The sequence below is a fragment of the Cololabis saira genome, chromosome 21 (assembly GCF_033807715.1).
Source record: "Cololabis saira isolate AMF1-May2022 chromosome 21, fColSai1.1, whole genome shotgun sequence".
Lineage (NCBI taxonomy): Eukaryota > Metazoa > Chordata > Actinopteri > Beloniformes > Belonidae > Cololabis > Cololabis saira.
The window spans coordinates 19,445,741-19,589,919 of NC_084607.1; the positions used below are offsets into that span (position 1 = coordinate 19,445,741).

The 144,179-nt window shown below is 41.1% G+C and overlaps 3 protein-coding genes across 6 annotated transcripts; 2 read left to right on the forward strand and 1 right to left on the reverse strand.

Moving 5' to 3' along the window:
• Nucleotides 1–230: 230 nt before the first annotated feature.
• On the reverse strand, nucleotides 231–29,725 carry LOC133421803 (dynein axonemal assembly factor 5-like). Its single transcript, XM_061711572.1, has 13 exons — nucleotides 29,183–29,725; nucleotides 28,049–28,233; nucleotides 27,704–27,828; nucleotides 27,404–27,522; nucleotides 23,858–24,090; nucleotides 23,235–23,459; nucleotides 18,745–18,888; nucleotides 17,235–17,403; nucleotides 12,957–13,104; nucleotides 9,477–9,627; nucleotides 7,948–8,104; nucleotides 7,491–7,682; nucleotides 231–651 (listed from the first exon to the last, which is right to left on the reverse strand). Exons 1-13 carry the CDS (start codon nucleotides 29,718–29,720, stop codon nucleotides 512–514), a joined length of 2,526 nt encoding a protein of 841 aa, XP_061567556.1. The 5' UTR covers nucleotides 29,721–29,725; the 3' UTR covers nucleotides 231–511.
• A 2,978-nt stretch (nucleotides 29,726–32,703) lies between these two features.
• Nucleotides 32,704–92,769, forward strand: prkar1b (protein kinase, cAMP-dependent, regulatory, type I, beta). 3 transcript variants are annotated; one of them, XM_061711941.1, is made up of 11 exons: nucleotides 32,704–32,834; nucleotides 34,462–34,649; nucleotides 47,208–47,378; nucleotides 49,925–50,016; nucleotides 67,494–67,555; nucleotides 70,245–70,291; nucleotides 74,065–74,223; nucleotides 78,923–78,983; nucleotides 81,660–81,781; nucleotides 90,377–90,458; nucleotides 90,688–92,769. In XM_061711941.1, the coding sequence occupies exons 2-11, from the start codon at nucleotides 34,476–34,478 to the stop codon at nucleotides 90,858–90,860; spliced, it is 1,143 nt and encodes a 380-aa protein (XP_061567925.1). In that variant the 5' UTR covers nucleotides 32,704–32,834; nucleotides 34,462–34,475; the 3' UTR covers nucleotides 90,861–92,769. The 3 variants fall into 3 exon arrangements, with proteins under 3 accessions (XP_061567925.1, XP_061567926.1, XP_061567927.1); XM_061711942.1 differs by lacking the exons at nucleotides 32,704–32,834; nucleotides 34,462–34,649 and adding an exon at nucleotides 41,906–42,011; XM_061711943.1 differs by lacking the exons at nucleotides 32,704–32,834; nucleotides 34,462–34,649 and adding an exon at nucleotides 43,594–43,741.
• A 14,593-nt stretch (nucleotides 92,770–107,362) lies between these two features.
• pdgfab (platelet-derived growth factor alpha polypeptide b) lies at nucleotides 107,363–124,064 on the forward strand. 2 transcript variants are annotated; one of them, XR_009770689.1, is made up of 7 exons: nucleotides 107,363–108,000; nucleotides 109,174–109,273; nucleotides 112,904–113,038; nucleotides 114,162–114,352; nucleotides 121,629–121,755; nucleotides 122,325–122,449; nucleotides 123,032–124,064. XR_009770689.1 is itself a non-coding variant. In XM_061711291.1 (6 exons), the coding sequence occupies exons 1-6, from the start codon at nucleotides 107,941–107,943 to the stop codon at nucleotides 123,043–123,045; spliced, it is 627 nt and encodes a 208-aa protein (XP_061567275.1). In that variant the 5' UTR covers nucleotides 107,363–107,940; the 3' UTR covers nucleotides 123,046–124,064. The 2 variants fall into 2 exon arrangements, 1 of the variants encoding a protein (XP_061567275.1); XM_061711291.1 differs by lacking the exon at nucleotides 122,325–122,449.
• Nucleotides 124,065–144,179: the final 20,115 nt, after the last annotated feature.

Consider the following 144,179-nt stretch of genomic DNA (forward strand, 5'->3'; position numbering starts at 1 on the left):
TATATATATATAACATCTAACATCCATTCAGAATATTTGGAATAGACGCGGTAAATCATTTCACTTCGTATTGTAGCAGTGAAGTGACGTGATTTATAATTTTTTTTTGTCTCACATCACATTTAAAATATTTCAATTCATTTATTGGCTTTTGTTAATTGCATTAAAAAAAAAAATCACCCAATAAAAGCATTTTTATAATGAATTTATTAAGAATGAAAACAGTGAACTGAAGGCACAACAGAAATATGAAAGTAGAACAACAGTCCCATCAGTAAAAGTACAAAAATATTTCACTACAACTAAACATCGGAACAGCAGGAATTAAATAACAGCAGTGAATGCAAAAAACTGGTCTTGAAAACTGTTCATTAAAGGACAACTTTAAAAGTTTAGGCAGAAACTTCAATTTTCTCATATAATTCACATGTATTTACTAATGAAAAAAATATCTTTGATGGATAAAGAATCAATATCCCTTCACTAAAGGCACAAATGGTTTGAGTGAGTTTTAAGTTTGTTTTAACTCCAGGGAGCTGATGTGCTGGAGCAGCCGATCGCAGTAATCAGGACGCCGATGTTGGTCTTTGACCGCCTCAGTCTCCGTCTTGAGAAGTGCTGGATGGACAGAGCTGGCTTTCTTCAGGATTTCTGGAAACACAAATAGTCACAAAAACATGGTTGTGTGTTAAAGAGATATATTTTCTATTAACACAGTTAAAGCAAGAGGAATATGTGATGATACAAATGATTGAATCCCCCTCCTCAGGATGTAAGCAACATGTACAAATATTGTATGCATTAATAGTAAAAGAAAATCCTCACTCTCTTATCTCGCTGTTTTAATTTACCGTAATCCAATCGTTCCTCTGTCATGTGCTGCTGCACAACCCAAAAGCAGAATACAATCCCATATAAAAAAAATGTATCTTCAAATATAAAAAGTTCAACTTAAACCTTGTCAGCAGCACTTGTTCCTTTGCAGACTTTTGAAGATGACTTGTCATTTAATTGCAAAAAATGATTCTCTTTCATAAAAGGTAATGCTTCAACTCTCCATAAAATGTCCTAAAATTAACCCCTTAATGCCTGGCATATAAAATAACTCAATTATTTTTTTTAATTTGAAGTGTTAATTATATATTGAAATCAAAAACACTTCCAGTTTTGTATTTAATAATTCCTAAATAATAATTTTCTTATCACTATTAGGCTAGTTAATGTATTTGTTATTTATTTTATTCATTTCTTTGAAGTAATTTTTTGTATGTATAAAACCTCTCTTTTTTTTTTGATCATGGGGTGGTACACATCTCTCAGAAATTCATGCATCAAAAATGATACACATTACAGGGTCATGCTTGTTAATAACCAAGTTACAAACAGCAAACACAATGACAATAGACAATGAACGCATAAAGAAACATTTTATGCGCCTCATTAAACTAAATCATTCAAAACTACAAATGTGTGCATATTAAGGAGTGTGGTCTTTTGATTAACATTAAGTCTGTGATGTCATATGGCTATTTATTTTTTTAACTGCTCAGCACTTTCGATGAACTTGACTTCTTAGCTGTGCATAAAGACCTAACAAAGCTTAATCAGTCTTATTCTAAATAAAATATGGCTTGATGTGTTGTTGACTCCTGCAAGAGAGCACTTTGACCTTTTTTAGGTTGGCCTGGAAGGGTTTTGGAGCGAGGCTTAGCAGCTATCTGCAGCCCTGGTTAGAACCTGCTCATCAGAGCTAACCAGAGGATGCCGGCTGTGCTGCCTCTTGCTCATCAGCTTCCACCCCTCGCGGCATCTATGTCTACTGGTTTAAACACATTACTCTTCAGGACCTTTCCAAATTGACTAACTGGACAACTAACCAACAAATAGCCGAGCATGGTAGAACCTGCAACCGTCATTGGCTTGCGATGGACAGTGGGTCCCAGGAGTCCTCGTTTCAGCTCTGGCAGCGCTCGTTTGGATGTTGTTTCAGTAGTGACATTTGAAATGGGGATGTTTGGGCCGGTTTGATCAGAAAACAAATGTAAAGTAGCATTAGTTAGCATCAGTGGATATCCTTAGCTAAGCCAGACATGCTAAAACAGCCAACATGAGGTAACTGAGCCAAGGCGGGTTTGTTCAAGCCGGCTTCCTGGCCAACTCATTATACCCATTTGCCCATTTTCAGCTTAACTGGGATGGCAGAGTCACAGGGGACTTGTCCAGTTCTTCTTATAGAGTATATACTATAGCCAGTTGAAATACCAGTCAAAGTATAACTATCGTCGACCTACTACTCCCATATCATTAACTCTACTGACAGCAACACCCGGACTTTATTCTCAACTGTCAACAAACTCTTGAAACCAGCTGAAACTCCCTCTCATCTCATCTCCACCTCACAGTGTCAAGAGTTTCTGGACTTTTTCGATTAAAAAATTGTCAACATCCACCAGCAACTGACTCTTCCTGCACCAACGCAACCCACCTACTCCCAGTGGAACACCCTGGATCCTCCACCCTCCAACACTCTGTCCACATTTCAACTCCCATCTGTTGAAAGTATTAATAGATTAATCAAAGCATCCAAGAACTCTACCTGCCCTCTTGATCCTCGCCCCACTGCCTTAATTAAAGCCTGTCTGCCAACAGTCTCACCCATTATAACGGCCATAGTTCACTCCTCCCTTTCCATTGCTACTGTTCCACCATCATTGAAGACTGTTCCATCACTCCCATTCTCAAAAAACCTGGTTTAGATCCAATCGACCACAATAACTATTGGCCCATTTCCAACCTCCCATTCATCTCTAAGATTCTGGAGAAGACAGTAGCAACCCACCTCCAGAACCACCTGCACAATAATAGCCTCTTTGAACCATTCCAGTCTGGTTTCCGGCCAAAACACAGTACAGAAACTGCCTTAATCAAGAACACCAATGAACTCCTCCTGGCAGCAGATTCTGGCCTTCTCACCATCTTCATCTTCCTCGACCTCAGTGTCGCCTTTGACACCATCTCCCACTCCATACTCCTGGAACGCCTGGCTAGCACTGGGGTCTCTGGTACTGCAATAAAATGGTTCACCTCATATCTCTCTTTGCCAGTTTGTTCAAGGGAAAAATGTACACTTACAATCATCACTCATCACACATGGTGTTCCACAGGGATCAGTGCTCGGACTTCGCTTCTCTTCATCATATACCTCCTCCCCCTTGGTAACATCCTCCGCCACTTTGGAATCCAGTTTCACTGTTATGCTGATGACACACAACTCTACATCTTCAGTAAACCAAGCCCCCCCCCCCCCCCCCCCAAAGCAAAGTTCTTCTCGTCGGCACAAGGTCCACACTCTCCAAAACCCACCCCTTCAATATCTCCATTGATGGTCACCCGGTCCACATCTCCTCCCAAGTCAAAAGCCTCGGCGTCATACTGGACAGTGTTCTCTCTTTTACCCCCCACATCAGTAACATTACCCGTACTGCCTTCATGCACCTACGCAACATCGCCAGAATCCGCCCATCTCTCACCCAGCACAACACCCAGGTCTTGGTCCACGCACTTGTCACCTCACGCATTGATTACTGCAACTCCATCCTCACTGGTCTCCCCAACAAACTTCTCCACCGTCTCCAAATCATCCAGAACTCTGCTGCCAGAATCACCACCCGTACAAAATGCACTGACCACATCATCCCCATCCTCATGCAGCTCCACTGGCTACCTGTCCACCACCGCATCCAATATAAAGTTCTTCTCCTCACATTTAAAGCTCTCCATAACCTGGTCCCTCAATATCTGTCAGACCTTCTCCTCTCGAACACCCCCACCCGTGCTCTAAGCTCCTCCTCAGCTGCTCTCCTGTCTGTACCCAAATTCAAACTGGCCACTATGGGTGGCAGAGCCTTCAGCTGCTCTGCACCCAGACTCTGGAACTCTCTTCCCCCCTGCATCTGTCAGATTGACTCCATTGGACAATTTAAGTCACATATTTAAACCCTTCTTTTCAGACTTGCCTATCCAGTCTAATTTTCTGTATTTTATTTTATTCATATTTTCAATGTTTATTACTGTAAGGTGTCCTTGGGTGCTCAGAAAGGCGCCAACAAATAAAATCTATTATTATTATTATTATTATTATTATTATTATTATTATTATCGATGAGACTCGGGCACGTCTGAAAGGTGATAATATCACAATTTACGGTCACATCTTTCAGGTAACTGAATGCAACGCTGGACTTTGTGGAGAAACTTTGGTGTCATGTTATTTATGCATGTTAATCAAGTTATGTACTTATTTAAATAGAGAATTGTAAAATGACTGCTAAAAGTTTGCATGTTAATACCAGCTGTAAATAAACTCACATAACTAACTCCTTTTCTCTTCTAATCTGAGTGAAGTAAGAATCAGTCTGCTCACCAGCAGATGGCGGTGATACACTCTAGTATGATCGCTGTTACCCGGGTTCCCTGTGCTTCCACTGGGAGGTGATCATTCACTGTTCAAATCTGTTTCTCCTTTTGTTCCTTCAGCATTTGCTGAACTGAATTCCTTACAGTGTTGTTTCAGTGTCGACATGCCAATGCTCTGGATGAGTTGGCCAAGGTAAACTCATTATATGATATTTGCCTTTGTTCTTTGGGGAGATTGAGGGGATTTTTAGAGTTTGTGTAAACTCCACTTTGCTGGGATGGATGTGGGGGGTGAGGCTTTGAATCAAAAGAGAACAATGAAAGCCGGTGGTTTACACTCGCGCTGACAATGAGACAAGGAGGGAGAAGAGAGGGAGGGGACGGCAATGTTGTCCATCATTCTGTCAGAACATGCTGTAGACATCAGGGTATTTCACAGCTATGCGTTTGAAATACAAGAAGCGTAAGAATGGGATCAACTATTAAAAGAAACAAGACGGGAGACACAAAGAGGAAGAAAGAGAAAGGAGAGCTTCAAAGACAGCAGTAAATGGGAGGGAGGAATGCTTCCACTTTTGAGTCGTCTGAATCTCTACAGTGATAGGGATCCACACATTTCTGTAAGTGGATGAGGGCAACATGCCGACACACTACAGGTGCTCTACTTTCTTTGATTTAACACTCCTTTATTTTAACGCAAAAAACGTACAAACAAAGGAAACGTTTTTAAATTTATAGTATGTCAGCCTAAAATATTACTCGCTGCAAACTTGCAAGCAACTTAGGTCTTTCAACATCTGTGGTGCATCATATTTTATGAACTGATGCGTTTGTTCCGGTATGGTGTGTTTGATATTTATCATACATGGCTGTAGCATGAAATCCTGAGTCCTTTTACAGGAGACGACTGCCATGATAAGTGATTTAACAGTTTTTCAAGAGAAAATAATACTATTGGAAGAGTCCACCGGCTGACAATCATGACTTTTGTTTCTTTTGGGTCCAGGATGCTACTGTAAAACAGATGGAGAAAACTAATTAATGATCTACTCCAGCTGTGTTAAAATTTGTCTTTCCTGCAACTGTTCTCTGAACTGATGTCCGACATCTCTTCCACAGCTGAACAGAAATGATAGATCATTCATTTTTGAAATGATGGATCATCAGATTTAGGGGTTAGAGTTAGGAAAGTAATGTCTTTTGTCATTTTTTTAAACAATGCCACAGTACAACATTTGATTTTCACCTGAATTTGTATTTCTGTGATAAGGACCAGAATATATGTTTTTAACTATGCTGTGTTACATAAAAGCTTAGAAGGAAAGAGGTTTTTTCTTCATGGTTCATATTTTAAATGAAGGCATGGACTTGGTTGAGTGGCTTGAAATGTTGTTCTCTCTTCCAAACAGCTTTGCTGGAGCGTGTTTTTAGCCGTGGAGAGATTTTGGTCCCTTTATTTGAGGTGTGTGAAACACACGACTTCACAAAGTCCAGACTCACAAAAAGACTGAATACCTAGGACCCCCCCTCACTGGTTAATGAGAACTGACAAGGACTTTCCAGGAGGAGAACAAACATCTTCAAGAGATTTTGTCTTGTCCACTTTGTTTTACCACTTTGATGTTTTGAAATTATATATATATATGACAGATCTTTCTGATTTTTATTTTAAATAAATTCTTCAAAGAGAACACACAAAATTACTCAACTAAAGAAAAATATAAAATATGCCAGTTTACTAAGATGAATTTGCATTCAGAAATCAAGATATTAGACAGTTTTAAACCAACTTCATCGGTAAGAACTTTTATTGCTTCTGTAAGTTGTTAAAATACTAATATTGGGCTAAAAACCACGGTGTGGAAGCTACTGTTGCCTCCGATGAGCAGGAGAATGCATTCCTCTCTCTCCTTCCCTCTCCCTTTCCATTTCCTTTTTTACTCTTTCTATGGTCTGGGGATGAGAGATCCTATAGCATGGTTTCTCATCTTTGTTTTAGCTATCATCACTCACCTGCGTCCTGTCAGAATCGATGATAGCTAACATCCATGAGTGGGAGAGAGTGAAGTCCAGAGGAGCTGCGCCTCAGTTACACACTTCAGGAAAAAGCCACTCAGACTTTCCACTGATACGGCAATAAAACACAGCCATGAAGCTGCAGGCCGATGCAGAAAACAGGAGGAAGACTCTCGGATAAAAGATGGAGGGATTAAGTGGGATGAGCCAGAGGATAGATGCAGAAATGTAGTTATGGGGAGTGAGGGGTTCTCATGTCATTTTCACGATGTGGGACAGTTGCAGATGTTGAACCTGAACGGAGAGGCAGGGACTGGCCGCACAGCTCAATCCATCTACACCAACTGTTTGTACGCAAAGCAAGGATTTAGTCATGCACATTTCTGGGATCGCATATGAGCCTTTGAAATGAGTCTATCAGGTGGGCGCCTATCCATTTCAGGATTTTGTTCTCCACTCCAGAAACCCACCACGAGCCCCAGCCCTCGACGGACTTAAAGTATTTGGGCAAGTGAAATTGTTCACAGTGCTGTTGGTGATAAATTGAGTGGAAAAGCAGGATCAGGGAGAGCTTTTGAAATAAGAGAGTAGAGGTTTTGATGGCAGCATGCCAGCGGAATAATCTGATATTTGATAGTGGACACCCCAAGTTCCCCGAAGTGAGTATTGGATACAGAGGATTGCAGATGTTTTACACCGAAACCCAGCTTTCCTCACAGTTCACATTCATCATGATATTTAAAAACGAATTATGGTTTTCAAAAAATCCTGATCCAAACCTCAACCTAACATAAGAATTTGAAATGATACGTATTTTGCAAGTTTTTTGCATCAGTCTGAAGGACTAACCAAATAAGAGCTATCAAAAAAGTTTAAGGAGAAAAAATACAATAAAAAATAATAAAAAGCAATACGAAAAGTAAGAGCTGCATACAATTCAATTGCATGCATTTTGTCTCATCTTTGATCAAAAATGTAAATGTATCTTCAACAAAGCTAAATGAAGACGTGTGTCCGTCCTCGTCCAGCCAACACTACACTTGGAGGTGCAGTCTTACCGAGCACTAGGCCCTGCACCGAGCTGTCAGGGTCGTCCAGGTGCAGGAGGAGCTGCTGGAAGAGGAGCTGCAGATGAGCAGAGCAAAGCTCAGGGTTGTAGTCTTTGGTCAGGCTGGAGAACCAGAGGCCCAGGGCTTGCAGCGCAACACCACGCACCTCCGTGCTGCTGTCATCCAGACGCTTCAGCAGCTCTGTGGAGAAAACAAAGGCTGATGATAGAATCTAAGTGCGTTTCTGTATATGGGATGTAAAGTTTATGTCATTTAAGAACTGCAGGTTCAGTATCTTGTCTTTATTTCCTACCAGAGCAGATGATAATTTAAGAATTTTTCTACTTAGAAACCATTTTTGCAAGGTACATTAGGAGGGAAAGATGACCACCCCTCCTTGGAAAGAGACAACTTATCCTACACAGCATCATGCAAACTTGAATTGAGATTCACCTTCGTAACTTACCAGGGTAAATCTTGTTGAGAGCCTCGTGGTGCAAACTGGCTCCTATGAGCTTGAGAATGGCAGAAATAGAGCGACAAGCCATCAGCCTACTCATCCGAGAGTCTTCCTCGAGTGCAGACAACACCTGGGCACTCAGCTTTTCCTCCAGACACAGCAGCTGCATCAAGAATAAGCAGAGTCAAGATATATGAGGAGTAATTTAAGATCACCAAGGAAGAAATTTTCAGTGTTTAGAAAAGTTTATCATGTTTCATGGTAAGGATATGAACATGCGACTTCAGGGAGTGACTGTTTCACAGTTAGTCAGCGTCCCTTCATCCCAGTGTTAAAGTTTTATCTGCTTCTTCGGGGAAAGTGAAATACCATGTTTATTAGGCTTGGATCTATCTTACACAAGCATAAACATGGAGTTCAAATTCAGAACTACAGCGTGGACAGATGTTTTAGTCACATCATGGATAAGAAACAGACGTAATGGACAAACAAGGTGAGGCTGAGTCCAGTGAGGGGATATCTTAAACCTCTGTCACCCTGTCTGGTTGCTGAAATGATAAAAAACAGAGCGAGAGGAAAAGGGAGGGAAGGAGACAAAAAGAGGAGGAAAACCTGGCAGACGAGTGATCCATCATTACATCAGTGACAATCTGAGGCTGCCAAGTGTAAGTGAAGCTGCAAATTGTTTTCACAGGGAGATGAGAGGAAACAATGTCCCTCTCAATGAAAGGCTGTTTGATTTGCCAGTGCATAAAAACACACACAACTATGGTGGTAACATCTATGAGGACATGTTGTTCATCTCATCTTAAGTATAAACCAATTCCAAAACCAATTATTAGAGCAAAATATCCTTTTTTGTCACCTCCACTTGCGCACGATTAGATAACAGGGGTTTGATCACGCGCACCTACACCCACGCTCACATTCTCCCCAGATGTTTGCACTGTTTTAAAGATGTGTGATGAGAAGAGACGTGTGCACTACTTTCAGCTGGTCAGCGTGCGCACAAAAAGCCGTAGAGGTCAGGCGAGCACGTGGTTGTCTGAGTGCACATGCAGTAACTCGGCACATGCTCTGACAGGCAGGCGTGAGGCCATGTTCTGCTGACAGTTCCTACGTTTAACAAGAGCCCAGAACAGTGGCGGCATTGTTCCTTTGGGAGAAAAGGCATGTGAACCCGATTCCCCCCCAGTACACCTGCTACCTGCCGTGGCCAACTCTTTCAGCCAAGACAGAAATGATGGTGGAAAATATATTTTCCTAAATGGTCAAGCGGGACCGTCTATGTTGATAAGAAATGGACAAAACAGAGAACTTGGAGTAAACTTAAACCCCTGATGGATTACATGAATGCACCACCACGTTTTCCTTTACAGCTCAATAAAAAAGTGTTTATGTAGACTGAAGATCAAAGGGACATTCTACTTGACGAGGCTCATACTGCTCTTCTATGAGCTGTTTGCTTGTACGGGAGCTTAACACAGATGGGAGAGGAAAACAGACTCAATCTCTGCTCCTGTGTGTGTGTGTACCTGTCCAGGTGCAATGGCCCCCCCGTGCAGCAGAGCTAACAGACAGCTGAGGGCGGCGGTGCGGACGGCGGCAGCTGTGCGGCCTGCGTGCCACACCAGGTTAGGAAGCAGGATGTTGCATAGAAACTTCTCAGACTCGTCTTGGAAATGCCTGGAATGATGTATAAGGGACAAATGAGAGACAAAATAAATCACTCAATTGTGTTGCGTTAAGAGTTATAATTAGATTTACATTTACAGTGACCAGCAAGCACCTATACTGCTTTTAAAATGAATACTGTTGTAAAATCGCTGCTGCAACACAACTGTTACCATACGGTCACTTTCCCACACTCTTTGTAAGACAAACGGGTGGGGGAAGTGAAGAAAAGCAGGAGGCAAAGACATCTGGGTACCGTCCTCCTTTCCTTCTTTATCCCTTTTCCATGCTGGCTTAGGTCCTCTGACATCTAACCACTGGTTTCTGGACCGGCCTTTTCTCCTGATCAGCAACTCAGTGCCTCTTGGCTTTAGTTGCTCAGCTGGACTGACAATAAAACTGTCATGTTTTGTCTTTGATATAGTGTTTCGTGACGTTTCTGTGCCAGTAGGGGGCGACAGTGTGCCACCAATGAAGCCACAACTTTAAAACAGTGTCAGTTCAGTTTCTTCAGTCGAAAAAGTTGTAAGGATTGATGCTGAAAGATGGAAAGACATGTTTCATATTTTAAGGATGTTCGATAATCAGGATACTAAAAATTATGTTCTGCCTCGTTAGGACCAGGCTTTCGTCCCTTCATGGATGTGGTTACAACAATATCAGTAATTTCAAGTAAAAGTAAAAAAAGTAAAAAAAACACATACATGCACTCAAACAAAAAAAAAACAGTTGCATCTCATGAGGAAATTGAATAATATTGCCCTATAAATGCCCAGTGAATCCGTATTTGGTTACCCTTTAATAACTGCATTATGAAAGATTAAAAACCAAATGTTTGGATTCATTATCTTTAAAGTCCAGTACCCACAGTCAGGCCTTAAATCAATCAGTCAGTAGATTTAAAGTTGTTTTTTCCCCCAGTACTTTTTATGTCAACCTCTCTTTGTACAGGGAACACCAGTGTTACATAAATTCAGGGCGAGAGGTTCTAGTTTTCAGATACTTTGTTCAGCTGTTCTGTCTTGTGGAGCTTGTGCAGCTCTACTGCCCACAGGAAAATACTCCAAAGTTGTTCTACTTCATTTAAATCATGCAAACACTTGTCCAAGTCATTTTTTCTTCTTCAGTTTTCCTTCTTTGGAAACTCTTGTGTGAATTTGGCACTGTGCGATGAAATTATTGGAATAATCCACTTCAGCCAGGCTTCTGGATGCTGGAAGTCCTCCTGTCAGACACTATTTTGATATATTCACAAGTAATCATGTCACAAGTAAAGGTCATCTCCTCAACACCTTCTGCACTCCCTAGGATCAAGAGTTCATTGTGGTCGTCCAGGCTTGTTTCTCTCCAGACGCTCTACCCCCTCCCCCTTCTTCTCCCCATTTGAGTTTAGCAAACTTGGTCTTACCTGAGCCAAAACTGTAGTTTCAACTTTTTCATATAATGCTCTCTTGCAAAGTTTGGCTTTATATGTCGTGTGATCCAGCAAGGAAGGAAGCTATTTATCCATAAAAAGGTTCACATTATCTTTTGTCATTCACACTTTAATAGCTGTGACACAAACTCAGAAACCTATTATTAGAGTCTTCACCAAATCTAAACCACTTTGTCGTCATATTGTTTCATACTATGATGAATGTGAATAGTTTCCAATATTTGGTCACTCCATTCTTCTTTTAAAGCTGATTAAAGAAAACTGCAAACAAACTGGGGTTTCAAGAAATGTTCTAAAATATGTTACAGATTAGGGGGTTATTATGGATAAATGCACAGTTGCATCTACTTCATTTAGTCTTGTTTCATGTTTCAGAATTGCACATTTTAAAATAAGAGTTCTTGCAGCGGCATTGCTTTCTTGTGGAAAATCTTAAAACATACATGTTTGAAAGGCACAGTGGCACATAATTTTGGTCTGTGACATCTAAAGAAAAAAGGTATAAACTTTCATTTCTTCTACTTAGATTTCATACCTTGCTTTCTAATCACTGCACAATAAATCCACATGAAGTAAAAGAGGTGGATGTGTGCGCATGAAAGTACCTTACACGTACCTTTCCCTTTCAGCGTGTTCTATAGCGGAGGTGTCATTATATCATTTTGGACGCACAACAAAGAAAAGAAGCTCTCTCTTTGATTATCATTGTCCTCTCGGTGACATATGATGCATGTGTGGCCTGCAATCTGCTGAACAAAGATCAAGCCATAAATCATGAATGGAGGTTTGAGTATGGGTGGAAATGTTACGGCAGACCACACAGCTCCACATAGTGTAAGTTAAGTCATTTCTTGAAATCTTTTGAAGGTGTAACATGGCTTCTGTCTCCTCGCGGTTTTGTGATTACCAGAGATATATCTCAGGAATGAGAGAGGCATTTAGCGGCGCAGGTGGCCACGTTGGAAGCCACCGAGAGACAGAGGTTTCTTTTGTGTAATATGAACATTTACGAAAGGAAAAAAAAAAATCTGATGAAAGCTGATTTCCAGCTTCCATATTTTTGGCAAAGGGTTGCAGAATATTCTGGCTTCAGACCTCTTCCTGTGTTCTTTATGCGATTTTATTGACTGGGATAGTATATCGTCTCATCTTCTTTATACTATTGCCAAGTAAACCCATAGATGTGTTCACTGAGATCTCACGCAAAGATTACTGTATTGTTCCTCAAATAATTGAACAGTGGAAACACCTTCAAACCCAAATAGGCCTTATTGGCAGCAGCTTTAGGGTTAGTTACAACACTGTATAGTTGTCTCCATGGTAACCCCACAGATGGAACTTATTTTAGTGATCGACAGGAGCAGCTGCTGTGATCGCAGGGACCTCAGGTTTAAAGCATTCTTTTCGGCTGGAGCTCAGAGCCCGAGCCAACGGCTGCACAGCTGACGGCTTGGGGGTGGTGGTGGTGTGAGGAGGGGTGTTGGTTTGTGGGGCTCCTTTCTGGGTGTCAGACATTCTTGCAACCCCAGCTCCTTAATCAGTCAATAACCATTCAACTTTCTGTCGAGAAGGCTGTCATCCTCTAAACGCACGCTAGGAAGTGATTAATCAGCATTAGTCGACCTGATACTCCCTAAGAGATCAGTTTAACTCAAACAGGGCCGTGTTCATCAACAGTAGCTAACTCCGCCTAAATCAAGATCCCAGAAGATAACTAACAAGATATGACAGAATGATTTGAAAAAAAAACAAAAAAAAAACGTGCATTTCCAAAACAAACTCGCACTACTGAGTTGAAGCTGAATTCATTGTGACATCATACGATGAAAGACGGGTGGAAAATGTTTCACCTCATTATCATCACCTCCACATTTTATAGCTGGCGTGTGTAATGTGTCTCTCTCACCCCTGGGAGTCCAGCGTGCTCTTTGAATCCAGAAGCAACTTGGCCAGCATTGTGAAAATGCTCATCCTCATTTCTGTGTCCCGGTCTGGCTGGAGGCAAGTATGAAGAAGAGGCATCAGCTTGTTTAAAAATTCCCCGATAACTGGACCTGCAGAACAAACATGGAAACAGATATTGCAATTTTTTTGTTTCTTTTTAGCATTTTGCATCTTTTTTTGTCTTTCGCAAGTGCAAAACAAAGTGTCTCCAGTAACAATTTCAAGCTTGCTTTAAACAAGTGCAGCAGCATGAAAAAGGGCCAGTTGAAGTTGAGTTAGTGCATGTGGTGGCTAATAAATCAACTCTTAGCCAGTAACATGAGATCATGTCTCCTGTCTCTGAAACAGCTGTGATCAAGGCGACAACTCAAAAAAATGGAGGGATGCCATTAAATGATATTGTGAGAGGTGCCAAGAAACATTATCCGAATACATATGTGAGGTTTACTATTTGTTCTATAGGCAATAAAACATTAATAAAGTTTAAAGCGGAGCAGCCCATCTATCGATCACAGTTATTAAGTTAGAAAATACTTAACTAGTCTTGAAAACTTTAAGATGTAACAGCAAAAATGTTTTTGTAGTTAATATTTTTTTGTTTACCAGGTTTGATTGTCATTTTCTAACCGATCAAAGGACTTTCAAGACATTATTACAGGAACCTCAGGGGAAAGGTAAGATGGTGACACAGAGTGCAGGGGAAATAAGACATAGTGTGACTGAGCCTTTCTACACAAATACCTTTTCCAGGAAAGTGAGAAACGTCAAGTGAAACTATTCCTTGTTCCATTCTTGCCCACACATTTATCCGACACCCGTCTGCCTGCATGTTTACACAGCTATATATAGAGACCTGCGTGTGTATAATCAGTGATAAGTGTCCATTGCCCTCTTTGGACTGAATTGTGACCAACATGAAAGGAGACAGAGGAAATCCTGAGGATGTGAGCCAGCATCATAAAATGATATGGGAGGAAAAGAGACAGAATATGGGACTTTTGTCATGCACAGGAATGAGTGAATCAAACGCTGCGTCATTCAATGAGGCATTTGAGGAGTCATTTGTAGGAGTAACTGGCCATAAAGGAGGGTGGGAAAATAAGACCTTAACGAATAATCAACAAAACCCTTCTCATTACGGCTTCTTGGAACAGACTGATGAGTCTGTCAGCTTATATTTTGACCAAGCACCTATTGTGGGTCCAGAGCGACGGGGTAATCGTGCCAGGCTACATCCTAGCAGACATTCTGCAATCGGCTGAAGAACAAAATACTTTGAGGAAGACGTGAGGGAACAATAATTCTTCCTGTGTCAAACAAAAAGCTGATGAGCAAGTAAAATAAACTTTTCTCAGCTGTCTCATTAACTACCGTCAATTGTTCTGATGAGGGCTGATTTCCCTGAGTCATCTGCAAACAGACTGTTTTTCTGCTCGTAGAAAAGCCCCCTGGCATTTGTTAAGAGACTAAAGATCACATGCGCAAGTATGAAACCTAAAAGGAGGATTAGAAAGACATTTAATATATGTAAATAAACCACACACACACACACACACACACACACACACACACACACACACACACACACACACACACACACACACACACACACACACACACACACACACACACACACACACACACACACACACACACACACACACACACACACACACACACACACACACACACACACACACACACACACACACACACACACACACACGCTGTTTGATGTTGTGACCTGTATGTGGATCACTGACCGGCCTTATAATGGACTGATGCACTGGTCAGTTAGTTGTGGGGGAGTGTGTGTGTGGATTAGAGAAGTCTCGTCAATTAGAGAGAGAGGAAAAGGAAGAAAGAAAAAATAGAGAGAGAAAGAGCGAGAGAGATGAAAAGAATGCAAAGAAATGTAAATGATGTAAAGAAACAAAATCTGAAACTGCCATCTTCACATGTCAGTATCAGTGACAGACATGGCAGATGTGCTAGAGAGCACTTGTTTCAGTCACTACAAACTCAAAAACTATGGAGGGAAAAACTCCCAAAAACAAATCTTTAACACTTTTGACACCACCTAGGTTTGAAAATATCTAATTTGGTTAAATGTTCAGATTTTGAGGAAAACCAACCCAACCCGTTCAGTGTAAAATAATTTAGCCTCTCCATCTATATCTCTACCTAACTGCAAATCATGCAGCACTCCCTCCTATTAGAAGGGGGAAGTTGAAACTATTGAAATTATCCCAATTAACTGAAGAAATAAATTAGTTATCACTGATCTACCAATACTTCTGATGTTTGGAAAAAAAAACAACAGCATTCAAATCATTTCTACTTTGAAATAATGGTGAAAAACAGCCCAAGGAATTAAAAGGTATAAATGTTAGACCCTAGTAACTTAAATTACTGAGGAATGAGGCAACAACGAACGACAGCTGTACAAATAATATTGTAATTCCTCCATTGGTTATTGGTTATATTATAACCAATAACCAATGGAGGAATTACAGTGTTATTTGTACAGCTGGCTGACTGTCACCAATCTGTGCTGTTGTATTTTAACAACTTAGGCCAAATCAATAGATGACTTATTATTAACTTTATGTGGCTGACCTGCAGAGGAGGGAAGTGTTGAGTATTTGGGAATAAAATAAGCAGGCAAGTAAGTCAGTATGGTGTGTGTTTCTGTGTTCCTCAAAAACTCCATATCTTCTCATAGAGTGATAATATACTTATTGAGTTTCAAAAAAGATGTACTGGGAAGATCATCATTAAAAATGGAGCTGGATTGTCTCTCTGTGGTATAAAATGTTCAAGCAGAATGAATAATACAGATTTTTTAGCAATATATTATACCATCCAAAAAACAACTTTTTAAACCTAATGTCTTGCTTATTTCAGTAAGAGAATAATAATAATATTTAAAGCTGCAAGCAGTGATGAACGGGCACTCGCGCGTGCAATTTTCACCAATAAAAGTCAACGACTCAAAACTAAGTCCGATGACACCACCCATGACTCTATGTTATGTCAAACCATTCAAAAGTTATGGCAGAAAGTAGGATCTATCAAATATCGACTAATCAGAAGAAGGGGCGAGGCTAATTTCCACAAATTATGTTCAGGTACTCAAAACCGAGTCCGATGACACCACCCACTACTCTCTATGTCAAACCATTCAAAAGTTATGGCAGAAAGTAGGAACTATCAAATATGGACCAATCAGATGAAGGGGGGGCGGGCTTTTTGGCGTCTAGCGTCGCCACGGTAACGCTTTTGACTGAGAAAAGTAATGCGCGTTGTCGCAGGATGGAGACGCACATTTTGATGTATAACTCACCTGGGTGCATGTTACAGTTCGGGCCGCATTAACGGCCAAAGAAATGGCATAAATTGTGCCAAAATTACACGATTAATTCAAAATGGCCGACTCCCTGTTCGGTTTCGGCCATTGCGCCAAGAGACTTTTCTTTAAGTTGCGACATGATACAGGTGTGTACCGATTTTTGTGCATGTACGTCAAACCGTATTGTGGGGCTGGAGGCACAAAGTTTTCTAGGGGGCGCTGTTGAGCCATTAGACCACGCCCATTAATGCAAACCATTAAATATCAAATTTTTCGCCAGGCCTGGCTTGCATGCAAAATTTGGTGACTTTTGGGGCACGTTTAGGGAGGCAAAAAGGCCCTCATTTCATCGAAAGAAAAACGAGAAAAATAAAAAACGAGAACTCCTATAGATACAATAGGGCCTTCACACTGTAAGTGCTCGGACCCTAATAATACTGTTTTCATTTCAACATAACAATTTGTTTGAATTACCATTTTACAAAGTCTTTAAGCTATTTTGGAAAATGGAAGTGCTTTGCTGCTTTTCAGTAAGTAAAAGTAGTAAAATAAAATTATTCTCCCAAACTCATGCAAGACAACTTTAGCAAACTACGAACACCACTAAATGATCTTCGCCAGCGATCTGAAAGCTCCTGATTTTGATGCATTGCCTTTGTGATGAACCACTTGTGACAAGATAATTAACTTGATGAAAAAAGTTTTAAGCAACATGTTGTGCTCAAACAAGCTACAGAAAGAGCAGTTTAATGAAGCGCTACATCTTCTTTACTACATACTCGATCAGTCAATAAGGATTTTTAGATAACTGAGAAATGTGGTGCCTGATCATGAACTGTATTTTTTTTTTTTCAATAGTGTGCACATTTCAGTGGGTGTAAGTCTCACCTGATTGCGTAGCTATAATATGGAGTTGCAGTCTCTGTGGGGAGTAACTAGACCAGGAGTTAACAGAGGCGGACAGCCAGTCCAGCAGCTGTCTCATATGTTGTCTGTAGAGCGCCATCACCGAATCCAAGCCCTGTACCTTAGTCAAAAAGTGTACACTCTCCAAAGCCTGAAGATCAGAGGGACAGGCGGAACAAAATCATGTCAAAATATCTAAAATATGGAAGGTTTTACTGAAACAATTAAGTAGAAACACAAGATGTAAAATGTGATTTTCTGCCACAGTTTTTGTTATATTCTGATTTAAAGATTCTGCCGTTAATTCTTACATGTGAAGCACAAAACATATGAAACCGTGGAAAATACAACACTGCAAGCATGACAAAGTTTCTCATGTAGAATCTACACAGGAAGTCGCAAAGACACAGGAACTGTCAGAATCACATACAGAAACAAAAAGGCAGACAAACACATCAATAAAGCTGAGCAAAGAGGGAAAGGTCACAGATGAGAGACAGAATAGTAAATAATTAGTTGGCTTTTGAGGGCAGGGAAACAGAGCTTTAGGGTAAATCATAGTTCCCTTCAGAGTCCCTTAGGGATGGACAGGGATGGAGACGCTTTCTGAATCACAGCGTGGCCCTCTCTGAAGAAAGCCCGACATCATTGGGCTGTCCACTGATGGGAAAGACAGGCCCCTTTTCTGGGAAAACAAGTTCTACTTTTCCTCTGGGTCCAGCGATGCCCAAGGCTGTTCTCACCCTCCCGCTCTTTCTTAATCCATTCCTTCCCATTTCCCCCCTCGTATTGCTCCCTGTGTGAACATACACACTGATGCAGACAGACATAAACACGCTGTCACGCTGGTGGCCGGTGTGGTTTCTGCGCAGCCTATGTGCCAGTTCCTTCCCGCTCCTCTCCCTGTCATTAACCTACAACGGCGACAAGAGGTTAGATGACATGGCGACCATAGATGCCAGTGGCTTCGCTCGTCTCTGTGCCTGTTTGCTCCTTGGATTTGGAGGCTGACCACATAACAAAAAGGTCATTATGTGGGTGTGATTAGGTAACGTAACCTGAGGAGGCTTTATGAAAGCAGATTGAGATTTACTGGGGACAAAAACCTGGATAGTGAGACCATGCAACCTTCCTCATCTGTTTTTGTCTATTTCTATCTTACTTCTTTCTCCATCTTTCACCCGCCTACTTTCACCAAAGTTACACTCCGAAGGTGCAATTTTAGCTCCTGTGGCTAAGTGAGTAATTATATGCCCACTTTGAAGCAGTACACATTTTTACATTCCTCGCATAGCTCTTTCTTCATAAAACCCACTTACCTTTCTAGTAAAAAAAACAAAAGTGGAAAAAAAAAGTAAGAAGGAAGGAGTGGAATCGATGCATAAAACAGGTAAAGTAACTTGTGGGTTTTGTCTATCTGGACTAATGTGACGGCAGAGCTGCAGAAAGGATGAATCTGTAATTTTATCTTTCCACCCTTGAATTTTCTCACCTTTGCGCTGAGCTCGGGCTCAGCGGAGAGGCTCTGGATGGTGACCAGCACCTGCAGCAGCTGCAGACTGATTGCACCACAGTCTGACTCACACTGATGCAGCAGGACATCCACGCACGCCAACAACTGCTCCAAGTACAAAACCTGACAAAGAGGATGGGAGGAAATTATAAAAAAAAAAAAAAAACGAATGTTTGACCATACAGATGCAAGTAAGAGCGATCATACATGCAAGTTGCATAGTTTTGTTGGAACTTTAGCTCTGAAATACCACTCCCTAATCACTGAAACAACAATGAGGCCACTTGTGTCTATATTCATAGACTTTAGAAGTGATCAGCAAGATACAGTAACTGTGACCAAGAACTTTCTTTCCATCTCCAAGCTTCAGAGTGTCTGATTGCTGTCTCTTGTCAGCCAGTGTTGTGATGAGGTCATGTTTAGACAAAGGCTTGCAGCTCAGGCTAATTTCCATGCCATCATGGGTATCAAGACCTCTTTTCCTGTTTTCATGCGGCCTGTCATTAGGCGTTCATAGGAGGAGGGGGTTGAGAAGAGAGTTGAAGAGGCAAAGTGTGCAACTGTGTTTAAGAAAGAGAGAGAGTGTGTGCATTTCTGTGCAACGGGCTGAGAGGTAGAGTGCCCTCCAGGTGTTATCTTTGGTCTGATAGAGTATTTGGGCCATGAGGGCTATGCAAGTCACATATCCATAAATCATTACATCCTCATTCCAAACTTGTGGCTTCTCACTTAGCAGGGCTGTCACATAAGTATGGCTGTAGGGGGGGTGACCTCTTCCCAAATGTTGAGTTCCTTTTGTAATGCACACTTTGGTTATAAAATAGAAGAAAAAATAGGTATTGAGATTTTTAGAGTATTCAAAAAAATCAAAGTTGGCTTATAAAATGTGTTTAATCAATGCATGCTGGGACTACAATGACAAATGAAGATGTCATAAGCATTCCCAATCTGCCTGTGACTGAGATGTTCACTTAAACAATTGCACATAAAAGTAAAGGTTTAAATAAAATCGCAATGTCAGACACACACACAAAAAAGTACATTACATATGAACAGAGAAATACCTTTAGAACTAGACTACAGTAAGGAGGGGGGGAAAGCGGTGCGGTTTAATGACTAGGTGGACACCTGGAGCCAGGCGAGATACACCTGGTTTTATTGGAACAGGCACGCTCTAGGGGCCTCATTACACACTGTGCACGTGCATCTGTCCACCACTGGATACATGAATTACACCCACCCAACTCCTCTTTAAAGAGCCTTACCAGGCGATGGATTCCAAACCAGTGGGGAGCTCACCTCATATAGCCACTGAGGTTGCTATGGTAACCAGAAAACAAACACTGGGATATCTCGTGCACGCACATGTGTGTGTGTGTGTGTGTGACATCGAGGCCTTTGCAGTCAGGTAGAGTTTGCGCGTCTTGCCTTCTGTCATTCATTAGGTCTGATGTGTGCCCCCGGGCTACTGAGGCCATTTTTACTCCCAACAGAGCAAATTCACCGTTAGCAGACCTGCTTTTGAACGCACTTATTAATTCACAATCTTTTCTAAATTTACTCCAGTTTCAGTTTTCATGATCTCTCCATCACCATGTCAACCTTCAACACAGAATGGACAGCCTGTAATGATGGTTACTTGTTAATCCCCTGTGGATTACCCTGTCGAAAAGAAACCTTGTGTGATTCCTGAGAAAACACCCAACATAAATTACTCACGAGACACCTTTAAACCACTAGCTCCTTTTTTCCCCCTGAGGAGGATCTTGACCTCATCTATAATTTACTACCAATATTTTTAATTCTTGCTGAGCATCAGTCATTTATTTTTGCAAGCTGTCCTTTTCCTTTAAATGAAATACAGGAAAGAAAACAGGGTTGAAAGATTTTGATGGGTTACATCATGGAGAAACATCATATATCATCTAGTATTTCATCAGCTTCCCACTGTGCCTCGCAGGATCCCCCTGCCCCTGTTCACTTTAAAGATTATTTATATTTCATTTCTTTGCAGTGCATTCATTTAGTCCAAGCCAAATATCACCTCTTCTTTCTCTTTACCTTTGTGTTTGAAGTTTGATTTGAACAGAATCCTATCCAGTTAGATCAAAACATTTCTTTTCTAATTATATTTGAAAAATGTCAAAGCGAAGTTGGGCAGGAAGTGGAGTGCTCAAGAAGACATGGATGGCTGAGCCCCGGCTTAGGCACAGGGCTGTAGTTGCAGCCAATGTAAAGGTGGGATTAGGATCCATTGCACAACCCTGCAATGACAAGGTCTACAGGAGTGCACCAGTTTGCACTGGAAGAAGTGGAGACAAGTGTTGAAGATGGAAGTTACAGCAGGATGGTAGGTATACAGCAGCAGGGAGCATGGACAGGGTGGGAGGATTTAACAGACAGGACGATCTCTTGGACCGAGATCTGGCAAGCAGAACTGCAAAGAATCCAGGTGCTGAAACCGTCTCCATGGCTATGGCTAACAACAAGCCTGTCTGCCGTCAGAGGACCATCACTTTTATCAGGGCGGGGTTGCAGTCTCCAGCCAAATAACCCACAGCTGGGCTGTTTATCTTGGCGTCAGACTGGAAGCCTCAAGTCGATCTGGGGAGACGGCTCAAGTTCCTAAATCATGTTACAATAACTACCTTGAGGCCAGACGTAGTGGTGGAATCAGTCGCTGCAAAGCAGATGCTGCTGATAGAGCTCACATTTACCTGGGAGGACTGCATCAAAGAGGTGAGAGAACAGAAGCAGGTTTGAGGAATGGTCACTATGTGGGATCTACAAGCTAAATGAAAGGTTCTCCAGGTGGCTGTGGCTGCAGAGGATTGAACCGTCACCCAGTACTGTAGGGACAAAAGCCCTTGAGCCTGGTCTGGTCAGCCTGTATGATGCTGAGAGACCTGAAACAACTGATGGACTCAGGACTGAAGCTGTCCCAGCACTTCCAAGGAGGTATATTTGACAGTCATAAGTTTAATACAACAAAACAAAGATACTCAGTCTTCTGCAACTGTGTTATCATTGTCTTACAAGAAAACAAATATACATAAAACAACTACAAATTACTATTTGAAATGTGACTAATCTGGGTCAAACATTTTGCCAAATGGCATCGCACGGGTCTCCTGTGCTATTATTTATAGACTGATGATGATAGTGTCCTACTCCCTGTTATGAACTAAGTCTGTTGTTAAAGAATGTTGCAGGTGTTTTGTCTGAGTGAGCGCCTCGTGACAATGCTCTGTACTTCACCCTCGAAAACAGCGAAGCAGGAATGGCAGAGGAAAACAGATGAAGAAACAGACGAAGAGGAAACAGAGGTCTGCCTGCATCTGCGTGACAGCATTTGTCTGTGCCGTCCTGTTAATTGTCCGTCTGTTTGACCCTACCGGCCAACGACGAGGGAGGACAGAAGAAGGTCAGTTTCCCCTTCTCAATTATCACCGGCCTTGACCAGGCTGGCTTTGAATTTTGTGGATTTGTTTAATGGCATGACTCATAGTCTGGTGCTAAGAACCTACACACGGGTGTGAAAAATGAAAAAAACAAAACAAAGCTCAAATGTTGCCTGGTCTATTCTGCAGGGGGTCAGAGCAGCCATGCAGAGGTCACCTGAAATCAGTGGATTTTTGTTATTATTATCTCAGGGAGGAAATTCTTGCCAGCTACTCTGACAGTGGGTGGGATGGGGTCATGTGTATAGGTGAGTCAGTGTTTCGAATCGTTCAGAAAATAGCTCTCTGACAGACAACAACACGGGAAACAGGTTTGGTGCAGCAGTGAGGGTAATGCAAGGAAGAGTCTGCTCTGGACCTGGTGGGATTTTTCCACTGGCTGACTTATTTACAGAGAAACTGTAAAAGGTATTTTAATAATTCTGTCTGCTATATTAAAAAAAAGAAAAGAAAAAAAGGGGTGGGTTGGGGGTTGGGGGTTGGGGGTTGGGGGGTTGGTGCAAGGGCATAGGAGCACATTTTGAAGTTGTGTACAAGCAAAAATGGTTTGACCAAAGGCTTGAAATATTAGATTAGAAAAACACCATGTGGACTGCCATTTAAGCAGAGTTGGCATTTTGGAGAATTACTCAACTGTGAACCCACTGAACTCCCCATGTACAGTGGTACTATTGAAGAGGCTTCAGCTAAAGCCCTTTTAAGATATGAGGCGTCTCACCATGAAACATATATTTCTATAAAGGAAAAATTAGGGAAGACAATTTACTGGATGACTGCTGTGTTATTAATGCCATCCAAGATGCACAGAGAGTATAAATGACTTTCTATGTTTGTGACACAGCCAAGATCACCTTAAAACACTTAAAGTGAAACCGTTGTCAGCAGTAGGAGGATGTGTTTGTCATCGGTGTGAATGAGTTGAATAAACTTACTGGAAGAACAGTATTTCTCAGGAACACAGTTTCAAAACAAGCCAATCATATACAAAACCAAGCTTTTTCTGCTAACCTGCTGATATTCCTGGAAGACACTTGGCTGGACGAGAGTATTGGCAATTTGCCAAAGATGTGGTTTTAGTAGCGGTTTGGAGCAGCCTCCCAGCGCCGCGGCCAGAACCATTAAGGGCACCCAGGGCTGAGAGGAAGAGTACGGACTCGACACATGTTCCAGCTGGAGCTTGAGGAAGACAGGTGGTGGTACAAACGTCCCTATCAGTTTAGCAGCTGCCAGACACTGTGGTGGGTGCAGACAGGAAGAAAGAGAGAAAAAAAAAGTAACATGGATGAGTGTAAAGGAAAATGAGGACAGGAAACCTTCTATAAATTTGCCACACATCACAGATCAATCCTCCTCTGTAAACAGGTGTATCCCATGTCCTTGAGCCAGGATGGTCCAGACTAAATTGAGGACAGATGATAGACTTATGCTGACGTGAAAAAAAAAAAAATGGACAAAACAGATGTGTCCTGAAATCCCTCAATCTAACTTCAATCTCACATAACAGATTTATTCTATGGTGCCTGAGTAGAAGTGCAGAAAAGCTTAAGTGGCATATAGGATTCATAAAAATAAAACTATGCAGTGAAGAACATCTGGCTCACATGACAGACGGTTTTATGGGAGGGACTTACATTATTGACTACGTCCTTCTCTGTGTCGGTACAGCCCCGGTAGAGGGTGGCGAGCAGAGGCTGCAGGTGCTGCGTGCTGTGGTCTTCGGCATGTAGCAGCAGTACAGGGAGAAGCTGGGAGGTCCTGACCCGCGTCTGCACCAGCCAGTCCGTTACATCGTGGGTGATAGCTGGTATCAGCCTCCCCAGGTTTCTCTCTACTAACTCTCTGCAGCCCAGCCCTGGACGCTCAACTGGAGCACAAACACATATTTTTTTAAGTCATGGCAGCTCAAACTGCAAAATCTGTGCAGATTATATACTGACACTAGGGATGGGCGGTATGGACTAAAAAATGTATCACGATAATTTCTGGCATTTATCCCAATAACGATAAAAAAAATACCAATACAAAAACGTCATCAATGGGAATTTATCCTTCTTTCTTTCTTTCTTTTAGGCTCCTTTCTTTCTTTTGGGCTCCTTTCTTTCTTTCTTTCTTTCTTTCTTTCTTTCTTTCTTTTAGGCCCCTTTCTCTCTTTCTTTCTTTCTTTTAGGCTCCTTTCTTTCTTTCTCTCTTTCTCTTAGGCTCCTTTCTTTCTTTCTCTCTTTCTTTCTTTCTCTCTTTCTTTTAGGCTCCTTTCTTTCTTTCTCTCTTTCTTTTAGGCTCCTTTCTTTCTTTCTCTCTTTCTTTTAGGCTCCTTCCTTCCTTCCTTCCTTCCTTCCTTCCTTCCTTCCTTCCTTCCTTCCTTCCTTCCTTCCTTCCTTCCTTCCTTCCTTCCTTCCTTCCTTCCTTCCTTCCTTCCTTCCTTCCTTCCTTCCTTCCTTCCTTCCTTCCTTCCTTCCTTCCTTCCTTCCTTCCTTCCTTCCTTCCTTCCTTCCTTCCTTCCTTCCTTCCTTCCTTCCTTCCTTCCTTCCTTCCTTCCTTCCTTCCTTCCTTCCTTCCTTCCTTCCTTCCTTCCTTCCTTCCTTCCTTCCTTCCTTCCTTCCTTCCTTCCTTCCTTCCTTCCTTCCTTCCTTCCTTCCTTCCTTCCTTCCTTCCTTCCTTCCTTCCTTCCTTCCTTCCTTCCTTCCTTCCTTCCTTCCGCGTGGATTTAACGCAGAACCATTAATCAGTTTTACACAAAAACGTCATCCACGGGAATTTATTGTTTTTACCGCGAGATGATACATTCTTATCGTGGGGAATTTTTTTGACGGTATATCGTGAACGGTAAAATATCACCCATTCCTGACTGACACGAACCTTTATTGTAATAAAGTTCCTGAAAGCTTGAAAGAGAAAATTACTAGAACAATAAATACCTCTACAACTCACATAATCTAATGCCAACTGCATGGGCTCCAGTTTATCACATTTTCTGCACATAACCTTTTATGATTGACTTTAAGCAGCAAGGGACTTGTAAGATCTACTAAAACTAAATAGCTTAAATACTACATTTGAATTTTTCATCAATCTTTCTGTCAATCATCCTTTCTCTGTCTCTGCTACCAGTGTATTCTGCTTCTCCTAGAAACACAATGATGAGGAAGGGAACAAGGACAGAAGGGATAAATCAACAAGCAAACCACGACAGGCCCAAACAAGACAATCTCTGGTCGACTTTCACTGTCTTGTAGTGACCTCCTCACACTGGGAGGACTGGTAGATTTATGATGCCGCAAGCGAGAGAGAGAAAGAGAGACAAAAAGAGACCCTTTCCTTCTCTTCCCTTTCCACTTCTCTCCCGTCTGCAGACAGACCCTGTTTTTGTCCATGAGGTGACATGCATAGCCGTGGAACTTTTAAAAGGAGTTTTAATCAGAAGCAGAGCCATCAGGAACCAAACTCCACTCAACCTGGCCCTTAAATTGTGGTGTTCATATTTATAATCGTTCCTACCCTTTAGACAGAGGCTTATCTTTTCAAATTAATATCTGTACGGACAATGAAGCTGTCATGGAGATCAATAATCTATAGTGTATTATAGCCAGTGACAAGTGTAATAAAAAGATAATATTTTATGTAAAATGTGATTATTTGGGCTTGATTCTGACAGCCAGATAAGCTTTGTGAATGCCAATGTCGTACATCAATCTGGTACTTTAAAAGTACTCATTTAGAAACTAGATTTTTTTTATAGTGCAGAAAAAAGCAACCCAAATAAATAATTAGCATTTCATTATTTTCCCAAACATAGTATGCAGTTTTAATTTTATTTTTTTAGAAATGAACGTATACCCTTGTTCTATTCTAATATCAGAGCTTAATAAGAAACAAAATCCTCTGGTCTTTACCGGGTCTTAAAATCTGTTAAATACAAAAACAACAACGAATAAAATGTTACAGTGGTATCATTTAGCTAATGAAAACTAAACCAAATGTTTTCTCATCATGATCTGATCTTGAGCAGGGTGAACTTGCTGAGATGTTCATTCCAGATCATATTGGCAGCTGTCTTAAATGTTTTCTGCTCGGGAATAGTCTTTCTTACTAAATAATTATGTTTTTCAAATTATGGATGTGACCTTAAAACCCTTGCAGGCTGATGCACTGCAAATGTCTTTCCTCCTGGACATTGGGTAAACACACCTGAACGCTCCAGAACAAAAAGGTTACTTCTGGTTGGTTGTAGTTTCATGGATATCACCGTCAGGATTAAGGATTGGGGCATGTTTGGACTGGGACATCACATTCTCACTGTGCAGTACGTTTGTAGTTTTAGTCGATAAAATGGATTTAAGTGCCTCTACTACTGCATAATGCTCAGGTAGAAAATGGTTGTAAACAAATGAAGAAAGCATTTTGCTAAGCATTATTCTTGGAGTGAGAAAGAGCATCAGTTGCAGAAGAGCTGAATTAAGAGAAGCGTTTCCATTATAACACCAGAACAGTAGATTTGAGACATACAACATTATTTTTGGACACAATCCTTGGCTGGGCTGCTGTGGCTCAGAAGGTGGGGCTAATCTGCTAATTAGAGGGTGGATGGTTCAAACCCTGGCCTCTACATTTTGAAAAGTCCTATAGCACTACATTACACAACATAGCTGTGTGGCTGGTACATACCTTTAGGTATGATTGAAAAAACTAAAGTGAATGAATGGGTGAATGGGTAGCATATTCTAAGAGGCTTTGAAGCCTGGAAAGGGCTAAACAGTGCGAGAAAAATGCTGAAAAAAAAGGTGCTGTATACATGTCTCGATAAATGGGAGGCATTTACTTATAGTGTAAAAGTGGTCAACAAGATAAAAAAAACTAACAAAAGAAAACCACTGAATAAATGCAGCCATTCCCTTATTGTCAGCTGTTGCCTCGCGGATCTCAGCTTATATATATTGTAGCTTAGAATTGCCCGTTACAAACACACACTGAAGCATTTCTAATCACATGATGGATACTTTTATTACTTATCTGAAGGAGCTCGCATATATAGTGTAGATGCATCTTTCAGCTCATACTGCAAAATATGCACCAATACTCTAGACTAATAAGAACTTAAATTTGTGTATTTTTGTTGTGTTTCTGTAACTTTTAGTGAAAACATAAAAAAGTGGGAGGAAACATCTTTTGCAGTGACTGACCTCCTGGAGGGTAGTGCTGAGGTGGGGTGAGAAGAAAGTCCATCTTGTCCTTGATGTCATCTTCATTCTCCATCTCCCACTGCTTTCCTACCTGCTTCCATAAATCAGTTGCTAGAAGTCTGTCGGGGAGCAAAACATATATTATGAATACACTGTATCCCAAATATAGATCAAAGAGATTTATGTTGTTTCATTTTAACATTAAACTCCACTATGACATAAATATTATTTAAATAATCTTTTTTATGGAACAATAGCTGTCATAGAGTAAAAGGTTATTAAGAAATTGTCCATATTAACCTTATTTCTGGGATCTCATCAGTGACGTTACTCAGCAGGAGTGGAATAAGTTTGTGGAAATATGAGTATCGGTCTCTCATGTGCAACAGCCAGTCACCAACAACTGTAGTTATGGCTTTTCTCACCTATCCCAAACAGGTAAATGATAAAAAATTAATTAATAAAACAATTTGATCATTTGTAATAAAGTCCAGAGCTAAAATATTAATGTGACAGAAATAAAGCGCTGGGTTTTTTTTTTTTGTTTTTTTTTTTACAAGAAGCAAAGATCTCTATAAAATAAGAAATAAAGAACATAAAAAAACACAAGAAACTCCAGAACAATATTAATTATGCAAACTAAACCTGTGGCGAGTCATCAAAAAGTCTTTGTGCCAGGTGTGAGAGTACATCATCCACATTTTTTCCACTGCCATGCTGAATGACTGCTCCGGTGGCTTCGATGACCGACACTCGCACCCTGGAGTGCTGATGAGCTATTGTCAGCATCAGAGGTTTGACAAGGCTCTCGGCTTGCATGTGAAAGTGTTCTGAGACAGAAATAAAAATACATTTTAATCAAAATTGGGAGCTTTTACTTTAAATTCCAGTTTATGTGGTTTTAATTAATGTACCTCTTTTGAATGCAAATAACCAATCATTTTATGGTTAAGCATTTCTATTAGTTATAACATAGTTGTAATACACTGATACAAATATTGTGCTTGATCTACTTAAAAAAAATAAGTAAACTTTTTGCATGAGATTATTATGTAGATCAAGAAAGACTAGTCTTTGTATAAACTACTTAATGTTTTGTATGTAAATGTAATGTAATGTAATAATACAAGTACAGTCAACTTAATTGTGTTAAGTTTACTTTATTTATCAAAATTACGTTGACTTTATTTACCAAAATTTAAGTTGACTTTACTTGCAAATTAATTTTGTACATACTAAAAATTAAGTAGTTTATACAAAGACTTTCTTGATCTACATAAAAATCTCATGTGAAAAGTAGATGTAGATCAAGCAAGATATTTTTTACTGTGGTGTTCCACTAAACAAATAAAGCATGTTTCATCTAAATGTTGGTCAATCTGCCCAATATATTAAAATAGTTAAAGGAAAGGTAACAACAAGATCATTGCTTGTTGTTTGTGTGTAAATGAAAAGATTGTCTGGGGTTACATAAATACTGCTCGTTAAGGAAAAAATGCACAATGTCTTGTTTTTTGAACAAATGCAATGTTCAAAACTAGATGTATTCATGTAAAGCAACACACTTATTTTTTAATTGTTAATATCACAGATTTAAATATGTTATATTTACATGCGCTTAGATTTATTTTTTTCAGTGTACTATGTGTTTGTTTATTTCAATAATAATTTTTCGGTGCAAGATGAGTTTGGGGTCATTAGCCTTTTGCACTCTTACACAAGGTTTTAAATGAAGAGACCTGTTGGCATGGCAACTGGTGCTCAGGAAAGTCTACCGACCTGGCACGGACTTCGCAAAGTTCACGGTGCATTTGCAACTTTCTCTTTTAACATCCGGAAAAGGGTCGACGATAGTTCTCTGTAGTATGTTGACCATCTCGTTGAGATAGGGAGCTAAACGCTTCCCGCACAGCTCCACTGTCAGAGTCAGCATCTCTACGGCCGACAGCCGAAGTTCCTCCGCTGACTCCAGGATCTCTTTCTCCCCAAAACGCTGAGCTAGACACGGCATTAGATAAGGCAGCGACTCCTCCGGCGTGGGGACACATCGAATAAACTCTGTTATAATCGCAATCGTGGTCTCTCTGCATCTTTCCATTCGATCTGACAGGCATTTGAGGAGAGGCTTGAGAAGGGCAGAAAATACTTCCTGTAAGACGCTGCTGGAAAGTTCTTTATCGACCGTTTCTTTCTTTATCATCTCAAGTGCCCTCTTCCTCGTCGCCTTGTTGTCCTCGTTTAGACAATTTAAATGTCTGGCGAGTCCTCTCAAAACCTCAGAAGCAGCGTGCTCATCCGCAGTTGCGTTCGCTGCCATCTTGACCGTCGTTATGGTAACCGGCAGCTGAACGACAAAACAAAAGACTGCTTTACGATAGCGTGGATTCAAAATATCAAAACTTTATTCACATTGACAAGCTCAAACCAGACTTTGTAATCATGCAGTCTGAGTTGGTTAATATAATACATCCATGGTTGTTATGTATGGAGGATTTTTTTGTGCCAAAATTAAATAAATAAATACATCATTAATTAATTAAATTGTGAATGAAATATATCATTAATTAATTAAATGTGTCATTAATTAATTAAAATTAGAATGAAATATGTCATTAATTAATTAAAATACAATTCATTTTAAGTAAAAATATATATTTATTGTTTCAGCATTTAATTAATTAATGACACATTTGATTAATGATTTTGTGTTGCGTGAGAATCATGAAATGTAAAACTGCATTTATTAATTAATGACACATTTAATTAATTAATGATATATTTCATTCCCATTTTAATTAATTAATTATGTATTTATTTATTTAATTTTGGCACAAAAAATCCTCCATAGGTTGTACCCTGACTTCAGAGATATATATTTCAGCTATGCAGTTGGCTCTTTTTTGTTTGCACCGATAACAGAAGAAAAAAAGAAACCAAGGTACCCGTTATTCAAAATCACATAAAATTTTGACTTAGTAACTCAAACATTTGTTTTAGAAAAGAAGACTGAAAAAATTCTCAAAAAAAGTTATTGCTCAATTATCATTATTATACATAAATGCACGGTATATTACATAAATGCATGCTGACATTAAGGTACTGCCTTATTTCTTTTATAAAACTTTTCTGCAATATTTTAGAGGTAATATTTACAATAATGTGTATAATTATTCAGTGTTGTTTATGCTTATAATCTAATTTTAGATATTGTGAGCTCCATTATTAGCTGAATTCTTACCTTTTCTAATGAAATTACCTCAATTGCATCATGCCGTCTGCCAGGAATAATTTATGACCCACACATGTTGGGTACATTTTAAAGCGGCTATTTCGAAGGTGGCTCGTCAAATATTATTACATTTTATATTATGCAATTCTCAATAAACAAATCATCGACGGTTTTAATGCACGTATTTAAGGTTAATTGAGACGGACTAGCCAAAACGGTTTGTCAAGTTATAGTCCATGGGCCAGACCAGATATCAGTACCACTCAAGGTGACAAAACTTGCTTATAATTTTGAAAATATCCATGTCTGTAGAAAATATTTTGGTATGATAACCCTTCCTGAGTGGCAGCTGTATCATAGTTATCAGCTCATCACCCCCTTGAGAAAATTACATTTTAGATGCTGGTGCATATCCTGGTTTAGACTCATGTACAGGATATCTGTCAATGTTTCACAATATTGTCTTGGTATCATTTTAAAGGGGACCTTTTAAGCATTCATTCAAGCTAAGATGTGAATCTTTCTGACCAACATAGAGGTCACTGCAGCTCTTTAAACTACAAACAACACACATTTTTACACAATGTTCGCCTAAATGATATATGTGGCAGGGTGGAGGTGCAGCCACTCAGGTTGATTAGGGCACAGGTGTTCCCAATCAACCTCTCCACCCTGCCTGCCTTCATAAGGCGTGGCTGCACAGCAGCAAGAGGTCTCCCTGTGAGTCGTCTGTGAAGGTGTTGGTGCATGTGTGAGAGCTTCTGGTGAATAAAGTTTGTGCACTAAAACCCCGTTTCCTCTGTCCTGTCGGTCGGGCCCCCGTAGCACTCGCCCTTCTATAATATACTATCTTTTAGCCCTGTGCATATCCTGTACATGAGTCTAAACCAGGATATGCACCAGCATCTAAAGTGTAATTTTCTGACGGGGGTGGGTAACTTCATGAGCTGATAACTATGATACAGCTGCCACTCAGGAAGGGTTATCATGCCAAAATATCATCTATAGACATGGATCTTTTCAAAAAGTAACTTTTGTCACCTTGATTTGTATTACTGACAAGTGAAATTTGGGGTTCTGGCCCATGGACTATTAGGCTGAATGAGATCAAGTTAATAAGTGTCAGTTACAACAGTGGTCCTCAACCTTTTTTCAGTGATGTACCCCCTGTGAAATATTTTTTCCGCCAAGTACCCCCTTACCAGCGCAAAGCACTTTTGGTTGTAAAAAAAAAGACCTAAAACAGAGCACTGTGCCATCAGTAACTGATTTATTAAACATAAAAATATTGCTGCTATGCTTCAACCACGACTCCATCGTTGGTCCAAGTGATTGACAGGTGAAGCCGGGTGGCATTTGACAGCTTAGGTGGAACCATCCTGATGTGGGGGATACTGTGCGGTTTTAGGATAATAAGTTGAATAGCCTACTCCTGAAGATAAAATTCATTTTATGAATTTAGACTTATATTTTCCTCAATTATTTATGAAATATTTATTTTTAAAGGATTTTTGCATGGATGCTACTTTTTAAATATATGTATATTTTAAAATCTCACGTACCCCCAGGGGTACGCGTACCCCCATTTGAGAACCACTGGGTTATCATGCCAAAATATCATCTATAGACATGGATCTTTTCAAAAAGTACGTTTTGCCACCTTGAGTGGTACTGACAAGTGAAATTTTGGGCTCTGGCCCATGGACTATTAGGCTGAATGAGATCAAGTTAATAAGTGTCAGTTACAAGATGTCATTTCACGACATAATCGATTCTCAGTTCCTTTTAAATTTTATTTTATTCTCATTGGATGCAAACTTAAAAAAAATGAATGAATGTTACCTTTAAGAATTTTTTTTTTCATTTCCATTTTTTTTTTAAACTTGCAAATAGGTTGCCGCTGGCCTCGAGAGAGCGGCGCTGCGGAGGAGAGACTGAAGCCTGATTTATGGTTCCGCGTTAAATCGACGCAGTACGGTGCGCGTCGGCGCGTACCCTACGGCGTAGGCTCTGCGTTGGTGTAACGCGGAACCATAAATCAGTACTGACAGGTTGACGTCATCGTGTCTGACGCAGAGAGAGGCAGAGCAGCAGCAGCAGCAGCAGCAGCAGCATCCAGCTAACCAGCACAAACTCATCATTCTCCCTCTTCTCCCTCCACCAGCGAGGTGTTTTCTCTCTGAGCATCCTCCGCAATTAACGGTAGGGACCCCAGCGAGAGCAACCACTAAAACCGTGCTTTACAAAATAGCCGTGTAGTCAGGCTCCTGGTGGCGTTTATGATTGTGACAGTCGCAGTAATTACCCATTCGTTGTGGTTTGGTTGTCATTGTAAGGTTAGCAACAGCTAGCTACGTTAGCGTCCTTTTGAATGCAGATGAACAGGTGTTCAGTTTTATTACAGGCACCTGCTTTTCTTTTAACCAAAATGGTCCTGTGTGGAAACTGCTGCAGTATGGTTGTGAAAAGATTACCATGGGTACACTTTATTCCCAAAGTCATAGTTGGCTTTGATTTATAATGCAGTATTAACCATGTTGGAAATGTGATTTTCTCTTTAAGGAAGTGAATCAAGGTTGTCAACTCTGCTGCTTCCTGGCTTGCACAGAAATATACTGCTACAACATGTTATTTACACACACTGGTATATCTACTGGTGTATCTATCTGCTAAATAATTTGTTTATCAAATACAAGTGCCATCTGTAAGTATGATTGTTTAGTTATCTAAAGGAATAGGAAAATCAAACAAGCAACAAAACAAACAGTGCTCGGAGCACATATGTTGTTAGTCTCAAGTTGTATGTTAATACATTATTTAAAGGAGCTGTATGTAAGAGCAATAATAAAACGAATCATAAAATGACCCCGATATGTCAACAGACATTTAAAAATCATGTTCATTTCAAATACTTATGTCACTGACAACAGCACTCAAGCCAGGATATTCCAGTTTAAAAAGAGTTGCAGCCCTCAACTGATGTTTATGTTGTCATTTTTTGTTTTGGCCTGAAGCTCCACCTATCTCCCAATCACCAAGTCAGTATTGTTTCTGAAGCTCCACCCTCCACCTATCTCCCAATCACCAAGTCAGTATTGTTTCGGCATCCGGGTTGCCAGCTCGGCTCTTATTATCGCAGCCATGGCAGCCTACGTTCCTGCTGCATTCTGCAGCCTACCTGGCAACCTCTGGTCGGGGGGAGGAGGGGGAGGGTACACGCCGCTCAACAATATTTTGAAAGTGACTGCAGTACCAGTCACGGCCATTTCTTACAGACGGCTCCTTTAACATTAAGACATGTACTCTTTTTTTTCATATAATTGTTTATATGTACCTAAAAGCAAAGTTTATGTTAAGATTTCAGTGCACGATTTTATGTGTGAACATAAATTTCACCAGTCATTAGAGATGCATTAAAATCTTACATTTTACAAATCCACTTTGTGTCCCAGGTTTTGTTGTAATTTTGCTTAACACAACTTGAGTAGTAACGGCTACTAGTTGTCAGACACACATCTGCAACAGTTTCTAAAGTCATAAGGGATTATTAAGGGGATATTGCCAACGGACAGCAGCTCACCTAAACAGGTTTCAGAACAAACAGCTTTTGAAATACTATTACCTCTTTCTCATTCCCATCCATCCCTCCTTTTTTCTACCATATCTTAATTTGTATCATGCTTTATGAGCTTACCATTTTGCTCCTCCCATCACTGATTCTGTTCTCCTCGACAGTCCGTTCCTTGACTACTCCGTTTTTACTCCCATTTCTGTTTTGCTTTCCCTCCCCTCCACTCATGGTCCTGCCTCTTTTCTCTCATTGCCACAGAGATAAAAGATAAGATGGCCACCTCCTCCTCCACTTTGGAAGAAGATGAGAGTTTAAAGAGCTGCGAAATTTTTGTGCAGAAGCACAACATTCAGCAGATCCTCAAAGAGTGCATTGTGAACCTCTGCATCGCTAAGCCTGAGCGTCCTATGAAGTTCCTGCGGGAGCATTTTGAAAAGCTGGAGAAGGTTGGTGGTAATAAAGTTCACTTTGAGCGTCTGTTTGCAATGTGGGGCTCTCTGTAGATTTAGTTTATATATTGTGAGTGTAAGTTGTTAATTACCATGTGTTTTTTTTTAACCTGAACAGGATTTGTGATGTTCATTTTTCTTGCAGTGTTTGCCAGCATTAAGTAGTGCTTCTACTGTATAAATCATAGTTTTCAAATGAAAAGAATTAACTGTTTATCAAAGTAATAGTTACTTTTTTGCATTTTGATACTCATCTGACTTTAGAGAAACTATATTGCATGGAAAGCAACATTATTTCATTATTTACATTGCTCCATTTCGACTGAAGTTTGCTTTACTGTATTAGAAACAAAGAACACCCCAGCCAACCACTGTATGAGGAAAAACAGTCTAACCCTATTATAAGAGAACTTTCATTTTGCATCGTACAATAGGAAAAGTCCATTAGGGAATTTGAGAAGAACACCAATAAAAGGCCAGTGTCCTGCTTGCTGACTCAAGAGAGGAGCCTTTTTGTATCTGCTCTTCTGTCCGTCGCTCTGGTAGAGAGTCGAAGACAAGGACACAGTCATAAAAAATAACAACTATATGTGAAAGATGGCCTTTTAGAACACAAAGAACAGAAAAAAACAAACTAACAAGTGGAAAATAAAGAATGGTAACCCAGGCAAGGTTCAGTGTGCTCAGTGTTCAAGTTTCTGTTTACATGGTTCTTTCAGTTGGTATGCTTGTTCATATTGGTGGCACAAAAATAACGGGATGGTTATTATCAAAAAGTTGATACTTTAATTCTTCCTGTCTCTGTAGAGAGTCTATTAATTTATATATACGCTGGTTGATATATATGGGGACAATATACTAATTTAAGTTGAACATTTAGAGCAGTTGTCAGTAGCAAGCACTCATAAAGTATTGGAGGACATACAAATATGTATTACCCAAAAATGTGGTCTGAAGGTCTTCCAGTGGATGATTTTATGAAAACACTTTGGCTTTGATCAAGCAGAGACCCAGTTGGCGAGGCGGTTAATGAGGGGATCATGAGATTTGTTTCTGTAAACAATGGGCTCTACTTTTCACCACTGGTAAAAATAGGTCATCAAGGTGTATGAGTTGACACTGCGGGATGTCGACGGTGCCTCGGAGCAGAGTTTAGGATAGGAAAGAAATCACCAACAAAAGAAGTTATTGTGAAGAGCGATCAGATGTAGAAGAGTGGAAATTCACTATTAATGTCTGGAGGGGTTTGGAGGGGCAGTGTGTGTACTGTCATGGGAAAGTCATCTGATTTGAGCCGTTCTTAAAATATTTGTATTTATTTTTTCCTCGAAAAATAAAATACTTAGTCAAATAAATGATATATATGTATTATTATGCTTAACTAAGTTTAAGCCTAAGATTAAGGACTGAGTGTACAGAGGAGGCATGGCCAAGCTTTTTATTGTATGTGTTTGCATGTCCTGCAGAATAGTCTGTGAGATTCATTGTCAAAATAAGCAGCCAGTACATACAAATGCGTTAAAGCCCAACTTAAGCCAGACTTTTGAACTATATCAGCATGTTTTTATGACTGAAAATAAATATATATTATAAATTATATTGTAAATTCACAGGACCGAATTGGTCCTGTGAATTTACAGTCAATCAGACCAAAACTGAGTTAGGCCTACTGTGTCCTATGTTTTTGACCTAGAAGTAACAAAGGAGGTTGCCACACAGAAGAAAAAAATCCCATTTCTAAATAGTGAAGCATAAAGCATACAAAATGTAGCAAACTGTAAAGTTCTGCAGTTTCCTGCTCAGTTTGTCACCAATTTGCCGCAAGTTAAATTGTTTGCCTGTCGTGGTGTTTGACATTGAGAGGTCATCCTGAAAAAAGCCCAATACTGACGAGCTGAAAGGGAACATATGGCCATGTGGAGTGAAATCAGACGTACTTTAGTCAATAAACTGATTTCCCCCCTCATGTTTGTGTACTGGGACCAGGATAGGGATAGTCAAGCTAGAACCGTAGCGCTTCTTTACTGTTTATGAATATTTAGCGATTAAAAGTAAGGCTACTGCTCCTGTTATTGTGGACTGAAATTCTGCATTGTTAAAGATGCAGCATAAATACTAAAACTCAGCAGAAAAAGGAATCAAGTGTTTCACACCACAAGATGATGTGCTGCAAGACAACCATCTCAATAAAACATGAGGCTAAAATATTTTTTAGTTTTGATCAAAATACGGTACTTAACCTTCAGTGTCGACAGCTTGGATCGACGCCAGCCCGCTGGGACCCTGCTGGATGGATGGATAGATATTCTTCCCTCTGTCCTACATATTCATCAAAGCCATAGCAATAAATTCATATATTTAGACTATTACACTCAGCTTAGTCCTTCAAATGCAGGACCTGCATTTTTCATGCCCATATCTATACAGTATAAGTTGTCAAGACTGCTGGTAACACAAACCAATAAATCTCCTCCCTGTAAGATGTAATTATTGGCTTTTTCAAGGAGGCTGTCTCCTCTGTGTAGGCGAACTGCTGCAACTACCTTAAGACATTGTCATTAAAGAGACTCTAAAGTAAGACTACTTACATTATTGAAAGAAAAAAAAGCATCATATTCCTTGTTACAAGACTTGAACGGGCAAGGAGTTTTCCTCCATGAAAAAGAGCACAACTTATGAAAACAAACCACCATTCTGCCCTTTGTTTATTATTGCTGTATGGCATGAACTTTGAATCTTGAAGCATACCAACAGTTTCTTACCCTCCCTTCAGCATCTTTAGTGGAAGTTAACATAAAATGTGTAGTTTAAGAAGCAGGACTAGCATTGTCATGTTATTAAAAAGTGGTCAGTGACATTACTTAGTGTGGACAAGTTGTTGGTGTAAGGACTTCCAGCCGTCTGTTGTCAACAGGAGCCCGGCACTATTCTGCTCAACCAGTCCAAATCTGTGATTATAATGTTAGGTCAGTCATTCGTGGAGCTGAAACAGGCCATGCATGCTTTTGTGGTGTCCCAGTTATTTAAGAGGCTTACTGTGTTCCTCTCCGCCCGCACAGGGTAACTTTGAGGGTGAATTTTCAGCAAACTATCCATGTCCATTTAATCTGTATCTTGCTCTAAAGGATCATTTTAATGGTCCATTTTTAACATCTATTACAACTGACATTTTTCAAAACAAACATCCCTCCTGAGATTTGATTATATTTTGTAATCTTCTTCTATTTTCAGTATTTATCTAATTCTGATGAATTGACTAAATTCAGCAGTATTTCAGATCCGGTAGCTAATGCTGTCAACTTCAAGAAATAATATGGTTTTCATGATATCATTTTTCCTTATACAGTATTTTACCCTCCATGTTTTTTTTTTTCATCTATTATGGTTATCCTCTCGTCAGCACTCGTCGCCCAGGACAGTTTATTCCCTCTGTACTCTCATCCTTTCAGGCTTTTCCATGTGATTAGTAGGCATGGAGGGAAATTTTCTTTTCTACTTTTGACAGACCTACTCTCATTTCATATCTGGACCATAAACTGTAAAAATGACTGGCCTTACCTCCTGTGCCATCACTCACAGGTTTTCTGAAAAGTGTTTTTGAAGCCTCTTTTTTCTTGTTTTCGTACTGTGGGCTGCCATGTTGCAATTAAGCACCTTACGTCAGTCACAGTTAGCTATTTTAGCTTGGCTGACTTAGGTAATGCTAACCTATAATGGTAAATTATATTACTTTTCATTCAGTCATTCTTATCAAATTTGCCCAAATATCTTCATTTCAAGTGTCATTACCAAAATTACATCTGAAACGCATGCTGCCAGAGCTGAAATGAGGACTAACAGAGCTCCTCTGTTTTCATGTTTTGATTGAACATACCTTCAGCCTAAAATTGCAAAAGTGAAAATCTTGCATCCTTTCATCATACTCATTTATGCATGGTAATGAAGCCGCTTTGATCTGCACAATAGTTGCTTGGTCGCTTGACTGAACTAAACCCGGTGTTCGGCAAGCTTTATGGTATAGTGACTGCGGGGGACCTGCATATTTGAGCTGGGAGGATCCTGAAGTGACCAACCTGGCTCCTTCACCTGATCCACTGTGGAGCAGCTGCAGAGCTGCTGGCAAACATTTGCAATAGGACCTCCTGTTTCAGTGGTGACATTAAAATTAAAATTCAATTCAATTCAATTCAAAATTCTGAATATCCCTGAAGGGAAATTAAATGATGACTGTGTTTTGCCAGTGCTTGATTAGCACAAGCTATCCAGGCCTGATTTTGGCTCATTTTAATCCTCGATAATCTAGCTATAGAGGCCAAAACTGTTTTTTAAATGAAGGCTGTATATATTTTTATTTCTGCATCATAGTAAGACATTTAAACATAGGAGTCAGTGAACGTTGACCTGTTTTGAAGCCAGTCCCCAGTGGTCAGTCGAGTAACTGCAACTTTTCCTACTACCGTGTTGGCCTCAACCTTGAAATTGAACTGTTGGCCCTTGATATGGATTCATACAACCTTAAGTTTTATTGTCAATTTTTTTTTTCATCTTTGTTTCCCTTTTTACATTCTTGCAGTCTTGTCATTGTCATGTTTTTCTTGTCACGCTTTCACTTGTCCTTCCTCCACATAAGTGATCAGTTTAAAAAGCTTGTTTTTAACTTCTGTTTTGATTGAACATACCTTCAGCCTAAAATTGCAAAAGTGAAAATAACAGTCATCTTGCATCCTTTCATCATGCTCATTTATGCATGGTAATGATGCCTTTGATCTGCACAATAGTAGCTTTGAATGAGTTTTTTCATTCCGGTCTCTGTCAGCTCAGTGTTTAATTTCAGAGACTGATCCTTAATTTTTGACTCAATAGTTTAGAGTAAAAACAAAAACTAACATTTTCACATAGCTGTGGCTGAATTTATAAGTTATACCATTCGTTACTGTGCTTTGTCTTTAGGTAACAAAGGAACACTGGTTTTGAGGCATTAACTTTGTATTGTGTTTATTTTTTTTAAATAAAAGAATCTTTTGTGAAAATAGTCTTTAACATTAACGGTATTCTCAAACAGTGATTAAAGATGAGTAACAGTGAGTCATAATCCTTTTTGAAATCTATTTTGAAACACCATGATTATATACATATAAGTGATTACTTGTTACGTTTATTTTAGATTCTGATATGAGCTCTGCACAAGCGAAGAGCAACATTCTAGTGCCAACGCTCTGCATCAGCTAAGAATGGAGAGACTGACTGTTTATTGATGAGCCATGTATGTATGTAACATGATCAGTTTGCACCTTTGATATCATCAGATCTTCATCAGAGTTCTTTTGTAACTTGCAAGTTATGTACATTGCTTACCACAAAGACGTACTGTATCAGAATCCTTTTCTGCTCATTATGCTATCTCTTTGCTGTTGGGCTCTGAACCTTGCGTAAGATGCCACCATGATAGGAGAGTAGTGCTGATATGATTGGGGAAAGGGTAAAGTATAAAAAACTGTACAACTCAAAGACAGGGTATGATCACCCTTATATATCCCCCCTTATTAGGAAACACAGGGGATTCTAGTTATCGTAACAACTTAAGATAGACACACCTTCAGCCAACAACACAGCCAAAAACAGGAACTTCTATATTGCTTCTTGAATTTACGTTATGGTTGGGGCAAAGAAATGCTATGGTTTTATCTCAGTGGGTGCGTACAGTTCTGTGAAGGCACAAACTGTAATGATTTTTCAATTATGTATCGCTAAACAGCATCATAAAGCATGTCGAGTAAAACAAATGTAAATCCTGCTGCATCAGCTCAGCTTGTGATAGCCTGTCATGTTGCATTGTGGCGGACTTCATCACTTTTTTCTGTCACAGTGTCAGTCATTTAGTTCTCGTCTCCCCCTGCCCTGTAAAATGAGAAGGCTTTCTGAGGCTACCAGTCCTTTGGCTGTCACAAGGCCTATCATCATTACAAATCTACCATTCCCTTCAAGGGCCTTTGATTTGCAATTTGTTTAAAAGTTTGTTGAGTCTGCTGAGAGTTTTTAGGGGTAACTTATACTTTAGATTATCCACCTCTGTCTTTTGCTCTCTTTTTTTCAGCTTCTTTTCTTTCTTCTTTTTCTTTTCTTCTTCTGTGCTTGTCTTCCCTTTTTGTGGCTTAAAATGAGTCTTTCTGTCAGTGAATGCATACTGTACATCAATTTAGCTAGTCTGGCAGGCCATACTCATTCCCTTCACAACATGTTTGCCTTGTGAAATAGCTCTGGTACCCCGTTTCCACGACTACAGAACATACCCACATGAGGACTCTTACAGAAGTGTCCAAGAGCTGCTATTCCAAACAACCGTGATGGCTGCAGAATTACCAATAGTACCTTGGATCTAAAACTTTTTACTAAAAAAATGACAACAATCGTTCACTGCCTTTCCTATTCCAGAGGCAGTTCCTTTCCTTTGATTGTGGAGTTTGGAAATCAAAGAGGAACCAGATTTATTCTTTGCATCAAAGAGGAGAATAATTAGGAGGGCTGACTAGACCACATTTTACCGCCAAAGGACAAGAAATATCAGTTCAGGTCATGATGGCAAGCAATATTTCCCATGCACAAAGCTCCAAGCAAAATTAGTGTCTTTATCCCCTGCACTCACTAGTCACCACCATGCTGGGAGCGGTGCAATTTATCAAATTACCCTGGGTTACGCGCAGTGACCCAGACCTAAATGTCCTCCTCTCTTGCTCAACACGGGTTTCTGCAGGTAAATCAGACCCCCGGCCTCTGTCTTCATGGTGGTCCCTTTTTGTCCTCTCTCAACTGGCTGTTGCAGCTCTGCACTTTCCTCTATCCATCTTAGATTGGCGTGAGAAACCAGATACAACAGCAGAACATGCTTATAGGTGGAGCAGACGAATTCTTTGTCAGTCACTGTTATCCCAGAAACAGTAGAATCAGTCACTTGAGTTTACAGGGAGCACACAATACTGGTCCCCAGCAAATTTTAGTCTCTCTGAAGATAAAGATTGGAGAGTAAATATACCCAACGGAGGGACTCCTTTTGCAGAGGAAGACAAGCTTGTATGCGTTTTGTAGCAGTAACTAGAATGAACATCATCAGCGTTGTCAGAACTAATACAGCAGTGAATGTTCTGTCCATTGTGGTGCTGTAATGGTGTGGAACAGAGTGATGAGTAGACTGTTAGCTCCACTGGTGGATTAGCTCTGCATGCTTCATTACCTGTGTGCGATTTGGTGTGTGTGTGTGTGTGTGTGTGTTTTGTACCTTGTTGTTTTTGTTTCGTTCGCATGCTTTATGCCACAGTAGTGGGCAGGGACGCTGTCAATGTCACTGGACAAGGGCTGGATAAGGTAACCTCTTTTGGATGTATGCTTTTCTCTCACAAATAAATAGATACTTTCATGTATTGTTGCTGACAATCAGCGATGGCGTTTAATGCTTTAGTGCTTCTGAGCCTGATACGTGTTCGTGCTGGGTGATATTTGTTGGTCACAGCCAAGTTGGATGAGTTAATAACTTTTTTTTTTCACATCTGCTTGGTGTAAATTGATTCCATGAATGTATGAAACAGGACAGGGCTGTTTTGATAAGACCTGTCATTCATAAATTTGTCTAAAGTGGATATTATGATTGTGACTTTAAACAGGCTTGGATTTGTGTCTTCTTTGGTTTCTGCATTGACTCTGTAATCGCTTTCATGCAGTTGCAGATCGAAAAGACACTTTTTAAAAGAGCCTTTTGGTCCTGCTTATCACGCTTGTGTCCTCTGTCTCTCCTCATCTTTCTCCTCGCCTATCCTTTCATTCTGGCAACACAGCTGCTGATGATGACGCAGGGAGAGCAGCGGAGAGCAGGGCGAAAGAGTGTAATATAGGGCAATAGCAAACGTTCTAGAGCAGAAACAGCACAGAATTGCAGGCCGTGTTAAATGAGGAATGCCTTGCTACTGAGCCATGGAAATACTAAATGTTGTCTTCTAAAACTCTGTAATCTGTGTCTTAGTACAGAAATACTTAATTGTAGCTGCTCTTGCCTCAGCTTGAGTTTACGCAGCTTGAGCTGAGGCAAGTGAAGCTAATGAAGCGTCCTGCGTGGACACTTTAACACTTGTCTGACGTCAAAACTAATTTTGTATATTTTCTTTTTTGTCCTGACCTCAGCATTTTCACTGGACGCACAACAATGACAAGATTTGTTGGACTCAAAGTCCTCACTTAATTAGTGACCCTCTGACCTCTGAGCAGAGTATCTGAGCGGGCGAGAGATCAGTAAAGATCAAAGAAGAAGAGCATCTGGTGCATATAGGGAATGCATGGTTATGAATTCTTATGAGGATGTTTAAATCCATTAATTTGTGCAAAACATACAGACACACCATTTGGTCAGACCAGAACCCCATGCTGTGAAGAGTGACGTTTTCCCTTCTGTTAAATGATTCACTAAGATGTTAGTGAGCGAGAAAGAGACAGAGAGAGGGAGAGAGAGAGGGAGAGAGAGAGTGAGAGAGAGAGAGTGAAAGCAGGAGCAGGACAGACAGTCTGTTAACAAGCGTCAGAACCGGTGTGTACAAATGTAGGTGTCTGAGGCACCGTTACTTCCTGATCAGTCTCACCACCAACTATTCAGCATGCTTACAGTGCCCAGTTGTCATAGTGACAGAGGGTAGCAGAGAGGAGCTCGCTCATTGCGCCACCTGATTGTGAGCGTGAGGGAGAGAGCCAGCGAGAGGGTAGAAAGCAGCGACACAGAGTTGCGCAGGAGCAATGGAGAGGCAGCCTTTTTGCTGTGATCAGTGTTTTCATCAGTAGATTTGTTCTACGGATCCTGTTTCGTGGGCTTTGCAGGCAGTTTGCCACTTCCTCGCTTTGTCTCACACACCAATTTGGATTATCTGCCAACAGTCTGTGCTAGAATGGAAAGATGCTGATGCACTGTGACATGTGTGTCAGGTGTATATGAGATGGGAATCCATGTGTGCACATTCCCGTCATCACTTGGACGGACATAGTTTGACTTGCTTGGTGCCTCTGACAGGTGGAGTGAAACACAGCAGGCCAGGCCAGTGGCTCTCCATGCCATGGTAAATACCTCTTATTAAACACTTAATGTGGACTTAGTTTGTTGGAGCAAACCTGTGTAATCTCTTGCATGCTCTTGCATAAGTAGAATACAATTTTGTGCAAATGTTAGGAATGTCTACTAGATAGATACTCTGTACTCCTACTTGTTGTTTATACTGTGCTTACTTTTTTCTCTTTTGAGGATGCAGTGTTACCTGGCTGCAAACCTTGCTGCTTTTATCTAACCAAGTGTGTGAGGTCTCATCTCTTTTTGCAGTATGCCTGTGCATGTGTTGCTGGGATTGTGTGTAATAAAGTGTGAGAGTCGTTTGCATTGATGCTGCTCTCCGGGTCTGCTCTCTTTTTTTTTCTCCTCCCACTGGCTGTGTTCCCTCAGGCGGTGACTATGCGTAAGCGAGAAACACGTGTACGTCCTGAAGTATGTTTGCTTGCTTGCCTGACTCGAGTGTGTGATCTGCATTATTAATTGCCATTGATTGTAATGAGCAGGAGAAATACAATGTCAGGCAAAAGAGGAAGAGGTGAAAGTGAAAAACACAGGGAAAAAAAAATCATTAGGTGAGATGATGCCATTTAAAAGAGGGTCAAATTGCAAGCTAATTAATTTTTTGCAGACTTTTTAGGTGGATAATGATTTGTATCATTATAGCATGGATATATTGCTGTTTTCATCACCATCACTCACTAAAAAAGACAGTTTAAAAAGAATGGGCAGAGAAGTGCTGAGACATGAGGTCTGGATTTGACAGTTAAATTTGTCTCCTCCCCTACATCTATTTTTTTAATCTCTCTCTCTCTCTGTCTGTCTGTCTGGCTTCATCTGATCCCGTCATCATTTCAGTCATTCTACCATGGGTCGTCTTCTTCTCTTTGTTTGTCTCTTTCCGTCCTTCAGTAATTGTATGCTCAGACTGAGCAAGAATCAGTTTCTGGTTTCTGCTCAAGGCCTCCTGTAATAACTCCGATTCTCACTTCCAACTATACGAGTGTCCCAGCTGTTACATGAATGATTCAGAAGTGCTAAGGAACATGATGCCCATTATGGTGGACTAAATCTAGGTGTGAAGTGTGTCTTTTTTTGAATTTTTATTTTATTGCATTTGCTCTTGTGAAGTAGTTAGAATATTGTATAAATTGATTTTCTTATTTGTAAACGGCAACCCAGCTTAGCCGAAAAAACAAAACAAAATAAAACAACCCCCCCCCCCCAAAAAAAAAAAAAACAGACGCTCCAGTCTTGTTTTTAATCAAATCACGTTTGCTGTGGCATCAATTTCTTGAGTTTATGAACTGTCACAACATTTATTTCCACCCAGAGTAAAATCCTTTTTTCTCCAATGTCTTAGTTTGATGACGGGAGAGTGCAAAAAGTATTTTTCAGCATATTCTTAGTATTCTCATTGGTGTTTAACCTCTGTGTAATATTCCCTGAACCAATCTGTCACACTTTGAGTCAGATGAATCCTGGAATTTTCAAGTTGAATGTTGTCCCATCAGTGAAGAAAAATATCTATTTATGTAGGACCCCAGTGATTAAGCATATTCATGGAATCGGCTGACTTTATTTTTTTTAGGTGTTTAATGACTGACCAACTCCAGTAACTGCAGATTATGACCCTACTGTTACAGGCTTACGCAGTAGGAACTAGGGGAGATGAAAGCGTCACTTCATCTGATGCTTTTCTTAGCCTGATGTTCACATAACTCTGAAACAGACTAAATCTGGTCCCATGAGAGTCCACGCTTTAGACACAATTGAAGTTGTTTTTTTTTCATTGGCATCACTAATAAGAGGTTTTCATTGCTGTTAAGTTTTAATACATTGAGTTATCAACATTACTGTGTGTGCTACTGAAGATTTCCTTTGGTTAGATGTCCAACCACATTTTTTTTCCTGATATATGATGTTTCACTACTATCCTTGTAGGTTTAAATTTGAAACAGTGTAACCACTCATCCACAGGCACGGATGTGTCTTCTGACATGGTTGTTTTAGAGGTGAGAAGCAGCTTGTTGTATCAGTTGCGGTTTGCTTCATTGCAGCACTTACTGAATGAAATGCTATTCTGTAATTGCTTTGTTCTAGTATAAAGTGTAAATCTACGTGGTCCTTTTCCTAGTTTAAATTATTAACCTGCATTTTTATTCTCTCACTTACAGCTTAGAATATATTAGTTTATATAGTTTAGTAAATGATTGTAAACGTTATCTAAATCCCTGAAGTAAGGTTTTAACCAATTACTGTCTTCATTATTAATCTGCCTCTGCAGTCATTAAATAAACACACTTTCATTCAAAAGTAGTAGTATTAGTCGTAGTGATCTATGATAGCTAAAAATCACGAATAACAGTTAAGTTATTCGGTTACTTAGCTTGAATAAAAAGACATGATCAGTGTTGTATTTGGAGAGGAAACGAGTTATAGTTCTATTGAATCCAAATCTTTGTGTACAAAATGATGATCGTTTTTGACTGACTAAACACTTTAGTCATTAACCATTTCTAGTGTCACTATAAGCTAAATAAGAGTGGATTTAAATTTCAGTTTTTTGTCAGTAAACATGTATAAAACTGTATTTAACATTGCAATAAATTCATCTAAAAAGAGAAAGAAAAACTTCTGATATTCTATATAAATCGGCTATAACAGGAGCTTTGATCTGTTGATTTCTGGTTGTGTGGTGTTTCTCTACTGCAGTGCCACTTCTTTTGCTGTCTTTTGCTATTTTTGCCGTTCTGGAGCCTTTTACCCTGAGACATTTTGTTTCTTTCTGGCTGTGGTGTGGCACTGGATGGGCAAACAAAAGAAAGGGCTGAAATATATACATTAAGTTGCCAAGACCTTTTTTAATATATATATATATATATATATATATATATATATATATATATATATATATATATATATATATATATATATATATATATATATTAAAAAAGGTCTTGGCAACTTAATTCCTAGTGTGCCACAAATAAATGCTCTCAAGAACAAGAAAATGGAAATATAATGTGTACACCTGCATTTTAGTCATAGACATGTAAAATAATCAGTGTAAAAATACAGAAAGCAGGGCCCTCCCGGGGTTGGCAGAGGGGAGCAATGCCCAGGACTGTCACTTAGGTATGAGCACTGGGTGATGAAATGGGTAAAAAATCGTGGATAAAAAAAAAAAAAAAGCAGTGGATAATGACAAAAATTATCTCCTGGCGTTTGCCTTGGAGCACTAGATATTGATTTTGTGTGTGCATGTGATATTGTCAGGCCTTCAGTGCTTTTATAGTGTACGTATAATTCTTGATAATGGTTTGTAATAAGTAATTTATCACCTACAGAAGGGTTAGTACTTTAGATGGTGCATCTTCCTCGTTCATTATTTGAGAAGACAATACTTAGTTGCTTTTTGTTCTCTTCACACATTCATATTAACCGATATTAATATTTGTCTCTGTCTTTGTTTTTTACAGGAAGAATGCAAGCAGATTATGGCACGCCAGAAGTCTAATAGCCAGTCAGACTCACATGACGATGAAGTTTCTCCTCCACCACCTAATCCTGTTGTCAAGGCCCGGCGCCGACGGGGAGGAGTCAGCGCAGAAGTGTATACTGAGGAGGATGCTGTCAGCTATGTGCGCAAGGTAAGCATACCAAGGAGCTAAGATTTTTAAAATACAATCTCTTGTAATGCAGTCTCTTATAATCAATAACACCAAACACCCAATGAGAATGTTTATTTGCTTGAATATTGCAGTCACTCTGTTTACATCGATCAAGGGTGTAGATGCAAGAAGAATAACATGACGTGTGATTAGATACAAACAATGCAAATGCATCTACTTAAAATTCAGAGGTTGTCCAGGTCGGGTCATAAATAAAAATCTGATCAGATCTTGTCTTTATCAGACCTAAAAAAAAAAAATGATTAAGTATAACCTCAAAAGGTCAGTGGTTTGTGGGGGCGACAGTGGCTCAAGTGGTAGGAAAAAGAGTGCAGAAGTGTGGCTTGTTTGAATGAGTTACACAGAAATCATCTTCTCCCTAATAATAATAATAATGTGGCAGCATAACTTATGTTTACCATGCTGAATCTGAACAAACCGTACTTCTAGAATAATGTTATTTGGACAGATGGAGCTGCTTGTCCAAAATGCACAGTAATGTATTTGGTGAATGTCTAACACAACCTAAGAGCATAAACACATCCATGTCCAGAGGCTGAAGGTCCTTGTCATAGCAACCCTCTGTTCTAAGTCCTGCCTACCCACGTTTGACCAAGTATTGTCCAAGAAAGACTGACATATTTGATTCCTCTTTATAAGAGCCATCGGTTATCTCTCAAACTTCATGCTTCGTCATTTGTTGGACCTTCAACAAAGGATGTCCACAAACCAACAATAGCTCACCTTTACACATTTAATTATGCGTGCAAACGCACATGCTCTCCCTCACATTCACACCTTGTAGTTTGCTTTTTGTATGTGTGTGTGTGTGTGTGTGTGTGTGTGTGTGTGTGTGTGTGTGTGTGTGTGTGTGTGTGTGTGTGTGTGTGTGTGTGTGTGTGTGTGTGTGTGTGTGTGTGTGTGTGTGTGTCTCTACCACACACTACTATCGTGTGGTAGCTTAAAGCCTGTTTTACAGCTATATTTTTTTCTTCTCTGTCTCTTGCTATCACATGGATAATCCCACTCACAATGCACATTTAACTATACACACCGCCACATCAGTAGCATGTGATAAAAATAAGTAATTTACTGCATGTGATTAACTTGCACAACAAGCCCATCAGAGAAAATGTAATCAAAATTAAATCCGAACATGAAAGCACATTATTGCTTTAGTGTGAGAAAGCACTACTGTATGTGTCGTCATAGCTTTCATGAGGTTAACACACAAACGTACACACTCTCAAAGCCTTTATATGTGCGCTGACATCTTCTTCATCACTTTGATGAATGATCCCACTGTGAAAATAAACAACTGATTTACCAGAACACATTCAATTACCACACCATGCCCATTTGATTAAAAGGGATTTACTATAAAATGTCTGTGCGTCACAGCTAACACCATATTGTTTAAAATGTTGTTGGTTACGATGAAAATTAAACTAATACTATTACGTCACTGGTTTAACTCCTTTTTTTGCTTTTCTTGATTCACACCTGATGACACACACGTATCAGCTGAATTTGAATCGCAGTCTTTCACAAGATATCCATCTGTGTTTGCTCTTCTTTTTCTCTCTGTTAGGGCCACATATCTCTTCGTTGTGGAAAGTAAAAAAAAAAAAAGGACTCATAGGCAACATAGCTTAGCAAGCAAATGTCTTTTGCAAGCTGGTAACAACCTAAAAGCCCTGACATTTAATAATCTCATGGGTGACAGTGTTGGAGCTGGATCTTACAGAAGATTAGTAGGAGGCTGACCTAAAATCTGTGTTTTCCACCGATTCAATTTCCAGACCTGACCAACCTATTTTTCTTTCTGCCCACTGAGTAGCCAGGCCTGTAGTTCAACAGACAGATAAATTCTGGTACTTCTTATTATGCATGTGATGTGGTTGTGTGTGCATATTGTGCACTGCGCATTGTGGTTGTCTTCATGTGGAGACATCTGTTGCCTTAACTTAATTACACCCTAACCATTCCTCTTTCCCACAACGAGAGGCAAAACACACACAAACGCACACCCCACTCTTGCCCCTATTCTAGAGATTAAAAAAAAAAATTAAACTGCTTTTTTCCCTATCTTATCCATTAGTTGTATGTTTATGCTGTATTTAAATCAGCTTCAATTTCTTCTAGGTTGCCTGCCTATAAACACAGACTCTGGCTTCAGTTGCTTTGCTGTGGCTTCAGATGTTCCCTTTCCATGAATGTACACCGCAAAATCTGGGACATGAAAATGCATGTTTTATGAATGAGTTCAGCGCTTTTGTGAATTTTTTTTTAGGTCTGTGCAACATTTTCAGTGTAATCCCTGAACAGATGGGCTTTCCCAAAAATATACAGACACTTGTGGGATATTCCTTTCAGTGTTTGCCAGTGCTCTGCTCTTTAATTACTCAACTTAGTCTGCTTTTGAAGTTTGTTGTATTATTTGTTCGTGTTGGTTTGTTTAATAAGTCCATCTGGACTCCGTTGGTACGGTTTATTTTTCTGTAATTACTCCTTTGTCTACACAGGTGATTCCAAAAGACTACAAGACCATGACTGCCTTGGCCAAGGCCATCTCTAAGAATGTGCTATTTGCTCATCTGGATGACAATGAGCGAAGGTAAAAAAAAAAAAAAAAAAAAAGTCTATGTGAACCCAATGATATAGTTAAATATCTTCACATACATGTGATGATGTGATGTGTTCACTTTCCTAGAGAATGGGGAAATTTGGGGAATGGGGAATATAGTGGTTCCTAAATCTAATGCAGTGTTGCAGCTTTGTTTTTATAGTGTATTTTGTTTTCTTATTATTTTCATGTTTTACATAAATTTTTCTGACTTTTATAGACCTTTTCCAGCTTAGATAAAGTCCTGCACTGAACTCTTAGGCCAAAACCAGCAGCATGGTGTGTGCGCTGCACGTGGTGGAATATGAGGGTTTTCATTTTGGTTCCCATGTTAACCAAATAGAGCATCCACACCGGTTTTCTGACATGCACGTCTCAGCCACAGCTCAAGCTGCGCTGCAGCTGCATGTCGTCTATAGTCTTGAAGTGTTGCCTATTTTACTTCTGTGAGGTAAGTGTTAAGGAAGTACTTCTCAAAATACACGTATTTTGATGTAGTGCGACAGGTAATTATGTCCCACTACATCGGCAACAATACACCTTCCATAGTTGGTTTTACTAGGTACTATGTCACAATTACACCAAATTATGTGCATTTGTGGCCATTAATAAGTACAAAAACCTTAGAAAACAATTGCAACTGCTGCAGCAGTGTCAAAATGTATAGGTGTGCAGTCTTAACACTGCAGCAGCACAGCATAGCACACAAAACACACCCCAAAATGCTGATGTAAAGAGAGACTGCAATAGCCACTGTTTTCAAATACTTCAACAGTGTGTTTAGGCCATGCGTGGACAGTCATCTTGGGAGAGAGGCTGAAAAGGGGGTGCATTGATATGTGGGTAAGGGGCAGCTATATGTATCTGTGTGTTATATTCTATTTTGTTTGTGGTTGTTATGGGAACCTGTGTTTATAGTAGGATCATGTTGCACATTAAGGTATGGGTAGTGGTGCTCATAGTGCTCAGAAATCAACTATTCTCCATAATTGTCCTTAATAGAGACAAACATGCCAAGTTCCCTTATGCTCTCCTTTTATCTCACCATCTGCTCATATTCATTGTTCTTACACATTCCTCCTCTCTTCAAATACTCTCTCATCATCCTTCCATCTGTCCCAGATCTCCAGTGATTGCCGAATTTGGCTCTGACAGGGGATGGGGTTTTGTGGGAAAGGCTCTCAGGTGGCTGGTGGTCCTGCCAGCCAGCCGGAATACTGTTTCATTGGCGGGGAGAATCCATTATGTCCCATGGAGAGGAAAACACCGGAGCTTTCCTGTTGGCTAGAGCCTCCGCGGACCAAACCCAAAACACAGTTTTTCCATTCTTTTGTCAGCTGACGTCTTGCATTGCTCTGTTGGCTCAGGCAAGGGAGCTCTGATTGCATGCCACTGACTGTGAAAGAGCTTTGAGTTGTGTGCTGCATGTGATAGATACGGACAGTTATAAAAAACACATAGTTAGGTGACTGATGTTGCCGATTACAATTGCAATACAAAAATACCTAGCAACATACCATAAGCTGCCAGGTTTTGATACAGTAGAGGCTTATTTTACTGCCAAACTATATTATTTTGTTATCATCAGCTCATGAAGTCATGCATGATGTAGAATTTTTTCGACTGGCTGTCATGTTTGCTCTCTCACTACACACAGCAAGCATGAACTATCCAAAGCACACCCTCACGTTACAGTATAACATCCCGATGAGAACTAAGCACAAAGATAGACCAGTATTTTCATGACCATATGTAAATCCTGGAGACCTAATGTTTAACACATCATTTACAATGTACAAGAACCTGTAACTGTCTGTCATAAGGGCTGTCAACCCCATTTATATGGGCTTCTGGCCGTGTGTTCTACTTGTATAAGGACACTGCATGACCTCTTGGGACTTGCCCATTAACACAGCAGATAGAGCAGGATTTACAAGAAAGAGGACACAAGTGTGACCCCCGCTAGGAGATCAGTGAAATAAAGCATCATATTTCTCCTTGAACAAAAATATAGATGTTGACTTAGAGATTACTTAATATTTGTAAATGTAGATATGCATCCTCTTTTTACAATTTTTTAATTTCTAAATGTTAACAAATGTCCTCTATGTTAGTGGGCTTAGTCTTGCCTATCTTTATTTTACTCTCTCTGTTTCTTTTAGTGTTACCTCCCCTGCTCTGTTGTTTTTCAGCCTTGATTCACAGCTGACACTACTGGGCAACCTTCTGGTTGGATGGCTGGTGCCTTGTCGCATTGTGGTTGTGTTGTGGTTGTGGTGCCTGGCAGTCATACAGTCAGAAATTTGTTTTATCTAAGCCCAATATGGTGTTCCAGCAAAAATGAAAATTGCTCAAAGGCACTGGAAGATGTGTGGACATGGACCAGTTGCTCTATAGTCGACTACATGTTCTCATTGGTGAGGTTTGACATAACAATGTTGGCGCGAGGAGCTGGATTTCGGCTCATTCTTTATGCTGTACAGTTTTGACAGTCAGGCGTAATGTGCATATCTCTGTTATTGCAGACAGAAATTAGAAAATCAAGCCAGATTCAAAGTCAAGATTATTTTTTACATCTTGATGCCGTCTGCTGTTGGCGTTATTGAATTTCCCATGCAAAGTACATCAGCTTTCTCTATAGCATGCCAGAACTGCCTCGCAGTTTGTCGCTGACGCAGTTCAGCAGATGGAGTCTCACTAAACAGCCCCCTCTCTTTATCTCACTCCTTAATTCTTGCTGTTCTCTCAGTCTGCGTACAGCTGGCTCTTTGGGCTATCAGATGCTTTTGCAGATACGGTCTAAGCGGGTGAACTTGTATTTGAAATCAGTATCAGTACATGAACAAACTACTTCTCATCATCAGAAGGGTGAATAAGAGTATTTAGCTCGGAAGTTTGCATTTGCTTGTACTTTTTTTACATTTTAATATTAACTATTTTCCTAACTTTAGATGGAATTTAAAATAAGTTTATATTTGACAGTGTAACACAGACTGAGATAACCATAGGCTGACAGCTTTGTGTGTGTCAAGGAAATATCTTGTGTGATTAGTCACTCAGTGGTTATGTAAGCTGAGCGCCACACAATTTGTTCCCCCATTAGCACTATATTATGGTGTCATCCCCTTCAGTAGTGAGTAAGATTTAAAACATTGAAGCCCTGTTTGTTTTCTGTGCTCTCTGACACTCGTTTTTGTGCGTCCCTGTTTTATGTCTTTGTCCTGCCTCACTATATTCCATTCATAATCTGTCTTCATCTTCTTAACTGACTTATCTGCCTTTCTTGGAATCTGGGGAGGATATGGAAGCCTTATAAGCAGAGGTGTATAATCCAGGTGCCATAAAGTAAAAACCCTGCCATGTTTCTGGATCAGCCTGTACATTTAGAACAGGGGGTTTCACGACCTACCATCTACCTGCAGAGGAGCTGGTTTAGTGATTGGTTGGAACAACTGCTGGACTGGATTTTTACTTTATGGCACCAGGATTATACACCTCTGCTTATAAGCATTATTTTAAATAGGCACAATAACAGATGTCATCCTGTGTGTGTTGGCATGTTTTTTTTTTTTGCAATTTCTTTAAGTATTGACTGTGTGGTAGTTTACTTCTTTACTTAGTTACCCTGTGCAGATAAAACGGCTTGATGGATAGTGATATAGAGTTTTTAGAGTACACTCCTCCTCTTACATCTAGAGTTGAACATTTTACAGTACAGGTGTTCTTGCAGTTTTTTGTCTTGTTTTGTTTCTTTTGTTAGTAGTGAAGCTGAGCCATTAGTTTACTGCTGGAGCAATGACACCGCTGTATAATTACAGGAATGAGCCAGGCAGCAGTCAAATTATGGGGTGTGTTGCATGTGTGAGAGGGCTGAGATGGTGCTTTGATCATATCCCATTTTATAAATATTTGCAACCTTACCTTTCATTGAAGGTAATGCAAAGGTCTCATTGATGTGAAACTCAGCAGTCAAGACATTTTATCGCATTGCTTACCTCCTTTTTTGTTTTTTAACCTTTCTGAAATGTTACCTTAACACATGTAAAAGGAGAAACAGGTGGTAAAACAAGATACATGAAGCAGAGACTCATCTAACTAACTTATTCTTTGCTTTTCTCACACTCGCTGTCACCATGAAATGTTTGTCACAGTGCAAACGTTATACATTTAGTTGAACTTTACAAGGTACTAGAGTGAAGCCAACATGCGGTGTGAAGTGCATAAGTGGGCATCCAATTGCTAGCATCATTACAAAGAATTATGACATTATTAGACACACTAGCACAAATGAATTCAAATTACAAGGCGATATAATACATGTGCATGTCAGAGTGTTTTCCCAGTGTATTTGCTCCAGGTGGGAATGTAGAGTCTGCTTAACTTGCATGTACTGTTCAGTATAGAATTGTGTTCTCATTGCTCTGTCCTCCTTCCCCATGTTGCCCCTGAAAAAAGCCTGCAAAAAACAAGCAAATCCATGACTTTATCATCTGGATATGTCACTAGTGTGCTTTTTCATCTAGTTTACAGCACTTAAGTTTTAGGATTTCTCAATTTAAAAGTTCAAATGGAAAAATATAAGTATGAGAATGGACTCAAGCCATCTTACTTGAATATGGCCTCAACCACAAGTTTACAGACTTGTTTTATATATACTCTATAGTTTGTCCAGGTGCACCCTCATTTGTCAACTTATCGTCTCGTCACATATCTGCAGTTAAACACCCATTGAGAGTTAGTCTTTTAATGTGGTCAGTGGAGGCACTATCTCCTGTCTAAACACATAAATCCTGCTGTGAAAGTAATTCTTATCTAACGTCCTTTTTGTACATGATATGAAATGAGACAGCTGATAGCAGAAGCCTGCATATGTGTTAATATTGGCCTGTTTTTGTATGCGTGTGTGCATGCGTGGTTAAATGACAGATTATCTCATTTAAAAAAAAAAAAATAAATAAAATATATATATGTGTGTGTGTAACAAAGGAGAGATGAAGAGCAACAAACAGAGGAAGCACAAACTGACCCATATTCTCAGCAAGCTGCCCCTGTTTGGTATATTAGTCTAATACCGTCATACCACAACATGCTCTCTTGGGGGACAGTGCAAACACTAAAAGCCCCACTCTGTATATTCATGTAAATAGTCTGGCAGGCATGCATGAGGAAACACTGTTAATACAATTTTGAGGGATGTTTTGGCAGAGTTTGGAGTAGTCTAAAATAACATTACAGTTTGATTACAGGAGTTATTAAATCTCTTCAGGTCAGGACCTACATGCAAATGTAAACCAAGCAGATGCAGTACTTTTTCTTTGCTATGCAGCAAACTAAAGCCACAAAAACTAGTCAGTACTCAATAAGTAAAATCATTTTCTAATGTTTTCAGAAGAAAAATAAATTGTAGTAGAATTTATAGTTGAGAATGGTGAAAAGTGCTTGTGAAGAAGTGGTACATCCTCTACCGCATCTCGCCTGCTTTAATCCTCTAATTAACAAGTAGAGCAATGAGTTGATGAAGTGACTGATTAGTTGACCCCTGACCTTTAAACCCTGACCTCTGCATCTCATGCGCTAGCCCCTTGCCGATGGATGGGGAACATCTTAAGTGTACTGATACTCCAAGAGCTGCATGTGCGGGAAGAGGTGCAGAAACAATAATAAATAAATCAGTTTGGGACAGAAAACGAGCAAACATTAGCAAAGGTAAAAACACTGAACTGCCTGAGAAAGATCCATCCCGTCTTGTGCCCTAATGGATGTTTATTTAAGGCTTTGTGGGGAGACAAAGCAAGAAAGAAGATCCAAGGGAGATAGTATACTGTGTAGCCATATCAGATGAACACAGCTGTCATCTCCATATCTGATAACTCAGTAACACTAAAGTGAAGCTTTGTTCTTCAGTGGGTCAGGGTTACTATCTGAAACACAGATTTCATAATATAAAAAATAGATTAATATGAAATTTTCTGGTAAAATGTAGCAGAATAGAAACAAAAAAGTCCTGTATAAACATCCATTCCAGTGACAGCAGGTTTGTTGCTACCATGCAGCAGCCCCTAGGGGGTGTTTTTGCTACACAAAGTTGAATCACATATCAACCATCACATCATCGCTTCCTCTAAATAGGTCTCTTTTTCTGAATTGGAGTGAGTAAAGGAACAGGTGTTCAAAATTTTGGTGCTCATATTTTGAGTCAGGTGACCTTTTGCGGACTGTCCTTCCAGCCAGCATACACTTCAGGGTAAACAGGATGCAGATGCCCTGAATGGCAGATTAGATGTTTGTCTGTGATACTTCTTTCACTCAGATTCTTTCTTTTAGTTTCAAGGATGACTATTGAGGAAGTGTTCTGTTATCTGCGTAGTATTTCAGCTGGCTTTTGGGCGTTTTATGTGTCCTTTCCTCTTTTTGAGAGGGCCTGCTTCTGTGTTCATCTGAAAGACTAGTGTCTGTGATTTGTTTATTTTTATAGCAGGCTGTGCAATAACAGTGTGCAGGAACAAATTAACAGGTCTGTGTTGCGTGCTGTTTAGTCTATTTATCTGTTTCCTGTACTGACTTTCTGTGTGTTCTCGTCCTTGTTTTTCCTGAGAGGTTGGTGGTCCTCCCTTTTCCCCCTTTATTTAATTCACTACTTTTCTCTGTCTTTCCTTCTTTATATTCCCATCTTTCCCCTTTCACATTTACATCCTCACTCAAAAGCAGTCCCTCCCCCACATTCATGTTTAGTCTTCTATCTCTGTCCCCTGCATGGCTTTGTGCTGCTGCCACAATGCCAGAGGCCAGGCAGAGAGGTCAGTCACCACAGGAGAGCTGCAGGCCTGACTGAACCTCAACCATCCCCACTACCATCCAGCGCAGAGCACAGTGCACATAAACCAGAACTATTCCTTCTTATTTCATCTCAGCTTCAGCTTTGATAACATTACATGAATGTCCATGTAAACCACAGGGCACATCTGTAAGAAGTCTATATTAGCTAGACTGTACCTTTGCATGCTAGCATTCATAATCACACATGCGGCTTCGCAAGTGCATTCACATATGTAGAAGCACACACTAACATTGAAGTATTCGCAAAGATAACATTTATCATTGCTTATACCCTGTTCTGTGCTTCAACCTATCCTGCTCTGCTTCTTCTGTCCCTTTGCCATCCTTCTCAATCCCACACACCATCCCTTTGCCATCAAATCATTAGAAAGTACTGAGAAATACTAGCATTGGTGTCTGGGGTCATTTAAAAAGGCTGGATTACCTCTGAAAGAACTCCAAAGTATGTTTTTTTCAAGTATGATTTATGTCTGTCCTTTCTGCTGCTTATACCATCAGTGTGAGAGTGTGTGCATTTGTTATTCTATTTTTTTGCGTGCATTTGTGTCTGTTTGTGTACTTGTGAGTAGATGCAGTTTTGCTTTTAGGTGCACAGGTGGTGTTCAAGACAGTATAATAATAAAAACAGTGCAGAGGTCACCTCAGTTTCTGTGAATATAATGGCCCTCAGAAATACCTGAACTGTTGAAGTGGAGGGTTCAAAGAAAGAGAAACAATGTATGAGGTGGCACCTGTGTGTTTGTGTGTGTGCGTGTCCTCATAAAGTAGTTATTAGTGACTCTTATCAGTTGCGATCGTGGGCAGCCTCACGTTTCATTTCATGTGAATGAATAATGTAGGATGAATCTGCGTGTGTAGATGACAGCAGCTTCCCAGCCAGCGTTTCCCTTTGCTGTGAGAACGTGATGTTCCTGCAACACTTCAGGGCCTTCATAGCTCAGTCAGGCCAAAAGCACGACCCACACACTGAGCACCCCACATTAGCTGGGGATGGAACATCCTAGCACCTGACAGAATCGCCTGGGTTGCCCCATGGCCTCCTATTGTATACATCACGTCTGCTTTGTCTATGCTACTGCGATAGGTTCCAGTGCACAGGCACAGACAACGGTCTTGTTATAGTGTGCTAATTCTCCCATGACCTCCTCCTTGGTTTGACCGTGTCATTCTGTTTGAGTTTCATGTAGATTAGAGCCACTCGGCCCATTTCCATGCTTGATGATTATCAGTATGCTGCATTTTCATAGCGTCATAGAGTTTGCGTTGCTGATTGTGGGCCATCATTAAATGATTTCCCTTTTCAGGTCATGGTTTCATGTAGGAGTTGTGTGACACATTCCTCTTAAAAAGGTATCCACAGTGCATTGAGGAATCTTACCATCAATATGTACATATGGCTGTAAAATCATTTTCCATCTCTAAAGAGTTGTATTAATGAGATTAGTTGCTTCTCATTTATAAGTTCTTTGCAACACTGCTTCACATAACAATGTAAAATAAACACTTCACTTCTGAAAATGATCAAAGGACAAATCAGTGTCATGTTTTCTATTTATCTCATAATCTAGTCTTTGTCGTTTTTCATTTCAATAGTCCCAAGACCGAAGACAGAACTCTTATCAGTAAGAAAATGGTCCATCCTAGTCGGATAAAGTTTCCAGAACTTGTTGAGGTGGTAAAATGACCTTTAACCTCTCACTGCCAGAAGCCCCCCTGTGATTGAGTTTATTTTAGAAATGCAGATTTTCAAGAAAGGGTCAGTCAGTATGAAGAAGCCTTCAAATGTTAGATAGATAAAATGCACCTATGACCTTTTAGATGAGAAGTTTTCAGAACTTACAGCTGCTAAGGCCTGATTCCAGTGAGATGACAGCTATTGAATATCAGCTTTTTTTCCCTCTGCGTGCACCCAGTGCACTACCCTAACTACCGTTTGATGGGGTTTAAACACACATATGTACACGCACATACATAAACCAGTGCATGCTTCTGTGGCAATTACAATGTGGTAATAAACTGACAAAATAAACCAAGCCAAGCTGCAGGGGCAAAGTATGAAACCCTAAATACATTAAGTACAGCATAAAATTTTAGTACTTCAAAAGGCATACCTCCTTCAATTCTTTCCTCTCAGTCATATACTTAAACATCCTTTTCTACCCCTCCTCTACCCCTGGGGTATTTTCTGAGTTCCTCCCTCTCTTTGTTTTAGCGTGTATATGTTTCAGCATGCATGTGTAATGTAGCATGTTGTGTAAACACCCCTCAGGTTTAAACCCCAACAAAGGACAATTTGTGTCCTGATCTGCTACTCAAATGCTTATCTTGTTGTAGTTCTTGTCGTCTGCGAGGTGGGAATGAAGCGTGTGTGTGTGTGTGTGTGTGTGTGTGTGTGTGTGTGTGTGTGTGTGTGTGTGTGTGTGTGTGTGTGTGTGTGTGTGTGTGTGTGTGTGTGTGTGTGTGTGTGTGTGTGTGTGTGTGTGTGTGTGTGTATTTGGGTGGGTGTGGGAGGAGAGGAAAAACATGCCCTCAGGATTGCGGCATTCCTTGTGATGTTTAGCGACGAGTAGACAAGTGTGTGAAAGAAGTAATGACAGGGGCATAGCTCTTGGTACCGCACACAATTTACATGGCGTTTTTATATAAATGCATAAATTTATGTGCATTTAACTTTTTCTCATTAATACATAATAAGTAATGGAGCCTGAGTGAAAAATGACGCCCCCCCCCAAAGAAAACCCAACAAAAAACAGATTTTCTTCTTCCTACGTTGCAGTGACACATCTGCTGTAAAGACATCACAGAAGTAGAGGCTTAAACCTGTCAGCGCCTGAATCAGCTTGGCTCTTCTCCTCTCTAAGTGGAGGAAGAGCTTGCTTTTTCCTGTCCCGGGGCAAATAACAACGGTGAGAGGGGAATTAGAAAAGAAAATGTTTGAGAACTAAAACTGCGACCCAAACTGACAGCATAAGGAGAATGAGTTAAAATAACAAGGAAGGGGAAAAAAACAAAAAAAAAAACACTTGTAAAGTTAAGCATCGGTGCAACGACCTAATTACTATACAGCAAAAATGTGAGAAAGGAAGAAGAGAAAGGGAGAAGAGGAAAGGGGAGAGGCAGCAGGGTTGGGCCTGTTTGTGATGTTTTTCGGCTGACATCATGGCTGCACCAGCAGGTGGTGTGTGTTGGACCATCAGGTCAGGCTGTAAAACCATGTTGTCACACTTGCATGGGCTCAGACTAAAGTCAAAACGATTTTGTTCCTATAAGTCAGTGGTGATAAGTCAGAATTGATAAATGTGGCTTTTTCACCCTGTGAAAAAAGTATCAGAGAACAGATTTGTTTAAGTGTAGAAAATAAACGGTATGGAGAAGAGATTTACATTTGCTTAAAAAGTGAAGTTACACATTGGATACTCCAAGAGCTATGAGGAAACAAACATAGAAATGTACTTATTCAACTATAACAGCAGGAGTGGGGCAGTTGTTCATGTAATCGCTCTCAAAAGAATTTCAGGAGCAATAATTAAATTATGAAGACAATTCAGATACTCCGAAGAGAATGACTCTTAAAGAGTGATGACTCAACACAGACATGCTGCCAAGCCCTCTTTGGCTGAAGTTTGTTTGTTACTGACTGACGTCCTCTTTGACGGTTGCCAGGATATTATCAAACTGATATATTGGCTCATTCGAACATATGAATGAAATTTATTCTCAAGAGATGACTGCTTGGAAGAGTTTTTAAACGCTCCACATTGTTGTAGAAATTGACTATCTCTCTCTCTTTTCTTTTCTTTTTCTCTCTGCAACATACAGCAGGTCATCAAATCCATTTGGGAAGTTTAGATAAAGTTGGAGGTTCCGGCACTTGTTTTGCTTGCCCATTATCATTAGGCAGTGTGGACGCTCACATGATTATGACAGCAATTAAAATTCTTGGTGTGAATGCCCTTTACACAATGATTCCAAGGTAATAAAAGGGTATAAATATGTAACTTGAAAGATTCCAGGTAGGCTTACAGACATACAATGAGAATACTGTCAGAGTGAGATATTTGTTCTTCTACCCTGTAATACATCCTCATTTCTCCTCACATCCCTCTATAAACTGCTCTCTGTTTCTCACTCTTCATCCCCAGGGCGTTCCTTTCTTCCTTTGCCATGTGCTGCCTCTCACCTCCCTGATGCCAACATAAATATGTACACTTTTGTGTTTGTGCAGGAAAAGTTTGAAGTTTGCTTCAAGCAGTTGAGATTAGATTGTAATCTTCATGCATTTTTCATAATGCGCTGTTATAGCTGTTGGAAAAATGTTGGATGAAAAAATGTGTAAGCATCAATGTGTGTGTGTGTGTGTGTGTGTGTGTGTGTGTGTGTGTGTGTGTGTGTGTGTGTGTGTGTGTGTGTGTGTGTGTGTGTGTGTGTGTGTGTGTGTGTGTGTGTGTGTGTGTGTGTGTGTGTGTGTGTCTGGTATTCACCGACAATTCAATTCTGTTGTCAACACAGTCTTGACTGTTTAAGTCACTGTTACTGCAGTTACCAGGATTGCTCAAGAGTATGATGTATGTACAGTATGCATGTAAGCATGTAGCATTTTATCATGATTATTATCATAATAATTATGAGGCAGTAGCTTGGTGGTTGACACTGCTGTGTCCCAGTAGGAAGGTTCCTGCTTTGACTCTCAGCGGGGGTTTGCATGTTGTCCCCATGCTTGCGTGGGTTTTCTCTGGGTGTTCCGGCTTCCTTCCACAGTGCAAAGGCACGAACATCAGTTTAATTGTTGATTCCAAACTGCAGTGAACGAGAGCACATGGGGTTGTTTGCTGTTTGTCGATATGTGACTCTGTGAGGGACTCATGATCCATCCAGGGTGTGGTCTGTCTTTCCTCTGAAGAGGCCGGGGACAGGCTCCCGTAGACCCCTGTGAGCTTGAATAGGAATACATGGGTATAGATGGATATTATTAATATTATTACCATTGGAGACTGAGGTTTGACATCTTTCTCTGTATTCTGTATTATAGATGGCGTTTTTCTTTTTTGTTCTGTAAGTAAAATCTATCATTTGTAACATTTTGCTTATTTTAAAGTCAGAAGGACCAGATTTGAGAAAGTCTAAATGATAAACATTTTAGACTCTGCCTTAGACGTCTCCCTCTGTCAGGTGGTCTGGTCATTGCAGTAGGTGTTAATGACAGATTCCTTCCCTAGGTTTTAGCAGAAGTCTATAGGTCACATAGATCACCTGCATGAATGCTTAGGCCCTGAGGTGGTTTAGTCCTGCAGTGCACACACTGAGACACACGTCTACACTTAAAAGCAACAGGATGCATCCAGGTTTACACCCCTTATAAACCAACAAGAGCCAGGTGTGTGGCTTTAATACGGTGTGCTCCCATGCCTTCTGCTAGTTTCAAATACAACTGCCAACATTTAATTACATACTTACTGAACCTCCTGAGACCTCTGCATATGTGAACGTGACCCTCATTAGATCTTTGAGACAAAAATATCCGTCCAATTCACTCTTAAATCCTATTAAGAATTTAAAAAAAGTCTCCATTGTTTGTTAAAACCAAAGAATGCCAAGTGGGTCTTGGAGCTTATAGTGTTTATCAGACTGGCGTTTTAGAGTACTAAAGACCAAATCCAAAGGCACCAGAGGGAAAAGAGCAGTTTAGCTTTTGAAAAGTGAAGTTTGTCTTTGTCCCTGGCTGGCTTGAGCGGCCTCTCGCGTCTGTTTACCAAATAGTTAGACCGTTAAACTCTCAATTTCTTCCTGTAAACTCTGAGAACCACCTCTTGTTGAATGGTGTCCGTGCATGTGTGTATAATCAACTTTTGGGAAAATGTAACTGTTTTAGTTTGTAGTGTATTAGGGCTGTTATTTGATCTTTTTCCCCACCTTTGCACATTACCATCCAGAACTAATTGGGTCGTATTTGGCGCCTTCTGCAAGTCATTCTGTAGCTGTTGTGTTATGACGCATCTTGCCATTTCTATTTTCCAATGTAAGCACTATTATTTTTTAAAACCTGCAAAAAACTGCAGGCTTGATTTGGGGATTGTGGAGTGTTTTGACGATGTACGACAAGCCTAAACCTAAGAAGGAGTGTACGTTTAGAGTCTGAAGGCCAATATGAAGATATAAGCAGCAGCTGGCTTGCATTTCTTTTCCATTCTTGTCTATTTTCTTCACCCAATCATTCTGTTCATGGTTACAAAGGCTGAAACCCAAACATAGACTCTCATACCCTACAGTTTAGCATAACCAAAAGCCTAAAATTCAACTGAGAACTGACTTACTTTGAGACAAAATATTACTCAACACACTATTGTCCCGCCTCACATTGTCCTACTGTTTTATTTATTCCAGTGTGAAGGGCACGTGCCAAGAGCTTTTATGTCATAAATATCCTCCCTGAAAGCTTCATTGCTTTATAATTATTTCTCCCCCAGCCCCCCCCTTTCTCTCTGTCTCTGGCTCTCACTCTGTCATGATGTTGCCTGCTGTCGTTGGTGTGTGCAGGTCTGTCTCCATGAGAGTACTCCAGTGCATGTACTTGCTTGAATAGTTCAGCAATTTCAGAGATAATAAGCCTACCATATTGTGTCTTCACAAAACAGCCTAGTGAGGTGAGCCGGTTGTTCCATGTGAGTAACTTTGGCCTGTTCTGTGCAACTTTAAACACTGGACATAAAGCTTCACAGCAGTTAGTTAGCCTCGTAAAGTTGTTTTCCAGCTGACTATCATCTTAGGCTTAACAGCTCTTTTTACTCGTCAGTGGAAATCTAATTCCTGTTCGCTTGTGTATAATTGTGATTTACGTACTGCTTTCAGTATTGTGCCGCTTAATTAAAGCAGGGGAAAAAAATCAGTACACATGTTAATTCTAAGTATAACAACATGCCGCCTAAAGTTTTTGAATGCTGAATGTGAAGAGTCCTCAAAAAAAAAAAAGCAGTGTAGAGTGACGCTGCAGCCAGCAGGCATCCTGAAAACATTTCAGCTGCATTTCTGTCGCGCAGTCATTGATTCATCTGCAACTTAGTCACTGCAAATCAACGGAAACAGTTTTTATTTTTCACAGGTGTTGTACGTTAGATCACTTTGTGCGTACATTTGGTGTCCTTGGCCATCACTTTTATCAAGGAATTGTTTAGACTGTCAAACAAAGACTATTGTTTTGATTTACCAAAATAAGCAGTCTGAATTACAACAACTCCAGCAGTGAAAATTAATCCTTCAAGCCCTTATGGCATGAACGCTTTGCCAGCCAAACCAGTGGCACGTTGCTGCCAAGTTGAGACAGAACTTGGAGAGCTGGGAGGTTCCTGCATGCGGTACAGTTGTTGATTATCCTGTGTATTTCAAAACCTCTTCTACCGAGACAGAGTGAGCATTCTGGATGGGCTCCTCTTTAAAGTGTTGTGTAACTCAGCATTCTGCGGCCCATTAAGAAACACAAAGACATGGCAGCAGGCCGCTCTGTTAAAGAGCCCTTTGGTGTTAATGGTGTAATAGCAGTGCTTTGTGTTGATTTAGTAATGTAAATATAAGATGATCACTGCTGAGCAAATAAACAGTTCTGCTGGAAGAGACATTAAGAGGTGGGAGGTGAGGGTGCCACTGCCAGGCTGCAAGCACAGCAAGGAATCCAGCCACAACAAACAAGCTTGATTTCTTGTTATCAATGACTTAAATCCTGCAATGGTTTGAGAACGATAAGCTGCTGCACCTCGGTTTTGCATTTGAGAAAGACTGAAAGAGTCATTCATACACAAATATACACAGTATATAAAAATCCCAAAACAACATGAGGTGATTTGCATTTTAATTATGACTGTATAGTTTCATTTAAAAATATTGTTTCATAATAAGTGCAAGGGAATTATGTAAAAATGCTTCTTGCTTCAAGTGTCAGTTTCAATTATAGCGCCACCTTTGAGTTCATCTTATTCACATCATACATGTGATACATGTTTATTTTTTAATTTATGTTCCCTTGTGCAGGCGCCCCCTTTTTCACTCATTCGCTAAAGGATTTCATTGCCTCTGTGTCTCTCTATCTGTCTCTGTCAGAACAGCACGTCCATTGTTAGTGGGCCTGCTCTGCCTTTTCATAAGGTCAGCAGGGCTACAGGTAGCGGAAAGGACGAGATTAATCACTCCATCTAGGACACATGCAGGGGGGGGCGATAGACCAAGAGATGGGAGAAATGGGTGGGGGAGTGAAAGAATTAGAGTGAAGAGAAGGGGTATTGAGAGGGGAGAAGAGGGGGGAAAAAGTGATAGAAAACTACCACGGAGGAAGTTGGGGGGTAAAGAAAGGGAAAGAGGGATGGGTAGGGAGAAGGGGAAGTAATTACCCTCATGAGTATCTTTGCTGTGCTCACCGATGCATTCAGTGAGTGGAGGGAGAGAGGTGGTGCATGAAAAGAGAGAGGTGATCAAGTGTAATTACTTAAACACAGGCTTGTTGTCTTTGATCCTCTTGTTATGAGGATGTGGCCCACTCTCAAACGCATCCTGTTTGGTTGTGCGATATGTTACCATCATCAGTGTCATGGAAGTGTAACCTATAATGCTACAAAGCAGCTTGTTGTTTGTCCATTTATATTCATGGTTTTCACACAAACTTTAAATATTGTAACTTTAAGGTCCTCTATGTTTTCTCGGCAAATGCAGTCTAGCCTTTTGAACTTGATTTTTAGGCAATTAGTTTCATAAACCCCACATTTTTCCTGTACGTGACCTGAAAGCAACTGCTCCAAAGCTTCTCGAATAAATTGACTCCACGCAAAGCAGAGGAGGTCACAGATGTGAGTGGAGTTGAGGGCACTCTTGCAGATGTTGATCAGATGAATCACCATCAAAGTGTTTGAGCTGGCGTGTCATATTGTCATGGCACTATGAACGGTTACATCAAAAATGCTTGCATACCTACGTTGTTATACTTTCAATCTGTGCATGAGTCTGCTGGCCTGGACAGCTGCGTCCAGGGGTTGCATGCATTTTACCACGTCATTATATGTAGAGCCATGAACATCTTTTATGTTGTGCCTGTACACTTCAAAGAGTCAGTGTGTTTTTGCACGTGTGCGTTCTCGAGCAGTTGTGAGTCAGTGGCCAGCTGCAGAGCACAGGGCCTACCTGTGGGTGCAGTTGGCTGAAGTCCACCTTCTCAAGTCTGCTTTCATTCAGTGCCACACAAACAAATGCCAGCAAGCTCAGCCCACTTCCAAATCATTCAATAACTCTGTTAGATCTCTTCACATCTGTTTTATTATTATAATTATTATGATGATGACTATTATTATTATTATGATTATTTACAAAGGAGTTTCTTCAGAAGTAATAGAGTCATGTGGATCGTGTCCTCTAGTTGTATTTCTTTTCCTTGTTCAGGGTTGCTTTATCTGGTGCACTATCAGAAGCGCACACTTATTTTACACCCACACATTATTTTGTACAAACCTGTGTGTTTTCTTAGGCAGTATGTACTCAGATGCAGACATACTGGCTCAAATATACGCATTCACTGGCTCACACGTCCACACAAACATAACTGAGAGCGGGCTTCAACTTGCCCCTCATCCACTCAGTAGTTCTTTTATGTCTGACCCTCTGTTTTATTGTTTTTTCTATATTTCTCTATAAGACGGGTGGTATGCAACTGATTAGATAGCTAAATACACCCTGAAGGTAAGAGACAAGCAGAGAGGAGGAGAGAAAGAGTACTTTTCTTGTCCCAACACATTCCAGTTGTGGAGCGCTAATCTTCTGAGACTTCATACATTTAAACAGCCCGATTAGTAACAGTCTAACAAGCGCTTTCCCTGAAACTGAAATTTAATGCTTATAGCTGCAGCAATTATTTTGTTTGTTTTTCAGCACCTCATCAAGGAAGATGCGCTCCGAGACACAGACTTTGATAATGAGCTAAGGCAGTCATGTTTAGGCCCATGTGCAGCACCAGTGTGATGTAAAGATGCAGACCGAGGGGCTGAAAGCTAAGAGAATAGCGTTCTCATATGTTTGGCACTTTCACTGGAAAGAGTTCACAAGGTTTAGTCTAAAGCCGCCTGTTCGAAGTGCCAGCTTTTCTGTTGCGCCACAGCTCAGCCACTGAACTATGCATTATCCATTTCCATTTATTTAAAAAGTAAAAACATTATAGTTTCACAGTTGTAACTTTTTGACTGCTCCGAAAAATAATCACAAAATGAAATATATTTTAAAGTTTGTGACATATTGCTTACAAATTGGTAAATTGTTGCCGAAATGAAGTCAGCTTGATGACTTTCACATGATTTAGCTGTGTATTTCGTTTAGGATCAATTCCTTAACGTTTACTTCCAGTGTGAAAAGTGGGTAAGAAGATAAAACTCAAGATGGCATGTGGCTGCAGCGTGAGACGCATGCATACGTCATACAGCAGCCGCAGACACTTATTCAACAGTTTAAAATATGTATTGTATATTACTCTTCTGAAATTAGTAATAACATACAATTATTAAAGATGGATAACGTATTTAAGTAATAAATATGTGGTGTATAACCATTTTTTTTCCTCTTTTCCTTCTCTCCACCTCCTCCTCTCTTTCTGCTGTTTTCTTCTCCAGTGACATATTTGATGCCATGTTCCCAGTCACCCACATCGCTGGGGAAACAGTTATCCAGCAAGGTTTGTATAAATATTTTTATTGCAATTATTCATGCAGAGTTAGTCAACTGTATGTGACATGTATGATGAATTTAAGATACATTTTGTACATATTTCCAATAATTCATTCTTGTTTTGCTTTGGAAATAAACAACCCTAATAACCATCTTATTCCCACTTATTAGCTTTAGTGGCTTTATCATAAACATTTAATTTACTGGACTTGTTTGTTTTGCTCTATCGCTCCATTTTCCTCTTATTGCCCCACTCGTGCACTTGTTCGACTTGGACCGGCCGTCATGTTCCTTTCCCTAACAGTCATCGAAACCATCCGTCTAATCGTCCCTGGACTTTGAAGAAACGCAGGTCAACAAGGCGAAACTGTATTTTTCCAGCACTCCCCCTCTTAAACTGCTATCAAACACAGACACTCTTAATCACACATTTAAAACACTGAAAACGCGTTCTTGCAGACAAATTCCTACTTATTGATAACACTATGTTAACACCTGGACAGAATCACATAGTTTATAGTTGTAGGTCATGCCATACATACACACGCAGACAGATACTAGGTGAAGAAAAACTCAGTGCTTGGACAGCCACTTGCTCGCTCTGTCCCACCCACTCTTGAGACAGCATCCAGGAGTATATCAGACCTAATTTGGTGATAATAAGTCTACCTAACTTTGCAGGGCTTGCAGTCCCAGACAAGTCCATTGTTATATACAGCATAGACTGTGGTGTATACAGCGCTGATGTCATGGCTGATGTCTGGACTACTGTACAGCTTCAAGAAACCAAATGTGGTACTGGCTACCCCCACAATATTTAGACACAGCAAGGAGTTATCACTGGGAGGCCCGAGTGGTATTTAAACACATAGGAATTTACTGCATCATAACATCCAAGATGGAGTTTTACTCTACTGTTTATTGTTCATTTCCTCTGTTGATTCTGATATTTGTTTTACCATTAAGTGATAAGTTATTGCTTCTTTGGAAGGTTCCAATACTCCAGTATTCCCATAGTGGAACATTTGGCAATATTTTATCATGAAATCAGTTTGGACAAAATCAGTGGTTAGGCAATTTAGGTGTAAAAATACCTTTAGAGGTTGAGGATGTAACCAATGTTTTTCTTTTGAGCAAGGGCATAGAACCTGAGTGAAGAGTATGACCACAACTGTGTGTGTGTGTGTGTGTGTGTGTGTGTGTGTGTGTGTGTGTGTGTGTGTGTGTGTGTGTGTGTGTGTGTGTGTGTGTGTGTGTGTGTGTGTGTGTGTGTGTGTGTGTGTGTGTGTGTGTGTGTGTGTGTGTGTGTGTGCGTGCACACGCGCGCAGGTTCTGGCCAAATATTTGCCTGCACTCTTGAGCTAAAGGCACAAAACAAAGGCCTGGACACATAAGTGATAAAAGACAGGAAGAGCAGAAGAAAAGACAGACACAGTGAGAGGGAACTGAAAGAGCGATAGATGAGATGAAAGAAAGAAGAGAAATTAGCAGAGGGCCAGGTTGCAGCAGGTTGCGAGTTTGTGTGTGTATGCGTCTCTGGGGTCTTCGCTGGGACAGACCTTAAGGTAGACAAGGAGCTTTTTTGTGTGACAAATAGAGCTGTATGATTAACGAGCAGTCCACTCCACTCAGTATTAATTAGGCGTGTGAACTCCTGTGAACTTTACTCACAGGGTGCTCTCAGCCTTTCAACTCTTCAGGTGAAAATACACAAGCAATACACGCACGCACACACACAGTCACATACTAATTTGGTACCTAAAACGCACACTGACATGCATACTTGTGTCATCTTGACTAATGTATCACTGGCTGCTTGTGCTTCTGAATGAAGTTGCGTTTATTCCTTATTGTCATCATGTCTAATTGTAAGAAGTAGCTGCAGGCAGGGCTTTGTAGTACTCATGTATGTGACTGTCAGTTCTTCCTAATGATTTCCTCTCAACCCTATGTAATGGATAGCATAATTAAAGGAGCGCTTGTCATTTTTTTAGCCTTATCTCCAGACGAGATGCTTTTAACGGACATCAACAGGCCAGATCCCATGACTCGCTTCATGGATTCATTTGGAAAGACTAACACCATTTTTCTCAGTGGTTATTCAATAAACCCTCAATAAACAGAACAAATCTAAATATAACATAGGATTTCATGTAGAACAGTGCAAAGAGAATGAATGGCTGTAATTGTATGCTCCACTGTGTCTACCTATTCTTTTACATCATCATGAGGTGTTGTAGCCGTGCATGCTCAGGCACTTCTGTTTCAAAGTTTCCGCTATTAAATGCACCAGTAATGAAGACTGCTGTTGCTTTCTGCCGATGAGAGCTCTATTTCACAAAACTTTTGGCAGGCCCAGTTAAATCTGCATTAAGACGCAAGCACCTCTGAAACTGGGTGTGTCCTGAGGCTTGTAAGAACTTTATTTCTTAAGAAGCTAAGAACAAGAAATTCAGCTGTTGCTTTCCTCATAAAGAACAAAATTTGCAAGACAATAATGTACAGTGCTTTTTCTAAAGCTCACAGAACTATAAAAATGATTTGGAGCACTGTTGATGGTTTCAAAATAGGGTTTCGCTAGCTCATATGTCAGAGAATGCCACAAAACCTGGATTACATATCAAATACATTATTTTTTTTTTTTTTTTTGATGTCCCTCACAAATGTCCATGTTTCTCCCGGTCTCTCTCCTCCAGGTGATGAAGGGGACAACTTCTATGTGATTGACCAAGGTGAAGTGGATGTAAGTGGCTAACACATATGAGTGTATACACAAAAGCTTTTGTCACTTTTTGTCGTACATCATAGATTAAATCAATCAAATCAAAGTAAATTGAGTGAATGCTGAATGGACTGCATTTGTAAACCGCCTTTTCTTCTCTTCTCACCAAATAACAGGGTTCATACATGATTTCTTAGACTATACAGTTTTTTAAAAAGCGATTTTAAGGCTCTGCTTTTCTCTGAGACACACACTCGCACACAAACACAATATGAGGTTTAGTCTCTTTCCCGAGGATATTGGACATGTGGATTGGAAAAGCAAGGGGTTCAACCACAAACTTTCCAATGGCACACTCCAAACTAATGAGCCACAGTTGTCCCAAAATATTCCATTAAAGGGGATTCCAATGTGCAATTTACCAGTATAAGCTTTCATTCACCTTTTTTTTTTAAACAGCAGTCTGTTAAAAAGATTGTGACTTGGTGGGAAACCCAGAATTTGTCACTCATCTTGAGGCAATATTTCTCTCCCAAACATGGGCAGGTTTTACAGTTACCCCCATGTTTTTTCTTTTTTTTTTTCTCTCTCTTCAAAGTCTGGTTCCTCTCTGATGACAATCAGAACATGGCGCTTCTGACTTGAGCACTGTTTGAAGGCACCCAAACTGAGAAGATCTTTTGTCTTTGCAAGCCTGACACAGAGTGATAGAGTTAAGTGGAGAGATAAAACGGGAGTTGATGGAAAGTTAAACAGGAAGTGACCTTATCGGCTTACTGCAGCAAGCACCGAAATAGTGGTTAGGAGGAGAGAAGCGGGTTGGTGAGCTTTGCTGTACTTCTCTGTATCATTGACCTATCTAAGCAGAAAGAAGGAAGTGGTGAGATGGTGCCTTGACAGACAGACTGCAGAACAGCTAACTCTTCTTGCTTTCGCTTATTCTGATTTATTTCATGCTGTGTTTTATCAAATGTGTCTAGTGAAGCTGTGCAAGGTTTTTTTGGATTCTTGTGAAAGAGGAGTGAGCCCTGATCATTTGCAACAAAAGGAGATTTATTTTTGCACTCAGGCTTATATGTTGATCAGATTAAGAACAGGAAATGCAGTTAAAGAAGAAAAAGAAGAGTTAATATAAACATATCTCTCTGGAAATTTATCACACTGATCAGAAATCATTTAAGTCATAACTTGAAGCCAGTTTTTCTAACCGTGCGTTATTTCCTCTGCACTCAAGTAGGTAAATGGGCATGCGAATATCCCAGGTACGCAGGTTATGGCATATTGATTAAAAAAACAAAAACAAACAGACATGTCATGACAAAACATGAAAGGCTGCAAAACATTTTGGTTCAGCTGCTCCTTCTCGTTAGAGAGGTCGTATCAGAGTTCTTCTGATCGAGAAAGAGATACTATGTTCTGATCACGTCTTCTAGCTTTCCAGATACAGTAAGTTCATTGAAATGGAGAGTCACTTTTTTAAAGGACTCTCCTTTACATTGTACCGTTCAGTACTTATGTCTCCTCCTCTGAACAACTCTCATAGCCAAGTCAAGTCCAAAAGATATACTGTCACTGGTTAAAGAGGCCATGGTTGGCAGTGACTTGTATGTTAACAGTTTTACTTTGCTTCTAAATTTATTCTCTTTTTTCTTCAGTGTGAAGCTGAAGCAGGAGGAAAAAAGAGATGAAAATGTTGTGTATGACAATCATACTCTCGCATTTAAATTTCGAATGAAATACTATTTTTGTTTTTGTCTCTGTTTTTTTATTCTATCTGAAAGTTGCTTAAAATTGCTTGATCTTGTTGAGAACTCTTGTTCCAGTGCTTTCAGCCTGAAGTGATCACAACTCTTGAGCAGATGTTCTTGTTTGCATTTACAACATTTTCCAACCTTATAGTTTCACTCTCTTTCTGCGGTTTTCCATTGGGCTGCTCTAACCCAACTCTCTATTAGATCCACAGTTGCAGTGGCACTCTGGCCTGCAGCATTACGCTCAGTCTTAATTGTTCTCCCAACATGTTAAATTAGATGCGGTCGTCTCGGGGCTCTCCCCAGCGCTTCTGCTTCCATGTGACCTTGTCATTTAGCACATGCCTTTTTTGAGGTCTTTCTTCAATCTCACCCTTCGACAAATCTCTGCTCTGTGCATCCCTCTAACCATCCACTCTTCCATGTCTCCAGACGGTGGCTGCCGCCCAACCACAGCCCTGGCACCAAAGCACTTCAAGATCAGTGCCGAGGTTATTAGAGTGTGGAGATGTCTCTCATTAGAAAGGGGTGTAAATCTGCCAGTATCCCATAAACTCCCTGAAAGCTGCCACTAATGTAAACACCCCTCCATGCCTGCACACAAATCCTTTCGCTTACAAACAGTGACTTGTATTTAAATGGGTTCCCCATAAAATAAATTAAAGCTTTAATTCCAAAACGGCGGATGATCTTATCAGAAAAAAATGCTTTTTATAATAAAGCATTGAGTTTGGTTCAAAGACATATATCTGGCATTGTATGAACAAAAGGCATACGATAATATGCTGAAGTACTTTATCTTAACAAGCAACTATTTTGCAAAAGTCAGCTTATTTTATTATTCTTTAGAGTGGCCAAGGCATTTAAATTTACACACACTCCATCTCACACACACTTAAAAAGCCCACAGGCATGCCCAGAGAAACAAACTCTGATTAACCACAGGCAAGTATACTGCCTGCTCATCTACCGTCCAGTATTTTTGATTTGCTGCTTCTTAATTCATACCAGCCACACACAGCTTGCTACTCATGTTTGCATATTGAAAATTCACTGACAGCTGCAAGACATCAAATGTTGTTCGAAACTTGACTCTTTTTTTCTGTTTATCTGTGTAGAGTCAGCAGCCTTTTTACAAGTTTGAACTTCAGCTCTACTGTTGCTCTTGCATTTGAAACAATTCTACCAATATAGGAGCTGAATGAAAGTGTTCCTGAAACTTAACAGGATTTATGAACAGGAGAATGAACAAAGGCTACCTGTAGACCGGTAGTAAAATGCTGTGATGTGACACTTTGCAGCATGCAGATAATTGTTCTTCTGGCCATAATGCATGGTAACCACAGTCAGCATTCTTCATCTCTTTGAAGCCATTCCAGGCTGTAGTGAAGGATGAGTCCCCTGTGGTCTACTCTGAATCTGAATAATGGCTTCTAACAATTCTGGCAGCTCCCAACTGCAAGCAGAGGAGTAAGCCCTCCTTAACTCCTACTCTTTTTCTTCCTCCTCTCCCTGTGTGTTATTATGTCAACAAGATAGTGGATAGTGTGTTGACAGGTGAAACCGCAGCGACCCCAGAGACAGCTTCCATGAGCCTCTCTGAAGTTGTATTGTCTGTGGGACTCTAGTGGCTGACCTAAGTAGAGATGTGCATGTGTGTACACGTAAGTGATCAACCATAAGAGTTTGCGTGTTTATTGGATGTTAGAACAGACCCGCAGCGTGTACCACAGTTGTATGACCTCTGCCACTCGAAAATCACAGGGGAGGCTCTCACACGAGAAGACAAAGGAAAAAAGGGGATTGATGGAGAGATAAGAGGGATAGAAAGCCTTTTAGAGGGTTTCATCTGAGGGCTTAGTCCAGATCAGATGCTTGGGCACAGGCCTAGTGAGCATATCCAAGCAGCCCAGAAACCGAGGAGGAGAATGAAACGACAGAAAAAAGTGAAATCCCTCAGAGTCCACCCTGCAATTACTCTTTTAAAACATTGAACCCTCTGTAAAACCCTGCACATCACTATTTCCATTGCTGTCTCTGCAGGTCTATGTAAATGGTGAGTGGGTGACCAATATTGGAGAAGGAGGTAGTTTTGGAGAACTGGCCCTCATCTATGGGACTCCTCGAGCTGCTACTGTCAAGGCCAAGACGGATCTTAAACTGTGGGGCATCGACCGAGACAGCTACCGACGCATCCTCATGGTATGAACATCAATACACCGACATATGGTACATCACTAAGCTTTGTGGTAATAGAATGTGAAAGCTCTTTGAACATGTAACCCAAGATTATCATTTTTGAGCAACCAGGCTGGATATAGTGGGAACATTTGGCGGCGGGGGCTTCAACTGCTTCTTTGCGTTTAGAAAAAACTACTTGTGAAATCTGCACTTTTTGGTTAGTTTCTATTATTAAGGTTACAATACACATATAAGAGAAATATAAAATGCTTTCAATATTAGATATTAATGTTCAAAAGGTATACATAAAATTGTATATTCTGGTAAAAATGGCCAGATGATAATTTGGCTTCCTAAACTCTGCATCTTGACGAGCATAAATCAGGCTCCAGTGAAACCACTTTAATCCTAGTCTGTGCTACGACGCCAAATGGGAAAAAAACTCGGGAGAGTATGGAAAAATCTATTGATTACTATATTTACTTTGAATTAGATTTCGACAGTGAAGTAAAGATATTACATAATTTGTCCCTTATACTTTAATATGTTTATTTCACAAAAGCTCTGAATAGGACGGTTTAGGGCTGACAGTGAGGTAGAAAAATAAAACTTTTTGAAATGGCTTTTATTTATAAATGCCACTCTGGGTACTATGCACTCCCAACCAACAAAGATAACATACATCTTCACTGTTATAAACTTAAAAATCCAAAAGCCAGGGTATGGGATTGGATCAGTTCCCTTGACAAAGCTAATTTAAACTTACTTGATCCCATCATTAATGCAGAAAAACACACTGAGATTTGAGAGCAATTTATGACATTTGAGATTTTTGTCAAATGCCTTCAAGCATTCAAGTGGGACCTCTAATAATGTTTAATAATAGTCTAATAATCCTAATAATCGGAAAAATGAAATATTAAAACTTAAACACATAGATCGCTGGCAATTATTCACTCAGCACTGAAATAAGCACAAGTTCACACAATAAAAATGTAGTTTAGTACACTCTCTACACTCATCTTTCATTGTCCTTGACTTGAAATATTTTCTCCCACTCAGCCACTGCAGACTCCTTGAACACTTAAAACAAGTGCTTTCCTTTTTTATTTCGCCCACATAACTGCACTTGCATGCACTTACTGACACAAACACACAAAAGCCCGTGAGTCTTTCCTCCCGTTTTAATGTCCCTAGGTCTCCTAGATGAAGAAAGAGGAAACAAAAGTACAAGCAGAGTGGAGTAAGTGAGGGCTTCAGAGAAGAAAAGGGGTCAGTCATAACGCCTGCTCACACACTTCCCGCTCCAGGAGCTTATCTAGTCGGAATGTCTAAATGTTTCAAGTGGAAACACAAGGAGCTCTACCCAGGCTGTCATACTCACTCACATACACAGACATATTCTCACACTAAAATGACTAATTATTTTATGTGTATCAGCATGAGACTCTTTGTCTCACTAAGCACTTCTTCAAGTATTCCTAAGACCTTATTCCAAATGAATTAAACAGACTCCAATTAACCTTTCCATCTATTGTGGTATCTGAGTCTTTGCCAATGCCAGCACTGAAAATTCTGCTTTATGTTTAAAAGAATTCTTAGAGATGGAATAAAGTCTGTTTTTTTTGGCCCTTCAGCTCAGTGTTAAGTTGGCACTGGTCTGCCGAACACTCATGTCACCTCTTAAGCACATAGTTAAACTGACTGCACAATCTGCCCGGGTAACCTTTCTTTCAGAGGATTCTCACTCTCTGCAGCTCCCATTTCTCCGTTTCTTCCAGCACCAGCAGGAGGGTAGACGGGGTGAAACCGAATTCAATTATGTGAACCTGTAGTTAATTATTGCTGTCAATGATTTGTAAAGCTGTTTTCACAAAGTGTGGTATTCTGGCAACTTCGTCAGCCAACACAATGAGCATTCCCTCTTTGTGTAGATATGTGTGCGTCTTTCCCAGTGAAAATTATGTTTAGTGCCTGTGTCTGCAGCTAGTTAGTTAGAAGCTCGAAAGGTGCTCGTCACTGCCGATGGTTTCATTGTTTTCACATCTGCTCCTCTGTCCTCCTCTTCTGCTGGGTCTTCAGTTTAAGATGAAGATTAAGTGTTATTTTGGTATTTTTGAACCCAAAGTCACCAATTCTTTTTCAGGACATATCTTTGGTATTAATTTAAACCTTTGTTTGCTGCATACAATATGTTTTATTATATATACACTATATTTATATTAGTGTTTAGCAAAAAAATATTTTCAACTAGACTAGACAAAACAAGATACCCCTTAAGACATTTTTCACAATTACCAGATTTGGGCCTGGGCCTAAAGATTGATTACCTATTTGTAATCCCCTATTGCAAAAAAAAAAGAGACAAGGATTAAGTCACACAGTTGAACAGTTAGTTTAGGAATATGATCTGTCCTCCAGATGTGATGGAGGCAGGTTTCTGCTGAGATGTGCAACCTGATTCATATCTTATCTACAATATGCTTGTGTTATCTATTTCCTTGCAAACATATATATTGACCAAAAATAGACTGGACAGGCAGAAGCTTTAGGTCTGACCTGATATAGCTTCAGTTCTGTCTTGACACTATTCCTTCTGTTACTGGGCCCATCATTCTTGCCTCGACTTTTGATTTGCAAAGTAAAGGAAAGTATGTTGTATTATGTTCCTAAATTTGCACCAAATGCAGCAGCTAAAAAAATGGCACAGTAAATTATCAGGAAGGTTGAAAACATTCCAAAAAAGGATTTTGTTGGGTGGACAGTCTATATAAAATATATCAGGGTTGTTATCATATTGGCCCAAAGGTGCCCCTTCAAACCCCATCACCCATCCCATCCCTGTTTATCCAGTAGTACATGTAGCAAACAATATTAAACCATTCCCTATGAAAACACTCTCCCAGTTGTGCTGCCATCAGTTACACAATACCCACCTTGTGTCATTCTGGTATTTAAACACACACAGTCACAGACAAAGCCATTAACAATCTGACAGAACACTGTCAACAAACAGAGCACATGACGAAAGGAAACAAGGAGAAATCATACCAAGGGTTAGTGTTTCTCATTGGACGCAGATGAAGGTGATAGAGATGGGGCGTTAGGTACAGTTGGTTTAGTCTGGCTTCGCTCCACACCTCAAGTCTTTGATGATTCTGCCTCAAAGACAGCAAACAGACACAGAGGCTGGTTCATCTTTAACCACATGAGGAGTGGCATTATGTCCAAGAGGAGTAGGAGTTTCAATCATGACACATGTGCTCAAGCCCTCCCAAGTAGACAGGATGGATTAGGACGGATCCAGATAAGAAAGAATGCAAAGAGAAAAATTATGTTCACTAACTAAATAAACACGAACTTGAAAATCTTCATTTAGAAATCTTGCAAATGCATCATTTGCCTTCCTCCAACCCCAGTCAAGTCCTACATTACAGACATTACTGAGGCATGGCCAGCCCATCCTGCTGCAGCTGCACAAATCAGACTTACTGTATTATTTATTGATATGTACGCATGGTAAGCCTTTAAGCTCTGTAATCTTTGTGGAAAGTCTGTGAAAGGTAAAAGGCATACAGTATGTGTGTGAGCATGAAGGTGCAAGTGAGACTGTGTTAGAAATAGAGAGTTTTTTTCACGTAATGAGCAAGTTTCATTCCTGCAGAGACAGCAGCAAAACATAAGTGGCAGAACTAAAAACAGACTGCATGCGTTGCCTACACACACAGACACGCTCGAATCATTTATTCAAGGAGGAGGCTGCGCAGGCTAAAATTCCTTTAATCAAGTTGTTTACGATCCTGAGTTTGACGTTGACTCACTTGGGAAGATTTTTCTCCCCTTTTAAGACAAAATTTGAAATTATATGAAATTAGAGGCAGGAGTTTGACTTGCATTGAAGACACCCAAAGCCTCTATATATCACTTCCATATGCAAAGACAGACACAGGGCGGACAAGATCGTCTCTCTTCACTGTTTTTTTTCTCTCCCGCTCTTTTTGAGTGGTTCTGTGCAGTGAAGGAGAAATTCAGTTAGGGAAAGGGGTCCTCTGGGTCTAGACTTGTCAGGAAGCACCTGATTTTCATGGCAGCAGCAGAAAGGGGAAAGTCCCCTGCCTGGTGGGTGGGGTGGGCCACACACACAGACACACACACACATGCAATCAACATTACCACATATCTAATGCATACCTCCGTAAGCAGGACCCTGTGAACGTTCATGGATTAGTTTGGGGTGTAGCTTTCCAAGACAGTAGGGGACTACTGAGTGACCAACATGTGCAACATATCCAAGGAGAGTGCACAAACGTTGAAAGAAGCATTTTTAAAGAGACGCAGTTTCTAAATATGAACTTCACAAATATGCTTCATCTGCAAAAATTAACCTCATAATAGCTTTTCTAAGTCTCTGATGAAAAGCAAGTGCATGTTTCTTCAAGGTCCAGAAAAGTAATCATTTTTTATTTATTCAGATTTCACTGTGATGCAACATTTTAGAAGCACGTACAAATCAAAAAGTTGTGATTTATTTTACAAATTCCTCAGTATTGATAGTGAAAGAGGAGAATGGTGTCCTTTGTGATATACAGTCAATCCAAACTACTTCTTTAAATCGTGAACGCTGTGAAGAATAATTTCATTTTACATCAGATTTGCAGTGTGTCCGTACCATTTAGGAGCACGTCTAATGGCTGATATACTCCTTCCGTTTGATTTACAGGGTAGCACATTGAGAAAGAGAAAGATGTATGAAGAGTTTCTCAGTAAAGTCTCCATCCTCGGTAAGTGTGTGTATGTGTGTTACATGTTAAGTTGTCTGTGATTAAATTCCTGTTTACTACAGTCTCATGTGAAATAGCTAAGTTGGTCCACAGCACAAAATATAGCAGATGTCCAAAAATCATGTAATGTTCACACTTTTTAGGGCTTTAAATTGATTCCACTTCATATTTACATTTACCTTTTAAAATTGTAACATACGTGTGTTATGCATGATACGAAAATGCCATATATGATCAAATGTGGGTGAATTAATACATTTTCTAGGCTCCGAAAACATTACGTTTCTACGCTTTCACAAAACACAAAACTGCACGCTGGCACACGGGCGATTAAAGTTTGAGCCCAGTCCTTCCACTCTTCCTCTCTGTCAGTTGCACATGAATGATTATATGATTACAGGTAGGAATTACATCATATTAATGTTAATTTATAAAACAATGTAAATGTAAATATTTTATCCTTTGTAAGGACAATACAATAATCTGTACACATGGACACATTAACCTATTACGCTTCCTTGTGGTACTGAATTGTTTCTCTTCAGTATGCTGCAGAATGCGTGTGTTTGCATGTGTTTACCATATTATAACTTAATTTTGAGAAGCTTCAAGCGTTCAGGCTGCAGGCAGTGAAATCAACGTATATTGCAGTTTAGCCCCCATAAACACAGACACACGTTGTCACACGAGTCCCACATCTGAGTAAAGTCTGTGTGTACAGTCTTAATCCACTCACAGTGTTAATGCTTAAGTCAGTCACACTCTGTGATGTCTTTGTGTGGACAATTAAAGAATAGGGAGTTAAGTTAAGCCTCCCGTTCTCACTAGAATTCAGGCAACAGCAGCCTACACAGGCCACTGGATTTGGAGGGATGGCAAGTGAGATTCATTCAGACTTCCAAATTGAGTTGCAATTGGAAGTGACATCTCATCCCTTTCCACCTGATGGTGTGTGCGGTGTATAGAGTAAGGCCATGCCCCCTGTACAGAGTTATTAGCTGGGTGAGTAAACACATACACTCAGTTCAGGTCTTAGGAGAACTACTTTCTGAGGTCCGCTTTGTTTTCATTCACCTCCTTTCTTCCGCGGCTCCCTTTCTGACAGCCTTGTTGAGGCCTGTATTCAAACACCCGCCTCCCTCATGGAAGTGCTTTACCGCTCCTCATTTCTCTTTCTGTCGCTTTGCCTCTCCGCCTCTTTGAATTGGAGGAGGGGTAGAGGGTGGGGGTGTTATTGTTTGTCTTTGATTTTTGAGATGGCCACGAAATTGGGTACAAGCTCTTGATGTCATGGAGTGATGGGAGAAAAAACAAATGTTGTTTTTTCCCCCACGCACACACTCAAACAGGCCTCAATAGCTCAGTGGCCAGTTCCCTGGATGTAGACTATGCATGTGTGCAAAAAGGTGATCTGAGTGGGTGCAGGCTTGGTGAAGCGTGAGGTGTAGGTTCTTTAGTCAGGACATTTGTGTATCATATTACTTCCCTTACCGTTAAGGATCACTTCTGTGGGACCTGCTGCCTTTAGCTTGCAGCCAGACAGAAGACATCCATCTGGGTCCGGCAGACACCTCGGCCCCATTGGAGGGGACAATGGACACCTCCAAATCGCCAGGCCTATCTTAGTTAATCCTAAGTATACACATTTATAAAAACACACCCAAATAGACGGGGTAGGTTTCTGATCACATGAGGAGACGATCCTTCCAGACAAAGAGTTCCTGCTGGACTTTTACACTTGCAACTCACGTCTTAGTCAAACCAAAACAATGAATCGTCTTTTCATCTAGACAAAACTAAGGACGAGGAGTGTTTTCACTGCAGATAAGTCACATTCCACATGTAGACGTGTAGGCTGTTAAGATTAAACCACAATCATATGCTGAAATGTGAAAGAAGGATGACCTCATTTAGTCAAACTTGTATATAAAGATGCATTACGAGGCACATTTTCTTTAATTGTCATGTCTGGGTTCTGTTAAACTTCTTGGCTTGAAACATTTTTTCCACAAAGAGATATAGGTATTTGTTATTCTGTTTAATAACCACATTTTCTTGATATACTTGGAACTAACCACGTGACGATTAACAAAAAACCATTAGGGTAAAACCAATACACAGATATGATCAGTGGGAAGTTTAACATGTTCTAAATCCTTTCAGAAAAAGATTTTTCACGCCTTTGTATATTGAATTTCAGTTAGATGGGGAATTACATTTTATTGTATATAATTCAATTCTATAAAATAAAATAAAAGGTTAGTTATTCACAAACACTTAAGACTAAAGCTGAACGTATCACCTCACCATCACAGGGGTATCTTCCATTCTTTAGTTTACTTGTGGTAAAAAGACTTTAATGTCTTGGGGATATAACAGACCCCTGTCACCACAATCCGGTGTCAGCAGAATAGATTTAGGACTTAGTTTTAAGATCTTTGAGCTCTGTGGGCCTCTAAGAAATGAAGGAGTAGTCGGGGGATCTCAGATGCTTTGGTTGCTGATGAATGACTGGATTAGCCTGAGATGGGATTTTTTTTTTTTCAGCATTTCACTGGAAAAACGAGAGGTGACCTGTGTGACCAAGAAATACAAATGGATAAAAGTTTGTGCATTAGCTGTTCCAGTGATCAGTGCTATTTTTTTAAGTGATTGATGTCTGTCATTCATGCACAGAGTCTTTGGATAAGTGGGAGCGCCTGACGGTGGCTGATGCTCTGGAGCCTGTTCAGTTTGAAGATGGAGAGAAGATTGTGGTGCAGGGAGAGCCTGGTGATGACTTCTTCATTATTACAGAGGTAAGAACTGATACATCGCTGCAGTGTGTCTGGTACTTTTCCTTTACTGTCACATTTCCTGCAGCCTACGAGTGTTGACGTTTGGGGCCTGAAACCTTGCGCGTGTCATCAGATGGTTGCGAGGGTTGATGTACATGTCAGCATGCGGAACTGTAGGTGGGCGCTTTGCTGACATTGAAATTGATCCCAGCTTATTGCCACCAGCAGGCAGATTACCTGGTGGTGCTGTCCTGCCCCAGACCTCAACCACAATTCCTGTGCAAAGAATAACATACACACACACACACACACACACACACACACACACACACACACACACACACACACACACACACACCCTACGGGCTTTGTGGAACTGGGGCCCCTGGCGCGGCTTCACGAAGGCCCCCCCGCCTGTCATCCTGACACACTTTTGATTAACTCCATACTTACACAGATTCCACCAGAGTCAAGTCAAGAAGGTTCCGTCAACAGTATGTGGGGTTCGCCGACTGCTGTTTTGTCCTTTGCTTTCTCCTTTCCTGTCTTATTTTTAAGACTTTATTTCAGGTGTCTTTCTCTGCCAGTTATTACGTCTGTCCCATATCTTCTGAGTCTGTATCAGTCTTTCTTGCAAGTAGTGCTTTGTAGGAATGGGCGATATTTTACCATTCACGATAAACCGTCAAAAAAAGAAAGAAAGAAAGAAAGAAAGAAGAAAGAAAGAAAGAAATGAGCCTGAAAGAAAGAAAGAAAGAAGAAAGAAATGAGCAAGAAAGAAAGAAAGAAAGAAAGAAAGAAAGAAAGAAAGAACGAAAGAAAGAAAGAAAGAAAGAAAGAAAGAAAGAAAGAAAGAAATGAGCATGAAAGAAAGAAGAAAGAAATGAGCATGAAAGAAAGAAAGAAAGAAAGAAATGATTATGAAAGAAAGAAAGAAAGAAAGAAAGAAAGAAAGAAAGAAAGAAAGAAAGAAAGAAAGAAAGAAAGAAAGAAAGAAAGAAAGAAAGAAAGAAAGAAAGAAAGAAAGAAAGAAATGAGCATGAAAGAAAGAAAGAAGAAAGAAATGAGTCTGAAAGAAAGAAAGAAATGAGCATGAAAGAAAGAAAGAAGAAAGAAATGAGTCTGAAAGAAAGAAAGAAGAAAGAAATGAGTCTGAAAGAAAGAAAGAAAGAAGAAAGAAATAAGCCTGAAAGAAAGAAATATTCCCGTTGATGAAACTTTTTGTATTGGTATTTTTTTTATCGTTATTGGGTTAAATGCCAGAAATTATCGTGATACATTTTTTTGTCCATACCGCCCATCCCTAGTGCTTTGATTGCAGGGACTAGAAGTGGTTAAGCCAGAAGTGAATTTTATCAAAGGAGCTGAGTGATGTATTAGTCCATAGCCCTATTTTGACTCACCCTCATTCTTTCTTTTCACCTGTGCCCCTTCAAGCATAACACTCTCCCTGTCTTCTCCATCCTACTTTCATCCATCTTTTTTACTCTCAAAGCAATGCCTCCCTTCACATATATCACATACATTTGGACACTGATACTTTGTATGTTTTTTTTGTTTTTTTTGGCTCCAGATCAGTCCACAGTATTAAAACTGTAACCATTATCACAAAGTTAAGGTTCTGACTTGAAGTCAAATCTAGACAAAACAAACAAGGCAAACGGTCCTGGAGGAGCATAAAGATATGGCAGGATGTAAATATAACTTGAGTAAACTTCCTGCATTGTCCATCTGATGTGAGGATTGTTTTGACTCCCTCAAAATAAAGCGTGAAATTATAACGACTGAGGAATTCCATTCTCTTTGGCCAAAATTGACATTTAGAGGACAATATGCTGTCTTTTGTTAACAGTTACCCACAGAGTGACCTTTTATAAGAACACGACTGAGGGCATTTGAGCATGAGTGGGTTTCATTTCTGATCAACTTTCCATACACAGTAGACTTTTAGATGCACATTTGACAAGGAAAGGTTTATTTCTCATGTCAAGAAATAACAGTCCTGTAAAACTGAAGGTCAGTATGGTAAAATAGAGTATCCTTGTTTATTTCTTATTGAATTTTACATATCTCACATTATACAGTCGCTGTTCAAATCCTCCAAATGAAGCTGCGGAAATCCTTTAATAGCCCGTTTGACTTCACTAAATGGAAAGAGACACAAATATTGTAAAAAGCAATCCATGACTCATCAGTCTGAGACTTTGCACATCCCAGAGAGGAGAAAAATATGGAAAATATGTGGAAGAATCTAAGGGGATCACACGATGCTAGGACAGAAGGAAGCGAAAAGGGAAGAGACAAACCAGGATTCAGTTGTTGTTGGCAGCAAATTGAAGTCTGTGGTCTCGGTCCTTGAGTTTCTTTTCCGTATCTGTCACGGCGCATCTGCTCTTAACACTAAAGATGAGAAACAGTTTGCAGATCCCCCTTTTTTTCTTCTTTTTTTTCGTTTACAAGGTTTAACAAACCTTAATGAGCTAATCTTAATGCACCATACATACCAATTTTTCACCTGCCTTTACACCCAACAGAGGTTCAGATTTTTTCTCAACCTCATCTCGTGCAGCCTGACTTTCCCAGAGCAGACTGGACCGTGTTGGAATGTGCGTTGCTGACTTTCACACGGGGTCAGGAGAGCCAGCCTCCTGGGAGGGAGACGAGAGAGGGAGAGATAGACGGAGAGAGATGCGTCAACGATGGCAGGGAGATGTGGGTAGAGCAGATGGGCACAAGTGGCGAGGGAGAGGAGGATTTTGAAGGTGTGAACGATAGCAGGATTGGCCTTTTATGCTTGATTTTTCTTGATATTCCTCCCTTTACTCTAATTGTTGCCGCACATAGAGCTGAGTTGTCAGACACTCTAATTTCTCTCATCCACTCTCACCCGCTCTTAATCTTAATCTGTCTCTTCTCAGTTTTTTCTGGTGTATCCGCGCTTTTGGTGGCTCAGCAGAGACAAACCCACAATCAGTAATTACATGCTGCTGTTGGGAAAGATTAACAAAGGTGGGGTGTAGAGCCATCACTTTCATTGGCTGGAAGAAGAAACGGGGCCCTAATGAAAAGTGGCATGTTTACATTTTTTTTCTCACACTACACAAACAAGCCTTTACGGGCTCTGGGAGCAGCGAAGAAGGCATTTTCACCTCTGTTGGCATCAACTCCCTCTGCTTTTCACTTCCTTTTTCCCCATAGCTTATAACCGTACTCATTCAATTTGCACAATTTTATTTCTTTGTGGCATAAATTCAGGTCACGGGTTTATAAACTTGCAGAAAATCGGAAAGGCAGAAAGTCTGTGAAAGTCATGAAACATGGTCTTGTGATTCACTGGATTGAAATAGTGTTGGGACAGAGGTGGTTGTTTGGTCAACTCTGAAGTATTTAGTGCAAAGTCATGAATCAGGTCCCAATAGTATTGCATTTGAAATTGATTATACTGGCTCCAAATAAATAAAAACACGTCTAACATTTCATGCATATTGAAGAAAGAAGAGCAAAGCCATCATATCCAGTGACCTTTTTCTGCTCTTGACTCATTGTTAATCTAAATTAAACTTGTAGGTTTTTATGGCAGAAGTTTACTTTAATGTAGAGATGATTCAAGGAAAAGACACAAATCACTGATTTTAGAAATAAGTTCAATGCACGCATTTCAAGTGGCTGCCTTTGTGCCTCAGAATTAAAACTCTGTAAAATCATGTGATGGATGTTCACTGTGACAGGCTCGCGTTTTCATTCTCATCTGCTCCAGCCATCAGTCTAAACAGTATTTCATGAGTTATCTCTATTTGTCTTTTGACCTCACACAAAGCTACCCACACTGACGAGATCTAAAGGGTCCCTGTGGGTCATGCAGAAAAGAAACTCTTTGTGGAGTGTTTACAATATATCTCCCGGTGTTTGCCTGTTACACAGATTTGCTGAAATGTAATTCAGCTAACGGAATTCAACACTGCTCTTTTCATTGGCCGTGAATCACTGCAGTTAAAAAATGGGGTCCTGTGGGGAAAGAAGAGAAGTAAGGTAAAGAGGAAGAGGTTATAACTGAGTAAACTGATTTTGATGTCATTTTAGAGTAGTTCTCAGTTTGCTTTACAGATAGATGAGAGTAAAAGTGATAAATGCTGTTGTCTTCAGTAAGTGAGCCCAGCGGGTGTGTTGGTGTTTGAATGACAAGGTGCAGACACTGTGATGCTGGGTGGCCTCACGAACAGGCTACTCAGAATAACGCCTTCCTCCATCTCTGCCTGTTTCTCAGAACATGTCACCGTCACAGTGCTCGTCACACATGCAACATTTTGACTTTTTACCTTCAGCTGATGCATCATCTGGTACATGTAGGCTTTAGTTTCCTCATGATACTCTTTTTTTTTTTTTTTTTTTGTTCTGCGTCTCTGCGGCTTAATTCTCATTGATTCATATTTCTCTTTCACTGATCTCCTCTGCTGTCTTTTGTTGTTAGCAGTCCTGCACAGCGTGTGCGAGTTAGGGGAAGCTTGCCAATGTTTATAGACGAAATATTTGCAGAGCAAAGTGGTGCCCATGGGGTGGTACACTATGAGATAGTTATCTGGACCACACTGGATGTGCCTGTTCACAAATGAGCCACTGTAGGGGCACCGCTGCGCTGTCTCACTCTCTTTGTTTGGACAAGAATAGAAAGGAGAGTATTCCACGGGTTGTAAACACAGTCAGTGCCCCTTCCGCCTTTCTCTCTCACCATTCATTTTTCCTTCAGATGTCTGCGCCACCGCCGCAATTCCAAACATTTGTAAGACTCCAAATGATATAAGACAGCATGCTCAGCTCCTGTGCAAAAAAGTGAGCAGTGAAAAGAAAATATGTCAAAAATTATGGGAAGCAAAATTTTCTTGACTGAAAATTGTAGTATTAGCAGATATAAGTCTGACCTCCTAACCCAACGTGAACTTTAATCATCTTTTTTGTTGCATAGTGCATAGACTGCATATTAGCAGGATAAAACGGTACTTAAAGGAGAATACCAGAAGCCTTTCAACCCTTGGCTTTATTTTCCCATATTTTGGGTCTAAATGATTAAAAGGATGAACATGTTTGGAATTGTCTCTGTATTGTTTAATAACATTGTCGTCAGCAACTACAGAAAAAGGCTGCAACGTGATACGGAAACTAAAGCAAGAAAGTGAGTTCAGTAAAGACAAGTACCTCCAGATTGTCTGTTGCAGGTTGTTTGGAACAATGTTCTGCTTTTACTGAGAAAAAGGTACTTTTCTGTAAAAAGATTTATTTTCCTACTTTATTGGCAGCCATTATTTCAGTTGAAGAGGTTACTTCTTTTTTCAGTTTAGTTCAGATTTAGATCTCAGGATCTAAAGAAGCCTTGGACTTAAGATGCTTTTTTGTGGAACGACTGCGCTGTTTAGGTTGTTTAGTGTTGCTCATTATGTTTTTCAGTTTATGAATCATCTTTCTTCGCCGATCAGCTCTGGAGGTTCCACAACAGAGCCAGACTTCTCCATTTGTGGTTTATTTTTATTCTCTGACTCCCCTAATAATTCAATTTCATTTCATTTATATGTGTCCATTACAACAGAATTGTCTCTGGGCGCTTTCCAGAGACCAGGAACATGACCCCCGAGTAAAAACTCCCCTAGTGGGGACCTGGCTCAAAAGGGGGGACCCTCCTGCCGAAGGCCAGCTGGGCAGAGCAGGAAAAGAGAGAACATACAGAGAGAATGAAAAACAGAGAGAGGAGAGATGACTGCAGAGTTCTAGAAGACATGCAACACCTTGATGCAAACACTGAAGGACCCAGGCTTCCTCTGCTCAGTGCTGTCAGTCCAGTCTGTTGTCCAGATGAACACTGAGGCATTTGTTCTCCTTCTCCACCTCTTCACCCAGAATAGAAATAACGTTTTGACCTATTCCTGCCCCCCTAAAATCCACAGTCATTTCCTTTGTCTTGTTCATGTTCAAGATGACTCTGAACTCATTCTCGTGTCTGCCACTGACACACCCCACAACAGAGTCATCTGAGTGTTTCTGCAGATGACAGTACTGAGTTATACTGAAATAATGAGTGTGCAGTCCCTTGTTGCCCTCGTGGGCTGCTGACCACCCATGATATACTGCAACACGATGCACCGTAATATAAGTCAGTGTGTATGGACACGAGGGCGCATGTGCATTTGAAGCACCTATGTTTGTGTCAGTCCTCTAAAAGGCTCTTCCTTTTTTCCTGCCAGTTTTTAGAAATGCATCAAATCTTTTAAGTTGGCCTCCTGCTCTTACTTGGATCCTTCAGTTACATTACATGTTGGATGCATTTCAGTAGAAGCCAATTTAATGGTCAAACAATAATAACGTCAAAACGTATCTATAATCTATCTCCTCCTATCCAGTGGATCTGCTGGAGCCTGTCCCAGTTCTCAGTACGCCCCGGATGGCTCACCAGTCCATCAGAAGGCCACGTACAGACAAACAACCACACACCATCCTGTGGACAAGTTAGAATCACCAATTAACCTGACATAACGTGTTTTTGTGGAAGGAAACTGGAATACCCGGAGAAAAACTGACACATGCACAGGGAGAGGACGCAATCTCCACCCAGAAAAACTCCTGGGGGGGTCGACCAGGAACCCACCATTTTCTGCAGTCTACTAAATGCTTTCTCCTTTATTTTATATAAACATCGCAACTTGAATGTAACCGCGTCGAAGGCATGACGATACCTCGCTGTCTTTCAAGCCACAGAACCGATGTTGTCCAAGAACATTTGACTCTTTTATTTTCGCTGTCACTTGTTGGTTAGAATTATATACAAAACAGATGGTTTAGCCATCTAACAGTTTCTGCATCTTTATTATGACATTACTATATTTTATACACGTCAATTAACATAGCTGCATTGAACAGGTTTTGAATTCGAAACCTGCGGCAAAACTTTTTCCAAAAACATAATGTTGGCGAAACTGTTGGAAAGTTTTGGAAGCCGTGCTTTGGAATAACACCACATGTGTGACATTCAAAAAAAAAAAGAAAGAAAATAGATCACAGAAGTGTAGAGTAAGTGGTCTTTCTGCTATTTATATCCCACTTTTGTTGGGTTCTTTATGCAGAAAAGGTGCTTTATCAACAGTAAATAACTAGTGACTAAACATTACAGAGCAAACATGTCATTATCACTGCACTCATCACAAACAGCAATAATTTAATACAAATATTATTGCTGTATTTTAAAGTGGTCCGGAGATTCCTATTCGAGAGCTAACTTCTCCCCTCTGTCTCATGTTGACGTGGTAATAGCATCACGGCACAGTTTGTCCAGGTATTACTTGGAAAGGACGTTGACACACTATTATTTACTTGGATAGTATCCCCCACCTCTCCACAGCTCATTTCTACCACAAACTCAGCAAGTCACACACGTCCCTTTCACTGAAATACAGTCTCACCTTTGTCTGCCTGCAGTGAGTCGCTGGCAGTTTGGGGGTTCTCATTAAGGCTCATTATATTCATATTTAGCATTATTAGCCTGGTCAGCACAGGGAGTAAAAGGAGCAGAGAAGGATTAGAAACAGTGAGGGGTTGCTGGAACGGTCACGTCTCTTATAAGTGGTCCAAGACAAACTGGGAAGTTCCCCAGCAAAATGTTAATCTGCCGTCAAGCTGCCATCAATGGCAGCAGCTCTGGACTGCATGCAAATGTCCAGGTATCTGTCCTCAAACTGTATACTCTACATATATCTACACTTACATGTGACAAACGCAATGGTTAGACACACATTTATGCATTTATCGCTGCCAGCACCTCTTCAGACAAGTGCTGGGTTGTTCATGTGGAAAGATAAATATTGAAACATATTCTCATAGACAGATGAAGTTTGTCAACAGCTGCAAAACTTGACACCATGAGCCAATGTCATCTGCTGGGCAGAGTAAATGGAAATCTTTTTCCCTCGCTTGTACTTGATGACTCACACTTGCACACATCCCCACAACAACATCCGGTGGATGCTGGTAGCGTGTGAAGAAGCGTGGTTGGTTGCGGAGTCCGGTCGGTTTCCAGAAGTTATCAGCTGTTGGATTCAGATGTGAGAACGGCCTGCATTTTTGTCTGTTGTGTTTTATTGAAAGACACGGCAACTGTGGTCCAAGAGCAACATGATTAGAGTGGATTTTGTGTGTGTCTTCACTAACGTGCAGGCCATTTAAACGCCGGAGTTGTTATATGAAGGAGACAAATCAGTCGAGCTTCTAAAGAGCATAGATATTTGTATGTGTTGCACTCTGGAGAAAATAAAGCTCTAACCAATCTTTCTGTGACATACCCTCATGGAAGGACTCGTCATCTTTCAGCTCATATGTGTTGTACAGAGCAGGTGTCCTTCTCACAGAAAAAATAGTAAATCCTGCACACCTGTGTTCTGCTGCAGGAAAGGAATTCTCCTCGACTTAATCCTCCTGATGATTTTCAGACTCTTGCTAACCCCCCACCACCCCCCCCTCCATCGCTCCCTCTTTCATACATACTCCCCTTTTATTTCACTCTTCTCAACCTGTTATTTCTCCTACCTCCGAGTCTCCTTTATTCTCCTCAGCTCTCTTTCTTTTTGTGTCCTTATCCAGGGAATAGCCTCTGTTCTGCAGCGTAGGTCTGACAATGAGGAGTACGTGGAGGTTGGACGCCTGGGACCCTCGGACTACTTTGGTGAGTGCCTGTTTGCCTTTTTTTAGCATTATTATTCAAACCAAAATCTGGTATATGATACAAATGTAAGGTCAAATATGAGTCATAATATTTGCTAAAGTTGTGCATCAATCATGTTTTTATGTTGCTTTAAAAAAAGTGTCAAAAATAAAACCAACAAAAAAATATGCTGGACTTGAAGCATCAACTAACATTTCCCCCTTTTCTCTGGTTCTTCCTCTCCACCCAGGTGAGATCGCCCTGCTGCTGAATCGTCCCAGAGCAGCCACGGTCGTGGCCCGTGGGCCCCTCAAGTGCGTGAAACTGGACAGGCCCCGCTTTGAACGCGTGCTGGGGCCGTGCTCGGAGATCCTCAAGAGGAACATCCAGAGATACAACAGCTTCATCTCTCTCACCGTGTGATAGGGCGGACCCTCCCACAGGGCCTCACCAGCAGGGTTGTGCAACATCAGCATCACAGTTTTAGTGAGTGGGTGGGACGTGGGGTGTGAGGATGCAGGGTGAAGACGACAGATTTTCCATCCACAGTAATGGAGCACTTATTTCCTGCCTTTTTACGTTTCATTTTGCGCTTTTCTTTCTTTTTACCTTGTGCACTTTGACTCGATCTGTGCTGTCATGTAGCTTTATGTAGAAAACCACCACGTAGGGGGTGTGCAAACCAGAGCGAAGGCGGAGATCATTTAACTCGTGATAAATTGTAAATGAGTCATGCATACAGTGGATCTGCTGGATATGATGCATCCGAGACTGACAAAGAATGGGGTCTGCACTTTCAAGTCATTTATGAAGTATGTCTGAAGTAAAGTCATCTTTACGCACAACGTGAGGAAATGGGTACACAGCTTTGCTCGCTGGTTTTTATTTGCCTTTTTTTTTTTTTTACCCTTTGGGTGTGTTTGGTACCACTTTTAAATGAAATTAGACTCCACATACACATGTTCACTATGACGTACCAGTTCTCTTGCTTTAGAGGTATGAAGAAATAAAATCTTGGCTGTTACATTCCTTGTTTTGCTTCTTACATACGCTTTTTCTGTTGGAAGTTAAATTCTTAATTTGTTTATTTAAAAAAATTGGTGTACAGATAACGTGAAAATACCTTAACCCAACATGAATTGGTCATACTACTAAACGTCTTACATGTGCATCAATAGCACGATATAGCTCATGCGTTTCACAGAGGTCATCGTTGTCCAAAAGCTGAAAAAAAAAAATCTTTGCACTGGTCACTTAATTATATGAATAATGAATTATGAAATGTATTTTAGTCTTTTGAGAGTAAATCCTGTAAGGTTAACAGAGTTTGCTGCACATCCTGGGGAACATATGACATGTCTTTTTTCTCTGTCTTAAATTCTGTATTTATTTTCCTTTGTTTTCAGTTTCCACTGCACAATATTAGGCTTGGTTTTAAGAAATTGTGTGCACGCGTTCTCAAGTAAATGTAAATCATTCACATTCCTTCTTTATAAAAGACAGTTTTGCGTGTTAATTGTTTATCAGTCTTACCCCAGGTGTGCTAAAACTTCGCAGAGGTCATTGTTAAAGTTTAAATTTCCCTCTGGTTCCTCCAGTTTTCGGACAGCTATGCTTCAGAACAATCAACTAGACTTTTGACTCACAGGCAATATTTGTCAGTAGGATTCATTTCTTCTTGGTCTTTGCCCCTGTTAGTTGACAACGAGGAAAAATAAGCAAAATCTTTCAAGTTGTCCATCAACATTTTGCAGTTTTTGTACGTGGTGTGTGTACCAGTCATGTTTTGGGAAAACGTCGCTCTGTAAAGTACAAATTTCCTCTTATTACTGGCAGCAGCAGGGTCTGATCTGTGAGCTGTTTTAATCCAAAGGCACATCAGTGTTATCAGTCTGCTCTACACACACGGAGTCTGAAACACACAACTGTACTTGATATGCTTACGCTGTCTCAGGACTAAAGAAATCTTCAACACAAACACACAAACGTCTTACTTGATGCTTCTTTTTTTTTTTCTTTTAAACTGATTTTGTTTGACGTTATAATGCTAGCTGAAAGCTTTTGCACCATTTTACAGTTTGTAACATTGGGTCAATACAGCAGTGTGATTTAGCTGTTTTGAGACATTACTTGTGTGTTCTATTTAAGAAAAGAGTATAAAAATATGAGCTTGTGTTGCTTTCCTTTGATCTCCTGCAATATGTCGAAGTTGCACAAATGACTCAGCAAGTGATGTATAAATGGGACCTTAAGAAAAGAGTCCTGCATTCTTTTTCTTGTGTATCTTTTTTCTTTCAACTATCAAACCATCTTGAGCTAATAAAGATAAGCTTCTGAAAATCTTTTGATTCGAGCCTTATTCCACCCGCCCACCCCCAGTCTTCGTCAGTCCCCACTGGTCCCTACTGGTCCCTGTGACTTTTTCTCACATTCTTTCCCCTCCGTTTATCCCAAATTTTGGCATCCTTTTCTCCTCTCCTGACTGGACTTAGTTCTCCCTCGTTCCCTTATCTCAGCACATGCCTTTGAGGTCTACACAGACTCCTCCTCTAAACATTATATCTCTATTAATCTCTTTTCTTTCTTTAAACTTCCATGCTGACTTGGTCAGTTGCACTTTTCCTTTTCTGCTCCTTCTGCCTGCCTCCGCTCTCCTCTTCATTCATCTTGCCCTCCATCCTTCTCACATTAAGCCGGGCATCGGTCATCTGTCAAGCTGGTTCGTCAGTTTTGCCTCGGCCAGTTCGCTCCTCCCAGCCAGTTTACCCCGCAGTGGGCTAAACCCCTCGCAGCTTTGACACATTCCTCTTCAACTTAATGCGTACTAAATCAACTGAGGAATGTGCCCCCAACTCATTGACATTAAGTTTAATACTCCCCTCACCACACATGCACACACTCTCACCCATACACCTTCACTTTGACATTTTACACTAACACACTTGAACTTAACATCGGTTTTGTGTAACAAGTGTCACCCGTGCTGTCTGCTGAGATTCTGCTCGGAGGATTTCCACATCTATGACAAAAAAAAAATCCATTCACTTTTCATGTCAGCCCTTTTGCTTGACTCTCCCGACTAGTCCTGCCTCTCTTTTTTTAATTTACATTTTCTTTTTGGATTGTAATGTCCTTTTTACTGTAGTTTCTGGCCCTTCTGTGAGGCTGCATCTGATGTTTCAGCTGCATATTGAATTGAAATCAGCCTGAAAATAATGAATGATTGAAAATAAAAACTAAATCAGTTTGTGGTTGAAAGCTCTTGAGATATTTCCAAAAGCAAGAAGGTTTTTTTTTTGTTTTTTTTTTAACTTTTTGGTGAAATTAAAGGGAGTGTGGGACATGCACCTGCTATGCTTGTGTGTGTGTGTGCGTGTGCGTGCGTGCGTGCGTGCGTGCGTGCGTGCGTGCGTGCGTGCGTGCGTGCGCGCGGCCATACCAGCACTATCCTGGGTGGGCTAGCTCAAGACAAAACTTGGCACTGTCACGTAGGTAATGTGATGAAGCCATGACACTATGGCACACTGCCAGTCTTGGAAAAATCACACAGACTCTTAATTTATCATTTTGGTCATTCAGTTCCCCCTGTAAGGTACTTTGTCATTTTTATCATCCTGTAATCCACCACTTAGCCCCCATGGTTCTCATTTTTCCTTTAACACAGACAGGATATAAACCATTACCTCAGGTGTTTGCATCAGTTAACAAAGAGGAAACGTTAATGCATCGACATCAGACAACAAGAGCAAAGAAAAATGTCCAACATTTTTAAATTTCAAATGCAAAGTCATCATCTGATCCTTTTGTTGAGTGATTTCTTAAAAAAGAAAAGAAGATGCACCTGCCTTAGTGAATCAATAATAAAAAAAAGTATTTCTGTGCTGCAGCCAGCATGCCAGATGTGGCCAAACTCTTGCTGGTGAGCACCGAAATTGCACGTGAGAGTACTGATTAATGCAACAGTAAAATTTCCATTTGGGATTAAGTTTTATTCAGTTCAATTTGGTAAAAAAAAAAAAAGAAAAGGTTGGAGGTTAGTAGTGAGATGAATTTATTCTATGCATGTGCTTTGTGTGTAAATGCTTTGTCTCTTCGCTCCTGCTCAGTTAAGAGAACCCAGAAAAGTCCCAAAATACCAGCAACAGTCAGTATTCTTTGTTAAATACACAATGGATGTATTAAGCCTACATGGTTCATACAGTTTACAAACTCTTCTAGAAACATTAAGCTCAATGAGTCTTTTTGTGAGAAAGTTATTCCAGTTGCAGTGAAAGAAAAATGGTCCTTTCCTATGTTTTTGTTCACAACCAACTTGTTACCTTAATCTGTTTTCTCTGTCACACTTTTTTTTTCATGGCTTGCAGCTCTGTTTGTGCTTCTTTTTTTCTTTCCAGCTCTGAAAGCAGAAGTGGTCCATGAGAGATGGAAAGCAGCAGCTGGGACGTGGCAGGATTCCTGACCCCGGCGCCACCATCGCCTCGTCTCCCTCCACGTCTCCATTGGATCCTGCAGCTACTTGCTTCAACGCAGCTGCTCCTGTAGAGGAGTGTGTTTGATGTCAAACTCTCGTGTGTTTGATTAACCAAACAACCAGAGGGAGGAGGCAGGGGATGCAGAGCCTAAGGATGGAGGGGATGGAGGCATTGAGAAAAGAAGGGCTTGAAAAATGCTGACCAGCTTCTCGTACGGGGCCTACAACATGCTCTCTAGGTTTTTTCTTTTTTCGTGTCCTCTTGAATGAATTCCATCAAAAGCTACTTACATACATGGCTAAAAGTTTATCCCCCTATGGGAACATTTTCTCTCCTCATTCACAGGGTGGTCTCCCAAGTACATCCCTCTAAATTCCATGTTTCATATAATTACTTCTAAAATTTCACAAGATACGTTGGTATGTGTATTTGTTGCATCTCACAACTTGACACACTGACCCATGTTCTCATGAGAGACTATTTTATGTGGCATATAAATATCTCACACAGTGAGGGAATCCTCCCCCGTCCCTTTTCCTTGAATCTGCCTCTTTTGTTTCCTGCTTTCTCCACTTGCTTTATACGTTCCCAGAGATGCCATCTCCGCTCCATTCTATCCCCTTGACCGGAGAGATTCAGGCTAATTAAAATGCCTGCCAACCTCCACTGATTGTCCCTGCTTTCTCTGTCCCTCCAAACGTTTTAACCCCCAACCAGTTGCACTAATGACCAGCACCATTGATAAGCAGCTGTGCAGATGTGTTGGGTGTGGCGGCCTGACTGCTCCAGCGCTTGGTTCAGCCTGGGTGAAGGGAAATTCTTGGTCCAGTTGGGTCGCCTTTTCTCTTTGGTCCCCACTTCTGCTCCTCTGATTCTCAGCTCTAATCGCAACCTTCTCAGGTCAAAGGCCACCACCCGGGCCCGGTCACAGGTGGCTGATGGGATTGAAAGGTTAGCGATGAGAAGAGGGGGGTGTCGAGACAAGGTCAGGATGAGAAACAGAGTCAAAAACTGGATCAAAAGATCATCACAAGGTCTGACTCAGTGAAAAAGTAGTTACTGGGTCTCCACAGCAATGCAAAATACTCCTTCAAAGTACATAAAACTCATATAAAGTCTACAAACCTGTCATGGACTGGTTGTTTTTTTTTTTTGTATTTGTTTTCTTTTTTTTTTCATCAAAATGCTGCAGCAGAAACATTTGAGGCAAAAACAAAACCATAATACAGAGTTTCAGAAAATCACAAAAATTATTCAAACAAAACCAAAAGACAACCCAATAAATAATTTAGAAAACACAAGAGGGTACCAGAAAATAACTAGAATAGATGTATATAAAACACCCAAGAAACAAATCCCATGAAGGCATGAGGAGAACGTCAGAAACCTGCGTCAGACCCTGAATAGAAGTCTTGTATTTAAATTTGCAGAGGCCTTTTGTGTTCGTGTTTGTGCCCAGTGTTGTGTTTTCCACAACACTAAAAATTGGCCTGATAATAATTTGGATTATTCCAGGCGGAGCTAATGAAGCAGTGAGTCACATGTCAAGTGGTGCGGTGGCTCGCTTCCAACTTGCACTCGTCATCTTCGTTCCAGACTAAAATCACTGGTAGCAATTCATCAGGCTTTGTAACGCTCCTTCAGCCGCCACACAGCTGTTTGTGTAACTCTTTGTACATTTTTTTTTACAAAAAAACCTAAACCGAACCAAATACCCGCCTTTCTCCCAGAACTGACAGTTCAGAGTGAAAACTTGAATTGTTAAATACGTAGAAACACTTTCAATTTCAAGACAAAAGAAAGCAAGAAACGAAGAAGGGGGACAGAGATATCATCTGTTTGTTATTCTGCTTTTCTTTCCCAAGCTTGTTATCGTTCCTCATTTCCTGCTGGACAACAAGTAAATAATTCACATGTATACATGCAAAAAAAAACACTAAGACCAGGCCTCCCCGACTCGCTTCAGTTTTGGCCGCAGTTTAAAGCTTTTCCCAGCAAGCGAAACCTCGTGCGACTCTGCTCCAAACGGGGTGTAGAGAAAACAAACAGAGGACTGAAATGCTCTGCTGACATTCAGCATGCTTGAGGAGGGGGGTAACAAAAAAAAAAGCATTTTTCTGAGTGAGATATTCCACCCTGCACATGACTCTGCATCTCCTGCCCACATTGATCCCAACGCAGCACAATGCACTGTTTCACTTCTCCGCTGACTTCACTCCCAAGGGATGCAGATCTGAGCAGTTGTCTCAAATGTTCCTTTTTTTCCGCTGCTCCCGCTCTCCAGGAGTCGTTAGGGTTTTCAGCGCAGATCATAAAAGAAGTCAAACCCTGTTTTAATCACATTCGGATGACGAAGAAATGCATTAACCAAGAGGTCCCTGTTGGATTGTTTAGGAAACGATTACAGAAGCCCACTCAGAGGATGTTAAAAGATGTTTGGCCCTGAAATATTTTAGATGATGGTTTGATTTCCTCTGCAATCTTAAGATTCCTGCACTGGAAGCATCTAATGTTTCTAAGCTTTTAGAACGTACCGCTCCAAACAGAAGTGGACACTGTAAATGTTCATATTGATTGATTGCTTGATACAATTTAGCATCGTCTCCATGTCAATGTTTCACTCCAAAGACTCCGTCCCTCACGATGCAGCCACTCACTGCAGGTGTTCAAAGTTACCGTAAAACCATTTCTTTGTCCCAGCTGGGCTCTGTTTAGTGCTCCAGGGGCTGAGGCAGTGCCTGCAGCGCTGAGCGAGGGTGGCCCAGCTCGCTTTAAAACCCTGCAGGACCGAGCTCAGGGGTGACCCAGCTCTCCCTAAACCCTGGTGGAATGTGTGGATTTGACTGAAGGCTGTAACCAGAGAGCACTCTCTCCTATCTTTAAGCCCATAATGGAGACACTTCCTGTTGATAATCAGTTTGTTGTGATCTCCTTCTGCCTCAGGATTTTGACACTTCATAGTTGTGGGAGAGGAGACAGACAAGCAGAGGGAGGAGAATCATTATGCTGGTTCTGGTTTGCATGCAGCATTGACAGTAAAGGCCTGAGGAAATCAGAGGCTTGAGGACCAAAAACCATACTTTTTTTCCTCATTCTAAAGCCCAATAATGTGCATGCATGCACATGCATGTGCATGCAAAGAAGCAAGAAATGTGGGAATACCAGAAATGGAGTGGGCATCCTGTTAACTCTGTCCTGTCTTCCCATTTTTTTCTTACTTGCTGAAATGCATCCCAGGACTTGGATTATACGTCGTACTGCATTTATGACCTCCAATAATAACAACAATAAAAAAAGCCAAAGTTTTCTGTAATTACTTTAAAAACCAACTACAGCACTGTTTCCAGAGCGGCTACCTGGGAGCTCTGTGGGGCAGGGGGCTTACATGAACCGCTGTTAATAATTACCACAATGCGTGCAAAACAGCTTCATGGCATGGCCCATAAACTGGTAAGAGCTTCTCTCTTGGAGGTAAAGTGCTTTCGTAGCTCAGGTGGGTGTGGTCGCCTTTGCCACAGGAGTTGAGGTGTGCTGAGGAAAAACTCAGATGCGATTCAAGGCACTTGTCCGGTTTCTCGAACTGCCCCAGGTCATGTTGGGTGCAGCTGCTGAACAGCATCAGTTAACCAGGAGCACTGAACTACTTCACTGCTCCAGATTCTCCAATCATCCTTTAATCCAGGCGTTTTTCTCTCTGTGGAACTGTTTCCTTCAAACGTTTGTAACCCTTCCCCATCTCATCCATCTCCCACTTCTAGTCAAGCCATTCTGTTTCCTCTGTCACTCAAGTCAAGCAGAGAAATCTGCCCCTAATCCCATAAATCACCACCACCACCATCACCATCACCACTAGTGCCCTCATCTTAAGCTCTCTCCACCAAGAGTGGGACTGCCTATATGGCCACTGAAAGACAAGGAGAATGAAGGGTAATGTGTAAGCATCTGACATGCCAGTTGGAGTAATTATGAGCTTATAGTCTCCAAATACGTCTCTGAGGACAGCTTTGTGCTCTCCCTCTGAAAAGTGACCTTTGTCTCTTGTGGAACTATGTGAAGATGACATGTCACTGGGTTTGTGGGTGATCAGTTAAGTATATATATATATATATATATATATATATATATATATATATATATATATATATATATATATATATATATATATATATATATATATATATATATATATATATATATACTTTTTTTTAATAAGATTTTAGATACAGCTCTCCCATGAACTCTAATTTCTATTTTTTCACTCTCAATATCAGTATATTTATTTGGATGACTTTTCTCAGCAAGTTAAAACAATTTTTTTCCATGTACCAGTGATGCACAATCCCCTCATTTCACATATGTTTATTATGAATATAGCCCTGTATATGTTTCATTCTTTAATGCCCTTATTTCAGCGCCAGATTCATGTAAGCCAATACCAGTCTGCTATTTTCCCATTGGCACCGACAGAGAGCTTGCCACCATAATGCCTGGGCTCTACACATAGACCTCAAATTTTCCTCCGTCCCCCTGGGATCTCGTTGAGACAGGGCAGCTCTGTGTCCCGCCGTCCTTTCCACATCGTCCTGTCCCAGCTTTGATATTCTCCTGCCAAGAGTCTGATTTGTGGGTCAGCCGTGTCCTTCCCTACCAGCATCCGAACTCGCCCAACATGTGCACACACTGTGAGTTCCCAACGTTTTTTTACGGGGAGAGTTGGAGTGAAAAGAGGAGGGGGATTTGAACCAGACCACCGCTGAGTTGGGGAGACCCCTGTCTTCCTCCTCACCGGTTCCCATCGCTCCCAACATGGCACACACATGTTGAAAAGGTCACGTCTTGATAGACAACAGAGCACCAGTAATTATGCTGCTATTTCTTAGTGGCTGGAAGTCCCCCATTTTCTGTGCGAGTGTGTGAGTGCAGTTTTTTTTTTTATGTTTATAGAGAATAAAGAGGCAGTGTTTTAAGGGGGAAAATGAGCCGGGACAGTGGGACGGGGGAACGGGGAGCTGCATGTAGGGACTTGTGCCCGGATTGCTTCATGTCTGTCTGTCTGTCCATTTGAGGAAATTGGTATATGTGTGTGAGGGAATGCAGGTGTGTAAATGTGTTAGCGTTCAGCCTATATGTGAGTTCACGAGAGAATATGTGTGCTGCTTTGTTCATACCTTTACTCATCTGGAACCGAAACATGCATCTGATGCTGTTTGTATATTTTTGCATTTGGCAGTGCATTTCTGACCACGACAACGGACCTTAACGCTGAACCCACCTGCACAAAGAGATGACTCTGCAACTATAACCCTAACCCCCGAAGAAAATGTACAAAACTCACGCTCACACTCCTCTTTCCCACCGACCACCTATTTCTAGCTCTCTAAGGATAGCTTTCATGGAGGAGTGTGGAGTGAAAAGTCAAGGCAGCGTTATGACAAGACCAGACCACACTTCATCTGGAGATCACACAGAGAGGATGCCTCGGTCCCTTAACAGCTGAAGTGTGCTGCTGTAATGCATAATGTGTTGCAGCTGGAAGCTTGCCCTGCATACCTTAAACTATCAGCTTTGTGCACTTATGTCTGCATTTGGTTTCTTTGTTTTTTTAATCCTAGGAGGTTGACTTCAGTAATGTGACTTATGAAAGAGCAATTGGGTATTGTGCCCCTTGAATTCCTGCACAACTATAATACCTTAAAGCTAAAGCGGTCCAAAGAGATGCTGAGAGAATGCTGCAGAGTGTTTCATTCAGGTTGGGAGTGTTGCATGTTAGACGGATTAAGTCTTGTAAATGACTGTCAGTAATCATCCCTATAAAAGAGCAGCTGCGTGTTGGAGCAGTTATACTGTAAGTATGGCTGCTGGACTTTGATTCCTTCCACTGCTTAACATTCAAATGAACAAGAGGCTATCCTCCTAAGTGTAAATATGTGCGCATGCACCTTGCTACTGCTTGTCTATGTGCGCAGACGTTGCCCTGGATATGACCTCTGCTCTGGACAATTTTCAAGTCCAATCTATATTGCTATCACCCTGTGGAATGTACCTTTGCTCCTGGGAAATCTCACCTGGATTGCTGTGGACGCGTGTACATAAGTAACTCGGGCCATAAAAGTTACCGCCATTTCTAATTTGAGTATTACAAGGGCTCATGTGAAATAGCTACTCATTAGAAACATCCAGACGCAGCTCATTAATGGCATCCCCTTTGTCATCATGAGTCGGTTTGCGCTAAAGCTAGTTGAGACTAATTCTACCCTGAGGAGGAGGGAGGAAATCACTCTGAAGTCTACAAATGGCCTACTGCTTAAGTCCATGAGTCACTCGTGCTCATAATATGGCTGGGAGGTGCTGGGAGGGCGGGGGGGGCACACCAGGTTAAGATCTGTGTTTGTTTCTCTGTTGCAAGGCAATCCACTCGGTCTTTGACATTATGAGGTGTCATAGAGTCAGGATGCCCCCTGGAAAATGTATAACAGCTTTCAGTGGAAGGGGAATACTTCATCTGAGGTGTAATAACTTTCATAAATATGCAGCTATCAGTGTATAGAGTTTCTATTGTCAGCTCTTGTATCTTTTTATGGCTCTCCAGCACATTGAAGTGTGAGATTCCTTGCTTTCGTTGCACGGTCAGAGTTCAGCTGCAGTAGGATCAAGTTGAGATTGAGCTGTGGATCATAATGTTTGTGTTCTCACAGTTTCCGCAATAAAATGCAGCGCATGGATAAACTGCAGAAAAGAGATATTCTTCTCTATTGATGGTTTAAAAGGCCAAAAAGGGCTGACAACAAGATCTGGAATCACAACCCAAAATGTGCACCTATTCTGAAAGACCAGGAGCAGTCATGGAAATATTTCAAGATTATATCTCGATGTACAGTTTTTAGTTTTGTACTATAATTAGCTGTTTGTTGGTAAACTAACCCAGGATTTATAGTACAACATATTTTTCTTTTCTGTGTCTGTATTTGCCTGGAGGGTCTCTGCGCTTGCCTGGTTTCTCCCTCTTATCTCCATCCTTGGTTTATTCTAACAATAACACAGATCTACCCAAAATAAAACCTCCCTGTCCTTGCTTTGAAAATAAAAATAAAAATTACAGGGCCGACCGCACAGATGGCCACCCCTTCCTTACATGGAAATAAATGATTCAGATAGTTCATCCAGAACTAAGAAGCTCATGTAAATTTTCCAAAGGTCGCACAACTCATATCTAATACATTCTTCAACAAAAGAAAAAGTTTCCCTTTTTTTCCCCTCTTACACTCTCCTCACTGGGAACTATGTGTGGCCCAGAGGCAAAACGGGAGTCATCACTTCACTCGCAGCGTCCCCTCCGCTGAGTCTTTATGGCTGGATTTACTGTGCAACAGCTTCTATAAAATCATTTAATTGGGTTAATGTTGTTAGGTACACAGGCCTTAGTTGCCAGTAAACATGTTGCGTAATAGCTCACAGAAAACAGGGAAGGAATAAGGAAAAAAAGAAGAATAGAGAATCTTTTACATTTTTTTCTCATCTCAAAAGTTTAAGTCCAGTGGTTACTTTTTACTTCTAATATCTGACTTATGCATCACACTCGTGTGACTCAAGTTCAAGAATCAAATGCATGAAAACACAAAGGACACATTAAACTGAATGACAGCGAAAAACTGCACTGCTTCATCCTCACTTCTTACTCTGACTCTCTCTTCCCTGTCATGATGCAAAATGACAAGAAACACAAGTCATACACAGAGAATGTCCATTGGGAGGAAGGCTGGTCTGTGGTGTAACCATGACAACAACATAGTGCCTACCATACAGAGGTCATGATCCACCCTGTATCAACAGCCAATAGTCGTCATTTAACTATAACCACACATATATTAATATAGACATTTACTCATCCTGTGAAAAGAGATGAAGAATAAATGAATGAAGAGCCGACACTTTAATAAAGATTATTCATTAAAATAAATACATGTTACAATTTACTTTCAGCAGAGGGAAAATTGTTGTAAAAATATTTAAATCATTTTACTACATTTGTACCATCCCAAAATGAGCCACACTGGCCTATTAAAAAGATTTATATTCATCACTTGACCATCTGCTGCAGTGTTTCGCCTCTGTAGTTTTCTGCCGCAGTGCCCCTGGGCTTGACTCTCGCGTTGCAGTCCAACTGAATGGACAAGATGTTTGGGGACCACCGGGTTGGATGACCTGTGGCTCCCCGCTGATCAGGTGTGCTTGTGCTGTCTGTCTGCGTCTCAGCTTCTGCAGGTACGTCTCCTTTACCAGACCCTTGGGCCTTTCTCCCAGACCTCCCAGTACAGCACAAGCCCACCTCAAACTTCCTCAGCACAAGTTAGGACCGCTCAGTTGTGAACCCTTGGTTCCAGAAATAATGGACACTATAGACACAATAACACTTACCAAATATCTGCGCATTGACTCCGAATTACATTTGTTTAATATTGACACATTTATATTTCTATAAATATAGACATGATAAAGAAAAGAATTAATATGTCTTGAACGGATTTAAATTAATCTACTTTGACTTCAAATGAACTGTTGTATACGTATGTGGACATGACATGTTTTCTTGTGTATGTCCTTCTATTTAATTTCTTAATGGGCGCCCTATACAACAAGTGAAAGAATTGCACCAGGTCTTAGAGGTTAAACAAAGAACGCTTCAGCCAGTATCCCCAAATCATGACATCATGAGTCATTTCCATCACCGCGACCACAACATTAAATTTTGTATTTTGTTCAAATGGAATTACGTCTTTTGAATAATAAAAAGTTAAATGATTAACTTTGATTACATTTATAACTTCTTTCAACGCAATATGTGCCCCATTCAAAGATGTGTACTGCCGACTATTGTTGCCTTGACAACAGCCCGTTTGCTGTCTTTCCCTGAGAGATAGATATGATCATCATTGTTGTGACTACCTTGACACAAATCAAACCTCTAATAAAGCCCTGATTGTTGTTACATTCATACTGACTTGACACCTGTGTTGAAGCATCTCCACATGTGCTTCTGAGCAGTTTGTCTCATTTGTATCATTTACAAGATTGCCTCATGTTAGCCTAGATCCTGCTCCATGAACCAGTCGGAGCTACAATAACAAGTTAATTCTGCAGATCTGCTAAGATGTTAGATCCTTACGTTGTCCAAATGCTGAAAAATGTCGAATGTAAAATGTGCAGATCTTCTAACCTGAACCACAAGTTGCCTGCATTTTCTTTAACGGTCTTTCTTTTTAAAGTTGTGGTAAATTTTCACTCAACGTGGCAGAGCTAGGGCAGTTAATTGAGGTTACCATATTCCAGCTTTGTGTATGTTTTAATGTAATGTGAAGATAAGATAAGATAAGATAAGAAATCCTTTAATAGTCCCCCAGAGGGGAAATTTCCAAGTTTGGTGCTTACAGGCTACAATGTATTTTCAAGAGAGGAGACGGGAGTAAAAAGAGAATGAGCAGAAGACAAAAACAGCATCCCTGAAGAGCTGGAATCAGAACATCAGTTGAAGCATCATTAGATCTCCAACAACTATTTTTGGTCATAAATTGATGTAATATCGGTATGTTTTCTCTCTAGGATTTTAAGTAAGATATAGCTAACAATTAAAAATGAATATTACAATAAGTACACAATGTAGAGTAGCTATATGTGCACAATGTTGTAAATGAGTTTCATGTTAAAGATCAATTTAAAGTGATTGCTTTTCTTTACCCTGAGACCTGCAGTTAGAGCACCAGAGAGCCTGGTGGTCCAAAAGATATTTCTAACAGCTGTAGTTATATTTGAAAAAGGATAAATTCATGTTTCTTTGGTAATTAAAAGAAGTCTATTTACAATATCTACTTTGTTCAATAACATCCTCTCATTGGACAAGTTCAGTTCTACAAAGCTGAGTCCAGTTCAACTTTTGACACATTGGATGGATCAGATCCTTTGCCTCTTCGCTGTCTGTCCAAAATTAATGGGATCTGCTTGATGTCTCTGACTGTAGCAAAATATGAGTGAATATGGTTAGGCAGAAACATTGAAATCCATGTTGAATCCATGTTGAAGCCATGTTGAAGCCTGGTCCGCAACAAACAGAATAGGTTGATTCAATATTGAATCCACTTTGGCATTAGAATTGGATGATTGATTGATGGATGATCCACCATCAATCGTCGGCCTTAACCAAAAATCTACATTTTTGACCATATTTCAACATTGATTTAACATATTTTGCTATCTGGGAGTCCATTAAATAAGTCATACATTTCCAAATACTGAAATCAGCTAAATCTGATTCTGCTTTTAATGATTTAGTAGTGTCATAACGTCTGATTTGAAATTGTTTTGGGTTTGAATATTGTGGATTTCGTTTGTTGTTCGTCCGATGTTGATAGTAAGAAAATAAAGGAACTGTTGGGATGTATGAAACAGTGTGATCATCATACGGACATCCACCTTTCCTTTTATAAAACGACTGGCTCACTGAAAGTGTTCGAAAGGCAAAATCTAATTGCTGTTTAAAATAGTGAAAAGATACTATGAATAATCATTATTTACCATACTGCCAGCCCAGGTCCTATTTTTAGCTTATTCAAACATTCATGCCAGTGTAACTTTATCTAACAGCTAACGTGGCTGGATCATGCACCTTGCTGCACAGACATACCAGACAGCTGTCTGAAACACGACGGTAGAGACGTCCTCCATCTCTGGCTAAGACAACACTTACATTGCATTTCCACATATATGTGACAGCAACAAGACCCGATCACCCCCGTTCATGTTGGTGTTTTTACACCTGTTCTACGCTTTTAAGTTACCATGGCAACAGAAGGACATATGAACTGTCAGAGAGGACACATAGATTGGATTTATTCAATTCAATTTTATTCAATTTTATTTATGTAGCGTCTATTACAACAGAAGTTGTCTCTAGGCGCTTTCCAGAGACCCAGAACATGACCCCCGAGCAATTATTACATAATCATAAACAATGGCAGGTAAAAACTCCCCTAGTGGGAAAAAAAACCTTAAGCCAAACAGTGGCAAGGAAAAACTCGGGAAGAAACCTTGAGCAGGACCTGGATCATAAGGGGGGACCCTCCTGCCGAAGGCCAGCTGAGCAATCTGATCTGTTGACTTTCAGTTAGATATATGGGATTCTGATCCCTTATACTAAAAATTGGATTTGGGCTGGCATTTTGAACATGGGCTTATTACCGTAACTTATTTTACTTTTATTTGGAGTTTACAAACTTTTCTTTTTAGTTAAAGTACTGTTTTTATCCCAATATTTCTTTTGGCAACTAATGAACCCTTAAAATACTGGAGAAGGCTGGGGTGAGAGTAGAGGAGCAATCCCTTTACATATCTCTATAAGTCCTTGGCCAGATTTAACAGGAAAAAAACCCCAACATAATTTCAATGTTGAAACCTCTGTTTTTCATATATGTATAGAATTTTTTTTTTCACTTTGTCTTTATTGGATTTTCAGGTTATTACAACTGCACATTTTTACCAGATTACAAGATCATCTGTATATTCACTGTGCAACAAACAAAAATAAAAAGTAGAGAAACATGAACATAAACTTGTGGGTTAGCACATTAATAATCTATCCAAAAAAAGACAAGAGAAAGAAAAAAAAGGTTTGCATCCTTATGCTTTCTAGATAAAATGTCCACTTTTGCCAACTCTTCCCAAATAGCCCTTCCCTCAAACCCAGGATATGGGTCAGTCTGTCCATCGTCCATATTCCTTTCATAATATCCAGCCACTGTTTTAGAGTAGGAGATTCAGGTTTATACCAGCTTCTAGTAATGGTTTTCCTAGTAAGGAGAGTCTTAACCAACAAGCGATCCTCTGCCTGCACAACGTTGTAATGTAACACAAGTATAAGACAGTACATGTCAATGGAATCTCATATACAATTACTTTTGTCAAAACTGAATGTACATCTTTCCAGAAAGATTTCACTTTTTCACAATTCCAAAAAATATGTCCACGATGTGCATTTAATGAACCACATTGTCTCCAGCAAGGATGAGATGTTGATGATTTTTTACTTTTTATAACTTAGGCGTTATAAAATACCGAATTATTTTTTTCCAATTAAACACCCTCCATTGATGTGAGTTTGTGGAGGTATGTATAGATTTCATTTTATTTTTTTTCAGTGGTTTGGTCAGTTTTGCATCATGTCTTATAAAAAGCCAATGAAAATCGTCCCGATCTCTGAATGGGCTCTGTGCTGAGGGGCATGCACTCATCCCAGGCTTGTGTGTGGTGGTCGGGGGGGCCGTGCTCTCACCGTCCTAAGTCATCCAAGCAGCCAACCAGCTCCCCTCGCTGAATACATGCACGATCACTAAAACGCGAGGGGAGGCGCAACGGGCGCGGAGCTGCTGGCTCTCTATATCCAGCGGCTCACAGGCGCTCTGACACCATTCACTCCACAGTCCTACACAGCCCAGGACCTGTACACACTGCTGCAAGACAAGGTCTGGATAGCACAACACGGACAACCTTCTTCTTTCTCATTTTTTGACGGCATCTGCTCATTTGGATTATTTTCATTGAATTCATTCAAAGACTAACTTCTACATTTTTGTGCGCCCTGCTCCTGTTTTAATATCCCCACGAAAGCAGAGGAGTGTTTGACATCTCATTGTACTGGGCTGAAGTTTTTAAGCATTTTTTTTTTCTTTTTCAATAAGGTGAAGGACAAGTGCAATGTGCGCCAGAATTGTTTCTTGGAATTGCCTCGCTTGCGCTTGAGGAGATATGTTGAACTGCGTTACAGGACTTGTTTAAGAGGACGCAGCCCAATGTGATTAAAACCAAATCTTCTTCTAAGTCTTCTTAGTTCCAACCCAGTGCAGTATCTGACCGAGCTGCTCTGACACCCCCCGTTTCTCTCCCTGAGGGGATGGTTGTGGATCCCGTGGGGCCAGGAGCGACTCTGGGGCTCCTACACAACACCACCTTTTTCGCGTTTGGGGTTAACTTTGATTTAAAGGGAGATGAGAGCCGCAGTTTGTTACTTCCTGCTGTGGACGACGTACCTGCTGGCCACCGCTGAGGTAAAGTTACCTGAAGGTATAACACACAGCCAGAACATAATCGGCGGGATCGGATCGTTTCTTGGGCCCCCTGTCATAGCGGTGTGGGGTTTATCCCCGTGTCAAAAGGGTGCAAAGGTCCCACGGAGCGCACATTTCTCCAAGAGCCACGCACACATGACACGGCAACTTGACGCACAGAAACGTACAATGAATTCCTTTTAGATTCATATAATATGATTAATTCGCCTTTACATAGCCTACAAGAGATCCAAACCCACTTTTTAACAGAACAAAAAGAGTATCTTATATTCTAATAAGCACACAAATTACTTCTTCTATAGTCATTTGTGTCTAAACCAAGTGCGCTTTTTGCGCGCAAGCCCTGTTGCCGCAATTGGGCGCATAACGCAGTTCTTTGTGTGTGTATGTGTGTGTGTTTTTGTGCCAAATAGCCTGAGCCAACTGTGCAAACGTTTTGGACGGACTCAGCGCGTTCATGGGAACCGCTCTAGTGGGTAAAAATAGCCCCTGTTCCTGCTCGGCTGCACGGCTTTCTCGCCCAGCTCGAGGTGTCAGGACACCGTCAACGCAACAAGTGCAAAGTGCGGCGACGCAGCCTGCAGGCTCGAGTCCCGACGCCACGATTCCCAATACATTCTCAGTGGAAACCCCACTGTACATGTAAGGGTCAGTTATTTAGGGATTAAGGTGAATGTTAAGTTTTTTTTAAAGTCATAATTCAATGAATACCCTAAGGATTTGTTATTATTAGCAGTTTGCTTCCAGAGGGGCGTAATCATGTTAATCAAAATAGACATTTCAAAAGAAAATATTATTTTTAATGATTTCAAAGGCAAATAACCAGAAAATGTCATATAAAAAAAAAAAGAAAAAAAAAAAAACGGAGCCTTTATCTTGTCATCCACATTTCCCTCCAGGCATTGTTGCTCCAGACTATTGCATGGGATGAAGGCGACTCAGTGTCTTTAGGTTTTTTTTTAGGAGATTTTGCACCACCTTCTCATAACGAGCATGCATGGCGACGAGCCATATCTCTTTGCTTGTTTGCCACCCAGCTTTCAAGCTGCTTATACCTTCTATTTAAACACATGAACAATCACACAAACGTTTTCCATGGAGCCGACACATCTCTAACCTTCGCCTCTTGTATGATTCCTGTGCCACCTGTAGGAAGCGGAGTTCCCCCAGGAGCTGATCGACCGACTCTCTCACAGTGAAATCCGCAGCATCAGCGACCTCCAGCGGCTACTGGAGATTGACTCCTTTGGAGGTAAATTGAGTCTCTTGATACTCTCAACACATCACACGGGGATCCTAAATTTTTAGATGAAAACTTGCTGATTCTTTTATAGTCATCGATACGTGAATCAATCTAAAACTCCTACTATATCTAAAGCTATAGTGAATGTTAATAATTTAGACATTGTAAAGCTTGATTATATATGATATATTAAATGATAAAGCAGTAATAGTGTACACATGTGACAAAGTTGGACTTACACTGATGGTATTTCCTCTGGAGTGGTGCAATGGACTGGCTTATTGCAACCAGACTTCCACACTTGTTGGCTGATAAATAGAGTAAAAGAGACAGCAGCTTGCAAGTCAAGCAGTTTTTCTTCGTTCAGGTGCTGCCTGCTCTGTGCTGGGGCACTGTCTTGGACTGTCACAGATTAAGTTACATTGGTACGTTGGTATTGGAAGAAGCTGTTTGCCTCCACATGAGCCTGTATTTACTCAGGCTCCTGCCATACATCACATTCAGGGCTCCCCCTTGAAGATTCCCCGATGGAAATATGTAATTACTACACTTGCTTTAACAGTCCCGAGTGATGCAAGCTAGCTAAGGCAGCACTGTGACTGGTCTTTCACTCCAGTTTTCCTCTGTGGAACCAGATGTTTGCTTCTCTGAAGGATGAATCAGTTAACAGCTCCACAGCATTAGGACTTTTAAGCTATTAATTGGCGATTAAGGCAGCCTGTTCTACCAAACAGCCATCGCGAGCGAAGAGGTGTTTATAATTGAATTAACGTCTCTTTCTTAAAACAGAGTAACATTTTGCAGTGTAACAGTAGTAGGCTGATTATTATTACGAGGACATAAATCTGTCTGAGGGTCAGCTTGGCGGCACTGGCCAGCCCATTAAAAAGAGCTTTGACGCCAGTCAGAGGGGTATTTTCAAAGCTTTTGTTGCAGAAGGCTGAACCAGGGAGGTTAACCATAGAGGGAGGGTCATATGAAGAATGAAAAATAAATATTCAGCTGTATTTGTTTGGCTCTGTAGAACACATTTGCAGATTATTTTGTTTGATAATTTTATGGAGGATATGTGATTATTTATGTGTGTATAGTTCTCGCGTATCTTAAGCTGCTGTCTCTTGAAATGTAACTTTATAATTCAGTCTGTAAATTTGGTTGAGGGAGGATCACAGAGATGGCCCTGAGGGATTTACAGTGAATCTGTTTCATTTGCTGCCGTGTTCAGTGCAGACTTGCATTTGTTGTTGTGAGGACGGTGTCTTCAGGTCTGACTGACAGATGAGATGACCCTGTTGAAGTCTGCAGTTGGCCGTCTGGCCCCTGAGGTGCTCCTCTGCTCGTTATTCCTGCTCTCCGTCCCTGTCTCCCTCCTGAGGTGGCCCCCTGCCTGTCTCCTCTTATCTCTCGGTGAAGGACTCTGACAGAAGAGGGAACCTGACTCTTGGCAGGGGGCAGAGGTGGAGGAGGGAGTAACAGGAATCCTGAAGTTGTATTCTCGCTTCACTCGGAGAGGCTGCAGGTTGTTGTGCAATCTGCTTTGTTTTCAACAAGCTGGCACTGTTTTTACCTCGTGTATATCTGACAGCATTACTTCACAACCTATGGTGTCTCGACAAAACTCTTGTGCCCTGCTGACTTGACCTGAGCTGATGCGTTGTCATCTCCGCTATGTAAGTGCAAAAAGGTGGCAGAGGACGAATGATGGAGTCAGTTCCTTTAAGTAGGGAACAACATATTGGTTATTTGTTCGAGAGGGAGAATGAAAGAGCGGAGGAGGAGTAAATGGGAGGGAGTCGAGCCTCTCAGCTAATGGGGGGAGTAATTTGCCAGTCATGAAAGCCTGATTCACGACAAGAGACTGTCTCCTGTCCTATTTTCTGTCGTCTCAATGCTCGAGGTGTGTTATTACCTTTTAGTCACCTGGAACCCACAGAGGAACAAGCCCTTCACTCCACTCCTCCACTCCTTCCACCTTTCTTACATTTTCTATTTCTGTATCAATACTCTACTTTTCCCTTCAGATGCTTGCCTAATGAATGTAATCTACAATATTCCATCCTTTATTTAGTCGTCTTTTGGGTCTAATTGGAAGCAAATTGCAGAAACATCATAAACATACTTTTAATTTGCTGAATAAGCCCTACCTCCCTTTTTCTCCTGTCAGCTTTAACCAAAAGTGTCAGCATTCGGCCTTCATTATAACACACCGTTCGTGCCTTCAGAAAATGGACAAATAGGCATAAAAAAGGAAAACAACACAGTAGTTATTAAGAAGGGAAGTCACAAAGCTCTTCCAATGAACACAACTAACATTGCTGCACACAATATAGGTGTGTGTCTCAGGGTATACATGTCATGTCATTATACAGTATGTGCATGTGTTAGTGTACTGGCGTGACAGATTGATAGCTCAGCCCCCTGCTTGACTTCCAGCTTCAGCTGCAGGCAACACTTCCCTTCTGTGAACCTTTGCATGGGTCGCTTGCTGCTTGACTGACTGGGGAACAAGCTGGAAGGAAATTCCCTCAACTCTCACTTTGAAGGGACTACATTGAGCTGAAACCTGACAGACCTGGAAAACGATGGCATCAAAAGGCAAATAAACAACAAATCCCAGTGGTGAGCTGTGCATAGGCAGAGGAAATCCCTTTAGATGACTTTGGTCGGGGCACAAAGAAGCTGGAGGAGTGGACTGTGTTTGCGTATGGTTGAGCTTTGTGGTGCTTGTGTACTTGAGGTTTTAGCAGGCTATGGAGGATAAAAAGAGGAGTTTGTCTAATTGTGAGCATGTGTTTATATTGACTGTACAAGTGTAGATTGTGTTAGTCAGGTGGGGTGGATATGCTTTACTTACAGACAGGTACACCCACCCACTTTGCAAACACTCTCAGAAACTCTCCGTGCAGTATCCCCGCCGACGAGCTTTATCTTTTTTTTTTTTTTTTTTTGCTGGTGTAGCACTTTTCTGTAATCCACTTTATAATGTGGGTGGGGACCAAAACAAGTGTGCTTTATCAGATGACCAGACTGTAAAAAAGCTGAACTAACTAAACTGGTCTGGAGCTAGAGGTCTTTCAGAAGCTGGCACATAACAAAACATGTACTTTCCAAAGCCACGGAATGACCGAAAAGCAAACATTTTCAGTAAATGAGTGACACAAAACCGCTAATTAGGCTCGGGAATAATGGCAATGGAGCACCACCTGTCAAATGACCACTTTTGCCTCCTGTGTGTCTGTGAAAGCTGCTTGTTTTTGAAAGTCTGTGCTGACTCACCTGTGTCTAGCTGCGTTCTTCCTACTCCACATGTTTAGCCAAATCTACGAGAGAGGAAGAACTGTGCCTCTTGTCTGCACCACGTGCTTGGATTGCATTTATATTGTGCTTTTCGTTTAAATGTTGACCACTCAAAGCCCGTTCGCACGCGTGCAAACAAGGGGCACAAGAAACCAGATGGAAGTCGGCATCATGTTATGGCTATTTTACTAAACCGCAGACTTTGTTGTGAGATAGCTGTATAAAAAAAGCAGCTCATCAAAGGTGAAAGCTGCAGGGAAGGTTACAAACTCAAAGTTGGATCGTGTTTTGTGCATTTTGTCTGTGACGCTATTAACATGGTGGCTTTGTGTTTTTTTTGAGGTACGGGGAACGATGTTAATGAGGAGCCCAAGCACCACAAGCATCACAACCACCATAAGAACTTCTCTCGTCATCATGGTTACCACAATGACCTGAAGCGCTCACAGCTGCACAGCCGCCGCAAGAGAAGCATTGGTAAGACCTTCACCGCTCAGATGTTGCATCATGATTGGATTTGACACACACCGCCGAAAATGCCCCAAAAATAGAAGGTATCCGAGATATCGCGTCCAACATATCAGTTCCCAGGAGATGAAACGGATCACTTTACACTCATTTCAAACAAAGCTAACAGTTAGTGGTTTTTTATACTACTTTTTAGAGGATAAAAGGAACCCTAATGAAGACATCTACCCAGTATTTATGGCATGGAGTCATGAGAAAGGAGGCTGGTGTGTGAGGTTGACGAGGACGTCTGACACGAAGCCTTTTAATTGACCTGAGGCTTGCAGATCTAAGACACGCGTCAGGAGAGAAATATATCCTCGAGCGTGGAAATTCCAGGCATTCAGGGTTCAAGTTGCAGCTCGCCTGGGCTCTCAGTCAGATTTCTTCATAAAACGCCACGCGGTACGATATCTGATCAAGGCATGGAGAATACCATGTAGTGTGCGATGTGTGTGTTAAGGCTGCCTGTATGCCACTTCATATCCCTCTCAGCAGCACGTGAAGAGGTGGCCGATTGGATTTCATGTATGAGAGCTGCAGCACAAGATTATGATATATTATACTATTTTGGCAGCTGTCCACAAAACCTTCGCATTCTGTGCATGAAGGACATATCATCTTTACGACATAATGGTACCCCACTGTACACTGTCAAATCTTTTGCTTTTGTGCTTCCAAGAGCTTTACACTTTAAGTAAGTGGTTTCCGCTTTTCCCGTGTCGCCGCAGGAGGAGGGTCAAATGTCATTACTGGCCTTCCCTTGGCAGGAATAAAGCTTTACTACCTTAACCACGTTATGTTTACCCCATTGAGGTCTCTAAACAATGAACCACTCTGTGCTTCATATACTCTTAAGGCCTTTGGCTGATAAGATATCAGATTTTTGGACAGTCTTTAAAGATGTTGGGTGTGATTTGAGGTAAGAAGAACAGTTCTCGCATTAAGTGAGTCATCGTATAATGAGCGGGGAAGGAATGCAAGCAGCTGTGAGTGGAAAGAGCAGATTACAACCATACATCAGCACGCCCCTTGCAGTCGGAAATGCTGACATGCAGACCAAACGCATTAACTTGACTCGTCTCTCTTTCAGTCGAGGAGGCGGTCCCAGCAGCGTGTAAGACGCGAACGGTGATCTACGAGATCCCCAGGAGCCAGGTGGATCCCACGTCTGCCAACTTCCTGATATGGCCTCCCTGTGTGGAGGTGAAGCGCTGCACGGGCTGCTGCAACACCAGCAACATGTGTTGTCACCCGTCCCGCAAGCATCACCGCAGCGTTAAGGTAAGACACGCAAACTCACAAGTCAGGCAGGTTGTTGGAAAGCGAGCTGATCTCCTGAGAAGCACATTTGTACCCACACAAAATCAAGACAAATCACTGAGAGGATACATGCATTTTATCACACCATCATACCCTGTTTAAACACCCTTCTGCCTCTTAACTTATGAAAGTAAATGCTTTCCCTCTCACTAGGTAGGTCTTCATTCTTTTTTCTTTTCCTTGACAACTTCTTCTCTCAATAAACTCTTCTCCTCTGAGCCTATATTAGTAAGTTCTCAAATATCACCCTCCTAACCTCTACTGCCCCCCTGCCTTCCCTGTCTCCTTGCATTTCAGCAGAACATCACCTTCCTTCCCCATCGCACTACTGCATGTTTAGTGAGCGTCCATGGCGACTGTGCCTGGACAGCGCTCGGAGAAGGAGATGGGAAAGATGGCTGTTGGCACATTTAGCCACAACATCTTCTGAAAAGCCGACCCCAAGAGGGACTACTCCTGCCAAGTATGCGACAGATAGAAACAGTGAGGGACAGAGAGGGAGGGAAAAAAAAACAAACTCCTGTGTCTTGAGAATGTCTGAGTGTCACTGGCTGTTGCACAGCGGCTCCTCTGTTTTCCGTTTGTTTGCCCTTTTGTCTTTCTGGGAGCGGTGTGCCCAGAGGAGACAAGGTGACAAAGAAATTGAGGGAGGAACTGAGGAGGGTTGCACTATTCTCAAAGACCCTTTGGCATTACTTGTTTGACAACGTGTCCCCCTGTGGAGCATCAGCTGAGACGTGGTGGCTGGAGCTGAGATATATTTCCGAGCTATTTACACTGAAGTCTGTTAGCTGGTAAGCGGCTCTCTTTGGAGGTATGGGAGTTATGTGGTCTGCTCTGTGAGAGTACGAGACAACCAGGGGATAAACAGGATGTCCATGAATACTCTGAGTGTGTTTGCATTCCTCAGAGAGTCTATATCTGCACTTAATTATTAGCACTGCAGTCATTGTGATCTTGCCCAGGCATGGGCGCTGGCACAACACTTTCTGTCTCTTCCGATACCAGACCATCAACACTATCCCTTGATGCACTAGCAGAGTAATTAACCAAGATATGAAGCCATTCTCCCTGACGTTCTTCTTAACAGAGTAGAGAGGTAAAAGGCTGCACCAATCAGATTGCAAATGCAGGGCACAAGGCCTTTGCAAGCAGGATGCAGGGTTTATGGTCAGAAATGCTGACTCATATTGGACTTAGGGCTCTGATATAGAGTACAATCCTGTTTGTCTGTCTGTCTGCATGCAAACTCTCCGTCTGCCAGACAGTTGGTTGTCTGCCGTTCTCAATAGGAGCTCTGTCTGCGATCCCAGTGATGAGGAGGGATGGAGAGACACTGACGACAGCATGCAAGACACCATAAGGCCCGATTCAGATATTCTTGGAATGCTGAAGTCCATGCAACTTTGTTTGTGACAAAATGAGCACACAGGCTTGAGAGGGACCTGATAGCGAGGGTTTCAGGGTTGGGGAGAGGGAGTTTCTCCATGTGGTTAGAGCCTCTGCCGAAATGGGCTGAGAGGCCTCGTATCCCCTGGAAAGACCATCTTTCAGGTCTCTGTCCGGTCAGAGGACATTCAACACATTCTGTGGAAGAAACATTGTCTCATGCCAAGCATTAATTTTTTTTTTGTGTGTGTGTGTGTGTGTTTCTTTTTGTTTTCTGGCAGCCTGAGTAGTAGTTCAGTTTGTGCTCCATCTATTAGAAAGCTAAAAATGCAGTCTGTCTGCCCTAGATCTGACTTGTTTTTCTTCTGCAGGCCAAAGTTGGGAAAAGAACACTTTTGCTCTGTTTGTTTCCATTTAAAGCCACTTTACATTTGTCCAAATGAACATCCCCATTTATTTACTCACACTCTTCTCTTTCTCTCCCTCTTCTCTTTTTCATGCTATGGACCCAAAGAAAACAGAACGGGTTTGTGCAGGTCTTCTTCTGTACAAGCCTGTCTTGTTCAGCAGTGGGGTAATAAAAAGAGGAAACTTTAAGTAAGACTAGCCTGAGGAAAGACAGGAGGCAGCTCTTAAAGTCCCCTTCTGTCTTTGTTTTCCTTCTGCCCCTTTCTCATTGGTCTTACAGTCTTTTCTCATAATTTAGGAAACTTCTTTTTTTTTGCACTTTGGACCATGGTTGTGATAAATGCGTCCCTGAAACTCGATATTGGCACGTCTTGCCTCCATGTAGCTGTTTTTGTGCCGTTTACGCTCTCTGCCACGGGAAAGACACCAAGAAAAAGAAACATGTGAAGATAAGCGACATGCCAGCCATTTAGAAGTCGTTCACTATTTGCTGAAGAAGGACAAAGAGGCAAAAAGAAACACGAAAAGATACAAAGACACTAAATTCTTATTGAGCATTTTTTAATTCATTTATACAGTATATATTTGGACTTTATCATCCCAACATTCCTTTTACTTGTCATCTCCACCTCCTTTAAAACTTTGACAGCATATCCACTCCCCTAATTCCTGCATCTTGTCACTCCCGTTTATTTTCTGCTGGAAGTGAATATTTTTCTCTTTTCATAGTTGTGATATATCATAGGAGGCTGACAGAACCATCTGGACCATCTTTCCAGTGTTCTCTGTGTTGTTTTGTTTTAGATGTGCCGTAAAATGACATGGTTCTCACTCCCTCCTGTTCATTTTTATATCTCCCTCTCCTTCTCATCTCTACACTATATCTGCGTTCACTGATGGCTGCACCTTCCTGGATGGTTTTCTCAGTGGTTTTGGCTCTAAGCGTCTACCTTTATGATGCATTTACTGTTTTTTGCAATAGGAAGAGAGTTAACTAGTGATCTCTTGCATTCACTCACAGATTGGTCTTTGTGCATACATACAGTATGTCTGCTTGTGTGAATCAGAGTACCTCTCTGTGTTCTCCTCCTTTGTAGCAGCGTAAACACGCCATGATGGTATGGGCAAATAATTGAGCTGTCACTCATCCCCTCACTCATTAACTCTCAAATCTTCCATAGCACTGGTAGTTTATGAGCTCATTATATTACCCTTCATTATTTGCAGACATCACTGACATATCATCTTACACCTGGATTTATGAGCACAACAGAAGAACTTTAACTACCCTCATGTTCTGCTTCAATCTAATCCTTTTAGCATATTACTCTAACAATTCATATCAGTTAAAGTCGACTGGTTATGTTCAGTAGCTGGGATCCTTTAAGGAAACCTGTAATTGGCCTTGAAGTAAGCGTTTTGCAGAGGTCGGAGAAGGTCATCAGCGCACATCTGTGTAAACCCAAGTAGGATACGTGTGTTTGTGTGTGTGTGTGTGTGTGTGTGTGTATGTGTGGGTGAGAGTGTGAGGGAGAGCACAAGCACTTCATGCTATGCTACATAAACTCCCCGACCGCAGAACCGGGATGAGGCCATTTGTGTGAAGCTGCAGCAAGAGGAAGACGGGCCGCAGAGTAATGAAGTGTTGATGGCTTCTGGATCAAAGTGGAGGCTGACAGAGTCCAGGCGGAAACAGCCACAGTGCTGAGTGTGGGGGTCCACACATCTCTCAGCATGGGCCCTGGCCTCGACCCCTACACGCACATTGACAGTTACCTCAGCAACAGTGGCTCACATCCGGATGTTGAAAGAAGTAGCTGTATCCCTGCGGTTGTGTTGGACCCTGACTTACGGGGTGTTTCATAAATAAAAGACAATGTGATGGTGATACAGTGAGAATGATTGATGATCATCTAAAGAACAGGATGGAGTTTGTAGGGGGGGTCAGCTTGGAATGAGAGGCCCTCCCGTTTGAAGTCCCCTTGCAGCTGTGAATTATTTTCCCTTTGATTCACTCAACTCTGAAACTACACGAGGAAGGGTGAGGGAGTTTGTGTGTGTGTGTGTGCGTGCGTGCGTGCGTGTGTGTGTGAGCATGGCGGGGCAGGTCGTAGACCATGGGAGTGTCCTGACTAAGCCAGAAGTCTGAGAGCTTGGCTACTGCTGCACCGGCTGGAATGCATCAGTTTCAGCAGGAAAAGTCGAAGCATAGTTTAATCACATTTTGCTTCATTTCCTTCACTCCTCCCCTTGTGTCCTCCCTCATGCTCTTCCCCACTGATTTCTTCCTCCTCATCCACATCTCCTCTGCACACAGACTTGGAGTCTGATTGTCTGTTATGTGAAATAGTTGTTCACTCCCTCTTGAAAATCTCCGTCTCTCATGACAACGCCCACTCTCTAATTTTACCCTTCTGTCAAATTTTAGCTGTTCATGCTATTTTTTTTTTTTTTTTTGCTTTCTCGTGAAATCCCGTGAAAGTTTTTCTTTGCAAGGTGCTCTGTAATGTCTTTTCTTAAAGCCTGATTTAACCCCTTGCAACAAGTTTGCAGTTGAAGCAGAGGGCAGCATCAGGTTTTGCCTGATGTTTGATCATCATCTTCCCCTGTCAGTTGTTACTCCTCTCTTCATGAAAAGTTTTTATATTTCATTCATTTCATAGACAGGTAGTCTTCAAACAGAAAGTTTCTCCTTTCTTCTCTTTTTTCTGAGCAACAAAAACCAAATGTCTCTATAGCCTAATTTCCCTCTTGATGGATGAATCGCGATGCTGCCATGCCTCTTTCCACCCCTCCATTCTGCAAACATACACATAGACTTTTATTTATTTTTGCTGCATTTTGACACTGTTCCAGTTTGCCATGGCCCGCGGTGCACATCCACATCCCCGCTGTGTTTTCCTTGGAAGGCCGGAGCAAAACTTTCCTCTCCATCAGGCTCTCATCAGTGTTTTGTGCTCAGGGAATTCCCAATTAGCCGGACTGGAACAATTGGCTTCACATGGAGTTCTGTGGTGACACTGGGGACAAACCAAGGGGTGCACTTCCCAGAGCCCCGTGTTTCACCCTAAACCTCTGGATCATAGCCACCCGGGGGGATTTTCTTTTTTTTTCACAGGACCCTGGCTTTCCAGGGAGTTTAGAGTGAGTTGATTTATACAAAAAGAATGTGGGGCCCCCTTGTCGTTGCATGGGGGTCTCTTTCTGATCTATGCTTTACGTGGGAAGTCACTGACACTGTGCCAGAAGGGAAGCCGGTATGGAGCTGAATAGGGGACAAAAAGAATAACTGATGGACATAAATATGGAAGCCAAGTGGAAAAATGGTCAGAATAGAAGTGCTCATACCAACACAAGAAACAAGAAACGATCTAATCTAAAGAGAAAAACAAGCACGTGTTATTGTGTATTTGTGAACATGCGTTGTAAAGCTATTCATCGTTGACCAACGAGGAAAGGATACCCCCGAGCTTCATATCAGCTGAGCCTGTTGCTTCATCTCTCTGTCAATGGCTGTTTGTTTGGCCAGAGACGCTGTGAGTGTGTGTGCTTGTTAGTCATCAGGATCAGCATCAGTAGTAAGTGTCAGATGTGGCCAAGTCTTTTCTGCTTGCTGCCGGCAAGTCCTGAAGCCCCACCCCCAGCACAGACATTCCCGTAACTAACACAGCAGCGCTTCAGAGGCAGCTCCATCTTTCATATCTCTTTCTCTTCCTCCCTTTCTCCCTGTTTTTCAGTCAGATAATTTGATTAAGCACAGCAAACGCTTTTCTAGGAAACTTGTGTCATGCTGTGATGTTGTGCACACGATCAGTAGATAATAAGAAACTTTTTGATAACCTTTCTATCTGCATGTATCTTGCCAGTGTTGGCTTAAAAAACTTCCCTGGTGGGTAACCCAGAAACTGGATGTTAATAGGTAACACATGAATGTCATCTCATGCAAGTCCTGATCATGCTTACTCCCTCTTCCCTTCCTTAAATAACCCCCTCTCACACGCACACACACACACACTCTTGTGTTCCCTAATGAGAGTGTTGGTTCACCTCGTACTCTTAGTTCTTCCTCGCTCTGGCCTTTCACCCGCTCTCCTTCTCTTTCAGGGCCCAGTAACAGCAAACACACCACCAATAACCCAGACACCCTTTGTCCTCTGTTTGCTCACCACATACCTCCCCTGATTGCTTATCCTCTTTTCACTCCCTTTCTTCTTTCTTTTCTTCCATGCTTAGAAACTGTTGCAAAGGCGTGGCTGCTGAAACTGATGGTGCCTTGCTTGCTCCTGCCTCAGTTCCAGCCGTACTAGATCGCCCTCCAGCCACTGTTTCAGCACTGACTCAAAAATGCCCTCTCTGTGTCAACGTCATCGTTATACTTTGCTTTATCAGACAGGGATTGGTATGTTCATTTCTCTGCATGACTAAATTGCCACTCAGAGACAGCCTCGGCAGCTTGCCATCGTGGTTTAGAGGTAGAAAGTCTTACATCAGTGTTCATGCTAGAGTGTCATGCCAGCTGCAAAACGATGTTGTTCATACCTCCAGTGATTTTGGAGAAGTTGTCAGCCAATATCCTTTTTCGTGCAGAAGATAAGTTAAGCTTAGGATATTGTTTCAGTGTCGCTCCAGGCTCTGCACTGTTGCACAGGGATGTTACCTTCCCCTAAGATCAGAGAGTCAAAAGCATCTGGCCACTTCCCCTGAGTTACACAACAAGATACTCATAACCTCCATGAAACCTTTTCTTTTAAGTTTTCACATACGCTTTAATAAACGTAGTGTATTGTTGATGAAACTTTAACACATTCATAACGGCCCGAGGACTGATTATTACCAGTTTTGTGAAGTATAGATATAAATCCTCATTTGAGAGGTCGGTACTTTCAATTATTTTCATTATGTGCACATTAAAATTGGAAAAGTTACTGCCTGGGGTAAAAATAGACCAAGTACGCTATATTTCTCGCATGCACGCTACACTTAGCAATAGCTTTCCCTAACTTATGCAGAAATGCGGTTTAAACTAAACATGTTGGGACATGGTGCATCTACTTGGATGTAGAAACTTTGGTTCTAGATCTGGGGGATCTCCCAGCTTCTCCTCTCTGCCAGAGTAATGTTGCCTGGGCCTTAGGGGTACAACACTTCCCCTTAGCATCTACCCCTCTGCTGCTAATGTTTTCGATTGCTCAGACATGTTATACAGGCCTCTCAGTTGCTTATAGTCCATAATACCCACAACAATGACTCAACCTCTAAAAGAATGCTCTCACCACACTTACAGCACAGGAAGTCAAAGCAAATGTCTGGCTTTTCTTTTAATGAATCAGTCTATGGATGTGTCATCAGTCGCACAGTTACTCTTCATACTGTTTGTGCTTGCACTGGGAAGAGTAACCGCCTGAAGCTACAGTAACCTTTCCCCATTTCCTCTCCGCAGGTAGCTAAGGTGGAGTACGTGAAGAGAAGACCCAAGCTGAAAGAAGTCATTGTACGGTTAGAAGACCACCTGGAGTGTGTGTGTACATCACACCATCATGCAGCAGAGCACTCAGATGCAGAAACAGGTAAATGTCCCCATCCAGTTAATTGTTGTTCCAAAATGGCTTGTTAGCAATAAACTCATCTAGGAACTGGATTTACCACTTGGATCCAGCTCTTGTCCCTTCATCAGCTCTCATTATGTGCTCTGTCTTACCGCCTTCCTATGTCTGACAGTCTTCTTCTAATCTCAGCTCCGTGGCTTTGCACTGGATGACCTTTTAGCATGTTTGCTCCTGAATAGATGTATACACCTGCGAGGTGGCCTGCTGTTGCAAAACTATAAAGCTTGTGTGTTTGTGCCTTTTAGATGAGAATGTGTGTGCAAATATGTGTGTTAAGGGAGGGTGTTCAAAGGCTGCTTGGCATGAAAGCAGGTAAATCTGCAAGTGCCTTGATCTGAAGCCTTTCTCTCCCTGGGAGCAGATAACTGCTGTAATGTGTTTGCTGATAAGACACCTGAAGAATTTATACTTTATATCTTTGCACTCTCTGCTTCAGTCCCAGGGCTGTCGTGCCTCTTTTTGTATCATAAAACCTGCTTCTTGCTTTTAACCCTTCGTCCTATCCACCCTCCCCAACTTTGTGTTTTCAGGCCACCGTAGGGCTAAAGGTAAAAAAAGGAAACCTAAAATGCAAAAGCCCAGCAAGGAATTATTGGTGACATAATAAAGTTGCTTTCATTACTCAAAGTCCACTGGAAGGCTGTGAAGGGAACAGGTAGGACTCAAGCACTGAAGCCTTCTCCCACCTTTTGGTGATGCACTCACCCAGTCAGGGTGTTAGGAGGGCCTGCCAATCACTGTCACCAGCCACATAACAGCTGATCAATAGGAAAGGGCCCAAATATTGCGTCCCACTGAAGCTGCATGTTGAATTTGTGACCTACTGAGCATGCACACTTCAAAATGTATGCTTTATGACTTTGTGTTTTGCTTGTTTGTGGTTGTGTGCACTTTTCTTATAAGACAGTAAAGCAGGTCCAGCTGTTGATTTTCACTCCTTAAAAGGCACCCTTCTCTCTTTATTTGCTTTATTTCGCTTTCGCAATCATCTTGTCATCACCCTCTAAAATGGAAAGGCATTTCTTTGCCCCATCCTTTACTTTGGGCACACGCAAAATAATTGAGGTAGTCAAATTTTGGAGGGACATGATTGAGAACACTCTCATTCTTGTGTGTGTTTGTTTGAAATGCATGAATTAATCGTTGAAATCGGGCTCTAAATCCACAAATTTGTTTGGAATTTCTTGTGTTTTTTTAAAGTTGTGATACTAACCTCTGCTTTGTCTCTGTCCTACAGTGGATGTGAGGTGAAACCAATCAGGACAAGCGATTTCAGCATGGGCGGGACCTAAAAAAACAGAGGATGCCATCAACGGGACACCAGCTTGATCCGCTTCCTCACTGCCATGCTACCTTTGTTTAAGAAAATATACTTCTCTAGAAAGTCAGAAGACTGAAAAACAGACAACAGACAAAACAAAACAAAAAAACAACAAAAAAACAAACAAAAAAGAATGAGTAAGATGCCAAAGGTGCTTTTAAAAGAAAACAAAAAACAATAATCCAAGACAGTGACTGTGTCTGTCTCTGTGGTATGCAACATACCCAGACAACTGAACTCCTCTGCTGATTTAGAAGATGCCATGGAGCGCCGGCAGTGCGAAGGACGCCGATGGGACAAGGCAAAAGGGATTCGTGTTCAACATTTTTGATGGACTTTATTTTGAAAGACATGCAACAAAAATGGCTATCGGACTCCTGAATCACATCTTGATTGGAAGCCGGTGCTCTGGCTCAGCATTAGTGCCCTGTCGTGCCTGAGTGACTCTTGCATACATAGGAAGAAATCAAGAGCAATATATAGGAATAATGGGGCATCAAACATTGTTAGTTATGGGATGTGTGCTCTCATAAAAGAGTAAATCCTCTCCAAGACCCCCGATCCTCTGTGACTTTGCCTGCCTGCTATGTACAGTTAATCTTGGAAAGGAGGATCCGCCGCTACTTACAAACTATTTATGCGTTTGGACTTTTGCTTTCTGTCTCTTTCAATATTAAATAAGGAACAGAAAAGGTGTTTTTATGTTTCTGCACACGTGCAAGTCTTCTGTGTGGTCCAGTTCTTTGTATTCATCAGTATCACAATTTCAGTGTCAATTTTGTTGTTGTTTTTCCCGTCAACCATGTTTCGTATTATATTGCAGTATATCTAATTGTTGTCAAATCTTGCATATGGTTTGAATATACAGTATGTGTGAAAGGAGGAGATGTGAGACTCAGTACAGGAAGATGCTTTATTTTTGTTATGAAATATATTATGCATACTTATATCCAAGCAGAATTTATGTTTTTTTTTCTTTCATTGTGGTTGAATGCCTGTTTTTAATCCATCAGAAAAAATGCGAAAATGTGGGCAGGGGATGGCATAAACAAAAAGGAACTTGCTTCAAGTGCAAGTGTTTGTTAGCGTGTTTACACCAGAGCTGTGAAAAGTTCAGATGACGGTCTCAGACAGGGAAACTTTACAGTGAACGGTTGAATAACCTTGACTTCTGCTGTAGTCCTGATAAGCCTTTAAGTGACAAAGCATACATACGTGCACACATCAGGGTGCATGTGTGTATATATAAACTGCCTTGCAATCATGGATACACACCTAAACACTATAGGAACTATAGTGTAGAAGTAAGGATCAAATCTGCTATCTTCATCACAAATCAAAACTGGAAACACTTTATTCCCAAACTATCTAACTACACTTAGAGTTGATTTGCTATTAACATATTAGTGTAAAACTGTCTTCTCCATACAGCTGTGGCTGTTTTCAAGCTGCAACATCTGTGGAGGTTTACAGGTCCTGCACATGAGACTCAGTTTATCATCAAGAAGCAGTCATTAATTTTTTTATTTTAATTTATAAAACATTTTCTGGGCAATTCATAGATTTTCCCTTGATTTAATTTTTTAATGATCACAAACCTCTTTTGCTTTAGTGAAAAAAGAGAGAAAAGAACAAAAATATTCCCAAAACACACAGTTTTGTGTGTGTGCGCGTGCGTTGACGCACTATTTCCCGTCTACAAGAGGCTATTTTTCACTCCTATCTCTAACACTGATAAGGAAAATGGCCGCCGGTCTGCTTCACAAGGTAGTACGCTGGGCCTCCAAAGAGTAAAGTCCACCTTAAACAGTGAATGAGCGAGCAGAGTAAATCGACGACTGCATGAATGGGCTCCTTGTTTGGTCAGACTTTACCCCCCTGTCGACGGGAAAACAAATCACTCCACCCTGTGGAGGGACTGGCGTTTTATGCGGCCACGTACAATCAGGACAGATGATGATGAGCGCACTGAGGTGGTCCGAAAACATTACAGCACTGGCCCGACCCTGCACCCCAGTGAAACAAACAACTGCTTCCTCAGCAGTTCCTTTAGCGGTGATTAATGTGCAAACATGGTGCAAAAGAAAAAAAACTGTGTTGAAATGAGGAAATGTCTGCGATTATTCCTACAGACCAAAGATAATGAATGAGTAACTGTGTAATGTGAAAAGAATCGAGTGAAAGTCAAGCGAGGACAGTTTGATTGAGACGGTTTGTGGGTATAAAATCACACAGCCACCCGTGATTGAGCTCGGCATAAACTGACTGGTGCTCCATTTGTAATTCCGCCCACGTTTACATCCACATTACATCAATATAAGACACTGTTGTCAGTAAGTCAGGGACCACACTTGAAGCTTTTTGATTTCAGTACAGTGCAATAACATTATGCTCTCAATAAGCCTTTATGACTATTTTTTTTCAAGCTTTCATTGGATAAAAACAGCAAAAATCATAATTTATATATTTATGTTTTCGATAATAAATGTAATTCTGCTCTTGAAATTGTTCACTGGATTTTGAGTCCCATTACATCTGCCAGATGTGTCTAAGAGGGTGTGTCAGGATGAGAGTATGGACCCCCAAAAGCAGACAGCCTAATGGGCAGCGATGTACATATTACGTGCGTCCAAACGGCTCCTGCTGCTGATGCGGGTGGAGGAGAAGCTCGATGTGAGGGTGGTGCTGTATACAGGAAATGTAAGCTTTTTCAAGTTTGCAGGCAGAGCAAGAACTGGGCTTTATTCCAGTATCCACCAGCAGCAGACGGTGGGCTCGAGGGGATTTATTACTTTCCCCCTAGTAGCTCAGTCTAATCCCAGGGCTAAGGGACATGAAAGTCCCACTCCTTTGCACTTCCCAGCCATACACCCAGATTATTACCTCAATAGGGAGCCAGATAAAGAAAGGCAGGACATGAAAGAGAGAAGGGATCAGAGAGACAGCAATTCAGCTAGCTGGTGGAACAAGGGATAAAGTCAATAAAGTAAAGATAAAAGGAAGAGTAGAGGCCTGATTGATTTTATTGTTTTTATCTGACTTGCACAGCTTTATTCCAAAAGATGGCTGAAGTGGGGATTTAGGATAGCGTGTGCAATGCAGTGACCATGCAGAGAGGGGAAAAGCAATATGTCACGGTGGGGAAAGATGGAAGACTGGGAATACCCTAAGGACTGGGAGGGTGTTAGGATGGAAGGAAGATGGGGAGGGGGGTAGAAAAGAGGGAGTGGAGTGGGCTCAATATGTGGGAAATCAGCACCTCAACAAGAAAGCCCAGACAGGTCAGCACTTAGGCGAACATGCTCTTATAAACAATGCCAGAGGTGCGGGGGGGGGTTAAGGTGTGAAGAGGGCTGCTGAATGGGCTTTATGTATGTGTGTGCATGTGTGAGTGTGTGCATGTGAAAACAGTCTGCTAACGTGTGGGATTGTGCATGCAGTTGAGTTAAAACGGAGAAAGTGGTCTGGTGGGAAACATGGTCCACTGGAATTATGGCATCTTGCAGGAAGAAAACTGGGATTTTACTACCCACAACGCACAGGGGTGGAGTTTAGGCTTCACGGGTCATTTAAGGACGCTGCCAGTGGTGAAAGGCTCTTCATAAATTGTTAAAACTTAATCACCTCCAACTCTTTCCATGTTTATTGAACATAAATTCCATTTCTTTTATCAAATATTACTAGTAATTGGGATTCCACGCAGAAAATAAAGAACCTGGTTTCAATGATAGAACACCCTGCTCTTGATTAACCGTTACTATTTCCCTCCCAGATTACAGATGTCTCTAACATAACTTTCCTCCCTCCCTCGTCTTCCCCTCTCCTTCCCCCTCTTCCTGTCACCCTCTTATGTTTCTTCTCTCTGCCCCAACCTGTGGCCTCTGGGTTTTGAGGAAAGGCAGAGGTGGCCTTTGAGGATGGCGGCAGCCAAGTTTGTCTGGGGCCACAGCCACAAATGCACGTCTTTGTTGTTCGCCGCGCTCTCACGTCTTACCATCCTCCCCCTGCCGCTCTCCTCATCCTCCCTCTGCCCCCCACAAACTGACACCGACATGCTTATGCCTTCGTGGGGCCCCCTTTTGCACAAATGACCTTGCTAATTATGTATTTAAGGTATTTGGCTCCCGTGAAAACAGCTTTGGGTTTGCAGTGGAAGTCGGTGGGGGCAGTTAGAGAGAAAGGAAGGTGCTCATAGGGCTGTGGTGTTGTCCACGGTCTCATGGCTATCATTACTGCCCCGTGTAGAATGTAAACATTGAATTAGGGTAGGAAGGGCCGATTCAGGAGAGGGACAGTTGAGATGATGGTCCTTGCCTGCACTTTTGAGTTCTGGTATCTGTTTCACCTCCGGGCTCCAGTCCCTCAAACATTTCGTTCATGCCTGGACATTTTACCTCACGTGGTTAGAGCAACGGTTGTCTAGCAACACATGAGAGACAACACAGAACTTAAATACTCACTAACCCTCTTTCATTCTGTGTTTTTGTTGATGGGAACGTCTGTTTTTAATCTTTCAAGGCTCAGGCCAGAACCTTTACCTGCACATTGCCAACAAGTGTCTTCACTGTTACAATTTATTGTAAAGACCAGCTGAACATAAAAAGATTTAATGCAACAATTGTCTCTGTTGATGTTTTATGGAATAGGCAGATATCTTAGCATGCAGGGATGACCAATATTAAATCAACATTTATGAAATAAATGTAAAAGAACTGACACACTCGCCGAAAAATATGCTGCAGTGGATATTCACTGCTTGACCTCCTTCGAACCCATTTTTTCTCTTGCATTTTTTTTCTTCATTAGAATAATGTTTAAGAGTGCGATCACCTTTCTACTTTTCTAAGCCATGGCAACTGATGAGAGTGGGAGCAGGCCCATAACAACGGGTCTGAAGTGCGCCAATCAGAGGCTTACAGATGCTGCTGAGAAACTGGAGATGGACCGGAGTCTGCTAGGGTCCTCAGTGTGAGCCTTCTCACAAAGGACTCCTTTCACACTTCAACTTCAAGGCTAACTCATAAAGAATGAGGTTAGTTTTTTACTCCAGCAAAGACTTAACCCTAAGTTGGCAAAAACATACTACAAAACTACACTAATCCATTTAACCTACAGAACTTGGTGCTTACTGGGAAAGGTGGTGGAATTATTTCTCACTTCCTCTCAGTCAAATCTATTTGTATCTCTCTTAACTCACTTCCAGTGCCTTTGCAGAGGTTGAACGGATGCCTGGAAATCATCACACACTGATCCATAAGTACACAAGTACTTTTCTCTAAGTACTATCTGATTGAGGTGAGCCTGGCAAGGCCTCTGTCAGGTCTTATTAAATGGAGGGAGGGAAAAGAGGCAGGGAGTGATGGAAGGCGCGGCACAGTATGCAGAAAGCGTATAGGTCTCTCGAGGGTGATAAGTCAGCGTCTAATGGGAGAGGAAGTTTGTATGCGGCGTAATTACAAAGGCAGAAGCTCCTCTACTGTACGGGTGTTTGTGAGAGAGGTCGAGTGTACGAGCATGCACGTTTTCCGATGGGAGCGCAGCAGAGGGGAAGCCAGTTTCTCTTTACACATCAAATAAATCAAAAGTCTACAATTAGAAAGATGGAGTGACCAGTTTTTGGTTTGTGGGAAGAGAGGAAGAAAGCTTGGAATGTGTCATTGCTATTGAGGAATGAGAAACGTTTGTGTGTGTGTGCGTGCGTGCGTGCGTGCGTGCGTGCGTGCGTGCGTGCGTGCGTGCGTGCGTGCGTGCGTGCGTGCGTGCGTGCGTGCGTGCGTGCGTGCGTGTGTGTGTGTAGTCATGTGTGAGGTCGGGAGTAGCCAGCCTGGCCAACATTCTTGGGCCGGCAGTATTATTAACTGTGGTGTAACCATTATCAGTGTTTACTTTGATCCAACCACCACCACAAGAGTAATGGACTCAGCTGAACTTAGTTTTTATTTTCCTCTCAGAGGTCCTTCTCTTTATCTCGATAAAGATTTTCAGGATGTCCTATACCTCCTTATTTTCAATGTAAGACAGTCTGGCTCATATAAAGGAAGCTGCATGACGATGCAGACTAAATGATGTGTTCACTGAACTGGATCTGAGGTGTTTTAGCACTCAACATCTCATAATTCAACAATTTGGTGAGACCACCTGGTTTTACAGCCTCACTACGCACACATCCTTATCTTTAAAGGAGCTCTCTTGTCAGTAAACTGAGCAGACACCCACACATACACAAAAACTGGTGTGTTGAAGGGAGAAATAAAAAAGTAAAAAAAGAAAAGACAATTTAAAGTAGGACTCTCTCTAGGTTCTCGGTGCATCTGCGTGTTCATAAATGTTTTATTCAGATTGTGGGAAAGACTGAGGTATAAGCTCTTTACCTGTCCGATGAGGGTATGTTGAGAGCATCACAACAGACCCCACACTGTTCACCTGCTGGCAGCTGGCAGACACACCTGGTGCTGAAGTGCAGATGAACACACACATTCACAAGCAAAGAAAAGATTAATAATGCATGTCTGTGGCACCTTTTGTTAAGGTGATGTTATAAGCATTTCCATGACAGATATTTTGACTTTTCAAAGCGGATGAAGCTTTAAGAGCCAATAAAAGCACTTTCCTCATTTGATGTCACATGTAGGCCAAATTGGAGAGTCACATTTCTGACCTGTTGATAAAGTCAAATCCAATATTCACTTTTTTTAGCTTTTTAGTCCCCTCAAATTTCCATTAACTGTAAACTGTAACTGCTAAGTCATATGTTTAGCTGTTCGCTTTATAACAATGTCTTTTTTTAAAAATAGGTTTTAAGCAGGTAGAGAACCTGTGCATAAAATTGTGTCCTTTCTAAAATCACTTGTTTTTTGTTTGTTTGTTTTATCCTTTCTTTTTCTTTTCAAATATAACTTTGAGTCTCTTAGGGTGTGCTCACTCTTCAGGAAAAAGTGACCTAAATCTGTTATTATTTTTTGGCTCTCTGAACAGCTTAAATGACACAAAATCACATTTGCCAGGCCTGGGTTACTTTCATAGGTGGTCGTAAATTGGATACATATTTAATGTTCTCCATTGTGACTTCAATCTGACCTGTCAGGTCGCATCTCATCCGTCTTTTTGACTACCCTGTTATGCGATTAATGTCACAATTCTGCGCTAGCTGGACTTCTTTTGGGAAGAAATCTGCCCACTTTGCTCACTTCCAGTGCACAAAGACTTCAAAAGGAAACCATACAGGCTCCCTGCAGCTTTTTTTTTTTTTTACCTCCGTAAACCCGACGTCCTGCATTTCACATCACTTTGTCTTACTGTGCACAAGGGTCCCTTTACTGTATAACAGAAGGCTTTTTACAACGAAGTTGGACGTAAGATGCATTTAAAATACTAAATGTTAACAATCGCAAAAGAAATAAAGAAAAAAATCAGACTTGAGCATTAACCCCTGAAGTGCGAATGTAGCTTAGTAGCTTCTGCCATCACGTCCACTGCAGGTCTGTGAGCTACCTTCATTGTTGTTGATGTGTAATCAACAACGATACATCGTTGTTGTATATTTTAACCCAAAATAAAAGTATATTGCACTGTTTGAACAAAACCCTGATTGGCCAGACTGAGTTGCCATCCTTTTATTCAAATAATATCTGACTGGATCTCACTAATACTTAGATGGATGACATTTTCACAAGCCACATGAACATACTGTCACTTGTTTTGTTATGTTATTACACATAACAATATTCCACTTGATCTATACTTATCTCAAATGATCTCACACCGAAAATATAAAGTCTTTAACAATTGTTTTCCAACATTGTCATGAACCAATGCAGAAATTCCCATAACACTATTCCTTCTGGCCTTCCAGTGCTGGTTTTATTGCTTGTCCTTTGAGACCTTACTTTTTTCTGTATTCTTCAATTTTATGTTCCAGAAAAAGGGCCAGATATCCTCAAATTCTTTGTATGTTAACTCTGAAGACTTAACATGTAAATGGTTGAACTATTTGCCCACAGTCTCTCACAGAGAGGTGAGACCCCCCCCATTTTTACCCACTGAGCCACTCTCAGATTCTAAGATTGATAAGAAGGATATTCTATATGTGCAGCGTACGTATAAGAATAAGTCCTGCCGGATGGAAAGTAAATAGCTTCAGCAGAACTCCTTTTTACACAGTATCTTCAGTATACTTTAATCTTTCAAATGACCAGCAGCATGAATATACTTTATTCTTAATATTCCTCTGTGCTTGTCTGAATATTCACCAGCGGCCGTGAACTCCGCAAAGACTGTGTCCATTTTCCAAGAAAAAGAAAGTAAATGCTAATATCTGGAAGTCAAAGCACTCTTGAACGACCAGGAAGTTTGGCGGACCTTTATGTGAGTGAACGAACACCCCTGATAACCTCACAATCTCCCTTGTTGAAAAATCTTCCTGAACTTCCATGGACTTCCTGCGACATTCACTTAAAAGCTGCTTGCATTTCTGTGAAGTTATCTTCTGAAGAAACCCCCCACATGACCGTCTTTGATGAGAGGTGAGGCTGAAAGAGCCTGAGTGGAAGCCTTCTTGACGGAGTGGCTTCTGAAGGAAGGTCATGTCAGTGGAGCAGGAGGGGGTGAGCGATGGAGGGATGGCGGAAGGGGGAACACCGAGTAGGAATCTTGACAGCATGTTAACATTGGTGACTCTCAGACTTCACAGCACTCTATTTGTTCTCTTTGTCATGACTTCCAAAGAGCAAATCCCTTTTTGTCTCTCTCCAAACCCTCTCATCTGTACTATCTTCCTTATCTTTCTTTTTATGTAACATGAGGGTTTCTCTCAATGCTAACGTCATTTGATCTGTGTATTGTTGATCTGAGTCTCTGTTCCTAACTCTTGTTCCCACCCTTCTGATTTTTTCCCTCTTTTTTTTTTTAAGAAAATGCTATTTTGTCTGGTGACTCAGCTGGTCTGTTTTTATCTTCAGTTTTTTGTTCATATTTTTCTCAGCTCAGTGGGATGATGTCATGCAGATTGTGTAGGACTTAGAGCACACAGACACATTTGTCCGCAGTTCCCACTAACTGGTGGTTTATTTTCAGTGGTTCTAGACTGATCTGCATATCTCTGAGAGGACTTTCACCAAAGCTAATAACAGCAACGGGAAAAGTGCTCCCAGTCTGCGGGAAGTTATTGTCGCAGGATGAGAAACAGGCCCGATGGTGGTTGGGAAACTCAGTGAACTGCATGCCAGCTTGACTGCACCATTTAAAAGTTTAATTCAGGTTCAGCCCTACCCTTGTCCCCCCTCTCCTCACACACACACTTCTCTGTCTTTACCCCTCTCCCTTTAATTTGCTTTCCATGAGCTAAGCAACATGTGAACACCTGCTACTTCAAATGACATATTCATTGTCGTGCAGAGTTGGAGGTGTAAATCATTGTGGGGCACTGCGTGACGTGACCGCGCACATACGCTCCAACATAAATGACTGACATGTTTGACCTGCGAGTGGGGAAAGGAGAGCAAAACAGAGCATGTGCTCAGCCTCCAGGAATTCCTCTTTCACTCCCCCTTTCTTATTTAAGCTCTACCCAACAGCAGACACACACATCTATCACACAGTGTAGATTGGTCACTAGTTGCCAAGAGCTGCCGTTGCTATTAACTGGGATGAGTACAAACGCTCCCTCAGTGATTTCTGTTCAATTCTGCATCAACAGCATCATGAAACTTGTCTCACATTTGATCATCTGTCCTAAATATAAAACACAACACAGACAGTTTTGTTTTTTTATTTTAATCTGTTCTTTTGAACAAAATAAATCCACTAGAGCTCGATGGTTTGCCTTGTTTCCTGTAAATGCTCATGACTACAAGAAAATTGTGTCTAGTTTCCTACAGGATTGTTGCTTATTGCAGTTTTGAAATCTACAAATTTAGAAAAATACAAGTTTAGAAGAGCTAAAAACTATTGCTAAAATATACATTTTATCAAGTAAACTACTTTAATTTAGATATTTGAAAGCTTGGGGAAACAGTAAAAAGAGCTGCGCAGTTGTCCAATACCTGACCGGCCAGTGACCAGAAGCAAACACCTCTGACGCTCTCAGTAGTTGAACAATGATATGTGATCCTCTCATTCATTCGCCCCACATGTGAAAGCAACAAAGCTGTCTCATTCTGTCTTCATGCTTTTCAATAGACAGTTTAACAATATTATACAAAATACGATGAAGTTCTTAAACCCCTGTCATCATCACACAACACTAGCTGCATTCATAGCACACCAAAACCGCTGTATCTGCCGTGGAGATGAGGCCGATGTTTACTCAAGTGTCTTTTCAGATCTGCGGTTGGTGCATCCCCTGCATCCTGGTGCTCTTTCAATAATGATGGATGGGCTCTGCCTTCCTTGCAGTTTCTCACCAAATACATTCAAATATACCTTAGATACTAACAAAAACCCTTTTAAAAAAAAACTAGGAATAACTCCATAATTGGTCAGTGTATGATTTTTTTAAGACATTCATGTATGTTCTTAAGAGAAAATGTCCAAACTTCTTTAGAAAACTTGATAATAAAGGAATTTTGTCATAGGAGTGGTATAAGGTGAAGCAATTCGTTATTCTTCTTCTTGGAGGAGCTGCTATATGAAATGACTTTCAAGCACATAGACACACACACTTACACAAATTACTGTTGATCCTATTTGATTTTGCATCAAACACTCCCTTCAGTCTCGATCGACCATCGAAGCAGATTCGAAGCTTACAATGAGACAACAGAAAGTGCTGATGCAGCCTGACGGTTGGAAGCAGATACTGTAAGTAAGTCTTTGGTGCAGGTACGTGTATGTGCATGAATACTGTGTGATACTGAGAGCACATGCTGAGCCGCATGGGGTCTTCAGGGGGTGCGAAGGCCTCTATAAAGAGCTCACTAAGCCTCTGCTCTGTCGCGGAGGGCTGTAGTGTTAAGTTCAGGGTGAGCCATGTGACTGCATCCTCCATTTCTGTACCTCATTCTCATATTAGATGTGGACTTCAAACATAGTGGGCCACGAGGAAGATGATGCTTTGTCATCATTTGCTTTTGTTACCCTGCTAATATCCTCTGTCAAGGAGTCTTCAGAGCCGACATCAAACTTGTCACCTTGAATTGCATTGCTGTTAGATGGTAAGATGGTAGGTATTCAAATGAATGAGCAAGTTCAGTGTTGTGATTATTTGAGAGAAGTAATTCCCTGACCTCTGTGATGGACGTGTGACCTCAGTGGGTAGATAGGTTGAGAGTGAATATTTGTTGTTTGTCAGATGCTGCTTTAGCTTGGCTGACCCGGCATGGTTTTGTTTGCTTGTAATTGAAAAGCAAAGCCTCTTTATCCCCAAATTACATGATTGTGGCACATAATGTGTTGAAATAATGTGCCGGCCTCACACAAATTATGCCAATGGAATGTCAATTAGCAGAATTGCGGCGAACACAGGACTTTTGTTCTCATGTCCGACGTGAATTCCCTTCCTCATTACTGTCATTACGCCCTATACAATACTGATTAAACAACTGAGTTGCTTCAGTCAGACTTCTTCATATGCTATTAGCACCTCTAATAACCTTTAAACTGCTATAGGAACCTTACATAATGAATTTCCACAATGTTGCTTTCTTCTTTTTTTTATTTAAACGCTAAATTTTCTTTTATTTAGTGAAGGTATTAATACATTTTAAAGCCTGTCAAACTGGCTTTAACTGTGCAACAAGGTAAAATCCTCTTGACGTAGGACAATGAAAAATGTATTTCTCTGTCAACCTAGTTATCCAACTACCTGTTACAGCAAGTAGATTTGAATTCATGAACAACAGCATCAGATGATACTTTGTGTGGTCGTGGAAAAGTTAGTCTTTAGTCTTTTTCAGGTGAATCAAATTGTTGTTCTGCATCAAAGAAACAAAGCAAACAAGGAGACGGCTGAAATGACAAAAATTTGGGTTACAAACCAAAGATAAAACTCAGATGCAATTAATTACAAATTATCCAGCAAAGATTTGGGAAGTGATGAACCCAACTTAACCCCCCTGTGTAGCGCCTGAGTCTACAAGTGAAAGCTGGGGAAGAGGAAGGATTTGAAGTAGTATTGAGCTTGGCGGGCAAAAGACAGCAGAAAGTATGTGAGACGTGTAGATATTGCTGCTTATGAGATGGAATAATTGGAGTTAACCTTTCAGAGGGTGAAAGTGAGCATAAAATCCTGCTCGAGATGTCTGCCTGAACCAGATCCCATGTGGTCACTTCATTTGTAACAGCTGGAAGAAACGGGGCGAACCATCATCTTCCAGGAAGAAATGTGGATAGACAAAGACTTTGAAGGATTGTGATCATAGATCACTTAAATGTTCGATGACATCTAATCAAGGAAAATCAACAGTAGAACACACTGCATGGTTTAACAGTAAAAAAAAAATATATAAAAAAATAAGAACACTTTCACAGGTACAATGTGGAGAGGACTCAAAGTATTGGGTTCAACAGCTGTGTGACTCAAAGAAAACCATCAAAAAAAGGCTTCAGTTCACTTCAGAGCATAACGATTGGACTCTGGAGTAAATGTAAAAGGTTATGTTGTCTGATGAGTCAAGATTTACTGTGTTCCTGAGTGATGAGAGCACCTGGGTAAGAAGAGTGGAAGATGAAGTGATGCATACATCACGTCTTTCTGGCCAAGTCCAGGTTCCGCAACATGATGTGCTTAAAAAAAAATGAGTTGACTACTTAAACACACTGAATGACCAGCTTTTTCCGTGATTTTATTTTTTTTCTTCCTTTCATGGTTGTGCAGACGTATTCCAAGATAAAATAGTCAGAATCCATCAGAGGGGTGTGGTAGGGAGGATGACATATCATTTTATGGACAGGCCACTGCAGACCAAGACCCCATTGAGTCTTTGGGATGATGTAGTGATCATCGATACAAAATTATTAAAAATAAAACAAGTCTGGACAGAAGCAACTTGAGACTGTTTGACCTACAGTATATTCTCCGTCTGTGCTTGACTGGGATAAGAAAAAAAAATCTTTAGGCTTATAAAAGAATAAGAATTCCAAGTCCAGTGTTACCTGAAAAACAGGAGTAAGACTCACTAGCTGGTCTCCTCTGAATGAATGAATATCCAGTCTTCTCAGGAAAGACATGGTTTTGTCACCAATGCATCGACTGAAACAAAATATAGATAGGTAGATAAAATCCTTTTTTGGTGAAGTCACTGAAAGGATGGTGGACTACCCAAAGTTTGGCAAATTCTAAATCGCAACAAAGCCATGCCAGTATGAATGCCCTGCTATATTGGATATTTCACTCTGAATGGAACTATAATTAAAGGGGGAAAAAGTCCTCTCAACTGAATAAGATATAAATTTTAAACACTGAAGAAAATATTTTCTTAGATAACAAATCTAAGTGGTCACCAGGGGGCCATTTCCTGTTGAAAACCCAAATTTATGGGCTTGATATTTCATCCTGGAGGCTAATCAGCCTATGGGTGGGAGGCGTTGCCCTGGCAACCAAGTTAAAACAGGAAAAGCTTTTCGTTTTCACTGGTAACGGGATGGGAATTTAACACACAACAGCTTCCACCACAAAATGCGGTGTTTATAAGTTGTGCTCAATTCAAGAATTTCTCTGAGACCAGACTCAGGAAAGCCAAACTCAACAGAGCTTTCATCGTATTTTTCAGCGTTCCAGCTTGGGCTTTATATAGCTTGGAGGCAATGAATGTGGATTTAGGAACATGTTCTGCGTTCTTCATAGCCAGACGTTTACTGTAAGTGCATAATGAATCATTCTGGTTTTATCGCTTATCAATTTACTTCTAACTGTTAACTTCCTCTGTCTTGCCCAGAAGATTTTGTCTCTTTTTAAGGGAAAAAACGGATTCTCTACTGGTTTGGCGCAGTAGTTGAAGAAAGAAAACATCAAAAACTCGTGTTTGTCTTGTGTTAAAAAAAAGGCTTTCTTCCCGTTTTATAGCACTGACTCAGACTGCCAGTGAAAGTTAATGTTGTAATAGCACAAAAACAGGAATAAGGTGTGATTGTGGTAAAAGAAAAGCCCTGGGGTGTTATCTGAATTGCGAGAAATTGTTGACAACGTCATTCATCTTTTTCTTTTTTTTTTTTTTCCCTGATCTAATCACTCCAAAACTCTTTTACTACCAAGCCCCTAATGAGACCACTCTCTGGACCACAAGTAAGAGCGGTGGCCCAGTTTGTGATCCCAACTCCGACTGTTGAGAATGCCATTAAAAACAGATTGAGCTTTTGCTTGCCTGACTCCTGAAATCCATTAAAAACACCCCACAGAGGTGAACCAGTCGTTAGCGAGGGAATCGGCTGCAGTAATTAACTCTCTGTGCTGCAGCCAGCGGCTGTGTTTATCATTCTCCTTGGAAAGCCCTTTGGGGCCCAAAGTGGTGAGACACAAGCTTCTCGCTGACGTAATGTATTGGTTTACCTGAAGTCCAGCGGGCAGGAAGTGAGAAAGCATATTTAGATGATGTGTGATAGGAAAACAGGAAGTTGGAGTAAAATAAACTGAATTTGGGACAACTAATCTTTTTTAAGACATAAACAAGTGATTTCATTCTTTTCTTTATTTAATTGTATGTTCCTTGGTGTGCTTTTGCGTTGGTGCTTGTGTTTAATGTCCAACCAACTCATGATGTTTATGTAGAATGTGAAAATAATAGTTTACTGTGAATAATCCACTATGAACATTTATGAATCTTAAGTTTTTCCTTTTTCCTGAAAATGAAGGTTGAACACATGAGTTTCAAATATTGGATCCAAAAAAGGACAAGAAATCTAGCCCGATAGATGGGACACAGACCTAGAGAGATGTAGGGTCTAAAAAACAACCCATAGGGACCTCCCTCCCCAACGGTTGGCACCAGTGGTTACTCATCAAAATGCATAGGTTGGTTAGTGCTGTGACCAATCAGAGCAACAAAAAAGGTGACATATTCAGATCGACAAAATGAGTCCATTGGAGAGCATGTTGTGATGGAGCTAGAGAGACGACAATGTAATACAAACCGAATCCAACAGTTGTTGCCGCTCTTGCAAGCAGAATTTGAGAATAGCTGGTATGCTTAAATGTTCCATCAACATCTGTCACATCAGGGCCTGTGTGTAATGCTGCTGGCAACAGCTAACGTTAGACAGATATAATCATGTTCAGATTAGTTCTTGAATCACTTACTTTATTGTTAGAAGTTTTCTAGATGCTTCTTAGTATTTGTAAATGCGATAGGCCTCATCCACCACAATCCCTAAAAGAGTCAGTCTGTAGATCCCAAAGCTCATCCAAATTGTTGAAATGTCAAATTTACAAGGAGAAATAAACAGATAAGCACCAAGGTCAAAAACACATTTTGGTCTCAATCGCTTTATGTCCATGTCAACTCTGACAGGAGGGAATTTTTTTGTACCACGTCAATTTATATAAAGCAAAACATTCCTTTTTATATGATTGATTTACATTCGGCTTGGGCAATAGCTAGCCGTTTTCACATCCTAATCTATCATCGTCATGCTACTGTGCTCAGGGAAGCAACTATCCATTTGCATGAGCCCAACGTCGGCTACACGCAACAGTAATTTTGATTTGGCTGCAGAGTCCACATGTTCACCAGTATCTTCAGCTGTAAATGTCTCCAGGTAACTCTGGAGATATTTTGGTGGGGATCCACTGACAAAGTTGGTAGCGAAAGTGTAACTTTGATTGACACACGGTGAGCGGGTTCCCATCAGCTTTCCGAGCAACATGGCTGCAAAGAAAAAGAGGCTTCAAAACTGCTCTTCATCACGCAATGGGTCAGGTCACTCAGTGCTTTGTCTATTGTTTTCTTACAGTCTGTGGCTCCAACAGATGGTAGCTAGACGTAACGGCAAGGCAAATTTAAATTTGCGAAGGGTATGCCTGGATTTCTAGACTACATGAAAACCTCTTTCTTCCCAACATTTTTAATTCAAGCCCTCATTCTAAAGGTTGAACATTTTAAATATTGCTGTTACTAAATAATGCTCACTCATAGCTTTTGAGTTTTCCTTTCCCCAGCACCTGTATGAAAGAGGTGGCCTTATTCTGTCGGTGCTGTCAGTGCTTCAAAGACTGTGTTTCAATGTGGGGCTCCATGACGTCCAGTGGCAGCGTTTCAAATCACCTCTGGTGCAGTAGATATAACGATAGCATTCATCTATTGACTGCTTTATGTTCCCACTGTAGCACAGAGAACTACCTTACTGTCCCAGGACAACAGGCTCTGTGTAGACCTTTGTTGCACTAACGCCAGTGGCGAAAGTGTGCATTTCAACGCTAAGTTCATCCGAGACACTGAATGCTAAAAGGCTTGTGTGTATATATGAGACTCAGAGGACAATGTTAGTGAGTTTGTACGGCGGAAATCAATACTTCAACAGGAAAATGTTTATGTTTGATAATTTGATGATATCTGGAGTTTGAAACATTTGTCCTAGAGCAAATCAGAACAATGGCTTCTGTATATGAAGTTTGGCGCTGAGAGTTCTGTATAAATGTGTAACAACAGTAAGAAGAGAGGAGAGCAGGACGGGATAAAGGCTATGGACTAGTGAAATAGGGAAGGGGATGAAGTGAGAAGTGGGATAGTTAAATGAGAGCTCTTAAAGGGATTGTGACATGAAAAACACATTTTTCTTGATTTTTTGTGTTTTGTTGGGTGTCTTGACATCAATTACACCCAAAAAACAACGAACTTTTAACATTCAGTGTATTGTGTGCTTTCTGGGATTTTCCGCATAACTATGCAAAAACGGCGCATCTGGTTTGGTGGCGGGTCGTTACGTATAGACCCGCTAAATCAGTGATTCTTAACCATAGGGCCGCGGCCCACACTTGGGCCGCGAGCGCCATCTAGTGGGCCGCCAAAAAAATTCAGTTTTGTACGTGTGGGCCGCGGGGGCCGCGGGACTGCATAGCAACTCCCGACCAAATGAGGAGAAGAAGACCCTCAGCTAGCTCTAGGTGTAATAGTAAGAGAAATGGTGTGTATTTATAGAGAAAATCCTTCATTTTGCACAGAGTAGGTTTAGATCCGCCAGGATCAGGGATCGATTACTTGGGTCTGCGCCCAGAGCGAGCGAGCGCGGCGTGATCAATTATCCTGACTCGTCCGCACAGCCGGGGACGTCGGTGCCGCTCGGGCGGTGGGCTCCATCGTTACTGCTGAAGGATTGTACATGTAGATGTGTCTGCTGCTGGACTGGACTGTTGTTCGGGCTCGCAAAAGCATCGGAAAGTGACTCTGCTGCAGCGGCCAGAGAGCTGCGGGTTCTGCCCGGCCGTCTCAGCTGATCAGGCTCGGATGAAATCCGACACGCGCAGTCCTGACAACTTATTAATGTAAATAAAACTTAGTAAGTTACTTAGTAAGTAATTAGCTTGACTCTTACAGAGATGAGAAGCCTAACAGGTGGAAAGGGAAGTTCAACCCGGAATGGACAGATTCATCCTGGTTCAGTCTTCCCACTGGGACAAAACCAGTGTCTCATACGTTCAGAGACCGTGGCGTTCAAAGTGCGAAAGTGAAACGCCACTGAAACAAAACACAAAGTTTTTCATCAAACATATCCACTCAAGTCTGAACTGAAGTCACAGAAAATAAGCTGACCATCTTAAACATGTTTGGGTCCACATACAGGTGTGAAGCAGCTTTCTCCACAATGAACATAATTAAAACTAAATATCGTTCCAGGTTCATCAATGAGCACCTTCTCATGTGCATGAGATTCTGACACCATCCAGCCCAGATTTAAAGTCCTGGCAGGAGAAATTAGAGCTCAGTTCTCTCACTGAACGACAGAAAGTGAGGGCATAAGATTAAGGGGAAGAAAGAAAAACTGCAAAACTTTTAAATTGCTAAGATGTGTTTATATTAATTTATTATAAAAATGTGTTGAGACAATTAACAAAGAAAAGGGGAAATTCAAACTGCTGGTAAAGAAATAAAATAAGATAGCATTTGAAAAATAAAATAAAATCTTATTTATTTATTTTATTTTTAAGAGAAAAAAATGTGTAATTGAAGTTACACATGTTAATGGGCAAATATGTACTTTTTTAATATAACAGTCAGATGCAGATGTTGATACAACTATGAGGCTACTTGAATATATATATATATATATATATATATATATATATATATATATATATATATATATATATATATATATATATATATATATATATATATATAGATATATATATATATATATATTTATTTATTATGATGTTCTGGACCTTCGCTGCTATACAGTGTTAATATTTAACGGGCCTCGGGCCACTCTGTACTGAAAAAATTGGGCCCCAAGGTCAGAAAGGTTAAGAACCCCTGCGCTAAATCACCGCCCCCTCCACCCAGCTCCCTGCCCCCTTTCCTCTCCAGCGCATCATAAAGGCGGATTTATGGTTCCGCGTTACACCGACGCAGAGCCTACGGCGTAGGGTTACGCGGCGACGCGCGCCGTACGCTGAACCCTACGGCGTAGGCTCTGCGTCGGTGTAACGCGGAACCATAAATGAGGCTGAACACGGAGCTGTTTAGTGTTTAGAGCCTCTTTTGTTCTAATCACCGGAGGAAAACTGCTAAGAAGACCCGCGGCCACTGACTGGACTTAAGATAAGGGGACAGTGCTGCTTGCATGCCTTTATTTTTATGATTGTTTGCTGTGGTTCGCCGTGCTGCTTTTCCGTGCTTCGCCTGTCGCTCCCGGCTTAACTCTCCGACGCCGCTGTGAGCGTATGGTTGGGTTGGAGGAGGTTTGGAGGAGGAGCGGCGCAATGATTGACAAGAAAGGGGGAAAAGGAAGCGTTTTTCACGGCGCAAAAAAACACTGTAATAAAAAGCCAGGAATAGAGTACTAGAGTGAAGTTTTTCTTGTTACACTCTTTTAGACACATTTGAGGGATGTTGGCCAAGACTTTTAATAGTGTTAAAAGCATGTTAAAAATGATGTCACAATACCTTTAAAAAGCTGAAGTGAGGGTGAGAAAGTTGAAAAGAAAAGAAAATGAGGAAAACTAGGAGTAATAAAGAGACTGAGTGTTCGGACAATAGAAAATTAGACCTTCACAACAGGCTTGCATGTGTTGCAAGATGTTTAACATATACCTGCTGATGTGTAGATGTTACCGCAGCCTTGCTCCAGTGGAAAACCGTCGTCTCGTTATTGGTTGAGTTGTTGTGGAGTTGATGGCAAGGTGAGATAAACAGACAAACAGGCATGCCCACACTGCTCTCATTACTCTTTTTCCCGCTTTCCCCCCTCCCCATGTCGATCTCCACCCTGAGATAAGACACACAAAGATACAGAATGAAATCTCTGAATTACTGCCAGCAGTGGCAACATTATGTTCTTTTTCTTCCTGTCTTCTGCCTCTTTTCATCTCTTGTTCCCACAACGAGAACAAACGGGCCTCGTCAGGCTCTCATGCGGCCCGTGCGTCTGGTTGTGGGTGCCACTCTTTAGCATGGGTGGCATGTTCTGTCTGAACAGCTGCGGCGGTTGTTGCTACAAGGTGGCATCCTGTGGTTTAATGTGTGGAGAAGTCACGTCTGGTAAACCTCAGAGCCTCTGCAGGATGGGGTCACCACAGTGATTATGTGACGCAAGACACTTATAAACATACCCATTACAAAAACCTCCGTCATGTTATGTTGGTGCTCAAAAGAGTTACATTTGAGCACTCATTTTCAGTTTGGACCCATATCAAACATATTCCACATATGTAGAGTTGAAACTAGCATGATTATAGGCCGACTTTATGTAGTCTCCTGAAAAGCCGTTTGTATCTAAAGATACAGATAACTGTCACTGGAGGATTAAGGAGGTAACAGATGGGGGCACCAGGGGCAGAAGGTCAACAATTCTGGGGACAGAGAGAAAAAGAGATTTAAATATTGTTGTTGAACACCTGTCTACGTTGTAGGTTGCAGTGCCGATGAATTTGAACCAGCAAAAAATGGCCACTGTGACTTCTCATAGAAGACCCCACAGGTTATCGTTCCGTCTTTATTCAGGATTTCTATTCCTGCCTGTGTGTTCCATCACTAATCATTTTCTTCGAAGTTGCGAGATGGAGAGATGAACTCTGAAAATAGCCATTGACGTTGAAACCAAAATAAAAACATGCGGAGGGGAAGTGCTGCTAGATTGCCAGCAGAAGATGTGAGGTTTTTATTCGTATTCTGGAGTGTGACTTCGCGTGATGAGACATCAAAAGCAAACTTGTGCGGGCTCAGTGGACTCACAGAGGTGCCATTGTGTGAGTGTGTATCGCTTCCAGCGTGAGCGGCTGTGTGAAAGCCTGCACCGCCGTTGTGCTACATATAAAACGAATCTCACTGTGACAAGCCAGAGCCCAGAAATTCACTGCTGCTGTAAAATCACAAGCGCCAGGGACTGCAGCATATCCAGAACCACAACTCCTCCCACCGTGGCCCAGTCGGTGACCCCTCTGGTGTCTGTCATTGTCAAACAATCTCAAATTTCACAATTACAGGCATTAGCTTCCTCTTTTTATTGTAATGCCATTGCCAGGAGTTACAGAGTGTCTCTGCAGTGTCAGCACCGTGATTCATAACCCGTCACACTGGAATCCACAGATGACGCTTTTTTGTGGTCGTTTCTCATCCGGCTTTTTCACCAAGGTGGCAAAATGATCGCACGTCTTCAGTTCCCTGGGAGCTTAACGGTTCTCCGTTCTATGGAGTTAAAATCCAAATTCAGCATCTTAAAACTTCCCAGGGAACAAGGTCAGAGTCTTTTGTTGGTGTGTCAAGTCTGTGACGGGGCTGGGCTGGGCCGGCTCACTCCATATCTCCCAACAATTCCAGTGTCACCTCATTGACCTCACACCTTTAACCCCTGTAAAATAGCAGGGTCACTTTGCGACTGACAGCAGCTCCTGTTGCTACAAACAAGGCAACAAAGCTACTGTGGTTGCATGCATTCACATTCACATATAGGTACACAACTCTGCAGCCACACAGGG

What these genes read in the sequence shown, in the direction of transcription:
- LOC133421803 (XM_061711572.1), bottom strand. Translation starts at nt 29,720, where the DNA reads ATGGCAGCGAACGCAACTGCGGATGAGCACGCTGCTTCTGAGGTTTTG. An exon ending in AGAAGGACGTAGTCAATAAT is followed by an intron (nt 23,460 to 23,857) that starts GTAAGTCCCTCC and finishes CACCCACCACAG; the next exon opens with TGTCTGGCAGCTGCTAAACT. An exon ending in GGTGCAGGGCCTAGTGCTCG is followed by an intron (nt 652 to 7,490) that starts GTAAGACTGCAC and finishes TTGTGTTTCCAG; the next exon opens with AAATCCTGAAGAAAGCCAGC.
- prkar1b (XM_061711941.1), top strand. Translation starts at nt 34,476, where the DNA reads ATGGCCACCTCCTCCTCCACTTTGGAAGAAGATGAGAGTTTAAAGAGC. An exon ending in CTGGATGACAATGAGCGAAG is followed by an intron (nt 50,017 to 67,493) that starts GTAAAAAAAAAA and finishes TTTCTTCTCCAG; the next exon opens with TGACATATTTGATGCCATGT. An exon ending in GGGACCCTCGGACTACTTTG is followed by an intron (nt 90,459 to 90,687) that starts GTGAGTGCCTGT and finishes CTCTCCACCCAG; the next exon opens with GTGAGATCGCCCTGCTGCTG.
- pdgfab (XM_061711291.1), top strand. Translation starts at nt 107,941, where the DNA reads ATGAGAGCCGCAGTTTGTTACTTCCTGCTGTGGACGACGTACCTGCTG. An exon ending in GGAGATTGACTCCTTTGGAG is followed by an intron (nt 109,274 to 112,903) that starts GTAAATTGAGTC and finishes GTTTTTTTTGAG; the next exon opens with GTACGGGGAACGATGTTAAT. An exon ending in CCGCCGCAAGAGAAGCATTG is followed by an intron (nt 113,039 to 114,161) that starts GTAAGACCTTCA and finishes TCTCTCTTTCAG; the next exon opens with TCGAGGAGGCGGTCCCAGCA.